At 45.5% G+C, this 144179-nt stretch overlaps 1 protein-coding gene, 1 long non-coding RNA gene and 1 pseudogene across 2 annotated transcripts; 1 reads left to right on the top strand and 2 right to left on the bottom strand.

Moving 5' to 3' along the window:
• Positions 1 to 32936: 32936 nt before the first annotated feature.
• On the bottom strand, positions 32937 to 35864 carry LOC144151452 (uncharacterized). The gene is made up of 2 exons (XR_013318878.1): positions 35732 to 35864; positions 32937 to 34333 (listed from the first exon to the last, which is right to left on the bottom strand). It is a non-coding gene; the product is annotated as an uncharacterized LOC144151452 (long non-coding RNA).
• A 2878-nt stretch (positions 35865 to 38742) lies between these two features.
• On the top strand, positions 38743 to 139760 carry LOC144153383 (sodium-coupled monocarboxylate transporter 1-like; annotated as a pseudogene).
• Positions 71887 to 72862, bottom strand: LOC144152631 (uncharacterized). Its single transcript, XM_077683968.1, has one exon. It carries the CDS (start codon positions 72596 to 72598, stop codon positions 71888 to 71890), a length of 711 nt encoding a protein of 236 aa, XP_077540094.1. The 5' UTR covers positions 72599 to 72862; the 3' UTR covers position 71887.
• Positions 139761 to 144179: the final 4419 nt, after the last annotated feature.

Below are 144179 nucleotides of genomic sequence, written 5' to 3'. Positions count from 1 at the left end.
TCGCTTTCACACTATTTCAATATTACAAACAAACAATGAGCATTGTTCAAAGCTTTGCAGAAATGAGTGTTTGTGTCTTTATGCCTCTTCTCGCTGGAAATGCACAGCGCTTTGTGAGTTTACATTCTCAGACAATGGTTCACGTTTCCCCTGCGGTTTTTTTTTGTCGTCTGTTTGAATTTTTTTAAGAGAATTGTGTTCTGATTTGAACGTGGTTTACTGCATTTTCGACAGAAGCGAAGCACGAAAAGAAGCGAGCTGAAGACACGGAAAGGCGGCGCCCTAAACATATCGCCCCATCAGCGTAACAAAACTTCTTCGTAATTTACCGCAAGCGGCGCGTGCTGCAAGGTTTTCGGGGGCTCGTGTTAAAGCTGCAGGAGGTATAGACAAAATAGCACGCGTGAAACGGCTTAGCGCTAAGCAACATGCCTCAAGAACCGGAGAGTCACAAACAGCGCTATTCATAAGCAGTCAGGGAGAAATTATTAAAGCTAACGAAAGAATACGCCCCATAAAATAAGTCCCAAAGATCTAGGAGTTATTTTCATTCATTGGGGCAACAGGTATTACGTTTATACTTGAGTAGATGCCTCGCATTTCTCAGAGCTAGTACCGAATGGTCGGCACTTGCATCTGCAAATTATCAATGTCCCTCTATGTATGTATGTATAATTGTAAACATGTATATAGATGTATATATATGGAATATAATAAGGAAACAACTGTGTGCCTGGAGCTGCACTCTATGTCATGATTCACTGTACGCTACAGTACGATCCATTCCTCATTTTTTGTTTAGACTGTGTAGTATTGTAATTTTACTGTGCACCACCCGAATGGCCGAGTTGTGTCGGTTGGCACTTCCGAAGAAATAACGATATAAAGATCAACATTTATCTTCAGCCACGGTTACTCGGAAACACTGGTCCTAATACATTTTGTGAAGACGGGTGCCGCGCCGAGGCTCTTTCTAGCTCATCAAAATGACGTCTCTGCGACACCTCTGAGCAGCAATACACTGGTGTTCAGAACAGTTTAATCTTGGTATTTCTTGGTACATCCGCGGCACTGCACGCGGGGTCCTTATAATCCTGGATACCCTGTCAGCGATGGCCTCGGCTTTCAAAAACTCTGGAAGGACCGTGTGCACGTGATTCTGCGGCAGGGGCTTCGGCAGAGTGTTGCAGTAGTGTACAAGCCCTTTTAACTAATGTTACCCTCTTAAAGAGACAGCTCCAGTACGCTACATTGTCATTCATAGCGTCGCAAAGGCCTCCAGCCGCGGTGCCCAGGTTGTGCCTTTCTTAACGCTTCGCTTGCTCGGAGCTTCGCTGCTGCCGTATCGCATAAGTAGGCGAGGGTGAAATGACTGCTTCGTGTGCCCCTGATCATCAAGCGCCGCCTGAGTCTGGTCTGCATGCGGTTCAATACAATCGAACCACGTGATTAGGCGAGTGTATAGCGACAGACATTTGAGAACACTACACTTAGTGAGTTTAAAGGAGGAAGACTAGACAACACACAATGCAGGTCACGAAAAAATTGCTCTGGTGGAGCTTGGTTCCTCCGCCTCGCAAGGTATGGCACACCGGGTGGGCTTTCTCCGCGTGTCCTTCAACACAAGCGAAAGCATGAATCCACTCATCCAGCAAATATAGCCAGACAAAAGGATGCAAAATACCAAGGAAAGGCACATTTTTCATGAAGCATTGTGTGCATATCCCTTGCGTTCGCTCGTGGTAACTTGGTGTAGAAGTGTTTGTAGAAAATATCAGAAACGAAGAGGTGGCCATTAGCAGCTGCCTTCAAATAGTTCTATCACTATCATTGTAGAGCCATCCGCCATTAAAGCTTAACCCCCGTCCCGCGGTCCTCGCCTCGGTTCTTCATCAAAATTGTTTCTGTGACCAGCATGGGAGGATCTACACAGTTGAAGAACGGAGTGTGCAGACCGCCATCAACGATGGCGTGAGTGACACGGCTGCGATGTCATTGGACTTCTTCTCCTGACCATTTACCACAAGCGTCTACGAAGAAAACCCAAGGAATTGAGGACGCACCGAATGTGTAACGGAAAGCACGTCCTCAAAGACTTTAACGATTTTTGGCGGACTCCTAGCGTCAATCAGTTACTCAACGACAACGGCTTCCACCTTCTGCGACCACGATCCTTCTCAACGACCACGTAGTCATTACGACATTGAGAAAGGGACTGGAAGCCCTTTGGCGCCGACGAAGCCTCCTCCGCAGTAACGTAACCACACTGAATACATATATTAGAAGTGAGATGAGCGCTGATTCACCGTTAGTCTGTAAGCTCAGTTTCTTGAAGACAAGCGCACTCGAAGGGCATATTCTGAAGAAGCTTGACAGCGATATCGAAGAACTTGTTGATTTGGACAATTTAATCGAAGAATAAGAAATAGCATACGAATTCTAAGATTCATCCTGTTAACCAAATTTAAAATGAACAGATTGTTTCCAGAGTTGCAAACCCATTCTAACAATCACATTGTAACAATGGCACCGGAAAGACAGATAGGTATCTCCATCAACAATGACCCGGCCGTAGAGAGCGATGACTCTCCCAGCAGGCACAGTGATTTGGTGAAACTTTTTAATGATCGTGAAGAGCCACAGGCCACCCAACAAGCCACTTCGTTTAAACTAGGACTGCATGCAATAAAAGAAAAAGAGGAGACAACTGCTACTGCTCTGTGCCCAGACGACAGATTAGAAGCAGCTTTTTCCACAATACATGCTCTGAGCGATGAATTCGCTCTAGTAACTCCAATAAGAATGACGATGAGTCAGAGCTACGACAACGCGGATGAGTCACTTGAAGAGTCGCCGGATTTACATGGTTTTCATGAATGAAAACACGTTCGGTTGTCAACGATCAACCTCTTGAAGGCCAACAAGCACCACCGAAGGCGAACGAAGCATCCCTTCCGAACAATCGACAGATCGGCCGAACCTCATGCCCGGAGCCTTTAGATAAATGTTGCTATAGCGCAACGTCAGGTTTGGAGGTGATTGTGTTGGTCAATGCAAAATGTGATGATTTGAACATCCCACAGTTGAAATGAGGACTGAGAAAAGAGCAAATACAGGCAGCCCTACAATCAGAAGGTGCAAGCACCCTAAACAAGTCTCCACCGAAACGCAATATTGTTACAGACAAGCAAAGGTGCAGCCGGTACGTGACTTCCTTTACGATACAATCGATCCTCCGCACATGCCACATAAAGCTTGCGCGACCACTGCAAGGACACATGATGCTTCAGATTCCCTGCGTAAACTGGTCTGACTCCTCAGAGTGAATTCGCCACAGACGCTTCAAGCATAGATGGAAGCAGAAGACTCCATAGACTATCATGATATTGCCTACGTGGACAGGGCATGAACTTTCACCACACTGATATGATTATGTGACCTCGGATGAAAGTGTTGAAATACGAGTGGATGATGACCGCTGAAAACTTCAGTAGTTCACGTCATGCTCAGTATCCTCCTCCCTTTACCGGTTGGCCGGGAGGATGTGGAAAATATCAGAAACAAAAAAGAGGTGGCCATTAGCAGCTGCCTCCAAAAAGCTCCATCAGCATCATTGTAGAGCCATCCGCCATTAAGGATTCACCCACGTCCTGCGGTCCTCGCTCGGTTCTCAACAGTGCTAAGCTGAAGCGTTTTTTTTTATTTTCCGTGTTTTGCTGCTAGTACTCTGCTTTTGTTGTCTCTACTGTGTAGGTTGCTTCATGCAAGCAGGGTGGGACATGCCGGAAGGGAAAAGAACGCTGGGAGAAATAAAGGCGAAATAAAAGCAACTCTGGCAATGAGGTAATTTTTCTAAGCAGAGAATGTGTGGTTGAACTAAAAAAAACTTTCCCCCACCACCAGACTGAAAAACTGAACGATGTTGCCACGTCGCCTTTCGCCCTCCCCCCCCCCCCCCCCCATGTTTTATACACTAGCTCAAGAATTCCGAATTATAAACAATTAACACTTAAAAGATTTCTCCAAAAGACTTGGCAAGGTTGCCGAGGATACGATCTTAATATCTCACGGTGATATGTGCCTTCGTGTCGTAAGGAGAGGTTAGTTGCTTTTTGTTGTGCACTGTAACTTGCGAGCGAAGCGAGATGCCCTGATTATTTAGCCGGCATCCCACAGGCGTGCATTTTTTTATTTGGAGGCTTTCTGATCACTCACCTCTGTTATTGCCCAATGTTTGCAACCTACCCTGTAGAACTGCTGGGCTAGGCGCCAAAAAAGCGACATTGGGATAGTGCTTGCATAGCGGAAGGTAGTTTTTACATGCAACTCTAACACGCCCATAATACATACAAAAACTTCAGTATTATATGATAAGGTAATTCTTTATATCAAGAACGTGTTGATAAAGAACGGGGCAATAGGGGGGCCGCCCTAGGGGGTGCGAGGAAGATAAGATGTGCGTAAAACGAACAGAGCGAATCAGTGCAAGGAATGATATATAAGCCTGTTGATTGCCGTGAGCAAAAGGTATCTAAAAATTTATATACAATTGAAATAGGACAAACATTGACGTTTACGCCCTCACCAGAGCTGTACTGCAAAATATGGAGGAGCCCGCGATTGATAAATACACGTGGTGGGCGTGCAGCAGGGTTGCGGGTGTAGGAAGTGCGGGCGTGCTTATGAGGTTAGAAAGCATTTGGCAGATGGCGATGCTTCTGTAATAATAATCTACGGGTTTTGAAAACAGTAGGCGGAGCCGGAATGTGACTGACAGTCGCAAATTTTTGCACGAGGATTGACGCTAGAAGAGAAAATGCCGTTAGTAGACTGCGTCGCAAAGGATATAAAAATATTCCAGAGAACTGCTGACAGGATACTGGTGAAATATGTAAACGCCGACTGTGAGGGTCTGAAAAATACAGATTACAACCGCTGCCCAGTGAAAGGCATGTATTAAGTGCTGAACGTTGTAATAAGAAACATAAACATCAGTGCGGCGCGCAGGTAACAAGGCGTTGCGGTAGTAGGCCGTACTACTAGAATTCCTACTAGAATATTTTTATTCTATCCTTTATTCCTACTAGAATAAAATCCTTTTGCGAAGTAGAAAAAACAACTCGAAGTTTCCGGGCAAACGGTGCTACACTGGGCACATGAGGACGTCAACAGCCATGTAGAGCGCACACAGCACCTAACAGATTGCACACGAGAAAACATATGTGTAGGTAAAGTGAAGCCGGTCCAAGAAAAAAAAAGGGAGTTCAAAATTACTTGTATAAATGAAAGATAAAAGTGCGGGTAAAGGATTGGTACCAGGTACAAAAAAAGTACAGTTGCTCTGAAGAAAAAAATTCTACAATCTTGCAACACAATTAGAAAATGCAATTGAAACTCTGCAAGGTTCGACACACAAGGATAAGGGTAGTATAACCGTGAGGTACAGCATTTTATTGCGCTTACAAGGCCAGATGCGTAGGACCTCTCCAAACGGATCAAGAAGAAAATAGGAGTGCTATGGCTACAGAGTTAAATATAAAATTTTTCGGTCTATAAAAAGGCAGACATGAATGTTCTTAGCAACGCAGCAGCAGGACAGGGCGGAATTCCAATAGAGTTTATCAACCAGTTTGGCTCAAAAGCTAAGACTCGACTCTATACTTAAAAAAATGTTACAGTCAATTTTAACGCAGGGGTGCAAGGAAAGACACGCTTAATGTACAGCGCCAAGAAAGATAAAGGCATGGGACACGCTTCCACCAGCCGGTGAGGGTGACATCAGGGGTCCTAAAAGTTCCTAAGGAAACCATAAAAGCCGAGTTGTCGAAGCGGTCGTGAAATACTAGAACCTTAAATGAATTTCGGCAGGCTGGCTATATTTTTTTTAACCCAGCGTGCCGAAAGTTCAGTAATACATTAGGACCAACATGCGCACCGTTTATAGCGAGATCCTATGAGGACGTAGCTAGGTAATTGTTTCAGCCGATTCTGGAAGGAGGGTTACTGACACAGAGTTTGTACGGCAGCTCAAGCCAGTTTTTGAAGGCAACATGAAGAAATTACGTTGGAAGGGCGCAGGCACCCAGAGCATTTGTTGATTTGAAAAGACTTGAAACAGCGATGTCCGATAATTTAATAAAATGCTTTGCCTGGCGAGATGGTTCATGTCTTCAAAAAACTGAAAGAACCGCAAACGACAAGGGCAGGCGCTCGCCGAGTCTACTTGTGTTTATTGGTGAGGGTCCTTGGCGCTATTTTTATAATTTTTTTGAAGAGGTATACATTTTTATTATTGCGCACTATTTTGGTTGAATGTTCCGAAAGACGAAAGTAGGCTTTGACTTAAAGTATTAACAAGAGGGAATGTTGCCGTAACAACAGATTCCGGGACTGATACACGCAGACGACATGGTTCTACTGGTATCTGAAGCGGAAGGCTTAGAAGAGCGATCACAAAAACTCTGTACCCGTATTCCAACCTATTAGGGGTCATGCTGTTGAGCTGAAGGCGAAACGGTGGCAGCCGATATTTCACCAGGAATAACAGCGTTCGTAGCGCAGATAAAATACTTGTGGGTCTGGCTCAATGAATAAAACTGCTACTCAATTCCCATGAAAAATATCTCATGAATAAAGGTATAAAAAACCCCGTAAGAATGACAGGTAGAACGCTTTCGGCGGACCGTGTCACAAAGAGCGAGCAAATAAAAAGCGTGAATGTTGTCTTACAATTTGTACGCTGCACTAGAATTACATTGAGCAGCCGATTTGGGTTGGAAGCGATACACAAGGCAGTCGACCTGTTACCACGTGCTCGTGGTAAGAAATCCAATAACCAAATACAAGGTGATATGGGCTGGTCTTGATTTGAAGGTAAATAAAACAAAGTAAGACACTTTATGACTGGAGGCTTGTAAACTCAGGTGAAATAAAATGGGCAAACAGGACGCGCACATACGTGTACTATAATAGCGGGCGCGCAGAAATCCAGAACTGGATGCGAGACATCATAAGAAAGTACACAATTAACGTGTCAAATGAAAAGTGAGGAGGGGCCATCAAACTGAAAGAGAAGGAAACGAGATGCCTATAGAACAGTAAGAACTAAAAAAAAATCAACGGGAGTCTATAAAATGCCATGCCAAGCTAGGAACCAGGAAACAAAATTTTTACGACGGCACTAAACGAAGTTTGTTACTTTATTCGCGGTCTTGCCTAGCTGCTTGAGTACAAGGCCCTATGTGAGCAAATACTTGCAGCGAGTTCCGCAGCGCGAGGTTCCGCCATGTTTCCTGTTTGTCGCGGCCCGCCGCCGAGGCGAGAGGGGGATCCTTCTCTGTCCTATGGTGACCACGTGCATCCCGCCACGGTGCCGGCGCAGCGCGGCGGTATTGGGGGTGAACGCCTAATGTTGCTGGTTTCGCGGGGACCAGGCAAAATGGCGTAGGGGCGTGGAACGAAGGAGACCCTCTTTTCGATCTAGATGTGCTCTGGTGCAGACCTAAATACGTTTACCCTCATTGGCCTTCCTTTGTCGCCCCTGTCACTTTCAACCTGACCGGGCCAGTCGGCCTTGTAGGGTCCGAGCAAGGCGGCCAGCGTACGTTGGAGTGTCAATTAACGTTCGTGTTGGCAATTCTATTGTAGTGCATGTTCATGTCTGTTTCCCGCCGCTACGCCGAATGGCGATCCATGGTGCAGTTCAGCTGACCAAGGGCTACGCCTTAGCCTAGAGTGCAAATTAAGCCGCCTAGGAAGCCGGATCCCCACAAGGATGACGCGTGTGTAATATGCTGAGCAGAAACCACGAAAACGATCGAGCATATATTAAAGCGCGAGACAGATGGACAACTGGTGCACGCGATTCGCATGCGACTGACCGTTACTATTGATTGTTAGGACCGGTTTTGGCGTCTTTCGCTGGTCGGAGGAGGCTCTCGACGTGCGCCTGGAAAGCCAGATGCAGCCGTGCCATCGTTGCGATAGTCGTGGGGCCACAGCCAATGAGACCGCGAAGGTGTCGTCGCTGAGAAAGTTTATTCCAAAGCCCCGAAAAGGCGCCAGTGCCGATTCCGGGTATTTTGTGGGGAGCAGCTCACAGCCGCCGCCACCGTCGATCTACAGTGTTCCCGTGCGCTCTCCGCCTGGTAGCACTTGTTGCCAGCGGTACCCAATGCATGCATGAGCGCAATCATGGGTGCTCAATGTTCCCACTCCGCTGCACTGAACATATATAAATGGAATGTATAACGTTTTCTAGTATTCATTTTCAGTTCAAGCTGATAAATGTTTTCTTTTCCTTCTCGGAGTGCTCTTGCGCATCCCTAAATGGGCCGGAATGCGCCTAAACAGGGAGGCCACGATGGAGCGAAAACAGTGGGCGGAGCGGCGTCGACGACGCATCGCATGCGCACTTTGTAGCTTGTGTCTCAAATTCACGCACAAAACTAGTCGTGGCGACCAAAGTAACGATCAGTCGCTTGCACTAGTTTGCACTAGTGCAAGCTTGCACTAGTCGTCCATGTGTCTCACGCTTAACGGAATGCGAAATTCTCGACACCGCTTCAAATCATAGGAAACCCTACATGTGCAAGCACTGAGTTTGATAGTTCAGTAAATCATTGCGTCAACTGCTGTGGATATTAAACAAAAGCGAATGCGGTATCCGTGTACCAAAAACAGGGAAATGACCAATGTGAGGCCGTCACTCCCAACTTTACATTTAGAGGATAATCTATACAGAAGTCTACGTTCGAAAAGTATGCGAAGCAGAGGCGCAATTATTCCGTCTTTGTTTACTTGTACCCACAAGCCCTCCACAACTTGTCTTCGTGCTTAATCCCCTAACCTCCCGGGTTCGCGGAATGGCGCCGTGGGCCTGCTTTGCCATTGCCAAGACGTCCTGCATACAGCCGTCCCCCGGAACATTTCCGCACTCGATGCCTTGCTGCAGGAACCGGCAGTAGCAAGTGCAGACCTGCAGCACCTGCTCTCTATAAGCGCAGATGATCAGGTGACCCTGCAAGACCTCGACAACAAATTCAGAATAACGTAACAGACAACAAGATCAACGATGACTTTTGGGGTACCACCGGCTAGGGGGAGGGCAGCTGCGCTTTACGGACTCGCGTGTTCTTCTCCTTTGCCCTGCCTCGTCCGCCACCTCCGCCCATGGCCCTAATGCCACACTATTGACAACTTATATGTTAACGTCAACACTGTGAACAGTTGTCGAGGAGGCGCACACGGCAGCCGCCAGAATGACAACACCTCAAGTCCACCAGTTCATTGTCTCGTGCGCGTGGATCATTGCACAAGGTGGCCGCACCGCGTCGCCAAGAGGAATGACAGCCAAGATTAACTTGCTCAGTTAGGATCGTGCTCTTTAGCCAATGACACTGGTGTCACTACCGAGGCTCCCATTTGGCACCCGTCTGAATGGTCGCTGTGATTATAAGATATTTCTCCGCATCCTAATAAGGAAGGTCGATGGTGCTGAAAGTGGTCAGCTTCCATGTCTTGGGGAAAGTCGTGATTCTCCGGAGCCTTCCTGAAGCTAGCCTCGACTGCGCGCATTTAGGCCTGATTACGAGGCGCTTAATCGGTGAAGGATTGAATGATTTATTGTAGGGTTTAACGCGCCCATGCAACGCAGGCGATGAGACTCTCCGTTGCGGAGGGCTCCGGATTAATTTGGAAAGCCTGACGATCTTTAACATGCGTGGAAATCATGTACACATGGGCGATTTTGCTTTTCGCCTCCATCAGAAAAGCGGCCGCAGCGACCGGTGGTCGAACCCGCGCCATCGTGCTCAGCAGTGCAACGCCTTAGCCACTGAGCCACCGCAGCGCGTTAAGTGGTGAAGGAATCCCGTTGCTGCGATGGCCGAGACACCTTTAACGGCAAGCACGAGCGGATGCTCTACGTGGTTTTTTAGCTTATTTACCATTTCTACGGGAACGATAAACGAACACTGCTCAGAGAAACGGTGATTTGGACGAGCATCTGCCTTTCCCTAATGCTGACGACCATTTCGTGCACGGCGATCACGAGGTAGCTGTGACAGCGCACCTGTTAACACAACGCTGAGAGTTCGATGGCAACTGGTGACAGTTGCACCACTTTAAAGCCAGAAGCAATGTCTCGTGTTTACGTGCCGACCAGAACTATATCTGCGCAGGCTTCTGAAGATCGAAACGACCCCTTCTGCTCCGGCAAAGGCCAATCATATTTGTCCCATTACACAAAAAACGACGCTGTATTCAATCTAGACAAGCCCGCAGTAAACCGCCGGATGTAGCGTGGCCCCTGTGGGGCAGATGGAACTTTGCTTACGTTATCAGTTATGAATGTCCATGGATTTCGCCGTGTCGACTCTGACTTCCCCAATTTCCTGTATAGGGCCGTCGCAACGTGTTTGGCGCCCATCTTGAACACAATCAAGGGCAAGGAATCTCAAACGGAGCCAGGTAGGTCTCACCAAGATTCGTTATCAGCCGCGGATAGATGATCACAGCACTCAATATATGCCCACCAGAACGCCGCCCCTCAATCTGATTCTAACGACGCACTTCGCAACTTCTTTTATGCCACCTGGCCGACGGAGCAGAAGGCGCTTTAAATTCCTCTTGAGAGGAATTAGTATTTCGGTGCTCCCGTCTGCTGCCTCGTGGTGAACGGCCTGAAGCGTGCTTTTCTGTCGAAGGGACCTTATTAACAGGTAAATTAGTGAAGGAGACTCACTGTGGCGTAATGCTCCGAGCTCTAAACTCCTCAGACTTCGGGCGTTAGTACACAGGAGAATTTAATGCAGCCCGAGGTGGTAACAGATGCTGCACATGCCATTCCACAAGGCTGCCCCTCATCCTCACGACGCGCCAGCTAACACGGTGCTCGCATTTCTCCCCGACTACATTGTTGTACAGGAGGATGTCCCTTGCAGACACTGGACCTTTTTTGGGGAATCATATGTCAGCCACTGTACTTAAAGAACTTTCCCTGCGTGGGTGAGGTCATGTTTACATACGTATGTGAGGGCTGCAGTTGCTGGCTTATATAGCCCTGCCGTGCCCTATCTTTTGCCTCAAGCCACGGCATTCGACAACTCACTGATCACCCTTGGGAACCGCAGAAGCATGTTGACGAATATAAACACAAGAAAAGGTACAGGCAGACAGGTCCCAAACGAAGGTATGACTGGAAGTCTAGAATGGAAAATATGCGTCAGAAAGGATCAGAAAGGATCCCCGATCAGAAGGGAAGATATGCATTGGCTGAGTCACGGCCTGGCAACGTTGACTAATAGCGATTCATTAGGCAATCCCTTGGTTTCTGATATTCTCGGTCACAGTAACTTCCCGTGGATGCAGGAATGCATTACATTCTTACGCGGTGAGTATGCTTTATCATGCGCTCAGTGAGAGCAAGTTAACCAACGTTTATCGAGGTGAAAAGCACTTCACATCCTTCTCGAACGCTATGCCAGTCATCTTGCGACACAACAAATAGTCTGAATTCCCCTATTTGAACCTCCGACTGTTTCATGTCATTTGAAAACGACGTCAAACTGCTGGGGCTTGAACATCCTGTGTGGCAGAAATATATCTACCTTGCATGCTCTTTTCACCACTGTAAAAAGCTGGTAGCGCAAGTATCTGTCCCTCCTAAGCTCTCTGGAGACAAGCCCTGACTGCCAGTTGCTTCACGGTGCGGCCTTTCAAATCTGTCTCACGCGCTCTTCCACTTGAAAAAGTTCCAGTTTCAGTTGAAAACGTTTCACAAGGCAAATAGTTTTGAGTTAATTTCTAGCAAACACAAATTCACAATATTTTTCTTGTCGTTGTAGTGTGATGCGCCTACTGAACAATTGTGCATTTTTTGGACGGCAGAAAATACGAGTGTCAGAACTTTCAACGCTTCATCCTGAGGAGTAGCAACGGCCGCTTATACGTGGTCAAGCCAGACCAAAATCATGGCAGGTATTTTGCACAAAGGGGTCGGTTTCTTTTCAACGATTGTACGCACACAAGGAGTATCGTGACTTGCGAATGTACCCAGTGATACGCATAGGGAGCATCTTGCAATAGAATGCCATAATTATCCATGAATTCTGGAAGACCCAACCCATCGTCCTTCACGCTGCTTTTCAGGCCCCTCAGATACGTCGCTAGCTGTTTCCCAATGAAGTCTTCCAGCTCGAGATATTCTATTGCGTCTAGAAACTTTTCCGAAAATTCCAAATTCCGCCGAAATAAATACCCTGTTTTGTCTGCAGCTAGAACCTGCCTTCCTGCGAATAATTGTGTTTCCTCCTTGCAACAGGGCAACAAACGATTGGTGACATCGCTTTTTCCTGTATTTGTTGCTTCCCGTTTTACTGCGGCACTTCCTCTCACTTCCTCCTGGAAGCCGGAAAAGACACGTGAAGATATTTTTACCAAGCCCACAAGATTGTTAGAGCTAAATGAAACATGCCGTCTCTCGAACTGAGTGGCCACTGCACCTTTGGCCTGCCGCGGGAAACAGTCGCTGCTCTGAAGCGGACTTAGCGACCCGCGTCTGCGGTCGTGGTAGTCGCTCAGCATAAAAGCCCATTTTATCGCCTAAAACAGAACCTAGTCACTTGCACTTTCAGAAATATATACCCTTTCTACACGCTTTCGAAAGTTCCCAACTCTATATTTGTACACATAACTCCACAGACTGCAATAAGCGCCTGAACATGAGCAACGTTAAGCTTTTTTCAAAGTTACTCCTTTTCTTACTCCCACATTTTTTCTCGCACTGACCTACGCAGCTGTGTGGTTTCTTAAACAGTAGTAACATCCGGAAAAGAATGCCGAAATATGTCCCAGTAAAGCAACATGCTCCTCCGCAAAGAACAGCTTGAGACGCACTAGCAGCTGTGAATGCGTTGTACCCATGAAGCGCGGGTATTTTTCTAAAATCTGGATTTTTTCTCTGCTCCGTATGATGTTTGAGTTTTGCAAATTGGATTCGCTACTTACGTTTGCGTCACAGCCATGATATTCAAATTGCTGTGCGAGGGAGAGATGTTTAACCCGCAAAAATTGATTAGGAGAACAATTAGGGAAGTAATAACTTGCCAACAATTTTTTAGAGTATAATGTGGAGGTGGTCCAGCGCATTGCCTAAAACGTGTAGCATGGAAAGACGATTTGGTAAAAAAGGGCACCATCAAGATAACGTTGTGTAGAAATGGCCACTTGTGACCCCAATTGAACACCCAAAACGGGGCAGGCTTTTTGTTACCGGCTGAAAGCAAAGCTAGTCCGTAAGTTCGTTGGTTAAAAGTTAGTATCTTGCTGACTGACGGTTACTTAAAAGCGAAATTATTTTTTTTTCAACGTTATGCGTTAAAACTTAAAAGCGTATCTACCCCGTGACCACGTCTTCATGGGTTTGTGAGATTGAACAAAATAATGTCTTTAAAAGTTGTTCTTGAAGGGGGCAAAAATAATCGCTGTAAAATAAAACTTTGGCCTTTTCTGAAATCCCAAGGACCAAACACGAGTGCTAACGCAATCATCACAACAGTCTCATCGACCATAATTGGCTTAGCTGACGGACGTTCTCAACGCAGACATCTATATTGAAACAGCCTTGAAACCAGTGCTAATCCCGTAAATATACGCAAGGCCTTTGTGCCCTTTCTAAACATAAAAAGTATTACAAATGCAACCAAGACCAATAGCCGGCGTAGCTTTTCCGCTGCCATTAAAATAAAGCTTTTTTAAAATAAAATATTTTGCTGATCATCGGGTGGTGCACACTAGGATGCGTACATAAATGCTGCGTATGCTAGGTTTGTGTGCCTATATTCATATGTTCACGAAAAAGAATTCAAACGCCGATTAGACGTGGTAGAAGGAACCGAAACACAACAGTGACAGCTCGGTTCCGGAATTGTTGTGAATGAGAAAGCGTACTGTATTGGTGGGTTGTAAACTTGCGGAATCATGGTGATGTTTTCGTATTGAGGACGTTCCGAAATAGAGTAACTACATCTTGTAAAAGGGGACAGGAAGCTTAATACTTCATAGGTTTTGAAAATAAAGTAGCGAAACAAACAGGCATGGCGAGAAAACGTAGTTCTTTTTCTTAAGTTAGGAGCCTTCCACTGACTTTTGATGAGTTGAACTTCGCAAGTTCTAATAACCCTTTCTTATAATTCGTTAGATAATCATACGCGTGAATGCCGGTATTTATTTTTATAACAAGAGACTGTGGCATAAGGTCTATTTATAATCGCAAAACCCGATTTTGATATGTTTGTAAATGAATAATTTGAGGACGAGTAACAAAGGCGTGATTTCACGCTTGAAAGCCTGCACTGCGCATGTTTAACAGTGCGCACCGATAGAGTCAGTAAGAGAAAAAAAAGTGCGTCATAGTTTTTGTGCTAAGGGAAGAGTAAAAGAAACAAATAGAATATGGGAGAAAGACAGAGAAAGAAAGGCCTTATTTGATAGGTGAAATGTGTTTTGAGGGGAACACACCTTGGACAATCTCCCTGCCTAGACACTCAGTCAGGATTTCTTACATCCTTCGGACGGCTTAATCTGCGTGGACTGCTATGTGATGTGGCTCCGCGGCGAAGCTGGGCCATCGCCTCCTGTATTTTTACAATGCCAAACGCATCGCCCGCTTCTCAATGGGAGAGCCGGGTACGCCTGGTTCGCTGATTCGCCACAAGATGGGGCCGCGGGATGAACCGGGCCGGGACCGGGCTAGCGGGGCAACAAGTCAACTCGAGAGCGGACGATTCGTGGCTGTCAAGGTCTCCCCCTCTTTTATGCCTGTTCACTTCGCTCCGGCTTCTTGGTTGCTTCAGTTCGCCTAGGCGCCGTGACAAAGCTTTCTGCTTCGCGCTGAACAACTATTTAGTACAGGCGGCTATTTTAAACGGTGCCAGTGCTCAGGGTGCGCACATTTTTAGGGGCGAAGCTCCTAGAGCCATGGGTCTGTCCATCCCTTGTGTCTCGTGGTACGTGACCGCCGCATGCTTTCGGAAATGTCGCAAAGTGGGCCGCGTTGCACGCGCAAGAACCGGCTGCAGCCGGCAGCGCAAACTCGGCACCGGGAGCGCGAGCTTGTCTGGGTTCGCCAACGGAGGCGCGAGCGCACGTGCACTGCGAGGGGGAGATCACGCAAGAGATCACGCCACGAACGCAGGCAGTCGTTCTCGGAGATCGAACGAGACGCAAGGACCTTTGCTCGTTTCCTCTCGTCTTGTTCGGGCACAAGTTCGCCCTAAATTAAAGTTCTTTCTTTACCGTTGTGTCCCATCCTACGTGACAAATTGTGGTGGAGGTGCGGGGTAGTCCTCGATGGCGCGGGGTCTTTCACCAGGTCTGGGCCTGGGAGCATTGACTCCGAAAATAAAAGTTGATTTGTACAATGTACGCACGCAGTCTTACGTCTTTGTTAATGATGTAATGGGCGAACTTTCACGGGAGAGTTACGGTTACCGATGATCTCCCCCTCTCGAGCTTCGCCCCACTTATCATCATTCATTCCGTGGATATGGCGTGATTTTTTTTTATTTCGTCACTTCGCTGTTGTTCAATTTTTGTGTTGTGTTTCTTTCTATTTTTTTGAAATTATGTTCGATCAATTATTTCAATATACTCAATTAAAACAAACACGGGCGTTATTTCCGCCAGTTGTGCATTTTTTTGTGGAAATGCAGGGTGTTACACGGTCCTGGCTGTGGGGGCACTCGGCAAGCAATGGTAGGCATGGAAAGATTTTTATTTCGTAATAAAGTAAAAATACTAAGAACGACACTCACGCAGCCGTTGTTGTTAAAAACATAAATTGCAATTAACAATTTTAGCGGGAAAAAGTTCTTACGTAGGACATTCCGGACAAGGACATGAGCTGTCCTTGCCCGTCGTTCTGCGTCCGAGAATTTTCGGGCTTGAAGTTGCTGATCATGCAGTATTAGCTCAAACCCATTATTTGATAAAGTACGACATTCGCGAAAGTATGGCTCCCATTAAACCTGCAGCCGTTCCAGCCCCGCCTTATTAAAAAAAGTACTTTTATTTAACCATGCAAATGCCAAACCCATCAATAACTACATGTTTGATTTATTTGTGCGCGTGGCGCGTCCAAGACGAACGGCAGTAAACTAACTTCAAATCTATATCGACGCTATCAATGCTCGCCGACAGAAGTTATATTTACTAAGTTTTTTTTTTTTTTTTTTTGCATACGCTCGAGACGAATCTCGCTTCGAGGACATATAGCCGTGCCAGCGTATTGCGAGAGTTCCAATTTGCATTTCCTTCAAACTGCGTGACCTGGTTGAATGTTTTAGCGGTTGTAAAGATGCGCGATGCGCGGCAAACACGCTGCGAGAGGGGGTTATTTACATTGGAGGCAAACAAAAAAAAATATATGGTACAAATACAAAAATGATATAACGCCGCGGAATTGTTTGCTGGAGTATTGCGCGAACCATTTCCGTCTGCGGGTCATCTGACCGGGCCTGACAACGCCGGTCATTAGTAAGAGCTTTAGTGAAAACGAATAGGCTAATTTTAACCGTTATACAATTAGCGCATTACTTTTTCTTTGCGCCAATACACGTTTCTGCGACAACAATTAATAGCGTGTGAAAGTTTCAGGTAGACTTCGCCCTAGTTTCATTTGTACAAACCAGAAAACAAAACCCGCCCATCTGCCGTCTGCATTTTAGGCTATTTAGGCATGCATGTTTTGCGGAACCAACAAACGTCAAGCGCTTTTCTTATCTATTACTTTCTTCTAAATTTTTGAATTCCACACCACTTCAATATTAGTCCGAATAAAATCTGCCGAGCACGATGTTTGTCGCTGTTTATTATTATTATTTTTGAATCCCTGTATATATAGTTCGTCAGAGATTCTAGACATTACCTGATGATAACTTTTTTTTGTTGGCCCTAATGAGTAAAAAATGACCGGGCCATCTCCACTAACACGAAACCTTGGGAGGGGCGAAGCATGCACTGTATACATGTATTCAAAGATTGTAAGCCTCTCTTAGCACACAGCGCCAGACATCCCAATTACGAAGACGGTGGAGAAGGGAAATTGGAAACGTAGAACTGCAAATTTTAAGACTAAAGCGACTACGGCGCGGAATAGGTGTAAACAAGGAAGCGCGAACGAAAAGCGAGTGTCCCGGTGTGTTGTTCTGCGACGCGTTTTTCCCACTTTCCCACGTACATGAAACATTTCTAGCGCGAGGCGTTGGGAAACGAGTGTCCTGGTGTTTTAGTACCGCGACCACATGAGAATATGACGACGAAGGACGACGACAACATGAGCTGCCGACAGCCCGAGCCGCCAAGTTAAATCAACTTTATCAGCAGTCATTTTTAGCCTTGGCTGCTATCAAGGAGACAGGTCGGCCAGAAAACAAACAAGCGGCGGCGATGAATGCGCCGCGTCACGTTGCAACGGCCTGAAGCGCATCCACCGTGTCTAAGGCCACTGTTGGCGAACGGCACAGTATTGCCGGTACGGCGGGGTTCGAAACAGCAATCTGACATTCATACAAAGAAAATGTGATCACTGCAGCGCCCCTTCTGAGAAGTGGCAGAACAAAATAGCTTGGTTGCCGTTTTCCACCACGCGTCGCCCCAGGATGAACCGGTCACGTGATTAAAGCACTGGGAAGGCTGGCGATTGGGGGAGAGTGGCCGGAGTAGAGGGAGAGGGCTTGGTTGGCCGGTCCGGGCTGATGCGTTTGGCATTGTAAAAATACAGGAGGCGATGGCTGGGCCCAACCGTTCCTCATGGTTCGGTTGTCTCAACATTTTACTTTGAGTGTGAACGATAACTTCATTGCAGTTATTGTGGGTTGTATTTTGGCTGCTAGTAGCAATACCGCCTCATGGGATGTTGCTTCAGTCCGGTGGCTTGTCGTACAGTGCAGATGTTTACCTGAACATAAGAATATTTCTGGTTTTAGCAGAAACTGAAGCACAACTTATGTTTTTCGGTACCCTGGCCACGGCACTGCCACTTTTACAAAATTGGTACGGCACGGGAGGGTTCTACATCTCGAAAAAATAGAGATACCTATAATATCTCTCCATGTGAGTGCCCGGTAATAAAGTAATCTGCGATTAGTCTTGTACAACTTGTGCGATCCTGCAAGGCGATAATCTTAGTGGCGGCGTTTTCGATAACAGTCGGGTTGGCGAGCGTTCAAGCTTTTGAGGGAGTTAGGTTATTCCTAACCAACCAGATTGGGCGTAGGTAATGATAGGATTGTTCTTTACGTGCTAATCTTCACTAGCAACGAAGCAGTTGCAACAGAGCTGATAACTCAGCATGACGTACACTTACTCGGTGATGGTGCTGTTCGGCCGCGTAGACTTTATAGCAAAAGCTGTAGCCATCTTTCCCGGAGTGGGAGCTCTAGTTGGCTTGAAAGCTGTGACCCCATGGTTGTCGATGAGGGAAATTGCTTAAGCTTACGTATGAGAGTCACCACCCCAGTACCCGGCAGGCTGGCTACAGGCGGTTTCTCGTGTCTTCTCGTGATTACTGATATGTTTGTGCAGTTCTTGCGTATCTTGTTTTCTTGTTTAGCGCTAGGTACATATATATGTTAGCAGCGGAATGCGCTTGCGTTTTATCTATCCACGTAAGAGGTGTACCTCATGTTAATATAAAATTACGGTTGGTAATTTGAGAGATGGGAGAATTTGTCTACCAATATTGCAATTCCGACTTTATACTTAGGCTGTTTGCTGAGCTCTTTTGAACTCTCCGATTGAGCTATGGATGCCTAATGCTTCAAAACAATCGATATAATTGCGAATCGTTTTGCTTGTTTATAAGTGTAATACATAGTGTATAATTTTGTTTTTCTCTTCGTTTTTGTATTCGGAGCAAAGAAGTCAGCACATGAATTTACTAATTGCGAAGGCTGGTACGAGTCTTCTGATGGTGTATTTAATGATTTCTTTGTTTTTCGTTACTCCATAAGAACATCGCGCGGTACGGTTAGTGCTCTTCTCCGTACAAAGGATTATCTCTTTGCGATCATGGTTTGATTGCAATCACAAAAAGCGAATTGTAGGTCTCTTCACGTATACCATCTTCTAGTTGTTGGCGTTCATGCTGTTGTCAGTAATGGACGAGTGTCTTTTTCATTCCCCACTTGTCGGCAAAAAAAATGAGAAACTCACCTCCAACTTCTCGTGGCAACTGTGCAGTCGTTGCTCTCGAACGTACTCGCGAACCATGTATATTGACTCTAGTACGGGCTCTTAAATTGTTGCTTAGAAAACGGTGAAACCAGGTGGGCGCGAAAAGTAGACATCACTAGTTGTTCTGATGTCCTGGGCATCCCTAGAAGAGGAGTAGAAAAGCTGACAACCAATCAAAAAAATCGAAAGGGGGTGCCAACCAACTATCAGGGGTCTCGTTATCGAAAGTGGTAAACATAATATGTTATAATAGCCTATATACACAGAAAAAAAAGCTGCAAATAACGTTTACCACACACAATAAACAACACCGCTTTTCACGGACACAGGAGGATGTCTGAGAACAAAAATAGATGTGAGCAACCAGTCGTTTTCAGGTTACGGTTATGAATGCTGACAAAAAGAATCTTACACAATATAACTCAGAGTGTTGAATTGGCAACGTATATACCCAGATCAAAATGATGCGCAGTCTACATCAATGAAGCACTGGATTTAGCATTTGATGACAACGTCACTGGAATGCACTGAAAAACTGCAAAACTTCGATTAAAATGTTTGTGAAGACACTAGGGAAGGGGTGATCACAAGGTTGTCGCATGGATTACTAGGGTCAATATATAAGCACACAAAACGTGAGTCTTCATTTCAAACAAGCTAAAAAGCAATACTGGAGTAACGTAGGAATGGTAGATGCTCTATTCAGCATGAACGTTCAGCACCAAAGCGCGAACACAACTGCAGCAGTAAGAGCTACAGCGCGGCGTCAATCATTACCAAACGCGACATCACATCCCTAACCAATGTGTCGATGGCAGCCCTTGGCTAAACGAGCAGGTCACGTCGAGGAATCATCTGAGCACTTCTGGCATGCTGGGATGATGAGGAAACACATGGCTTTGTACAGGGACCTAATTAGTCATGCAGATTGGAACGGGTTAAGTATCCCCCCGCCCCCTGTACTCTCAAAAAGTGGTGGTCTGTAGCGTGGTGCCTCTCACAGACAAATGTATTCCCACATCCGGTCATGTACAGCCACTGTTACCCCGGGATCTACGCGAGCGACTGTGAGTTCTGTAGATATTATTATTCGATTCCAAAGGCCATATTATTTTGGAATGTCTCCTGCAGAAGAAGAATTCGTTAGGTTCTTCGTTATTAATTAGGACCGAGGAGCAATGGGAGACCGTCCTGTGCAGCTCAGGCCCGGTCGTACAGATTCGGGCTGTCCCAATGAAAGGGCCCGAGACGCCGCCGGGGCCTAAAGACTTCTTCCCGCCGTATAAGGGAGTGAACAGGCTTCGCCTCCTTTGCTTCAAAACCATGTTTGACAAATAAACGTTGTTTCTCTCTCTCTCTTTTCTTTGCAGGTTGTTCGGCACTATCACACACGTTGAACTGAAATCCAATTGAGAAAAAAACTGAAGAGCTGCTTAGGTAGGGGTGAATTAGTTTACATGAGCTTTAGGTTCACTTTAGAATGGGTTTACGTCTTGTTAGGTTGGATTTCGCTCAGGTTGCCTTCATTTATGCACGTTTAAACAACCTTTTTTTGGTAGGTGATGCTATAAAACAACGTGCAAAGAAACACTCCCGCTATCTCGTAGTACCCGGCACCAACACCAATCTTTGTGAACGCGACAAAGTACTCTAAAATCCACTATACCGGGTAGACGGCGGGAAAAAGGCTTCGTGCACTGGTTTCTGTCAATATTCTATGCTATTATTGCCAGGCGCGTGGGTGTATCTTTTTTTAAAGTTCTGTTCTTTGAAAGTTCTGTTTTATACTCCACTATAAATTGCTGAAGCTTATAGAAACTCGTGCGGGTAGAACGTTGCTTGAAACGCGCGCAAGTACTAGCAGTGTGTGTTGCCGTGGATCGGTTTAGAATGATGCCGCTTGACGCTATGTACTACGTTTATTGCTTGCATAAACATATCCTTGATTTATTACTGAGTTCAATTGCAGTTATCTGTTGTTGCACATTTTTCCCATGCTTATTAGTACATTTATTTCAGTCGTTTTATTGCTTGTATCCCTGCATTACCAACAAGTACGTACGTGGTGAAGCGCACTACGGGAAATATAGTTCGAGAAAATGCTGCGGTTAGCCTCGTAATGGCGATTTAGAAAGCTTCCTTGACTTAATACAGACTGTTCTAGGATAAAAAAAGCTGTGCATAGTTTTCCCGGAACTAGATGCTGGCGTTCATAGCTATCTTCCTGGAATAATCTATGTTAAAAAGATGTTTTCGCACGAAGCTGCATTTGCACTCGCTTTCGAAAGCCTATCGTGTAGCTGGAAAGAGAGTGGATATCTCGGCTCTGTTTTAAATTGTAGGTGAGCCACCGATTGTGGCATCCTTATCATGTTGTTTTCTGTTGTCTCCACCTAAGCGGTAACCTCTTATTGTTGCTTGTGTGCCAGGATGTCGTAGTACAAAAAGCACGTACATAAACGGTTGAATTCTTATTATAAATTTTTGTATACATTTCTACTCCTTCCGCCGCAAGAATGCCTCATTGTTTGGAGGTCTGACCAAGAATGAACCATCCTGCTCTGCTTTTCTCCATAAACAGCACTTTCCACACCTATTCCACACCAAGAAGGGAAAGAAAATGTTCCTTTTTAGTGTAACATGTGCTCAGTGCACAGCTGCGTTGCAAAAAGTGAATATAAGTACTACTGTCAGGTCTCTCTCCTATACAACAATTTACAAATATATCACCCCACATATATCTCACCACGCAGGTGATTATAGGGCCAAGGTTTCTAGCGCAAAAGAAGAGCAAAAGACAAAATGTGCGACACGAACAAGTGCTTGTTTTCTTGTTTTTTGTCTCTGGAAACCTTTGCTGTCAGAAGTATCAACGAGCCTAGGGTTGCACAGAAATCAGTTACAATTATGGCGGCTGTCAGAACCATATAAGTGAACGAAACTAGTATTCTCTGTGCTTCTGAATTTTAGAACTTTGTATAGGGCCTATTTAGAAATTCAGGTAATTCGGTTTTAGCTGGATCAACAAAATTTCTTGTCACTTCTAGGGGGCGGAATATAAACCACTGGTGGACCTGCAGCAAGTGTAGACTGTTTACTGCTGGAACACTTCCGAAAACATTGACCTGAACCCTTAACCCATACCTTCCTTACTGTTAACGGAGAGGCATTCAATGAACCCATGTACTAGCAGTTTTACAGACTAGTTACTTACAGGCTGCTTTGAACTTTTTCATAGTCTATCACACTTTACAAAGGACAGTGAACACAATTAAACCGCCATTTTTGCTAGCCATTCTTTTGTCATTGTGGGATACCTAATGCACGTATATTTATTTATTTACACGTTACTTCTAGCCTGGATGCCAGGCTTTGAGCAGGTGTGGGCTATACAAGAGAGAGAACAAAACGGGATAACATACAAGCATAAAAATACACTTCTAATAGTACAACACTTTGAACCGGAAAAAAAGCAGTACAAGTTCAATCGGTAGGATAACAACTACACGAGAAGGCGAAATCATGCCGAATACAACAGGGCACAAAGAAATAATGAGACAATGAGAAATGATGATATAATGGCTAGTGTATGGGGCAACTGATGCGCGCCTTGGAATCTTGATGCTGTAAACACAAGGTCGTCTACAAAGCGATTGTGGTTACAAAAACTGGCTGAACCTTCTGTCTTGTCGAAACTAACCCAAAACAAAAGAAACGAGAATAAAACACTAAATTAATTACGGAAGTTATGTGCGGAAGTTATGTGCGGTTTCCTTAAGGGCAAATATAGTTACCCACCGATAGAGCTTCGCTGGTATTTTTACTTAACAATAGCGGTAGGGTTCCCAATATTCTTTTTGGTAATGCCATTTTGCTAGCCCCCAGTCGGCAATGTCAGCGCTTGCCGGCGTGCTGATGGTTAAAATAACATTATCACAGAAGTTACATGGTGTACGTGACAACGTTGCAACTGCTCAGCCAACAGAAATGATGCAGTCTGAGCATTGTTCCGCGACTCCGTCATTAGAGGGTTACAGGTCCGTCAAGGCGAAATCATGCCGAATACAACAGGGCACGAAGAAATGATGAGACAATGAGAAATGATGATATAATGGCTAGTGAATGAGGCAACTGATGCGCGCCTTGGAATCGATGCTGTTAACACAAGGTCGTCTACAAAGCGATTGTGGTTACAAAAACTGGCTGAACCTTCTGTCTTGTCGAAACTAACCCAAAACAAAAGAAACGAGAACAAAACACTGAATTAATTCTACGGAAGTTATGCGCGGCTTCCTTAAGGGCAAATATAGTTACCCACCGATAGAGCTTCGCTGGTCTTTTCACTTAACAGTAGCGGTAGGGTTCCCAATATTCTTTTTGGTAATGCCATTTCGCTAGCCCCCAGTCTGCAATGTCAGCGCTTGCCGGCGTGCTGATGGTTGAAATAACATTATCACAGAAGTTACATGGTGTACGTGACAACGCTGCAACTGCTCAGCCAACAGAAATGATGCAGTCTGAGCATTGTTCCGCGACTCCGTCATTAGAGGGTTACAGGTCCGTGCAATCAAACGGGAAGCATACAACGACAGCCAATCTGTTCACGTGGCCTCCGAATGAGCTCAGAAGGCGCACTGTCCGCAAGACAGGCAACAAATGCGACGTAAGAAAATCTCTTATGCGAATATAATATTGCCGTTTCACAATTAAAGGCCAGAGCACGTAATTACGACTTTATTGAAAACTAACGAACACAAAGTTATTGCATAGGACCGTTATTGCACTAGTACCAAAAAAAACGTAAAGTACTGGAACTTTGCAAGACCATTGAAGCGGACACCAACTATTAAGCTCGAACGGTACGCGCAGAAATCCTATGCCTAAAGAGAGCCGAGTGCGTAACTTGTTTTTTGGGGTACATAATCAGATGCAACAGCTCTGATGCAGCAAATTATTCAGTCATTGTTTAATGAAGAACGAGTCCCCTGTACTTCTGCGAATAGGCTATAAGTATCCGCGCACAACTGTTAAAACTCACCGGTATAGCACATTCAATTGTGACCTCGATATCTACACTCCTATAACGTAACAAGCAAGTCGCTTTGTAGCCCCCCCCCCCCCACCCACTGTGGGTATATGAGACTTATGCAAAGAGCAGACGCGTAGCCTCAGAAAGGTTCTAAACTGCCCGTTCCTTCCTGCAGCCGCAATAACGGGTATACGGGAACCCCCTTTCACATGGCGAGTCTAACAGACTTGACAAGAATTATTATGTTTTCTGTATCTCTCAAAGAGCAATCGGAAGTCATTTAATGCTGAAACAAGAAGCTGCTGACTTGATCATCTAGCAATTTTTTCCTAATGTTTTTGCACACTCTTACACAACCACAAACAAACAGACGATTCTCATTCGTAATCACTGTTCTACACATTCACTAGGTATATTCTAGGTAGATTCCACAATATCTGAAATAGCTCTAAAAGCTACAATAGCTGAAATTCAATGTCTCCCAAGAATGTTTCCAAAAAGAATATTTAATAGCTCTATGTTTTTGCAACTTCTTTTCCTTCACGCAGCACATCCTTGAATTTCAGAATAAACCAGCGAACTCGCTTATTGATTGATTGATTGTAGGGTTTAACGCGCAAACGCAACGCAGGCGATGAGGCGCGCCGTAGTGGAGGGCTCCGGATTAATTTTGACCACCTGGGGATCTTTAACGTGCGCCGAAATCTTGTACACACGGGCGTTTTTGCTTTTCGCCTCCATCAGAAAAGCGGCCGCCGCGGCCGGGAATCGAACCCGCGACCTCGTGCTCAGCAGCGCAACGCCTTAGCCACTGAGCCACAGCGGCGGGTGCGAACTCGCTTAACTACGCATTACGTATCAGCCTCTCCGCATGCACATCGCCACTGTGGACGGCGTTTGAATATTTCCTAAATTCATTTCTTTATGTTTCCGCTAGCAATACACCAAACAAAGACCGTAATTTCTCGGCGCGAAGAATAGAGCCGCTGCCTGAGTAAATGTGCCTTTATTTTCGCTATTATAAGCCTATCTAGTACCTTCGAAATAAAATACAACGCACTGTGATCGTATCTTGTGCGTACGTCATGTGTGGGTCATACGTTCCGTTGATGAGTCGGCAAAGTGTACCCTTTTTGCTTCTGACACTATTTTATGCTCGTATGAGAAATAGAAACGTACTTCAATGATTCCGGAAATATTATAGCCCTTGTATGTTCTTTGTGTTCGTTCGGTGAATGCACCTACTCTCTTTTGCGGTGACTGTGCACGTTTTAAGCGATTCATTGAAATGCGAAGAATAACAAGATTTTCTCGGAAGCGTAATGATAAATAGTTCCCCGTACTAGCGACAGGGCACATGGGGTGTTTGCACTGCAATCTGGGCGAGCATTAGCGATCACGATGTGCCGCATATTATGTGGTTACAGCGAGTAAGAAAACCAAGAAAATGAAGGCGCTGCTACAAGGGCTGCCGCTTTTTTGTCTTCGTTCAATATGGCATTGTAACTATTGGTAATGACCTACATACTCGCCCTGATGTACACCTTGCTACAGATTAACACAAGTTCCGACATTGGCGAACACTGAAAGGGATAGCTCCCGCAACGTTGTAATTAAGACGAAGCCCACAAAATGCAACCCTAGAACGCCACGCATTGCCTGCATTTTGCAATCGCTCTTGTTTTATTTGTGTGTATTTTGGTCTCGGAGTTTTTAATGAACAAGTATAGTATGGATAGAAGCTTTACGGCGATTAAAGTGCATGACAGAAGCCTTTCCACAAGCAAGCCAACCAGGGTAGAAAATGAGAAACGGAAACTTCAGGTTTTGTTCACGCAATGAAAACGCTAAAAAACAGCGCTGAAGCTATCATTTTTGGCCCACGTTGCACGATAATTAATTCTTTAACAGCGTCCGATATTCATGTATTATAAATTAGTACGAAACTTTAACCCCGCAAGCAAGCAGGGGCCGATCATTTCGCGGATGTTTTTTTTTTCTATGGCAGCTCTGATTTGTTTTTCTCACGTCAAGAAAATGTGACATGAGTGATCCTCTGTTGCTCGTCTGGTTCCAGGGGCTATATAACGCCGGGCACCCGATATCCGATCGGGTTGATAGCCGGCGAAAAGCTGTTTTTTTAAAATGCGCCCGGCTGTAATTCACCGCTTCTCCGATCTTTTAGTACGTGGAAGTAGGTTTTCGTGCACTGATGCGGGATATTTCGGCAAACCTTCTTATGGTAATTCCAGCATTCAAAAGTGTAAAGTTCAGCAGGTTATCCCGGCGTGTTCTTGCAAAGAATACTGGGCCGCGGATACACTAAAGAAGGAATTTTGGGGAAGAAAACTGGGAATGACTCAGTAGAACACACACAATTCAAGCGGAATAAGCGAGGGTCTCCGATAAGGTAACACGCTTTATTACAATGGCCAGTGAGCGCAATAACACACTCCTAAGAAAAGAGAAACAGAATGTTACGGGAATGGCGTAGAGGTGCGTAAACTGTTGTTAACTTCACAATAAGGAGCATCAATCAATGGGCTGTTTTCTTACTTTTTCTCCAATTTGCGTCAGTGGGTACACCGAAAACGCTACGGCTGTGTCGAAATGGCGCTACCTAGAATTGAACAGGCCAAAACTTACAAAATAGTGCGAATAAAAAGTGAAGGAGTTTCGCAAACTGCGAACAGCCGCTAAGTTTTGCTTCCTTCTTGTGCTCACCATGACTGTAGCGCGTTGTGGCTTTAAAGTATATATGTAATTCTGGCGCTCAGAAAAAAACTTTCCGTAGTGTTAGTAGTGCCTAGTGCAGTTAAAGGTTTATTGAACAAAAAGAAGACTCAGTCGATGCCTAGTGGTGCCGCACATCTCCACTTCACCCCGCATCGCAAGTAAGTCACTCCATTATTAAGGTTCTTTTGCCAGTTTGGATTCTAGCCCTCACCTAAATGTCTAAATTGGCGGCAGAAATGCGAAAAAGATAAAGATACTTTCGTTTTGGACTTCCATTTCTTTCCGATCCTCTAAGACCCGAAAATATACTTGGAAGTCTCTTGATTTCACACTACAAATCAAAGAGGGGTTCAGAACAGGTAGCATAACAAAGAAAGCTGCAGGCGTCTTTTATTCGAGCGAAATAAAGTCGTAAGAAAATTTATAAACTTTATTAATCACCAACTTGCAGGTTTGTTGGTACTTTATCTTATTCATAAACAACTTCTTAAACACCACTGATGGACGCATGTCTTGCATGTCAATAAACAGAACAGTGCGTAAGGCTTGCATGATAGGAATATTCAACTTTATAATGCATCTATAAAAATTTGTTTTCAAGCAACATTGCTCCATTGAGATTTGGGCTACTATTCGCATAGTTTACGCCCTCAGCGGTAGATTTTGTGTCATCCGTGAACCTCGGGTCAGGGGTCTCCGAGATGGTCTCACAGCTTTTGTTGCCTTGGCCATTGCATATTTTTTTTTGTTACAATTGGAAGGTCAGTTTATTTGAGGAGGCCGCGTGCACGTATATCAATGTCAAACGTTTTTCCTGCGTTCTGAGCAGCCAGCTTGCTTTGGCGAAAGGCTATATTGCCCTTGATATATTTTTACTGCACACATAGCATATTCATTCGCAATTCGTTACAGATTTCTTCATTATTTTGCTTCGGTGTTAAAATGTGGTGCTTTAGTTTGGCTGCATTAGCTTGCTTTTACTGTGCATTGGAAAAAAGAACTCTTGTTCTTCGCTGGCAAATTATTTGAACTTTTTATTCAAAATACTTCGGTCGCAAGCATACTCCAAACATAAACAAAAGACAACACACTGTGTACGTCCATTTTTGTTTTCAACAGTGAAAACGGCATGGTAATGCAAGTATGAATACAATATTGTAAAGCGGTATATACTGCTCCTGTCGACGGTGCGTTTTTCAGAGCACTCTGCGAAAAACTACTGTAATTGTAAAATTGAAGACGCATAAAAATGGTGAAGCACGTTTAACTGTTGTGCAATCAGTTTCGCCATGGAAATATGTTACGCAGCATGAACGCTATGGCATACGGGCTGTTGCTTAGCAAGCCACGGCTTGTGGCAGCATTACGAGGCTCAATATAATGAGATAAACAAGCGTGGAGAATGCGGATGCCAGGAGACTTTTGTTTTCACTATTTAACCAGCTTAACTGCTATTTCAACCCTTAAAGTTGTCGCGTAATTACTTGCCAGATGGCCTGAAATACATTATTGGACATTTATTTTATATTAGAAAAAATAAATAAAGGCAGTCATCATTTATGAACCCGAAGGCATATCAATAGCACCGTAAATCTGACCTACTTTACATAGCGCCATATATAGTCACTGATAATTTCTGCCATAACAAACATTTCATGAGTCTTTTCTTCTTACTATTCAACTGCTTTAGGTGCTGTTTTAATCCTGAAAATGCCACATATATCATCCAACGGTCAAACACAAGGGGTGACGTTGCTTCTATGAAGGAGTTTCCACCAAGCGCTTCTCATGTTACTGGCAGGACTGGCTTCGTTTTAGGTCAGGGAGAAATGTCACGCTTGGAATTTTGCTGCTGCTGTCGAGGGATGATGCAGATAAGCATGCCAGGATTTGTGGCAGCATTATGAGACCAAATACCATTAGATAAGCAATCGAGAAGAAAGCTGATGCCATGAGTCTTTTGTTGTTACGATTCAACTTCTTTAGGTGCTGTTTTAAGCCTTAAAGTGCGGTCGAATAATAACCTGCCTGCCGGCCTGCAAAGGCTTATCGGAAATTTATTTTATGAAAGAAAAAGTGTACAGGGCAGCCGCCGTATATGAACCCGACTTCATATCAATAGCAGCGTCAATCAGGCCAGTTTTACATTGCCCTATATATAGGGTAACCGATAGTTTCTGCCACATATATCACTCAACAGCCAAACGCAACGCGTGACGTTGCTCCTATGAAGGCTTTCTACCAAGCTCTTTTTATGTTACTGGCGGGATGGGCTTCTCTTGAGGTCAGGGAGAAATGTCAAGCTTAGACTTTTGCTGCTCCTGTCGAGGGATGATGCAGATAAACAGATGCTGTGGCAGCATTATGAGGCCAAACAGTATGAGAGAAGCAATCGAGAACAAAGCTTATGTCAGGAGTCTTTTGTTCTTACTAAATAACTGCTTTAATGCTTTTTAAGGCCTAAAGTTCTGTCGCATAAGTACCTGCCTTCCTGCCTGCAAAAGCTTATGGGACATTTATTTTATGATAGAAAAGTGGACAGGGGCAGCCATCATTTATGAACCCGATTTCACATCACAAGCAGCGTAAATTCGGCCTGCTTTACACAGCCCTATATATATGGTCACCGATAGTTTCTCCCGCATATATCACCCAACAGCCAAATAAAACAGGTGGTGTTGCTCCTATTAAGGCTTTCTACAAACCACTTTTCATGTTACTGGCGGGACGCGCTTCGTTTAGGTTCAGGGAGAAATATCACGCGTAAAATTTTGCTGCTTGTGTTGAGGGATGATGTAAAGACATTGAAAGCGAAATTTACCGTGTTATGTACCCAAATTGAGCTCTATAGTTTGCGTCAATAAAAGTACGCGCGTCTGGTTGTAGACACAGAGAATAAGAAGGTAGATCTACGACCGGCCTTCACCGATGAACTGGTTCTCTTTTACAGGTTCCGTAGGAGTTGTTCTAACAAGGTCAATCATGTGCGATTCAGCTACCTTTGTGGAGTTATGTACCATTTTATTCACGGGTAACAGTGCGAGCGTTTTACGACTGACTGAAAGAGAGCAGCGAAAGACTGCAGCGGAATGGCTCTTATGTCACATGAATTGAAAGTACGTTAGAAAACTCAAACAAGATGTGATTAAAAGTAGCCTATTGTGTTTTCCATTTGGGTGTTATATTCCATATTTTAATGCTTACCAGACACGAAGAAAGCGCTTGTTCGGAAATAAGCGTATTATAAACCAATTGGCTTTATGTTGAAGGTCTACATAAATTTTCTGTCTAGGCAGCTCTCATTTGTACTGATGAAGGAAATCCAAGAGGATATTTCGAAATAATAGGCCCATGTAACACAGCGCATGTCCGGCAAACCGGTTTATCAGTTACACTAGTCAAGCGTGGCAGTTCAGTTCTCTTTTGGGGGTTGCTCGGGTATTGGGTGGAATATTGGACCACGAACTTGATGTGAGTCGAAAACCACGCCCTTAATTTATCAGATAAAAAGCTTGATCTCACCACGTACATTTTCTGATGTTGACAAATACATCATTAACAGCGATGGAGCAACAATTTGAGTATATTCCTCCATGTGTGGCATAACATGGTGCTGCGACAACACTATCGTATGCCTTGGTATATCCGCCATGAGTATGTTGTGGTGGCTAGTGAGGTAGACGTTTGAGAGATGTGTATTCACACGAATCTTAAAAAGCGCACTTCGTCGTCACCGACACCGTGACATACCAGAAGCGGCAGTCAGGAAAATTGAGTCTTCAGACCTCTTCTCACAAAATTCCTTCATCAGTATTTAAAGGGCAGTAAAGGAACCCAAAATGAATATGTGATAATTTAACAAATTTACGTTTTTTAGGTAAACTCCCGTAAACGTGCAGTTTTCCTGCCTAATAAACATATTTGACAGTTTTAGCATATCGTTACCGTGTTTGGGTTACCGTTTTCCGTGTTACCGAATGCCGGAGTTTCCATTTACCGATGAAAACAGTGAAACGGGGTTTGCGCAAACCGCACAGGGTTTGCGGTTTGCGTATTCTGGCTTACCGGCCGCCGTGGTACACAAAGCGACATCTAATGCATTAGTGTCGAAAGAAATCTCGCATAAATTTGTTGCTGACAGCTATATCCTTTTGTTTAAAGTAGCTCGAATGTTTCATTTTCCTTGTGAATCATTCACAATAACATTGTTAGTTTTGAGAATACTGTAGCGATTACTTGTATAGCTTTAAAAAGGAAAGTGATGTCGGTGGCGTCATCTAATCAGTACAGTGGGAATCAAGGAAAACTAGAATTTACGTCTGCGGTAAATACGCCGCCATGAAATGGGTAAAATAGGTTGAAATAATTTCTCAATAACCTACACTACCTCGCCCGGCACAATTACGGTGAAGCAAAAGCGCTTTGCGTGCTCAGAAACTTGCCTGCACTATTTGAGGCGGGCAAGGGTTAGAACGAGTAGGGGCGGCCATTTTGCTCACCCATGCTGAAAAAAAAAGGTTTGTCGTACTTCTGAGCACCATTTAACGAGAAAAATGTAATAAACAACATCAACTAATAACACAACTACCGGCTGTACCAAGCATCAAGCGTCGAACGCATTGCGTTTGCTGTATTCAAGACCGCTCAGGAACCGCCGTTCGGACAGTAAAGGCTGTGTGGTAAGTTACCGTTCACGGTAACTCGTCGCGCATGTGCAGTCGACTCCCGCAAACCCGGTAAACGGTAACGCAAACACGGTAACGATCTGCTAAAACTCTCTACTGGTGCATATTCGCGTAACACGTCACAAATGAATCCTATTTTTTTATTTTATGGAAATTTGGCAACGATGAAGCAAAATTTTTTTTTCACCTGTCGGGGCCTTCATAGCATTAGAAAGGAAGGTCCAAAATCTAAATAGTGTCTGTAGCAATCTCAGATGATTTTCTATAGCACCTTCTCTGTTTCAGCCTAAATTACTGCACGAAATCGAGTCTATAGTTGGATCTCTGACCTCTAACACTTGATACGCATGGCCAACGCATTGCTGGATTAAGCAATCTTGTGGCCATTCTGGCTGCTTTTCACACCCATTAGGAACGTCGGCTCGTCCCTTCCTGGACTTGAGACTCGTGTGTCTAATATTTACACTTGTTGCCGGAAGTGGGTACGCTGAAATTTTCTGAACAGGCGCCGACACCTGGGTGTTGGTCAGCCGCTTTGACAGTATGCGCCACGCAGCCACAATTGCCTCCTTTCCCCAACTCGGCACATTCCAAGCTTGTGAAACGAAGCGTATCGAAAAATTGCTGCGGTTTAGCTCAGCTAACCTTGGATATGCAATAAAAAAACTTGGCTTAGTTTGTTTGAATCTTGGTTTCGCTTCGTTAACTTTTTATGTAGCTGTGTTGCCGACCACGGCTCAACGTCGTTCGGTCCCGTGCAACGCTCACAAAAGGAGGCCCGCTTCGCTTTCATTCGCGGCGAACGCGGTGTTCTTCTTCGCCGGGAGCAAGATGAGTGACACAGCATAGAGAAATAAATACTGGTAAGAGTGGACACTCCCATAGAGCCCTGCGGCCGAATGACTGTACTGTAGTGTAGCGCACCGAGCGGACGGAGAGCCAAACTACTAACCATACTTTCGTTCACTTTCGGTTTCGGTTTCGCGGACACCGATTTTGGCGGGTAGTTTGAAGGACTGGAAAGCGCTGCTCACGGCGACGGGCATCGGTACAGTATTCGGACGCTTTCATGCAATAATTAGTGTTTATTTGAATAAATCATTCTCAGGCTTAATGCCCGTATGCTTTTACAAAAAAAAAAAAACCTTTTTCTGAAAACGTGAAATTGCAATTTACAGTACCACTCACACTTGGTTAAGAATTCTGTCGCGTGTTCAAATGTTGCCGAGACACATAAAAGAGACGCATCATAAATGAAGAAATATTTATTGCATGGCACTAAACGGAACAAGTTCAAATTGTCATCATTCTTTGCAACACACATATAATAATAAACAGTGAGTAATACACAACAGAGACAATACACAGTAGTGACAGGAAAATACGTTTCCAGGAAAGAAAAAAAAAATGCACAAGTAAAGGTATCACAACCACACAAAGGATTTTTTCTCCACGGTAATTGAAAATGCAGAAAACCCAGAAACTCAGCCATCCACAGGTTTACTTGTATCTACGACACCCTCAGACTCTGTGCGCTGTTGCAGTCATACAAAAATATCAACCATAACATAATCTAGACACTCGGATACTTGCAACTGTTTACAACCACTATCTCCGCAGATAATTTTCTTAGTCTGGCAATTTCTCCAGTTAGGATGTGAAAGAAGGGAAAAACTTTGGCTTTGATGGCGTTGCTTATTTGATGAACGCTAATGAGATCTATTGCCTCGGGGCAACTCCAAATCAGTAGCAGGAATTGAACAGAAATCCCATTTATGTGGAGATGCACACGCAAAAGGTTAAGAGGAAAAAAATCAACTTCCTATTGGTTCCTTGCAAGGGTGCATTTTCCCAAGAAGCCGGGTTACCTTCCGAAAGCGTTGCCTTCCCAGTAAAGGCAAAGGGCCAGGCGGGGATATTTTAGGTACGTGCACGTAGTCAACCGACAGGTTCCAGGCTCGATTAAGGCACACAAATTCATGCCTTCCGCTGTCAATACGAACAGTCTAATATAAAAAACAGGGAAGCAGTATATGCTTCTCGTGTATGAGACAATGGTGGCACATTACAGAATCCCATAAGCATTTGACAACGTAGGTCCCAACATGGTTCTCTTCATCTAGGCCAGTCCGACAACAGGCAGCACGTATGGTGACAAACGACATTTAGCATGACCTCTTACCCTGGCAGTCTTCATAATGTAAAAGGGTTTTTGTGAATGTACTGTTTTCACAATATTACAACTAGCAGCAACAATAACTTGCGAGTGGAGTTTGGAGACTGTATACGCTGTTAGTGGTTTTAATGATATGAGGCATGCCAGTGATAAAAAACCGTTTGTTCCTTGAGTCAACGATAGTCTTTTCAGTGGTCACGCCTTATTGAGTGCCGATACTTGCGTTAGATTTTAGGTGCTATTGGCAAGGTTCAGTAGATGGAATACAGTTGCGGTATCCATCAGAAGCATCAATAAGGTAGCAAGAAGCATTGCAGGCAGTCATCAATACAACTGAATAACTCTGGGAGAACAGTTGGCACGGCCACTTTTGTGAGTCCTGTGAGGGCAGGATCCATGAAGTGCTTGAACCATGTTTGGTATGACGAATGCAGCTGGCTGGTTGGCTCTGTCTTGAGGGCACCTGTAGACCTGCACAGGTGATAGGTGATATAGTAGACAAACTGCTTGCAATGACAGATGATATGCGAATAGTCTGTAAATTTCACTGCAACTAGTATTCAAGTATTGCCTCCAGTGCATGCCACCTATTTAAAACACAAGTTCTCTTATTCTATTCAGCAATCATGCGGTCAAGCTATTAGCAACACTTAAAATATGGGTCTTTGTAATTTCGCAACACTGGTTGCAATGCAATGCAATTCACCTATTGTTTGGGTTAACAAGAATGATAACGCTGCTCACATAGCCTGAATCCCTTTGTCTTTTTTTGTAAAATCAGGACGAAGAGCGAGAGCGAGCTGAACGTTAAACAAACCTGTTGCCCCACGGGCTCGCGAAAGAAACGCATCCCGAGAACGGGCACCTGGCGAAAGTATATTTGGGCGCTGTGTGGGCACCATGGCAAGCAGCAGTGAGCGTCGTACTGAGTACTACTGACCGCTAAAGGCCATGCCTTAAAAAGATATGACAAGAAACACACAGTTCCGACTGAATAGGTGAAATCTGCGCAATACGTGTTTAATGAAACTAGCCAAAATATGACCTGAAAAAAGAGAGCAAACGCTTGAAGAAACGGCAAGTGTGGAACAGTTGTATGCAATGCCTGCGATACCGGAATTGATATACGATGTAGAACGAAGACCATATTTGAAGGTTTCAATGCACTGCGCGCTCACCCCGCCTCGAGCAAAGCTGTTATCTGCCGACGAAAGACGCGTTTTTACCGTACCTGGCGCGCCAAAGCGAAGCGACGAGCGCGCGTTATCGGCGTCGGCGAGCGGGTTCGCTTTGTACGCAGGCAGCTTGGTATGCACCCATGTGTAAAACTTACGATGAGTGTACGGCTGCTGGTTATGCCCAGATAAGCCAAATTAATGCAGATACGGCTACTTCGCCGTGTACGTTAGCCCGGACGGCTTTGCAGCGCATCACGGCCATAATAGCAGTAACAGTTGGCCAAGCTAGCAATGGCTAGCTAGTATAATACAACGCAGCCTGCGGCTCACGTAATTCAGTGCAGCGACAGCGCACAACGCCTGCTTCGCCTACGGACCGCCGGCCGGCCGGCCACTTCCGCAACTCACAGCCGTCGTTCGCGGCACGTAAAACGCTACGTGCGACGACGGGCGCGTACCGCTGGCTTCCCTCAGCGTTAGATAAAACGGCACAACCAGCCTAAAATACCATTACGTCCAGCTAAAAAATGGTGTCTTACGCCTTTCCGGGGCGTTTCCAAAGCGCTTATCTTAAAGACGCAGCACTAGCTATGCCTGATTCCCTGAGGTTACGCAGTGCTCGCAGCGTTTGCAGTACAAGGAAACGTAAATATGATACGCCACACCAGCACTTTAAAAAAGAAAGTCTCACCTTTCGTTCAGGATGCAAAACCGATGTCGCAAATAAAGCGCTAGGCGTTTCCTTCTCAACAACAGAGGTTAGCACGAGGCTGCAGAAACGCACGTGCAAACGCTGCCGAAAGACCCAAATGGCGGCTTGCGCTTGCGGCTTGGCCAGGCTTGGCGCAAAGAAGCCAAAAAAATTTACATGACAGCCATTCAACTTATTACACAAATAAAAATGTGAAGTCTAATGTGCAACAAAATTTTAAAAGTATAATATTGTGTGTTAGCTTAATTTTAAATATATAGTTTTTAACAACTTGCGCCGACTGCCGGACGGCGCACGAATCAGTCCACTCGGCCGCGATAAGCCCGTGTGTCCACTCTTCTAATTTTTTATTTCTCTATGGACACAGCCCGAAACGACCCAGCGGCGCATTCGTGTTCGTCGCCTGCCGATAAGCTGAGATCCCGTGACTGCACGCCGCTCAGCTGAGGCGTTGAGCAGAACGACTGAAAACGGGGCCTTGTGGAGCGTCAACAGCGGGCCAGGCGAATAACGCCATGCGCTTCAAGGGGTCTGTCGGAGGGGAGATTTCTGAAGTCAAAAGGGGAATTTCCGCATCCGTGATGAAACCGGTGGACGAAGGTAGTGAAGTTTTGCTTCATAAACGGTTCAAAAGCGGCCCTCACTAGGCCTTGCACGAACAAAATGCCGGCAAGCGGGCAAGAAGCAAGATGAAAGTGAGAATGGCGGGCTATCCACCACAAAAATGAAGGAAGCTCACACTAACGCGTATGACTTGAAGGTAGTGAAGCTGTACGCAAACTTCCCAACTATCATGACGGTTTAGGTCAACTACTGACATCAATTTGCTTCTTCTTCGCTGCCGCAACGACCTTTACCCCATCATTGTTTCTATAGGTGTGGGCTTCCCTATTTTTTGTGGAAGGTATAATCATTGGAAATCACCTTGGAGGGGCGTACGCTGTGACGTGCCTTTCGCGTTCCAAGAAAGTTTACCTACAATGGCGGCCAAACCTGGATTTCGCTTGCCAATCTTGTCCAATCTCCAAAGTGGATGTGTTTGGCTTGCTAACGTGCGCCGATGAGCCTGGGCGTCGCAGCGAGGCGCGGACAAGAGAGCGCTAGGCATTTTCTAGGTTTTGTAACTGCCCTGCATTCGCCAGGAAGACCGCGCAGGCGTGCCCGCATTCAGCAGTTTCTTGGTATTTTTAATTGCGGACAAGGAAAATTACGATACGCTTAAGAGCTTCGCTCTTAAAAAAATAGTGGCTCCTGGGGCGAAAAGCTTTCCGAAGAAATTGCGAACTGTTCGCCCATAAAGTTCGTACGGCCAACGCGAGAAAGTTGCTGCGGTGGGTGTCGCATACGTGCAACAGGTGTCCGACCACCTGAAGAAGGTAAGTTGTATGTGTGAAGTGCCGGTGGTATTCTCGGCCCCTGAGAGGGCAGTGGGTATAGATGTGTCCCAAACATCAAAATAAAGCTCGTGGGTAGCACGATGAAGGTGGTGTATGCGATCCTTATGTCGTGCAACTTGTGCGTCGTACCGCAAACCAGTTGTGGCAGCACGAGTACTACGCAGCTACGAATGCGCAAATGGGGATGGCCACCTCTTTGACCAGTGTCTAAGTGCGGCTTTACGCATAATTTTATGCAGTCGTGCGACCTGTTTAGATCATTAGCTCAAACGGGTAGAGAGCTATTTAAAGCCTTCATGATCAACGCGTTAGGAAACGTTATAGAACAGAACCGTCCTTGACATTTTTAGCAAAAAATTCAACTTTTCGTAGAGCATGTGCCCAATGAGTATCTTTGATGGATGATGGCTGTGTACACCCGTGCGAAGGGCACTTTATGAGATAAGGCCACGCGATATGCTTGTGCTTGTTGATTGTGACAAGACAGTAATTGCAAGGCTGATGAATGATGAGTTCATTTTGTTTGATCAACGACGCCTGTATAACATTGCCTATCGGGTAAGCTGATAATAGCCAAAAAATCCCTTTTCTGTTGCGTCTCTGTGCCCTTCTCTGCTGGGCAGGATTTCCGCGTGCCGGCCTGCGTCGTGTCTACGGCGCATCGATGCACGCACGTCTCCTCCTTACTGTGACGCTCGCATCGAGGCATTGTAGTAGTGTCCGCTCGGCAGCGGTGCTGCACGAAGAATACACGAAACGATTTGCGGGATCTCTCGAGCCTTCGCAAGGTGGCGGTGCTCAGCATCGATGTTTCGAGCCCATGTGACACCTAGTTTCTCAGCTTATCCGTGGTGTGGATTCCGCCGGTGGACATGACACAGGCGTCCCTACTGCCCCATTGGAAAGTGCTTGAAGCAGCAGGCAATTTTATGCAGGCAATAAAGAAAACAATGTTTATCAGGCGGGGTTGGTTTTAGCGAACATGTGCTTCTTTTTATCTTGCCTTGGTTCATGTACGTATGCCCGTGTTTTCTCCTCTGTTTTGGCTAATTGATGTTGAAGTCTGGCGGGTGCTTTGTCGTCCTGTATAATTTTCCCTCGCACCAATAAATTAGAAAGTAGCACAAAATAAAAGAACTTTTCTTGAATATTTTAAGACAAACACATGAGTTTCATCGTGACCAAATAAGGCGGGCTCGACAGGTTTGCCAGCTAACAAAAAGTGGACAGTTTTTCGCGTTGTTAAAGCAATGTATTTTCTGGCGCGGTTACAAGAAAAAAAAAGAAGTCAACAAAGTCCAAACACCCCATACACAAATTCCAAGGCAGAAGGTGCTAAACAACGCATTTGGTGTAACACAAATCAGGAAGAACAAAAAGTGACCTAGAAAGCACAAAAAGTATGAGTATAAGGCAGTGAAACAAATGGTCTTATATTTCTACCAGGCAATAGCTACGTCGCAAAAGTGTACAGTTATGAAAACTGTTATACACTTTCTGCGTCATGGTGTGCCCGAAGTTGCTTACCATATGCATGAATTGGAGGTTAATTCCGAGATTCAACCAAGGTGATCAAGAAAGCGGCGGAAAGTGATGCAAGCCATCGAGTACATGCTCTTCGGTATTCTGATTTTGGACAATTTCTCACTGGGTTTGTACTTCTCCTTCCGGAAGTCACCTTCTCGCTCCGCACGCGTATCAACTGCAGAAGATGTCTTTCTTGGAAGTCGGGCGCTGAAGATGCTTTCATTGGCACTCTCATCAGTCGTCTCGGTGTACTCGTCCGCAGGACTGATAGCCTTCCCGGCTCATTTCTATGCCTACGGAATGCACCTTGCTTGGTGTAGCTTGACACCGTTCTTTTACCTGCCGTTAGCCATGTGCGTATTTGCGCCTGTGCTGTACAAGAGCGGTATCACATCAATATTCGAGGTTTGTATCCCACAAACATTGTTTTAGCACTTCGTGCAGCACCAGCATGTTTTCCGTTTTCTGTTTTTTTAAACCTTAAAGAACAGCAGTGGCGTTCTCTTTTACCATGTCAAAAAATGAGAGCAAGTTCCTTAGTTAGTACCTGACCCTTAGCACGTCAACTGTCAATTCGTTTTATTGCAACACCGCAGACTATGCTTCCGCTTGTCAGGTACTTTGCAAAAAAATACGTGTCCACATTGTAAAAAAAATACGTGTGCGAAGCCCCAAACCGGGTGATCGCCGAGGCGATCGAAACAAAAAACAATCTTGCGTCAGTGTGAAAACTAGCGGATTCTGCACCATCTGGACACATGCGGAAAAGCTTCTGAGATGCCGAATTACGTACGAATTGCAGAATATTCTACAGCAGCTTGTTCTTCCGGGAGCTTAGCTTCCTAGAAGAAAAAACTGCCGTTGTGTTATGGTCCTAAAAGAATGAGCGCAGGTCACACACCAGGGGTCATTGTGTTTACAGGCTTTGTGCGGTAGTTTATTTCGAGGTTATAGCTGTTGCGCCGAAGTAGATGATACAGCGCCACTCAAGAATTTTTTTGCACTCTCCTGTGTCCTTACATAGAAAACAATCATCATTGTAACCGCAGTGCCCTCATTTTGAGGGTGCTAGTTGGCTAAGTAAATGTATTCAATGAGACATAAAATGCAATATTTTGATTTTCAAACGTCCAATACGACTGAACACAGAAATACCCATTTATTTTTGTACGGATGAGGTTTTTTTTCAGGCTGATTTATAAATATACCAAAAATCAACAAAAAACTTCAAATCGGTCTATATTGGGTTGTTTTATGTCATGGAGCTTTATTACATCGATCTTTATATTGTCAGGTAGCCAACAAAGATGCAGGGTTCTTTCAGGAAACAAGGTTTATTAGAGACAGTTGCGCTGCGCATAAAACAAAGAGTAAACAGAGGCGGTCAAGAAGGGATATGCAAAGCGGCCACCACAGTAGATCGTCGGTTAGTTGAATGCCACGGCATTCGAACTGCGAGCAATTATCTCCGCGTTTTTTCTCCTGGAAATATCGAATTCTATCAGGAACTTTGGCGATCGAAAACAAATTTTGTCTAGTCACGATGGGTGAAATACTCTCCCTATTAGGTTCGAATGGCATTTACGGCATACAAAAAAAGAGAAAACACGCGCTCCGCTTCAAACGCAGATTAGACGACCGGGTGCTGCCAGGCACTGACAACAAAACACATAAGCAAACAAAAATAAACGAATGGTTCGCGGCAAAATCAATTCCAAGGCAGTACTATATCGTACCTTATCTCAAGCATAAGAAAAAGCGTTGGATGCTTATAGGTTTTCAAGGAAACCCGACTATTTTTGTGGGGATATCTGGCTTAGCCAAGAAAGCCTACAATGGTCGTAGCTTCTCGGAATAGCTGCATTTTTGGTCCAAAGGCCCTTACAGATGAAGATGACGTATGATGAAGATAATCAATCAATCAATCAATCAATCAATCAATCAATCAATCAATCAATCAATCAATCAATCAATCAATCAATCAATCAATCAATCAATTATTTGCGTGCCCAGGAACAGCCGGGGGGGCCTTTGTGCTGGCGCACGGAAACAGAAACACACGAAACATAATGTACACATCTCTCAAATACAAAATAAAATGCAAAATACAAAAATAATAATAATAATAATAATAAAAAACGAAAGGATAGCTTATGTCAAAGTTACGGAATGAAAGTCATTTAAGTGCATGAACTCAAGGATAAAAGACAAATGCAGAATAAGAAAAGTTGGCAGTTACGCCAATACAAACTCACAGACATGTTTGCGAAACAGAGTAGGGCAATCATTAAATATATCAAGGTAATCCGAGTACCGATTGTACGTGCATTGCAGTCGGAACACAGGGCACAAGACACGCAGACAATTGGGGTTGCAAAAGGTATCATGTTTCCTGGTCCACTTTTGCGGCACATAAAGACGAACATGTTGTAGCAGCTCACCACAAGACACTATGCCGTGCATAATTTTAAAGAGGAAGAGAATATCAGCCTTGTTCCGCCTGGAAGTTAAGCATGATAGCGTCAATGAAGAGGGCGATCCAGGGTTATAATTACTACTATCGCCAAAGCGATAGTTGAAGATAAATATGAACTTATTTAGGACCCTTTCTACAAGCTTACGGTTTGTTTTGCTCGTGCTTTTCCAGACAACAGATGCATATTCAAGCTGAGGACGACATATAGTTGTGTAGAGCTTGAGAAGAGAAATCGGCTCCTTGAACTCCTTGGACACGCGACAGACAACGCCAAGCGATCGAAGAGCTCTACGAGTAATTACCTGAATATGTGGAGAGAAGCTCAGTTTACTGTCGAAAGTGACGCCTAGGTCATTAACCTCTACCACACGTGGGAATAATTCACCGTTGATGTTATAGGGAAACAAGATGTTGTCAGTCTTTCTTGTGTATGTCATTACCTTAGTTTTAGATGTATTAATGAGGAGTTTGTTGCATGAGCAGCAATGCGAGAAGGACGAGATTGCTCTCTGGAGAGCGGAACAGCTGGCAGAGTTGGAAACACATTTAAATATTTTTACATCATCGGCATATAAAAGAAAATTACAATCATTAAATATTGTCGCGACATCATTTATAAAGATGAGAAGAGAAGTGGCCCGAGAACTGAGCCCTGAGGGACACCACTGGTGACCTCATAGGAAAGAGAAGACTGTCCATTTACATGAACGAAACATGACCTATCACAGATAATTGCATATAAGAGATATCAGGGATGATTGTATATCAGGCTCAGATAGTTTTTTGGCTAAGAGCTTGTGGCAAATAATAATAATAATAATAATAATAATAATAATAATAATAATAATAATAATATTAATAATAATAATAATAATAATAATAATAATAATAATAATCAATCAATCAATCGTTTATTAACGTGCCCAAGAACAGCCGGAGGGCCTTTGTGCTAGCGCACGAAGAAAAAAGAAAGAAAAAACAGGCAATGTAAGATAGATGCCAACGCCACACAGGTAGTGCAATTAAAGGACAGCGATACTGACACACACACACAAAAATTACACACAGTCGTACACCAGAATATACATGCACCCACAGAAATAACAAACACACACATACACACAAAAGCAAGTACAGTGCCTTGCAGTAAGGCATGTGACATCACGCCAGTGGTCGTCATACACAGATAATTTCAAAAATATACATAAATGTTAAAGTTTGGTTGCACGGAAACGGAGTGAATCAAGATAGCTTATATGTAAGAAAAGGAGCATGGAAGGAATGTACATGTAAAGAAAACCAGACATGGAATAAGGGGAATATATAAAAAAGAAAGTCTTTTGTTGTCATCACATCATGCTCAAATGACCGCGTGTGAACCGAGGATAAAAAAGGTCACTTACATGACAAGCTCACAGACGTGTTTGCGGAACTGTGTGGAGGAATTATTAAAATGTCTAAATATTCGTTGTACCGATTGTACGTACACTGGAGGCGAAACAAGGGGCACAAGCTACGCAGACAGCTCGGATTAAAGAATGTGCGTGTCTTCGGGTGGATTTTTGCGGGACATGGAGTGCAACATGTTGCAGAATTTCACCACAAGACACTGTGACGTGAACGATTTTGTATAGGAAAAAAAGATCAGCCTTAATACGTCTGGAGTGTAAGCAGTCTAGTATCGGTACAGAGAATGACCCAAAATTGTTATGGCTAGCGAAGCGATGATTGAAGATAGAGATAAACGTTTTCTGGACACTTTCAATATGCATACAGAGTGTTTTGCATGCGCTATTCCATACCACAGAAGCATACTCGAGGTGCGGACGACAAATAGTCGTGTACAGCTTGAGAAAAGAGCCCGGCTCCTTGAACTCCTTTGATAAGCGACATATAACGCCAAGAGATCGGAGGGCCCGCCGAGTGACCTCCCGGATGTGCGGGGAGAAGCTCAATTTACTGTCGAAATTAACACCAAGATCCTTAACCTCCCCAACACGTGGTAGTGCTTCACCGTTAATGTTATAGGAAAACAATATACTGTCAGTTTTCCTAGTGTAGGCCATTACCTTAGGTTTTGATGTATTGATAAGGAGTTTGTTGCGTGAGCACCAATCTGAAAAAGACGTGATCGCTCGCTGGAGAGCGGAACAGCTTGCGGTGTTTGAAACAGCCCTAAATATTTTGACATCATCAGCATATAGGAGAAAGTGACAATCATGAATTACTGAGGAAACATCATTTATAAAAATTGAAAAAAGAAGTGGCCCCAGAACAGATCCCTGAGGGACACCACTTGTGGCCTCGTAGGAGAGGCAAGACTGCCCGTTTGCATGCACGAAGCATGACCTATCCGATAAATAATTACATAAAAGGGATGTGATGGATGTTTGTAAATCGAGGTGACACAGCTTTCTAGGTAATATATCATGGCAGACGACATCAAAGGCCTTGCTCAAATCGAAGTAGACGACATCGAGTTGTCCTCTTCCCTGCACAGCTTCCGAAGCATGCAGCATAAAATTTACAAGATTAGTGGTGGTCGATCTCCCAGCGAGAAAGCCGTGTTGCTGAGGTAATAGTATAGTTTTTACGCTGAAAAAGAGTAGTGTATGTAGTACAGTCTCAAAGAGTTTTGAAGCGGCGCAGAGAATAGAAATCGGGCGGTAGTTTGTGGGGTCTAACTTTGACCCTGACTTAAATATAGGAACAACCCGCGCAGTCGTCCAACGAGTAGGGAACTTACCGGTATTGAGTGACGTTCGAAATATTCGCGCCAAGACCGGAACAAGAAGATCCCCAAACGCCTTCAGTACTGCCGAAGGAATGCCATCAGGGCCGCACGAAAATGAGGGCTTAACTCGCTTTAGAGCTCTTGATACAAGACTTTCCGAAATAAAACATTCTGAGCTTTTATCATACCCCGGAAACACTTAAAGGGGGCAGGCTGCACTTTTATTAATTCTGAACTGAATTGTTGAGCAAAAGCATTAGGAACGTCAGGAATGCTGTCACCCCTCTTGTCAATGAGGTTAATATCTCCAGGGTTGTTTTTGGAAGCTTGTGCACGGACATGACCCCAGAAAGCTTTAGCATTGCGCGGCGCATCTGCTTCAACCGCGGCAATATAACTGGACCTATCGCGCTTAAGCAGATTTTTACAATGCGACCTGAGTTGACGAAACTCGCTCTGCCACCTCTCTTGGCCAGTATTTTTTGCTTGTTTGTGAGCTCGATTCTTTCTACCAAGGGCTTTTCTTAGTTCAGATGAAAACCAGTACGGATAATTGCTACTTTTTTTAGTTTTTTTGGGTGCAAATCTGCTAAAGCCATCGTGAAGTACTTCGGTGAAAAAATGTCATTTCGTCTGCGTCATTGAGAGTGTCCAATGGTGACCAATCCGTCTCAGCAAGGAAGTGAAACAAGCCAATATAGTCCCCACGAGCGAAGTTGTAACCACGGACGCCTGGTGGGTTGACGGGAGGACTGTGGTGGGCAAGGGATACCTTAGAAATTGAAATGAGTGAGGGGGGGTGGAACCTGTCTGGTTTTACGAGGTCAATGTAACTACGCGACACCTCCACGTGTTCCATGTTAGTAAAAGACAAGTCCAAAACGTTTCCACACCGATTCCTAATGAAGTTGCATTGCTGTAACGAAGTGAAAGAAATAAAATCTAGCAAAATTGCACACTTCTGTGATATCGGATGGGACGCCCGATCAACCAACTGAGTTTCCAATGCAATGCCGGGTGCGTTAAAGGCACCAGTTATTAGAAAATCGTGATCACTGTGATAGGTTACAACATTTTCTATTGAATTTAGGGTATGTTTGAAGTCAGTGGCATTTGTCTCGGGTGGTATGTAGTAAGTACATAGTAAGAGGCGTTTGCCCCGAGAGCAAAGCACCTCTAACCAGATAGACTCAGTTTCCAATTGAAGCTCCAGGCGCCGTTTACATTTAATCGAATCGTGTAGGGCAACCAAAACGCCACCTCCCCGTTGTTTGCCGCACGAAGGGTCACGGTCATGCCGAAATACTTGGTAGTTTGGGGGAAAGAAGGAATTAGAGCTAATTTCCGGGAACAGCCAGGTTTCTTTAAGAATTATTACTGGAAAGCAAGAAGAAACTACATTAGAAAAAAATTCGGCAGATTTAGTACGTAGCCCACGGACATTTTCGTAGAAAAAATCAAAACTGCAGTTACTCGCCATCAAAACGGTGTTCCTCGACATAATAATAATAATCAATCAATCAATCAATCAATCATTTATTTGCGTGCCCAGGAACAGCCGGGGTCGGCCTTTGTGCTGGCGCACGGAAACAGAAACACACGAAACATAATGTACACATCTTTCAAATACAAAATAAAATACAAAATACAAAAAGAAACGAAAGGATAGCTTATGTTGAAGTCACGGAATGAAAGTCATTTGAGTGCATGAACTCAAGGATAAAAGACAAATGCAGAATAACAAAAGTTGGCAGTTACGCCAATACAAACTCACAGACATGTTTGCGAAACAGAGTAGGGCAATCATTAAATATATCAAGGTAATCCGAGTACCGATTGTACGTGCATTGCAGTCGGCACACAGGGCACAAGACACGCAGACAATTGGGGTTGCAAAAGGTATCATGTTTCCTGGTCCACTTTAGCGGCACATAAAGACGAACATGCTGTAGCAGCTCACCACAAGACACTATGCCGTGCATAATTTTAAAGAGGAAGAGAACATCAGCCTTGTTCCGCCTGGAAGTTAAGCATGATAGCGTCAATGAAGAGGGCGATCCAGGGTTATAATTACTACTATCGCCAAAGCGATAGTTGAAGATAAATATGAACTTATTTAGGACCCTTTCTACAAGCTTACGGTTTGTTTTGCTCGTGCTTTTCCAGACAACAGATGCATATTCAAGCTGAGGACGACATATAGTTGTGTAGAGCTTGAGAAGAGAAATCGGCTCCTTGAACTCCTTGGACACGCGACAGACAACGCCAAGCGATCGAAGAGCTCTACGAGTAATTACCTGAATATGTGGAGAGAAGCTCAGTTTACTGTCGAAAGTGACGCCTAGGTCATTAACCTCTACCACACGTGGGAATAATTCACCGTTGATGTTATAGGGAAACAAGATGTTGTCAGTCTTTCTTGTGTATGTCATTACCTTAGTTTTAGATGTATTAATGAGGAGTTTGTTGCATGAGCAGCAATGCGAGAAGGACGAGATTGCTCTCTGGAGAGCGGAACAGCTGGCAGAGTTGGAAACACATTTAAATATTTTTACATCATCGGCATATAAAAGAAAATTACAATCATTAAATATTGTCGCGACATCATTTATAAAGATGAGAAGAGAAGTGGCCCGAGAACTGAGCCCTGAGGGACACCACTGGTGACCTCATAGGAAAGAGAAGACTGTCCATTTACATGAACGAAACATGACCTATCACAGATAATTGCATATAAGAGATATCAGGGATGATTGTATATCAGGCTCAGATAGTTTTTTGGCTAAGAGCTCGTGGCAGACGACATCAACAGCCTTGCTTAAATCAAAGTAGACTACATCAAGTTGACCTCTCCCTTGCACAGCTTCCGAAGCATGCAGCATGAAGTTGACGAGATTGGTAGTGGTCGATCGGCCCGCGAAAAAACCATGCTGTTCAGGTATTAATGTGGTATTTATACTGAATGTGAGTAGTTTATGCAGTATTGACTCAAACAATTTAGAAGCAGCACATAGAATAGATATCGGTCGGTAGTTCGTGGGGTCCAATTTTGAACCTGTCTTAAATACAGGAACAACCCTTGCATTCTTCCATCTAGCGGGGAACTTGCCAGACTTGAGAGAAGTTCGAAAAATACACGTCAATACTGGAACTAGGATATCACCAAACGCTTTCAGTACGGCAGAAGGAATGCCGTCAGGGCCGCATGAAAATGACGATTTCAATTGTTTCAGAGCTTTCAAAACGAGACTTTTCGAAACCAACACTTCTGAGTTTTTACAGTAACCTAGAGATTGTGGAGGGGGGCAAGCTGCACTGTTGTTGCCATAAGTGGAACGGAATTGTCGCGCAAAGGCATTGGCAACGTCCGATATGCTCTCTCCTCGTTCATCGATGAGGTTAATGTTCCCAGGTGAATTTTGACATGTTTGAGAACGGACGTGGCCCCAGAAAGCTTTTGCATTGCGTGTTGCATCAGCCTCAACCGCGGCAATGTAATTCGACCTATCGCGCCTAACCAGACATTTACAAAGAGATCTGAGTTGACGAAACTCATTCTGCCACCTTTCCTGCCCCGTTTTCTTAGCTTGCTTGTGCGCTCGATTTTTCCTCCCCAAAGCTCGTTTAAGTTCAGCAGAAAACCAACGCGGAAAATTGCCTTTCTTTTCAAATTTTCGGGGAACAAAGCTCCTCAAGCCATCGTGAACAACTTCAGTAAAAAAATCGGTCTGTTCATCAACGTCGTTGAGGTTAGCTATTGGTGACCAATCAGTGTTACTAAGAAAGTGAAATAAACCAATGTAGTCACCACGAGCAAAGTCGTAACTACTGCTTCCTGGTGTGCAAACAGGGGGACTGTAATGAAGGAGAGATACGTTAGGCAATGAAATATGTAATGACGGATGAAACTTGTCCGGATTTACAAGGTTAGTATCACTGCGCGAGACGACGACAGCTTCCAAGCTAGTCAGACACAAATCTAAGACGTTCCCACATGAATTCCTAATGAGGTTGCACTGCTGCAAGGAAGTAAAGGAAATAAAATCAAATAGAAAGTCACACTTCGGAGATATTGGTTGAGACGCCTGACTGACCCGCTGAGTCTCCCAAGAAATCCCCGAAATAATATTATAATAATAATAATCAATCAATCAATCAATCAATCAATCAATCAATCATGTTTATTTACGTGCCCAGGAACAGCCAGAGGCCTGGGTGCTGGCGCACGGATAGTTACATGAAAACAAAATACAAGAAACATATTGAAAGAAATAAACAAGCGACAACACACACAAATTGAAGTAGCGAAAATTACAGAAATAAAGCACAGGCGGAGCCTGGGTACAGTTAAAAAAGAAAAAGAAGATGCCTTTGTGGCTCAGCTTATTGTAATGAATACACAACAAGCAGAGAACAAAGTTTAACAGTAAGACGACAAGAACAATGACAAAGTATAGAGACAAATGATAAGACAACCATGATAAGTAAACAGTTTCAAAAACAGGCAACTATAGTGGTTAAACAGAACCACAGAGAAACCAAATTTCAGCAATAAAAAAAAGAAAAACGAACGACAGAGATATCATAGATGTTTAACATACTGTGTTCAACAAAGCAGTACGGTAAATTGTAAAGGAGCTTTGAAAGATGTCAAGGCGTTCAGAGAAGCGGTTGTAGCAATTCTGTATTCTGCGCACAGGAGAATGATTGGAGTTGCGCGCAGCGGTCAAGAAAGGGCGATGCGACCTGGTGGGCCTCTGTGGAACACTAAACTCTAAACAGTTAAGCAGGTCTGCGCAAGAAAGGTCACCATGAACAATTTTGTGAAGAAATGTAAGGTCTGCACGCATACGTCTGCAGGTCAACGAAGGAATGGAAGGAACTATGGGTAAGTCAGAATCAGGACCCGAACTGTGATTGTGATGACGGTGCTTAAATATGGATAAAAACTTCTTCTGCACACGTTCTATTAATTCACTACTAGATTTGGAGATGCCGTTCCAGGCAACAGAAGCATATTCTAACTGGGGGATACATATTGCATTGTATAGCATTAGAAATGGATCTGGAGAAGAGAATTCCTTTGTAATCCGACACACATTTCCAAGACTTCGGAGTGCTCGCCGGGTGATGAGCCTAATATGAGAAGAAAAAGAGAGGGTACTGTCGAAAAGAACCCCGAGGTCCCTAATCTCCTCAACCCTTTGCAACGGAGCTCCCGCTATACTGTAGGAAAACAGTAGACGATGGGTTTTCCGGCTGTACGTGACAACCTTTGTTTTAGCTGGATTTAAAATTAGACAGTTTTTGCTGCACCAGACCAATAATTCCGACACATCCCTCTGCAAGGCACAGCAGTCCTGAAAACTGCTAATGTGCCTAAATAGTTTGACATCATCAGCATAGAGAAGAAATGAAGATTTTGTTAACACTGTTGACACATCATTGATAAAGATAGAAAACAATAGTGGACCCAGCACAGAACCCTGAGGTACACCACTCGTTGCAGTGTAAACACTAGACCTTTTGAAGTTTACATCTACGTAAAAGGACCGGTCAAGGAGATAGTTGGACAACAAGGCAACAAGACTTGCATCAACACCGGAGATAGTAAGCTTGTTAATTAATAATTTATGGTTCACTACATCAAACGCCTTACTGAGGTCAAAATAAATTACATCCAACTGGCCGTTTTCACAAACTGCAGCCGAAGCCTGAGTCATGAAGCTTGCAAGATTTGTAACCGTCGATCGACCCGAGAAAAAGCCGTGCTGATTTTGTATCAATAATATTAATAATAATAATCAATCAATCAATCAATCAACCTTTATTTTTGGTGCCCAGGAACAACCCTAGGGTCTTGGTACTGGTACACCATATACAAACATTCATAAAAACAAACTAAAATCAAGACAACACAACACATAAAACCATATATATGAAAGAAACAATAAAGTAAAAATAGTTACAGAGATCCCAGAAAGCAAAACAGCAAAAAAAAGGAAGCCTAGTGTTAGAAGCCATGACACCCGGCCAGCAAAACGTTGAGGGCACGTGAAAAATTGAAAATACACAAGCAAATACTCAATGAACATGACGGAGATAGATTATACACATAAAACAAAGGTTTTGTAACAAGATCTTAGGAAGTTTCAAAATGGAAAAATGAAGTTTAGCGTTACAAGCACTGACACTTAAACCGACAGAAAATCAAGCAACACAAAATCAGGAAAAGTGAACAACAAACAAGCAAGATGATGATTTGCATAGAATAAATACGGAACAGAAATACGCCACATAAATGACATAAAGGCACTTAAGCCACAACAGTTTTCAATTCATTAGAGAACAAAGACAAAGAGCTCTGGAATATATCAATACGATCGGAATATTCATTATATGCACATTGTATTCTGCAGATGCACGAGCGTCGTCTACTTAAAGCATCTGTTCTGAACGTTCGAAATCTTCGGAAAAGTTTGTTCGGCAAGTTGACATTGATAAGTGCAACCAAGTCATCACACAAAATATCACCATGAAGAAGTTTACAAAGAAAGATAATGTCAGCTCTCATTCGTCAACACCAAAGGGAAGGAATACTTTTGAGACAAGACATGCTGCCATTTGCGTTTCTTGTACATGACGGAAACGGTGCCTAAAGATAGAAAGGAACTTATTTTGAACCCTTTCGATGCGGTCACTATTGGACTTGCAAGTTCCATTCCAAACAACAGAACCGTATTCGAGAAGAGGTAAGCAGAGAGCTGAATACAACTTTAAGAAAGGAAGATGACTTTTAAACTCTCTAGAATACCTGCAAACAGCACCCAGACATCGAAGAGAGCGTCCGGTAATTTGTGTAACGTGGGAAGAGAAAGTCAGAGAAGAATCAAATAGTACTCCCATGTCCCGAATTTCGGTCACCCTCGGCAGTGCAGTGCTTGCTATTTTATAGGAGGATTGCAGCTGTTGAGTTTTCCTACTATAGGAAACAACTTTAGTTTTTTTTGGGTTCAAAATTAAATCATTTTTGGTGCACCAACGATTGAATGACACGATATCAGCCTGAAGAGAATTACAGTCCTGAACATTACGCACTTCTCTGAAGATTTTCATATCATCAGCATACAACAAAAAAAATAAATTTTGAATGGCAGAAGCAACATCGTTAATGAAAATGGAAAAAAGAAGGGGGCCCAGAACGGAGCCCTGGGGTACGCCACTTGTTGCTTTGTATCTAAATGATGTTTGACCATTAACACTTACATAGCAATACCGCTCCTGGAGATAGCAACGTATAAGACCCACTAAAGAAGCGTGAACATCTAACAGAATGAGCTTGGCAAGCAATAACGAGTGGTTGACTACATCAAAGGCCTTACTCATGTCACAGTAGACCGCATCAAGCTGGCTTCTACCAAAGACTGCTGGGACAGCCTGCTCCATGAAGCATGCGAGGTTTGTGGAAGTTGAGCGACCACGCATGAAGCCATGTTGATTAGGAATGAGGACGTGTTTAAGTGAGAAAGACAAGACCTCATGAAAAGATAACTCGAATATTTTAAAGGCAGAACAAAGGCGCCACACTGGCCTATAGTTCATGGGGTCAGTTTTTGGGCCTGACTTGAAAACAGGGAATACACGAGAAATTTTCCATGAGCGAGGAAACGTTCCCGACCGGTGACAGTTATGAAATATTGAGGTGAACACAGGAACGAATATATTTGCATACGTTTTTAAAATTGCAGCAGGAATACCATCTGGCCCAGAAGACAACGAGGGCCTTAGCCGCTTGATGCTGGTCCGCACGATGTTATCATCCAATTGGAAACAAGCGGAGTTACCGTCCTGGTGACAAGAGACGCTGCCGTCATCACTACCACCGCTAAGCCCAAACAAAGAAGAAAACTGACGAGCAAAGCAGTCGGCCGCATCTGCAACCTCATCGCCGTTGGAATCCAGAAGACGAATAGATTATTTCGTTGTACTAGATCTAGAATGAATGTATTTCCAGAAGGCACCTGGCTGATGAGTTGCTTTAGCTTCAACTGACGCCAGGTACAAAGCATGATCACGCTTGTACAATATTTTGCATAGGGCACGTAGGCGCCGGAACTCCTGAGCGAACTGATTCGCACCAGAGCGCTTCATCTTTCTGTGCGCACGTTCTTTGAGTTTCAGGGCATCCCGCAATTTAGAAGGAAACCAGTGTGGGAACTTGAACTTCTTTGGTAAATATTGCGGGATGTATTTCTTCATACCCAAAAGCACAATCTCAGTAAAACGGTCAACTTGTTCATTGACATCAGAGAGGTCAATGACTGTTGACCAAGGGGCAGCAGAAAAGTAGCCATACAGCCCAACGTAATCTCCCCGGGCGAAAGCGTAGCGAGGTTGCGCATTGCTTGAAATTACAGAACGGTGGAGTATTGTAGGAAGGCAACAGGAAATAGAAAGAGGAGGATGATATTTGTCGGGTATTACTAAAGCACAATCAGAACGCGACACACTAACACCATCGAAGTTTGAAAAGCACAGGTCCAGAATGTTTCCACTGTAGCTTTTATGTGATTACGCTGTGCCATGGAAGTGAAAGACGAAAAATATAGTAACCTATTACCCTTCTGTTGAAAGTGGTGGTTGTAGAGGGAACAGGTGAGGTGGCTCCACTGAACGCCAGGAGCGTTAAAATCTCCAAGGAGGAGGACCTTGAGGTCGCAATGAGTAGTGAGCACCTGTTCAATGGAGGAGACTAACTTATTGAACGCGTCAGGAACTACATCAGGATGAACGTAAAAAACACCAACTAGAAGTTTTTCAGTTTTAGAGATATGAATTTCGACCCATAAAGACTCACCTGCGTTTTCAATATCGCTACGTAGCACACACGGGAGAGATTTGTTAACTGCGAGAAGTACCCAGCCCCCCTTTTGTTTGCATCCCGTTAAGGCACGATCATTACGATATACATGGTAATTTTGAGGAAAATAATCACTGGATAGAATATCAGGGCACAAACAAGTTTCAGATATAGCTATTAACGGAAAGCAAGATGCCAGAACATTACCAAAAAAGTCAGTCGCCTTAGTTCGAAGACCTCGCACATTCTGATAAAAAACATCTAAACTAGTCAATATTCTTTTTCTGATGTGTTGCGCTCAGAGCTGTGAAGCATGCCTTCGCGAAACAAGCCTCGAAACTCCTTAAATAGGCAGTCTTTCGGCCAAACAGCGGGGTCATTCAAGCGCTCGAAAAACTCTTCACTGACGGAAATATAAAAGGATGCGTACGTGTCATATTTAGTCTTCAGTCGTCGGCAGTTCAAGGGCGAGACACCTAAGGTTGTCAGATGGGCATTAAGACTAGCAGAGGTCGTGGACGGAGAAAGCTTTGAAACGAAAATTGCTTTGGGGCGCTTCGGCTGCGGAACGACGACCAGTCCACATGTGTCCGATGCACCTACATATGCCCGGCTTCTACGCTTCTTCTCAGCAGTAGGGGGGAGACAGTCAAGCACAGGCGCAGAATGCACCGGGGAAAGTTGGGACGGAGTAGGAGGCAGTGCAGGAGAAGCCGAAGACACCGACTGCAGCGGAGCAGACGTAGCCGAAGGCAACACTTCCTTGTTTACAGCTTGGGCAAAAGAAGGCTGCCCTGAGCGGTGACGCACTCCTTCCGGCAACGCGGCGGGGTGGTGAACTGGGCGGGGTGGTGAAGTAGAATAATAATAATAATAATCAATTAATCAATCAATCAATCAAGCTTTATTTTCGGTGCCCAGGAACAACCCCAGGGTCTTGGTACTGGTACACCATAAAAAAAACACACTACAATTAGAACAAGACAACACACAAAAACTATATGTATGACATAAACAATAAAGTAAAAATAGTTACAGAAATCTTAGAAAGCAAAAAAGGAAAAAAAAAGAACAGAAAGTCAAAAAAGAAAAGGCAGGCTTAGTGTTGCAAGCCATGCCACTCGGCCAGCGAAACGTTCAGTAGATGTGAAAAATAGGAACTATACAAGCAAATATTGAATCAACATGACATAGAGTATACGTATATAACCAAGGTTTTCTAACAACATATTGGGAAGTTCCAAAAAAAAAGGGGGAAAAGCTTCAGCATTACCAACACTGACACTAAAACGTACAAATATTCAAGCAACACAAAACAAGAAAAAGTGAAAAGCAAGCGAGAACAGTTTGCACATAATGCATAGATTACATAAATTTGGAATGACATAAAGGACTTAAGCTACAACAGTTTTCAACTCATTAGAGAACAAAGTAAAGGAGCTCTGGAATATATCAAGCTGAACGGAATATTCATTATATGCACATTGTATTCGGCAGATGGACGAGCGTCGGCTATTTAAAGCAAGTGGTCTGAAAGCTGGAAATTTTCTGAAAAGTTTAGTTGGCAAATTGACATTGATAAGTGTAATCAAATCGTCACACAAAATATTACCATGAAGAAGTTTATAGAGAAAGATAATATCAGCTCGCATTCGTCGACACCGAAGGGAAGGAATGCTTTTCAGAAGAGACATGATGCCGTTTGCGTCGTCTTGCACATGACGGAAGCGGTGCTTAAAGATAGAAAGGAACTTATTTTGAACCCTTTCGATACGGTCACTATTGGACTTGCAAGTTCCATTCCAGACAACAGACCCGTATTCAAGAAGAGGTAAGCAGAGAGCCGAATACAACTTTAAGAAAGGAAGCGGACCTTTAAACTCTCTAGAATACCTGCAAACAGCACCCAGACAACGAAGAGACTGACGGGTAATTTGTGCAATGTGGGAAGAGAAAGTCAGAAGAGAATCAAAAAGTACTCCCAAGTCCCGAATTTCGGTCACCCTCGGCAGTGTGGTGCCTGCAATTTCATAAGGGTATCGCGGTTGTTGAGTTTTTCTACTATAGGAGACAACTTTAGTTTTTGAAGGGTTCAAAATAAGGTCGTTTTTGGTGCACCAACCATGGAATGACACAATATCAACCTGAAGAGAATTACAGTCCTGAACACTACGCACTTCTCTAAAGATTTTTATATCATCAGCGTACAACAAAAAAGAAGAATTTTGAATGGCAGAAGCAACATCGTTAATAAAAATGGAAAAAAGGGGACCCAGAACGGAGCCTTGGGGTACACCACTGGTTGCTTTGTACCTAAATGATGTTTGACCGTTAACACTTACATAGCAATATCGCTCCTTGAGATAACAACGTATAAGACCCACCAAAGAAGCGTGTACATCTAACAGAGTGAGCTTTGCAAGCAATAACGAGTGGTTGACAACATCAAAGGCTTTGCTCATGTCACAGTAGACCACATCCAGTTGGCTTCTACCAACGATTGCTGGGATAGCCTGCTCCATGAAGCATACAAGGTTCGTGGAAGTTGAACGACCACGCATAAATCCATGTTGATTAGGAATGAGGACATGTTTAAATGAGAAAGACAAGACCGTATGAAGAGATAACTCGAAAATTTTAGAGGCAGAACAAAGCAGCGAGACAGGCCTTTAGTTTATAGCATCAGTTTTTAGGCCTGACTTGAAAACAGGGAATACGCGAGAGATTTTTCATGAGCGAGGAAACGTTCCCGACCGGAGACAGTTATTAAATATTGAAGTGAACACAGGAACGAATATATTTGCATATGTTTCTAGGATTGCAGAAGGAATACCATCTGGCCCACAAGAAAGCGAGGGCTTGAGCCACTTGATGCTGGTCCGAATGATGTTCTCGTCCAGTTGTAAACAACCGGAGTTCTCGCCCTGGTGACAAGGGGCGCTGCTGTTGTCACTACCACCGCTAATCCCAAAAAAAGAAGAAAATTGACGAGCAAAGCAGTCAGCCACCTTGACAACCTCATCGCCGTTGGAGTCTAGAAGACGAATAGAATTTTTAGTTGTACTAGATCTAGAATGAATGTATTTCCAGAAGGCTCCCGGTTGGTGAGTTGCTTTAGTTTCTACCGACGCCAGGTACGAAGTATGATCACGTTTGTGCAATATTTTACATAGGGCACGTAGGCGCCGGAATTCCTGAGCAAACTGGTTGGCACCAGAGCGCTTCATCTTTCTGTGCGCACGTTCCTTGAGCTTCAGGGCATCCCGCAATTCAGAAGAAAACCACTGTGGAAACTTAAACCTCCTAGGTAAATATTGCGGGATGTATTCCTTCATACCCGAAAGCACAATCTCTGTGAAACGGTTGACTTGTTCATTGACATCAGTGTGGTCAATGACGGTCGACCAAGGGGCAGCGGAAAAATAGCCATACAGCCCAGCATAATCTCCCCTGGCAAAAGCGTAATGAGGTTGCGTGTTGTTGGAATTTACGGAACGGTGGAGCAATGAAGGGAGGCAACAGGAAATAGAAAGAGGAGGATGAAATCTGTCCGGTATTACTAAAGAACAATCAGAGTGCAACACACTAACGCCATCAAAGTTCGAAAAGCACAGGTCCAGAATATTTCCACTGCAATTTTTTATGCGATTACACTGTGCCATAGAAGTGAAAGCCAAAAAATCTGGCAACCTATTACCCTTCTGTTCAATGTGGTGGTTGTAGTGGGAACAAGTTAGCTGGCTCCACTTCACGCCAGGAGCATTAAAATCTCCAAGCAGGAGGACTTTGCGGTTGCCATGAGTGATAAGCACCTGTTCAATGGAGGAGATTAACTTATTGAACGCCTCAGGAGCTACATCAGGAGGAATGTAAAAAACACCAACTAGAAGTTTTTCAGTTTTAGAGTGTGGTAATCCGGCAATAGTGGCAGGGCACAATCCCACGGGATGGACATGTGCCGCCTGAGGATGGAGAGGTGGCGCGGGACGAGCTAAGGGCGGAACATGGCGGACTCGGCTGGGCGACGTGTGTGCAGCCGGATCGGCTGAGCGGTGTACCAAGTAAAGGTGTGTTCGAGGGGGCTCAGTGTCCTTTCTTGGGAACCGCGGCCGGGTGCAAGAACCCCGGTACCACATTTGGTGCCCTGAACGTGGGGCCGGCCGTGGTTCCTAGGAAGGGCATTGTGGTCTTCTTCCTCGTTTTGGTGTTCCGCGGCAAATGTGACCGACAGCTCCCTGAAGATGTGGTCAGACACGATCGACCTGGCGGACCAGTCTCTGGTGGTGGACATCTCGGATGCCCTCAGCGAGAGGGACAAGGTCAAGTTCACTGTCCACACCAAGACGACGCTGTCGGACTTCCAGAAGCCGGAGTTCTCTGTGCTTCGGCAGCACGAAGAGTTCATCTGGCTCCATGACGCCCTGGAGGAGAGCGAGGACTACGCCGGGATGATCATTCCCCCGGCCCCTCCGCGGCCGGACTTCGACGCCTCGCGGGAGAAGCTCCAGAAGCTCGGTGAGGGCGAGGGCTCCATGACCAAGGAGGAGTTCGCCAAGATGAAGCAGGAGCTCGAGGCGGACAGCCGCTGACGACTGCGCCGGGCACCACCCCCGCGGAGCAAGGCCCGCGGACAGGACCTTGCCACGTTTGGACCTTCTGCAAGGACCCCCAGGTCTTAGGAGGCCACCTGTGGCACCGGTCTACTGCCATCCGGACTGAGCCGTGGGAGTCTCTCGAGAGTGCCGACGCGACCCGCGGAGCAAGGCCCGCGGACAGGACCTTGCCCCGTTTGGACCTTCTGCAAGGACCCCCGGGTCTTAGGAGGCCACCTGTGGCACCGGTCTACTGCCATCCGGGCTGAGCCGTGGGAGTCCCTCGAGAGTGCCGACGACTGCAGCCGAGGGCAGCCAGCGTCTGCCTTTTCTTCGGAGGGGGGGAGAGTGTGGTAATCCGGCAATAGTGGCAGGGGACAATCCCACGGGATGGATATGTGCCGCCCGAGGATGGAGAGGTGGCGCGGGACGAGCTAAGGGCGGAACATGGCGGACTCGGCTGGGCGACGTGTGTGCAGCCGGATCGGCTGAGCGGTGTACCTTGGCGTAGCGGGACTCCAAGTAAATGTGTGTTCGAGGGGGCTCAGTGTCCTTTCTTAGGAATCGCGGCCGGGTGCAAGAACCCCGGTACCACAAGAGAAATGAATTTCGACCCATAAAGACTCATCTGCGTTATCAATATCGCTACGTAGCACACACGGGAGAGATTTGTCAACGGCGAGAAGGACCCCGCCCCCTTTTTGTTTGCATCCCGTTAAAGCACGATCATTACGATATACATGGTAATTTTGAGGAAAATAATCACTGGATAGGATATCAGGGCACAACCAAGTTTCAGATATAGCTATTAACGGAAAGCAAGAAGCCAGAACGTTACCAAAAAATTCAGTCGCCTTAGTTCGAAGACCTCGCACATTCTGATAAAAAACATCTAAACTAGTCATGGTTGTTTTTCTTACGTGATGCGCTCAGAGCTGTGAAGCATGCCTTCGCGAAACATGCCTCGAAACTCCTTAAAGAGGCAGTCTTTCGGCCAAACAGCGGGGTCATTTAGGCGCTCGAAACACTCTTTATAATAATAATAATAATAATAATAACAATAATAATAATAATAATAATAATCAATCAATCAATCAATCAATCAATCAATCAATCAACCTTTATTTTTGGTGCCCAGGAACAACCCTAGGGTCTTGGTACTGGTACACCATATACAAGCATTCATAAAAACAAACTAAAATCAAGACAACACAACACAGAAAACCGTATATATGAAAGAAACAATAAGATAAAAATAGTTACAGAGATCCCAGAAAGCAAAACAGCAAAACAGCAAAAAAAAAGGAAGCCTAGTGTTAGAAGCCATGACACCCGGCCAGCAAAACGTTGAAGGCACGTGAAAAATTGAAAATACACAAGCAAATACTCAATGCACATGACGGAGATAGATTATACACATAAAACAAAGGTTTTGTAACAAAATGTCAGGAAGTTTCAAAATAATAATAATAATAATAATAATATCAACATAATAATAATATTATTAATAATAATGTTGATGATGATACTTTCCTTATGAACGATATTGTTTTATTACATAATCCCGGATCTCCCAGAAGATTGGAAACACACTATGCTGGTGGGCACATGCACAACTGAAATGTGTAAAGTTTCTTGAGGGCGCGTGAACACACGCGAGAACAGTCCGTGTGTTCACATACAGGGCATTGCTACGTTCCCTGCTCTGAGCTTGCCTCAAAAACGTGTGCTGAATATTTAGTGTCTGAATCGATGGAGGCGGCAAGGGATGGCGGTGATTTATGGTGCAGTGAATTGAAAAGAGCTGATTCTTTCACCGGGCTTCATTTTGAAATCTTGGTGGGGTTGCTGGCCAAAAATGCTAAGCAAGAACATCAAAACAGAGTCGGGAAGGCAATTTTTATGCTCTGTTCTGTTGTGTTATTTGAGGCAGGGTGTAAGAGTGCACATAGTGCCTAATTGTTAACCCCTAATCGGTAGGCGTTGTATCTGTATTGCGCAATAAAAAACTCAGATGTGCTAGCACAGAAGGTTGATATATAGCCTGGTTAATCAACGGAAGCGGAGGCTTAAGATGAGCTCGTTAGCAAGGAGGTGAAATTCTTTTGTACACAGTTTTTTACGCCTCTAACAAATTGCATTTGGACATGTCTCCACAGTATATTCGATTACGCTTTAACGCTGTGATTTCATTGACTGCCTGTGCCATCTACATTTTTCTTATGGTAAGTTATCCTGCTTTAATAACTCGTTTCTTGTTTCGTTGTGCTGCCGAAAAATACCCAATTACTTTCAGCGATCGCGGTGTTTCGCGCCCAGGATGTATTCGTGCTATTTTTATTACCTCAGTAAGTTGTTTTTCTATATACCCATTTAAAAACCTTCAGTGATTTTTCACTGTGTATTGGGAAATTAGGGAGTTTGATGTTATTGCCTATAGGGCTATTCCTCATGGCATGTATGTCCTCGTAATGTGAGAATAGCTGATCTAAAAGTGGCATAGAGCCCAGACGAACATCTACGTTCAGTGCTTGCTCCATGAGTGTAAAGTAAAGAGCTCTAAATTTTTTGAAGCATTTAATATAAAAGTTGTGCACTGGTACTACAAACAGATCGACCAATCTTACAACTGTCTTTTAGCAAAAGACATAGAGTTCGCCGGAAAGTAAAACAAACGTAGTAGGCACTATTGCTAGATTTTCATACCTAAGCACAAGTATTTACTATTATAGAGGAAAAGGACCAGAATATGTCGGCCGAAAATTCTGATCTTCATTTCAAGCGATTTCGACAAAATTAGCCCTACGAGTAATGCTGGATGTAATTTTCTAGTGGCCATACTGGTCATTTTAAACAGACAGCAAATCTTTGGAATAATTTCTTTGATTATTCAGCGCAAGTTAAAAGAAAAAAAACATTGCGAGGTGTGCATTGTCCAATTTCTAGACTGAAAATTGTATGCTAATTTTGCCCTTTTTGTAAAAACACATTTGGCCTCGGGGACAAAGCTGGTTTGGTTACTGCCATCTATAAGCGAGCTAATCGGTCTTTTGCTCCTGAATGGAGCAAAGTGTTACGAAATCTAAACATAAAGCGAATAGATGGGGTAAAAGCAAAGAAGACAAAATGAGGAAACAGAGCTTCAAAAAACAGAGTTCGCATAGAAAGGATGGCGCGCATTGCTGTAAACTTCATACGAAAAGAAGAAATAAGCGTAGAGTTGGCTGCTTGCCCATGCACATTGAATAAGCACCGACAGAATTCGTAACGGACGATCAAGAAATCTTTTCCAAAACGAGAAGTTACGTGGGAACCTAAGCTTCTCGTGCATTTGTAAAGTGGGAGAATCACTTTTTGTATACAAAGATATAAAAACGATGTGTTTTCGTGGGGTGTTTTTGCTGCTGTCAATAGAAATTGAAATGGAAACATCGGCCATGAGGTTCTGACGGCTGCTGTCATCGCCGTTAGCCAATCCCCTTGAATGAGTATGTAGGAATTTAGGCTTTTATGTTGAGGCCGTATGCAAAATAGGAGTTCTAAATCGGTAGTGAAGTTTTCATGGCAGCGGACATCTTAATTTTCCACCAAGCTGAATGGGTACGTGTAAACAATATGTGGATGTTCTGACGACGCAGCCAAATTGAAATTGGCGGATAAAACGGGCTACCGGTTCTTACGGCTACTGTCAGTGTCACTGGAACAGTAAACATGAATGGAAAGCCAGCGACGGCTCTACAGCTACATAGTTACCAACGACGCTGAAGAAGAGGCGAAGGAAGACCGGAGGCAGGAACGTGGTGTCACGGTAGCCATGTTCGGATTGTTTTTTTCGTGGCGTGACTCCTTTTTAACGGACGGAAGGTGATTATAGAATTGGCACTGATGTTCTTGATCGTTGTAATTGTCGCTGGCTGCCCAGCTGAATTGATAAATTGTTTATCCGCTGCGAGCAAAAATATTGATAAGGAGGGGTTTTGCGGTGTATAGGCAATGCGAATTTGTGCGAAAGGACCAGTTTAGGCGGGTCTAATAATAGTGACTTTCGTAAAATTGAGCCCAATATTTCAAGAGGTATAATCACGCAATAAATCATCAGAAGGCCCTAGAGGAATTGACAAAAATTTACTTTATAAGCAGTACTTCTTCCCCTAAAGCCTTTTGTTGCCGCCTACCATGACTATTACTAATCTGTAATTAAAGAAAATTTTGTTATGAGGAAAGTGGGGGCGATTCTCTGATTAGTTTTTCTTTTCAAGTAAGAAATCAGATTGCGTTCTTTATTTATACTTGTGCATCACTTACACAACTGTCCGGCTATTTTATTTATGTACCTCATGCTAAATACGTGCGGCGGATTGTTCACTATGATTTGCAAGAACCAGCCAACTTGGAAGTGTTGCTGCATTAAGCTATTGAGCATTGGCCGCCGTTCTTTCTTGACTTTTTAAATTGTCGTTAGTTAAAAACTTTCCAGCTTCATTTTGCGCTATTGGGTGAGTGGACGTATAAACTACAATTTAAGGTTTTAAATTGCAGGTACTGTTCCCGCTTACGCTAAATAATAAAACGATAGTTGACATTTTTTATGAAGCGTTTTCCCTATTTTATGCAGCTTGCGTTTCCCAGTACTTCTACTTTTAATACTCGATGAGTATAATGGGTTTGCGTCATTGCAACAACGACGGCCTACCAGCGAACACCCGGAGCCATTTTTAGTCCTCCAGCATATATGGCGCATTCCAGTAATGAGGTAACGTGCAGTTAAATGGGCTCATTTAGGTATTGAAGCTAGGCACCTGGTGTATTCATGCGGTTTGTGAGACAAAGTCGGCTTTAAAACCTGCCGCCTCACTCCGGCCCGTTAAACGCGTATTCATATTTACCCCAAACGTTGCAATATACACATAGTATCCTGACACGACTCTATTCAGTATAGATTATGCTAATATAAAAAATAAGATCATTGTTTGCGGCGACAGCTTTCATTGATCTGCTAGTTGTAAAGCAGCTCGCCCATGTTCACGCAACGGGTGCTACAGCGGGTAATATCTTTAGGTCGAGTTTTTTGTTTTACTTGGAATCAGCAGACCTTACGTAGGCGTCCACAAAAAACACTTCTTAGACGTGTAAATGCTTTGGGGTCGACCAAGGACATAAAAAGTTTGCATCAGAAGCCGAGCACATTTCTTCCCAGTCAGTAAAATCTGAACCATCAGATGGGTAGAGCTTTAAAAAGCAAACTGGAAGTTAAGCTCCAAGCATTGAACCACCGAGTACTCCCTCTAAAACCAAATTTCGTGCGTTCTCAGAAGATACCTCATTGAAGCAAACATTAGGCGCATGAAGAATTTCGTTATTCAAGAAAATAAAGCTATATTACTTGCTACATACTTGGGTAAAAGACGAACGCGCATTGCATACCGTTTTCCGAAGTTACTCGTCCTGGTAATGTGTTCTGATGCAGGCCTTCCGTGTCACTCTACTAAGTAGGAGGTAGCACACCTAAAATGTCATTTCTTTTAATTTTATCGCCGAATGAACTGTTTTGTGAACTTATATTTGCCGTCTGCCCCTACTCTTTCCATGCATGCAATTTGTATGCTTGGACTAATTGGTTTATATACCGTAAGCACGTGCTTTTCTTGCGTGCACTGTGTTTTAAACTGAAGTGTAATGTTAGAGACCAGCTTTCGGTACAAAAGTACCCCAGCAGGTGCGGTTGGCTATTTTTCGCTAGATAAGGTTAAAATCGAGACGCACCAGCAAATAATTTGCAGAGATATTTACTCTTTTTAAAGCACACGCAAAGGCGAGAGATAGTACGAATTACTAGAACAAACACATCTATTGCAGTAAAAGGAATATTCAGTTGCTGTTTATATTACTGGCGGTATTTCAGAATACCAAGAGCGGTAGGTAACAGATTTGTCGTCCCCAAGTTTCTTAGGAGTGGTGTTCCGGAATGTCCCAATATTTTTTCGGGAAATTCATCATCCATAAGGGCAACATGGTTACATCATTAGTGTAATACATTCTTGTAGTAGAGAGAATAAACTATGTTTCTGTAACAATAATCCGGCGTCTCCTGCACTACATCCGGGCCCCATATCTGGCACGGCCTTTTTTGCAATTACTATAAACGGTAACTTCAGAGCATTTGGCAAACAAAATGTCGTAGCATTATTCTCGTAGTGGAACGTTCCAGAAGTATCCCAACGTTCGTGCACTTGCGCAAAATTACTGCGACTAAATATTATAAATCATCACTAATCTTTGACGCATCCGATGCTCTAAGCACACTACCCTTGAATTGCATGGCTCATTTCTTCTGTCTTTTATTTTGGCCGCGAAGCGTCGGGGCCATCTCAATTTTTGCGGCATCTCTAACACTTGTCCCAGGTACGGTAAAAACAATTTATGTTCTGCGGATATTTGTGAATCGCACGGCTGATGTCACAATAACACGGTGCTTCTTGCGATCAACAGGAATACGCCATAAATACCAATTAGGGGTATCGCGTAACAACGGGACAGCAAAACTGGCTTGTCGTTGTCCGATGCAGTAATTTAACCGGAAGGGTTTGGCGGGAAGTCGGAAGCACACGTAGGAAAGATTAAAGGAAGTACGAAAAAAAGGAAAAAAAGGAATGAAGGGAAAAAAATGTGTGCTGGAATCGGGCTACAGATGAATACTTGGACTTTATCAGAAGCAGGAAAATCGATATACCGAGCAAAGTATGCAGATGACATGACGTGATTTTTAGCCTCTCAAACACATAGAAACGCTAAACTCATCTTTTGAATTGGGATAATGGCTTTATTTATAAAACACCAATGCCGTTTTTTGTCCTTCAATGTTTCAGGTTGCAGAAAAAAATTCCCCCCGTGTATTGGACTGCGTAAAAATTGAATACAGGCCTAAATTACCCGAATGGTATTAGCACCCGGATAGGGTGCTGACAAAGAGCAAATAAATGCAGGTTAATGCCTGCACTTTTTTCTGGTTGGTGAAGATTGTAACAAAGAAAAAAAAAACAAATATTGATCGACAAACTATTCAGGCAAGTGATGCGTTGATGGAAGGGAAACCTTTGTACACCCTGAAGGAGTAACAGCTTGTTTTAAGGAGCACCAACGTTAGGGCAACTAATTATTGCACGCCACCTGGGACTTGTACTCGCCTTTTATTATACACACAGGCGCAGTTTCATGTTTCGTATTTGTTAGGAAAATGTCCGCCTTGGCAGGTATTGACCCCAAGTCTTCGTTCTAAGCTGCTATACGCCTGCGCAACTGAGTCAACATTAGAAGCTTTCTTCGGAAAGTTGCCCAGCATTCGGCGGCTTCGATGAAGGAAAGAACATATTTCTTTCAAGCTGCAAAAAAAATCTGTACGAAAACAAAGATGCCCAGAAATAGGTGAAATAACCTAAAAAATAATGTTTTGGTGGCTTTTAAAAAAACTGTTGGATTGAGATGAAATTTACCTCTGTCCTTCTTCCAAGGCAATAACCCAAAAACATTTTGTCATCATTGCAGTATTCCAAGTACCCATTTTTTGGTGCATTGTATGTATGGGATTGTCGGGGACTATCTACACAGCACTGGTGAGTGTTCTGAAGCATGAATTTTCTACAATATAAATTTCGCCTTCCCTTCTACAAAGATTGTTTGGTTGGTGCATACTGAGACATGCCTATAAAAAAAACAACAGCTATACTCACATCTTCGTCTCTTTTACCATCTAAGTTTATCGCAGGCCTTGGTGTAGCCGCGTAATAATCCTCATGTGTTGGTGTTGAATATTCCACATGTTTTTGTTTCGACGAACCTTGCTTCATTTAAGTCAAAAATTATTTTTTTTCATTAAACGGTGTTAACAACTAATCTGGAAACGTTTTCACCAGCCTCTACATTTTATACACTGCAGAGTTCAGATTTTTTCACTTTCTAGGACAATGACATATTTCCTTGATATATCTGGTTTTCGTTCTCTTTTGAAAGAAACATTGTGGTTGCCGGGACTGCTTTTACTTTAATAGGTGGTACCACCTTAAGGCCGGAAATGATATCTGGCGTAATCGTCTTGTTTTCCGGGTCATCTAGCGTTTATGGAAACAACGAATTTTCGGAGTGCTGAGATACGGCACTCTGAAAATCCACGATATAATTTGAAGAACATATTCAGCTTCTTACGAGTGGTTCCTAATATACATTATAATTGTGCGGATTGAAGTGACTTGATGGTAATTTGCAAGGAGGAGTGAACACTAAGTAAACAAACTTGTTACAAATATCTAACAGGTATAAACGACGCCGAAATTTCTTAGGCAGTTCCAACAATGCTATACTTGTGACGAATATAGGTAAATGTGTGGTCAGAAATGTTATGGGGACCATAGCATATATATGTGGGACAGTTTTTGTGTGTCGAGAATCATGGACGGAAAATGTGTTTTGCTGTATACGGTTAAAAGTCACGTATTTTGGCTTTTGATCGGTCCTAATACAAGCTGAATATTATTTTTTTCTTTTATAGGGAGGACTCTGAGGGGTTGTCTGGACAGACTGTATGCAGCTTGTGATCGTTTTGGTTGCCCCAGCGACACTCATTGTGAAGATTATTGTAGACTCCCTGTCCCCAAACTCCACAGTCGCTCCACTAGGTGACCTCCATTTCAGGAACTATATCGCGGAGTGAGCCACCCCACTTTTTTCAGAACTAAGAATACGTTAGACTGAACAAGGTACCTTTTATGTCCTCGAAATACATTGCATGCCTTGTAGCGTGTATTATCAATACGCAGTCGCCATGCAAAGTGGAAGAAGAAAAATAAAAACGAAGTGGTAAAAGCTTACAATGGCACGGAAGCTTTTCTGATGATGTGAAAAAGCGTAAGCATCCCTTTTTGGTTTGACTTGTGGGTGCATAGTTGTGGGTTGGAACTTTGGCGTTGCCGCCATTTAGAATTGGGGCCTGAACCATGGGTTACTGATGGCTAATATCATCACCACTTTCCAATTTTCTGATATGGGGTACGTGAAAATTGTGGGTTGGTGTATTCACGTCAAAGCGGAATAGGGGCTGGTGAGTCGACTCACTTCTCCCGCCAGCTGTCACCTGGATCGGCCAATCTACTTTGATGGGTATTTTCTTCGCCGTATACGTAGCATGAGCCTTAGTTGAACCTATTGTTGATTATTATGACGAGGCAACAGACAACAGATATGGATACTTTGCTACGCTTGTTGGTTTGAATGCGTTTTGCAAAACTTGAGGCGTGAATGTTGAGGCGCTGATAGACAAACAAGCGCCAGCACATCCTATCTTATATCCAGTTGGCCCTGGCGAATGTCTTCTTCCCTCTTTCTAGTACACCTGTTATATGACAAGGAAAAGTAATTTTTTTCTAAACTTCGCGAATCAGAGTTTTGATGACAAGTTTCTGGTTTCATGCAGACAATTTTCGTGACACGTTTTGGTTACAAGAAGATCCTCTGATGTATCTTAAAGCGAAAGCTATAAGCTATATACCCTATGAGCAGAAATTCCCGCGTTGTTAGCAGCGAATGGACAAACATTCAAAGTGCCGTCAATAAAAATAAAAGCAAACACTTGCCGCTCCAACAAACAATTGACGATTCATCGCTGCAGTGTTTTGAGTCTTCCATCTGTCGTCTCAGCTGCGCCGTCTTTTTTTCTTGACTATGTCTGAGCTCTGCACCCACATACTCTCTTTAGAAAACTTTTATTTCATTTTTATATACAAACCGCCTTTGTCGTGTTCTAAACTTACTGCCGTGTCAAGATCATTAAATGATTTTTTCTACAATACGATATTCACGCAGACGTGTACCCTTTGGGTGGTAAGTATAATGCGGACGTAGTTGCTTATTAACTCCGAATAAAACCATCATCACATCTAACAATGGATTTGCTGCCAAGTACCACAAGAGGAAATTTACGAAAATCTTGAGGTGGTTTGTTTAGCATATCATCAATATATGTCGATAAAATTATGGCTCGGAAAAAAACAGCGTCTGATTCCGGAGCCTACGACAGCGCGAACAATAACAACCGTTTACTGTGTGTTGCCAAATACTTTCCAGCTACTCCCGATAATGATACAGACGTCATGTTTATTTATTATTCGCAGTTATTACAGATCGGAATTGCTTCGCTCTCCCCCTCTAGGTCTCATTCCTTTTCGAACTAAGCCAGAAACTTTTCATGGCATGGAGCCTCGGCCCATGCGACGTGGCGTATAAACATAATTTTTGTGGCGTATAAACGTACATGTAAGCGTACATGTGGCGTATAAACAGAACCTTTGTGTTCACCTGTAATTATAATAAAATCTTGTCTCCAGTTTCTGCCTTGCTGAGGCTACGCAGCGAAAACTTTTATAGTGACCATTTAGAGAGGGCGACTAGGCATCCAGATAGATATAGTTCTTACCATTTCAGCTTCACCCTGGACTTGACAAGCGACGAGAATGTGTGGTCTTGTTTATGGGGCACGTCAGCATTTGCAATCTACCGACTTTCTTTGGATCAAGTGGTTGTTCAGAGACAGCTGGCCTGTAGAACACTACGAGAAGCCAAAAGGTACGTGTGTCTAGTTGCTAAAACTTGCTACCAATCTGTTGGAGACGTTTGGGTTCCTTTTTTTACCCCGTTCAGTTCCCTGCCAAATTTAAAAAAAAACATAGAAAGAAAGCGCATGCTTTATTCGTACAACTCCACATTGTTCCCACAGGTGTGTTGCATGGCGCCAGTGGTGTATCACATGTTTTTCTGGCTGGCCACCTAATTGACTAACAGGAGATGTACAAGTCTGCGTCGTTCGTAAGGCTGAGTATCTCTGCCTGATTTTTTTTCCGCAATAGGGCGGCGCCAAATTTATGGGGTACCCAGAGTGCAACTTGCATTTACAAAACAGATATAATATAAAAGAGCTACATTGCAGCCGACAAAAGAACGCATCATCAGAACGTCTTCGGAATGGCAAAGTGAATGATTGGCGCATTGCTTTTTATCAGAACCTCACGCGGATTGGAGGGAATCCTGCTAATTCAATCATAATGCTCCTCATCAACATAATCATGGTCGTCATCATCGGTTTTCATTTCCCAGAAACGGGTGTGGTTTCCCGCGTAGAAGCTGCGTTAGCTGATAGCAACCGGCTTGGTGGCAACCAGTTGTGATATGCGCCTTTATAAAAGTACAAAACGGATTCCGCCCCAAATAAACAGAATAACAAATGTGCGGATTATGCCAAGAGGCCAACACATTATGAAGCTGTGTACAAATCTGTCGACTCGCCGCGGTGGCTCAGTGGCTAAGGCGTTGCGCTGCTGAGCACGAGGTCGCGGGTTCGATTCGCGGCCGCGCCGGTCGCTTTTCTGGTGGAGGCGAAAAGCAAGAATACCCGTGTGTACGAGATTTCGGTGCACGTTTAAGATCCCCAGGTGGTCAAAATTAATCTGGAGCCCTCCACTACGGCGCGCCTCATCGCCTGCGTTGCGTCGGCGCGTTAAGCCCTACAATCAACAAATCTGCCAAATAGGACTATTTATTTTATTTTATTTATACATACTGCAGCCCAATTGGGCTATCGCAGGAGTGAGTTGGTACATAGAATGCAAAACATTTTTTGCATAGAATACCACAGATAAAAACACAACACATTGAAATTCACTTATTTATAAAGTATAGACATAATAGATAATAAGTACAGCAAGACATTGAAATTATGCAAAACTGACATAACGCAATCAATTTAAATTCTGCACACATTTTTCCAAAGGCAATGACCTAATTTCATCTGGTAGTAAATTCCATTTTTCAATTGTTCGCGGGAAGAAGCTGTACTAAAATAGATTAGTTCGTGGATGAAAAGTTGCAAGGTTGAGTTTGTGGCTATTTCTAGTAGATTTAAGTTTATCGGGCGACAAATAGCTGTTCTGTAATGAGTAGCGCGGAGTATTCGTAAGAATATGTAAAAGTGTAAGACATTCCCGTTCACGGCGCTCCGACAGCGGTTGTAATTCTAGTGTAGCAACGTGGGATGACGGCGAAAAGCTCCAATCGAAGCGGCGAAAAATAAAACGAATGGATTTTTTCTGAACAGATTCGAGTGTGTTAATTTCAGATACTTTATAGGAATCCAGATGGTACAGGCGTATTCTAAGATGGGTCGGATGAGCGTTTTATATGTTAGCAATTTCGTTTCAAGTGGAGCTTCCCGCAATGTACGTTTTAGGTAGCCTAACTTTTTTAGAGCTTTGTTGCATGTATAATCAATGTGCCTTTACCAGGACACGGTAGGCGTGAAGATGGCGCCCAGGTACTTATATTCGTTCACCCGCTGTGGGGAAGAGCCGTTGAAAGAATAATTAAACAAAGAAACGGAATTGCGTGTACTGAAAGATAAAGTAACTGTTTTCGTAAAGTTAATATTCATTTGCCAAGTCTGGCACCACCTGCAAAATTGAGCAAAAGAATCATTTAGCAAAATATGATCATCATTCTTGTTAATTACATTGTATAACACGCAATCGTCAGCATAGAGGCGGACGTTTGTGGATATATAATTAGGCAGATCATTTACATACAATAAGAACAAAAGTGGCCCCAGGACCGAACCCTGGGGAACTCCGGATGACACATGTACTACCGACGAGTTTGTGGAGTTAAACGAAACATACTGGGAACGATCATGTAAAAAGCTAGCAATCCAATCAACTAAGGCCGGGTTGTTAAGTATAACGCGAAGTTCATGACGAAGTTTTGAGTGGGTAACGGTGTCGAAAGCCTTAGATAAGTCTATAAAAATTGCGTTAATTTGATTTCCTTTGTCTAGAGCGTGGGCAATGTCGTGGGTAAATTCAACAAGCTGAGTTATTGTACTAAAGCCGCGACGAAAACCATGTTGGACGTTACACAAAATGTTATTACCTTCAAGAAACTCCATATTATGACTGAAAATATATGTTCGAGAAGTTTACATGATTGAGACGTAATGAAATCGGACGATAGTTCAAAGGTAGGTGACTGCTTGTTGCCGGATTTAAACATGGGAAATATTTTTGCCAATTTCTATACTAACGGTACAGTCGCAGTAGATAAAGATTTATTAAAAATTACAGTCAAGTACCGGCTCGTTCAAACACAATATCTAACCAGAAAAGCATTGTTAATTCCATCGGGACCGCAGGATTTCTCATTGTCTAGGTGCAAAATTAAATTTAGAACCCCCTCGGCAGACACGGTTATATCTCCAATTGAGTAATACGACTCGTGTGGGAAATCGGGTATTTCGAAGTTGTCTGTTATGAATACTGACTGGAAGTACTCATTGAAGGCAGTGGCAATAGTTATTGGGTCACTAGAGGGGACATTGTTAACTAGGATAGTATTAGTAGAGGCTGAAGAGGGTATAATTGAACTCTAAAATTTCCTAGGGTTATTTTTCAGTAAACCTTGTAATGTAACCTTAAAGTAAAAAACTTTGGATGAATTCAATTTGAGGCGGAGCTTTTCTTTAGCTTCGATAAATTCGGCGTTTTTAAGGGGATCAGCTTTTCGTTTTGCTCGCCTTAACCTCGCAACACGACGCGACAGGTGAAGTATATCACGCGAGATCCAAGGGAGGCGAGGATTTTTCTTTTTTGTTTTAAGCGGGACAAAGCGCTGTAGACAGGTTGCAACAATATTTTCGAAAGAAGCCACCAAAGAATTGACATCATTCGATAAACTTAGTTCTTCGAAATCGTCAAAAGAATCGCTTAAATAATCGTAATGGAGGAATCGTCGGCGCGTGAAAAATCAGGAAATGAAGAATAAACAAAGCAATTGTTGCGAACCGGAACGGGTATGGAAACGAGAACAGCCATGTGATCGGAAATGCCATCAGTAACCTCGCATTCATAGCCATTATCTAATAAATGGGGACTAACAAATACTAAATCCAGAACTGCGGCACCTCTTGTGTTGGCTTCGACTATTTGTTTCAAACCAAAAGATAAAGAAAAATCTAAAAGAACTTTGCTTATTTCCACGTCATAACCGGTGAGAGATAAAGAAGGCCACAGAATACCGGGAGCGTTGAAACCGCCGAGACAGATCAAGTTTGAAGACGAGATACGCTCGTGCATGAACGTAGTTAAGGCGAGCATCTGAGCAACGTTCGATGACGGCGGACGATAGATAACACCTAAGGTAATAGAAATGTTCCCGAAAAAGACCTTGCACCAAACGGATTCTGTGTCAGGCGGGCTGGGGAGTACTGAAAATCGAAGGTCAGACCGTAAAAATAACGCAACGCCGCCCCCTCTCTCATGTCGCCGATCAGTTCTAAGAACAGTGAAACCTGGTGGTGTTACCTTGCTGTCGTAAACGTTATCGTGTAACCATGACTCAGTCACGCCAACAATATGAGGTGAATGTGTGGCGACAAGTGAAAGAAAATTTGGAAATTTATTAACTAAGCTCCGGGCATTAACATTAAGGACGCGCAATGGCTCTTGTATGTTACTTAAGCGTCAGGGGGTTACAGTAGCAGCGTTGGATGCGGCTTTTAGAGGGCGAGAAGGAACCCTGACGAGAGTGTCAGTATTGTCGTCCCAGTTGTACCGAACTTTATCAATAAACGCGTGGTCGAAGCTCAAGTGAACCATCGAGCCATTATCGCGGAAGGGCTTAGCTGCCTCCCATATTTTTTTCCGGATTGAACGTATGCGTTTGGAAAAGTCTTCTGAAATGCAAAAGTCAGAATCTTTAGGCTTGTGGCCATTTTTAAGGACGTTTGTTTTTTCGCGGTAGTGAAGAAGCTTCATTATAACCGGGCGCGGGCGATCGGCATGCTTCCGGCCAATCCTGTGGCACCTTTCAAAATTCGGACAATGGATTTCAAGCTCTTTCCCTAACCACGCGGAAATGTTAGGCAGCAGAATGTCGTGGGTTTCATCAGGCGCCTCAGGAAAACCGTGCAACAGCAAGTTATTACGGCGGGAACGATTTTCTAACTCGCCATTTCTCAAAGACAGTTGGCCGATTTTGATGTTTAGTTGATGAAGCTCACTTTCCACGTTGCCGTTGAGCGCGGCAGATGGAAGGGCGGCAGGAACAGACTCCAGTGCGGAGACGCGTGCCTCTAGGGCGTCAAACCGGGAGTTGATCATTTGATTAAAGTTCTTGATTTCTGTTATTTCCTGCGATATGCGTTTCTGCCCCTTAATTAATTCAGCAAGCATTTGAGGAACGGCCGGCAGGTCAACGGCATTGGCTTCTGGGGCGACGGTTTCCTCAGCCGTAGAAAAGCTTCGCAAACGAGTATCAGAGGCCGGAACATCCTTTCCCTTCGGTTGCTTATTGGGCCCAGGGTTAGGTTCAACATCACCACACAAAAGAAGGCTCCTGACGCAATAAAGTACGGCACAGCATAAATTCACACAATCATGAGAACATGTGCAATCGTGTGGGCAAGAAAACAGCAGCAGAAAACGATTATCGGAGCGAATGCATTTGGCATTGTTCAGGTAACCTACCTGCGCAAAAAGCAGAAAGCGGTTGTGCATCACGCTAGCGCTGCTGTGTTCTTGCCCACTGAAGAAGGCAGCTGTCGAAGACGCTTTTATAAGCTCTGCTAGGGCAGTCACCATGCCGAAGTCACCGATGATTGGAGGGGCCAGACTGACGTCACGGAAGATAGGGGCGCGCAGACCATCAGCTGACGGGGCGATGAACAGGCCAGGACTATCTACAGCGAAGTAGATAGGGTCATCCAGGCCCGTGAAAGCCGAATCGTCCACGTGCAGAAGCATTGTCGGAGAACGGCTGACGGACACATTGGCATCGCAGCGAAGATAGCGGGAAGGGCCGGGCACGGGAACGGCACAGCAGGCAAAAAACTGCGCAAAAAGCAGAAAGCGGTTGAGCATCACGCTAGCGCTGCTGTGTTCTTGCCCACTGGAAACATACATACATACATAAGCCTCGTAAAAGCGCCCCGGAGAAAAATACGAGCTCCGTTCAAAAAAAGAGCGCATTCTTCCATTAATAACGTGACATCTGTTATGCCAAACTTTAAAAAATATTTCAATATACACAAAAACCTAGCGCAGTGGCACCGTAGCCACTTCTTGGCGAAGTCTGTATAATTTCAAGTTATCTTTTTGTGCAATTTTCCGCCGCCGATCCTTGCTACCGCCAAAAGACTTGGCTGCAGGTCGTTGGTAGTGCGGCTTTTAATTCCGCTGGATCATGTATCCCCTCTACTCAAATGTGCAGATAACACACCAGTATGTATGTTTCCAATCTTTCCCTTCATTGCATCGCTGGGGCTGCTAAGGTCATAAAAATTTATCAATTTCTTAATATTATATGTGTTTTTTGGCTAAGGAAGTTATTTCGTGGAAGAAATAAAGCTGAGTAAGTTTTTAATGGCTAGTTTTTTTAAACAGAAGCAGTTTTTCTTTTGTCTTGTCACGCACGACGGACCGCGCAATAATATGGCGTTACCTTGTAGCGGGTCCCCGCCGGTGAACCTGCCTCGCGCTACATCGGCATACAGCGCTCCCCCTCTCACTTTCTTCCTACTTTTATCCTTCGTCTACTTCTTATTACTACTTTTCTTTTCACTATTTTCTGTATCCTCTTCGTGTTCTTATTTACCGCGAAGTCTGCTCCCATAGACCACGCGAAACCACAAGAGTGGGTGTTTAAGAGCGGCGGTCTAAAAGGTTGTGCTGCTTGTTCGGCATTATCTTCGATTGTTACCTAAGCCCTGGTGCCTATGGTGTGACTATTAACAACGCTAATATAGTACGGAGAGCTGATTAATGCCTAGCTTAGAACGCAGTCGCCTGTTTTAAATGGAGAGCATTTCTTTAACTCACGATGTCACCCGGCGTTGTCGGCGTGCCTCGGCGTCCGCAACAGCCGTTCCAGGTGCGCCCTCTCCCCCACTCCTCCTCTCCCGCATCACGCTACCCTCCTCGCTCTCAACAACAGGTCCGCACCCCTCCCCCTACACTATATTAAAAAGTAATACTTACCGGCGCCTGGTTTCGATCCCACGACCCTGCGGGCGGAACGCAAGGTACATGGTGCTCTACCCACTGCGCCACAAAACCGACACAGAATGAAAGGCTACGAACGCGCCTTATATCCTTGACTCATTCAAACTACGTCAAGAAGCTGCTGATACAACGCATTCACTACCACCAGCTCCCCAAACACTAAACGTTAACGCAATACACCCACCCCCTATGCGACGCATTTACTCGAGTCCCCCTCGCGGGGAGATGGTTTTTTTATGATAGCTGCAATCATTCGGCAACTTATGAAGAGGGCGCCTGGTGCCTCCTCACTGGGCTACACTGAGGAGGGTCTGTAGTGGCTTGTATCTACGGATGTTATACGGGTGCATAAAGCTATGCAATGTGTTTAACGGTAGTTTGCGTCAATGTACGCGTGTACATACCTTTTCACCATGGCTACAAAGCTGGGTGTGAACGTTTACACCAAGCTCTGTTTGTGTAAACCAAGCACTGTGATTGACGCCAACTGTAAAGTTTTTTGGAGGAACTAAGTGCTCCTCTGCTCGAGATGAAGCAAACTTTCCTTTTTTCACATAAGTTCGTGACTCAAACTTGACTCAAACCCCAACGATATGTCACGACCTGTCGACTGGTAGGCATTGCCACATGCTAGCAGTAAGGCTGCTAGAAATGAGGTCCGTCTTATACATGTAAACAACAGTAGTGTGGAATGAACGACCCGTTGAATTAACCTTAGATAGTAGAGTGTCAAAAATGCAAACAATGTCTGGCTGTATAGCTTCTCTTGTTGGCTTCGTCACTAAATATGCTATACCCTTCTTGACCAGCCCTAACTACACGCGCGAACATGCACCCACGCAAACCAGCACACGCACACCACACACACACACACACACACACACACACACACGCACCACATACACACGCTCACGCACACACAGAGAAACATGAACGCATTCTCATACTAGTAGCCAACACTTCACTTGTAAATTAGCCCACTGGCTCTAGTCTCTGGGGTATGAAATGCGCCGAAATTTTACCTCGACCAATGCCCCGAGTGAAGGAGCAACTTTGAAGACTAAAACCGAATTTCTTTTCTAGAACCGCCTTCACTGGCTCTATTCTCCTCCTTTTGATGTACGTCGTGACATGCTCGATGGGGCTGGCAATGATTGTCTGGTTTCGGGGCTGTGATCCGACCTTAATGCGTCATATTACAAGCATCGATCAGGTGAGGGGGCTGCTTTAAAGTGTTTCTTCGCAGTTTTCGATTATGAATGGTTGTTTTTGAAGAATACGGACATGCAATACACAAAAATTCTGAATTGAGGCAACATACATATATTAGGTTACACTAGTGGAATGAGAATAGCGGCCGCGTACTTCTGATTTTTTTTTATGTAACAAATCATATCTTTTCCCCATTTTGTTGCAAGAAAAATGGGGGCATTTTTCTGGTACAGCTAATTTCGCGAGTGCGACGGACTCAATGTATCTCAATAGAAATTAAATACAGCTAAAGTTCTACAAGGTACGCTCAAAATTTTGTTTTCCATCTAGCCACCCCTGCAATGAGGTGAGACCCGAACCAAACGGTGCGAACTTCAAAGGAATTATTCTTTTGTATCAGTCCGTGAACAGCTAGACCAGCTGTGTAAGCATTCCCTGAGAGTTAAAACCTGATTTGCCATCTTATGAGTATCGCTTCGCCGTTCTAAGTAGTGAAGAAATGTACTTGCTTCTTCGTTAAAACAAAGATTTATTTGTGTATTTCCATTTTATTTACTTAAGTCGAATTGGGTAATTGCTGCATTGGGTTTGTTTGTTTGATAGAAAATACTTGTCTTCGCAAATCAGCATTGAAAAATGGCAAAATCTAACGCATGGCTTTGCACCATTTCTTGCAATACCTGCACTTCAAATTCTTGGCTGTAATACAATCCCGACCTCTTTTTGAATTAATGTATTATTCGCAACAACAGACAGACAGAAATTTATTTGGCCACAGCTGGGGCGATTAGGCCGGCGACGTCTTCTCCGTCACCCGTCGGGCAGCAGGGCCCCTTTTCGGCAGGGGTCCGGTGCCTTCGGCCAAACGGGCCAGGTCTTCTTGAATTTGGGGGTTTGGGTCACGCAGGGCGGCCTCCCAGCGCGCCTCGCTGGTGATAGTAAGGAGAATGGGATGGGATCGGTGCCTAGATAGTGGGATGCTATCACAGGCCCATATGATATGGGATAACGATGCGTGATGGACCGAACAATATGGACATTCGTCTATGTAGGTGTCGGGAAAGATCGCTGACATGATGGCAGGGGTGGGGAAGGAGCGGGTCTGGAGCTGCCGATAAATGACCGCCAAGGATCGGGATAGAGATGGGTGAGGAGGAGGAAAAATGGCACGCTCCAAGCGGTAATGGGCGAGGATGTCCCCGTATGTGTGTAGCCTGTCCCGTAGAGTGAATATCTCACTATCATTGGCGGCGCCATCGAGCCCTCGGTAGACCAAAGCTCGAGCAGCTTCGTGGGCCGCTGAGTTTCCAGGTAGCACGGTATGGGCGGGAGCCCAGACGAGAGTGAAAGAACGCGATCGAATGTTCTGTGCCTTCAGCAGGACTGATAAAGTTGCTGGGGAAACTCTTGCGCAAAGGAAATTTAGGATGGCTGATTTAGAGTCACTGATTATAGTTGTTTGAAGGTGGGGACTGTGGGTCATAGCCAACGCGATGGCGATCTCTTCTCCCGCCGTGGGGGATGTCGTAGATAAGGAGGCGGAAGCGAGCTGGACTTGTTTCGAGTCAACCACTGTGGCTACAGCAGGGGCTCTGGTAGGATAGGTTGCTGCATCTGTGTATAGCGTGGGGGAGCCTGGAGGGTACGCTTTTTCAAGGGCTCTCGCGCGAGCCAGTCTGCGATCCTCATTGTGTACGGGATGCATATTTCGCGGACGAGGTTTGATTCGGAGCCTCTGGCGGATGGAAGGGGGAATGTCTACCAATTGCTGATGGTTGGAGGTGGGTGGTGAAAGGCCTAAGGAAGCTAGCAAGTGCCGACCGGTGTGACTCTTAGTGACTCTTTCTAATTGGGCGGTGCGTTGCGCTTCAACAATCTCGTCAAGGGAGTTGTGGACACCCAGTGCAAGGAGGCGGTCGTTGGAGGTTTTCGGAGGGAGTCCGAGGGCTACCCTAAAACATTTGCGTATCAAGCCGTCAATTTTTATTCGTTCACTTAGCTTCATGGTTAGGAAGGGGGTCGAGTACGCTATTCGGGACAGGACAAAGGCTTGTATGAGTCGAATGAGGCTGCCCTCCTTGACACCCTTATGTTTTGAAGCTATTCGAGATATTATTCTCGTAGTTTGGTATAGCCCACGTTCAAGTTCTCGGATAGTGTCTAGGTTGTGTCCCTTGCTATGAAGGCGCAAACCAAGGACCCTGATGGTGTCGACGGTAGGTATGATGTTGCCAGATTGGGTGGTAATCGAGATGTTGGGGGGGTCATGTGAGTTGGGCCGAAAGAGGAAAAACTCGGACTTTTGTGGAGAACAGGAGAGGCCGCGGTTTGATGTGTATGTTTCGATCATTTGGGTAGCTGTTTGAAGGGTGTCCTGAATGTGTCCGTCCGAACCCTTGGAGATCCAAAGAGTGATGTCATTTGCATAAAAGGAATGGTGGAGGTCCGGTAGGGTCGATAGTAAAGGAGTAAGGTCTTTCATAGCGATATTGAAAAGAAAGGGTGACAGGACCGAGCCCTGGGGAGTGCCAGTGCTTCCCAAACTGATTGATGACGTTTTAATGGGACCCAGGTGCAGAGTGAGCGTTCTGTCCGATAGAAAAGAAGGAATATAGTTGTAAGTCCGCTCTCCCAAATGTGAGTTCATTATACCCGCGAGAATCCCCGAATGAAAGATGGTGTCGAATGCTCGTGTAAGGTCCAAGCCGAGGATAGCCTTGGTTGTCCGCACAGGGGCAAAAGCCGGGTCAATAATATGGTGCTGGAGTTGGAGCATAACATCCTGGGTGGACAAGTTAGGGCGAGAGCCAAACATGGAGGGCGGAAAGAAATTTTGTCCGTTCGGCAAAACTAGTTAATCTCGAAAGGATAACATGTTCGAAGAGTTTACCCAAACACGATGTCAATGATATAGGGCGAAGGTGATCTACGTGTGGTGGTTTGCCGGGTTTAGGAATTAGGATCGTTTTGGCAGTACGCCACCGTTCCGGGATAGAACCAGACTCCCAGCATTCGTTGAAGATTCGTGTGACATCCTCCACCGATAAATCGTCTAGGTTACGCAACATTTTATTTGTTATCAGATCTGGTCCGGGGGCCGATCTGGAGTTCAGCCGCTGTATGGCCGCATTTACCTCGGCCTCAGTTATGGGGGCATTCAATTCGTCGTTCGAGTTGCCTCTGTATGAGGGGTGTTGAATGGGTGGACTCTGTTGGACATATTTCTAATGATGTAGTTCAGAAGGTCCTGCTCTGATCCTTCAAAATTGTGAATTAGGTATTGTATGGATTGGGATTGAGCTGTGTTATACGTACTGGGATCAATTAGATGGCGGAGGATGTTCCAAGTTTTTTTCGAATTGAAATTGGCGTCAATAAGCTCGCATGTGGCCTCCCAGTTTTGAGCCACAAGTTTAAAAGAGTAATTTTCTATTTCTTGATTGAGTCGAGCGATCCTTCTTCGGAGGTTCCGGTTCTGTTTCTGTTGGGAGAGGCGTTTTTGCATGCTAGTTTTAGCTTGCCACATATGAGCGAGGCGTGAATCTGGCTGGGGAAGGTCCGCATCGATTTCTAATTCACGTGTGGCCGATTTAACGCGATTGAGCAGACCGTCCTCCCACTCAGAAAGAGTGTCCTTAGTGAGACGAGGAGATTGTTCGGCATGTCTAAAGGCGTCCCAATCAACGATGGTGGCAGATCTCACCTGCCGGGACATGTGCTTAAGGGGGACTTTGATGTGCAGTATTTTGTGGTCACTGCCTAGATCCTGTTGCGTGTTTACCCACTGGGCTTGGGGGTTGACATATCTGCTGAAGGTTAGGTCGGGGGTAGTGTCTACGCTAACACTGTTGCCCAGCCTGGTTGGGTATGCGGGATCTGTGAGGAGGGTAAGTTGTTCCTGTTGTGCTGCTTCCCATAATAATCGGCCTTTGATAGTGCTCTTTCTGCAGCCCCACGCTGGATGGTGTGCATTAAAGCCACCTGTTATGACGATTGTGTTTTTCCGTGAAACAAGAGCAGCCTTTTTGAAGAGCGAATGAAAACGATGCCTATGAAAGCGAGGGCTGCTGTAAACGTTGAGAATAAAGAGACTGAGGGCGCCTTTTCTGGGGGGTATGATTTCCACAAAAACGTGGTCTATCTCGCGTTCGAGAGTGTGTTGTACAGCAGGGATATTGCGATGAACCAAAATAGTTGTTTCTGTAGCAATGGGATGTGAGTCGGGGAAGCATTTATATCCCAATAGTTTGGCCACGACACCTGTCTCCTGAAGGCACAATACATCTGGGGGTGGACCTAGAATTCGATTATCAATGGTTTGTAGCAGGTTGCCGCACTTACGTCGGTACCCACGACAATTCCACTGCCAAATGGTATAACTAGCAGTTGCCATGATCAGTTATTTGGGAGGTGGACGGCCTGTCGTAAGGCTTGGAAGCTTTTTTGGTGCTAGGGCGTGACTCTACTGTCAATAACCGCTCTTCCAATGCAGTTACCTGGGAGGTCAGTTTCGTCACAAGGTTGAAGAACGGTTCATATTCTGTAGCGAGCTTGGAGGTGATAGTTTCTGTGATTTTTGAATAGAATTCTCTAAATCTTCCTTGGTGATGTAGGGTGTAGAAGAACCAATTTGGGGAGGGTTAGGAGGGGTTGAGTGAAAAGAAGGCGGGTTATCACTGTCCATGACTGCTGAGTCATCGGATTCGCTGGATGGTGGGGGCGATGTTTTGAGCTGTTTGATCTCGGCTCTGAGTTTCTCATTTTCTTCGAGAACCTGATTAAGTAACTGCTTTAACTCAACTAATTCATTCGATGGGGAAGATGAGTTGGAGGCCGCCGCTGCTGCCCAGTTTACCCACTTGGAAGGTCGGGACGATGCCTTTTTCTTCTCTTGGGTGGCGTCTCGTGGTGTGGCTGCTGCAGAAGCTGAAGAGGCACGTCGCTCTTGGGAGGCAGTTGGGTGCTGTTCATGGGAAGTAGGTGGAGACTTGGTAGTGACTTCTGGCGGTGATGACAGTGCAGCGCTATCTTCTCGCCATTGTTTGTGGGGGCTGGTGGTTTTCCACGGGGAGGTGTCGCCTTGAAGCGTTGCTTGCACGAACGATCTCCCAGAGGATGTGCGCCGCCGCACAGGGCGCATTTTGGTTCGCGCGTGTGGGAGGAGTCGACGAGATGGTCCCCACACCTCCTGCAGCGCGTGGGGTTGGGACGTGGGCAAACGTCGGCGCGGTGTCCCTTGTCACCACAGGCGAGGCATGCCTCCATCTTCTGACGATGGATGTAGCACCTGTATTCGGCACCACGGTAATAAATGTATGGAGGTACCTTGTAGCCGTCGAAGACGATTATGGCGGTGCTGGTTGTGCCCATGCGGCGCGTCTGGAGGGCTTTGGGGTTGGCTGGTGTGACGATACTGGCTGTGATTGCTTCAGGCGTATCGTAGGCGGGTATGCCGTGTATGACTCCTTTAGAGGTACCTTCGGGGGTGGCGACATAAGGAAACAGCTGGAAGTCCTGCGAGTCGATGTGAATTGCCGTGATAGCATTGTACTGGCCTGCCCTGGTTATACTGGGCGTACTCAGCACGAGAATGTTCTTTTCGGAGTTGAGGCGGAATATGTCTGCCGATGCTTCGGCCGCAGAGATATTAGCAGCGGTAAGAATGGCGTCTCGAAGGTTGGCGGAGCCCGTTCGGGCAACGTTCATGCCACCGTGTGGCCGAAAAATAATCTTGATGTGCTCTCGGGGGAGAGGAGGCAGGTGTGGGAGCGTGCGTGAGAGAGCGCGACCAGCAGGCGTGTTGACCTGGTTGTTAGAAGTGGTAGATTCACGAAAGGATTCCAGAGCCCGATTGCCGCGGCGCCGGTAGCATTCCAACCAGCCCTTTTCGGGAGTAATGTCCGTAGGCGATATGTCCTCACCTTGCACTGTCACGGCGTCTATAGTCATCGGGAGGAACCGGGCCTTGGCTGTCCCGACAAGCCGACAGCGTCGCAGGGGGGGAGTCTTTGAAATCGAACAGGCGCTAGGCTTAGCCCAGGCGCCGCGTCGATGTAGACATTGCAGCGTTCCCACGGTGCAACCGCTGGAGTGAGGCAGTTGAGGCTTGATAGATCTTCGGCGGGGTGTGCTAGGAGATTTCACACACACCTAAATTCGAGGGTAAGAGCAAACTACGCCACCAAGAAAGGATTTGGTGCGGAGCCCATGCGAGGCACATCTTACTCCGAATGGCCCCCTGGTGGTCGCCTTCGCAACAACAAAAAAAAATTTGCCAATAGCCTTTAGTCAACTCCTGTGAGAATGTGATCGCCTTTGGTAGAAACCTGCTCTGCTCGTAGTTTTCACGAGGGAAATGTGATCTATTTACAGAGTGCATAAAGCGATCTGACCATTACATTTCAGATCGTGCCGTATTACATTAAGCCGCACTTAGTGGAGGTTCCTGGCTTCACTGGACTGTTCCTTGCTGGTCTGGTTTGCGCCGCAATAAGGTAATTAACCTGCCTTATTCTCCCAAAATCCTGTACTCCAGATTAAGCGCCGTCTCCAATACAGCCACGGCACATACATCGGCTCTCTTTTTCCAACATTACCAGTTCTGTGCTTTTGCGGTGACCTATGCAACGACGACACTGGAGCGGGTGACACCTGTAAAGATAAAAGCAGCAAACTACTTGTGAGAAGGGGTTAGTATTCTAGCAGAAAAATTGTTTGATTGACTTCACTGTCATTATCCCGACAGTAGTGGGTAGATTGAAATCACTAGCAATAATGTTTAAATGTCATTTTCTAATACACGCAGACTAGCAACTGAATATAATAATACACTGTAGTAGAACGGACAATTGGGCTAGTTGGTAGCTGTTCATCTTGAAGGTGGAAGCGCTCGCACAACAAGGACAAAAGGTAGCGCCGTGTCGTCTCTGTTTTCTACCTCTTCTCCCTGTTGTGCGAGCGCTTCCACCTTCAAGATAATTATACACCTACTCCTGAAACAACCACTGCATAGAAAATATAGAAAGGATCACATGGTGAGAGCTTATAAATGAAAAAGAGCAGGGAGTTGCCAATAATTATAGCGTAACTTTTATGATCTTGAAAGTAACTCCGGTTTGTGCTCGGTCTTTTTAACTCGTAGTTGGCCGGAGGGCTACATTCTATGAGTGATTAACTTTGGAGTTTTTGTTTCTTCCTAGCAAGCTCATCCCCGGAGTTTGGGGAATGTTTGAAGTTAGCCTAACAGATATATCTATTTATACGACGTTCTCCAAAATGGTTATAGTAACTATAAAGACACTCTCTTCTACACGAGCAACTAATTGTTATCGAGCAGCAAGCCTACTAAAGCTCTAATAAGCACCTCTCCGCCGTTATAAGAGCCAAGGGAGTAGGTAAGCCAGTTCGCTTGCAGCGACAATTGTTGCAAAATTGCAAACTCAGCGCCGCAGAATGGTGACGAAAGATCACGCGACGAAACACCACTGACAATAAAGGTCGGCGCCAAAACGCCCAGTCAAACGCCACTACGGGACAGAAAAGAACCTTCCAAAAAAAAAAGAAACCGCGCTGCAAGAAAACTGCGCAACACCAAAACAGCACCACGACATAAAGGCTAAGCGACAAACCAGCATGGCGACAAATCATCGTGCCTAACAGCAGAGCATGGGAGCAGGGTGGGGATGAGCGGTGGTTTTCGCATACTATGCACCATTTTCCTTTGTAGGTGTGGGCGGCGCCATTTGCTTTTATCGACTGGGCGTGAGCGCGTTCAAGAAGCGAACGCCACCACCGCCTTGCTGGGCTAAGTGCTCCGTTCTTTCCGGGCATCTCGTCGGGGCACGCGCGTTACCCAATGAACTGTAGTGGATTGGCGTTAAGTTAGTGGCGGCAGTGGTTGTGTGTGCGGGTTGCGCGTTACCCAATGAACTGTAGTGGATTGGCGTTAAGTTAGTGGCGGCAGTGGTTGTGTGTGCGGGTTCTGTTTTGTTTTTGTCGCTTGCGGACGGAAATAACAGCACATTTTAGGTACTGCTGTCGCCAGAGTGGGAGATGCTGACCCGGATGTTGCGAGCAGCTGTAGCAGTGGTGGTGGTTGCGCATTTCCGTGATCCAAACGCTACCGTTACGGCGCCGACTGAATTAACCGTTTAGGGGTGTATATACGTATATTCAGAGCCACCTTTCTTGTGGCGTTCACCTTTGAGGCATGTCTACGGAAGCGCAGACGTGGAATGCGGATCACGCACAGCGCGTAGGTCCCGCTGACCCGCGCTCACGGTGGACTCTCCACGAGGTGATTACCATGGTGTTGACATCGCAATACGATGTTATTTTTGTGAACTATATTTATGACCGTTATTGGCGAGTACTAATTAACTACGCTAAAAATAACACGACAGTATTCAAAGATTGTAACCACAATTGGCTTAACTCCGCGCATCGTATGCCAACTGTCGCTGTGAGCCTGTCTTTGCGGACACCTGCTTGCACCATCAATGCTTTACGCAATCAGCAAAGACTGTTTTCTGATTGTAGTACTTTAGATTTCTGACAACGCAAAAGGATGAGAAAGTTTTCCTTTAAGCGCGTTGTGCCCAGGTTGAGCTATTTCCTGAAAAAAAAATTCGCATATCTCGAGCTGCGTTTCCTAATTTTGCTCCCTGCCTTTGCTGCTGTCGAGGAGCAGTGTACGATGGATAAAAGTATTTCATGTTGTTTGGCAGTGTAATGTTGTCACATGAAAAAAGTAAGCAAAACGACGTGATCGTTAACAATTAGAATGGATGAATTTAGGATAGTTTATATATTCCCAACCGGCTGTAATGGCCGAACAACGTACGTTATTTTAAATCGGTCGCCAGGAACCCGTAGTAATTATGCTATACGTAAAGGATAAAGTTACTTGAACTTTTAAAAGGATTCCGTTTTGTCGCTGTTGTCACAGCCTTGTGCGTAATAAATGAATTTTGTTCCTTCCCCTTGCCGTCCAAGAAATGCACCAAGCAGACGCCAGAGTTTACCGCTTGTACAAAGTGTTTGCGGTTTATCAACATCGTTCATCGATGTCTCAAGTCGGTGCCCGCTGAGAAGTTATGCAGCATAAAAGTGTTGCAACCGCAGTGCATATTGGCAACGCCGTTTCGTGCGCATGTGCTGTATGCGAATTTTCTAGCTTTCTCTGCTCGCCCCTAAGCCACCCCGCACTGAGCTGACCAATCGACATTTTCGCCTTGAACGACATAGCATCATAGGCTAAAAGAGTTGAAAGTACCGCAAAAACTAAGCATTTCCCTCCTTTCACGGCTGCTTATTGAAAATGGTGTATACGGTAACTTTTAAATACATCTGCCCATATTCAACAGCTTGCATACCAAAAATAATAGTGTCAGCTTTCTTGACAGCGAGATTTTACTTCAAATTTTTTGCACTAAGGAGTTAGCACAAGTGGGTTAAAAAGTCTCGCTGACCTCTTTTCATTTGATCACATTTTTCATGGCTTTATAGTGGGGGCAACGTGTTTTTAAAGTTTTTGTTTCCAGCAGTGGCTCCCATGAATGCGACCTTAATATAAATTATACCCTGCTTTACGAATTCTTGTGCAGCCTTAGAAATCAGGCTTTTCGTACCCCCAAGTTGGGACTAACTGTGTTACTTTCCTACCACAAATTTCTCAGTGAAGGTGCCCTCATTTAACGTCGTTTTTACACACTGCACCCATAAAACTTCCTATAGCTTCACGGCTGCTCTTTGAAGAAACGTGCGCTATGGCCCGAAAACAAGTTTGCAGACTAGATAAGCTGCTTTGCGAAGTACGGGCTGTTATCTAAATTATGGCGACCAAATTAAACTGCGCGTTGTAGCTCTTGAACTCAGCCCCATGTGTAGGCTCCGAGTTTAAGCACTCGATTCGGTGCTATCGCATATGCAATATTTGCCTACATTTGCTCAGAATCAGATAACATAGATCATTTAATTCACGTTCTTCATTACGGTAGAGGAATACTAGGTCAGACGCTTCTAAATTAGGTGCTCTGTTTTTGAGACAAGGTTAGTTCTTTGTGGATACGCTTTGCACGCAGTTGCGATACGCGCTTCCTAAAAACACTGAAGGCCGTTCACCGTGCCACACCACACAGTAGGACAACATTGTACTAGCCCTTTCGGCCATGGCGTCGTTATTTCACGACACAGCACATTATATCCTCTAGCGCCTTAAGAACAAAACGAAAAGTGCTAGTTTTCTGGGCGAGATATGTTCAAGGGTGCCTCTTGCGATAGACATCACCATTGTTGAGATTTCGTGTGACTGGACGATATGAAACAGAAGAAGATTCAGTGGACACTGTGTATGACGAAAGGGCCGGCAAGGAGACAGAAATTCCGGTTTGTAAAAATATCTATAAATTATTAAATACTTATATTATCAGCTTCATATTTTTTCTGTAAGATCAGCTTGTCATAGGCTTTACGACGAAAAGAAAAACTCGAACGAAAAACTTTAATTGCCTAATGACCTAATTAATTGCCATGCTCGTAAAATAATAAACAATTGCAATATTTGGGTATTTTTTATTTCTGTGCTCCTGAGCTCCAAAGCTGTACAAAAACACACAGATAAACAATTGTTGCTTGAAATAAAAAAAAATCTAGGGCTGAAATGGCTAGACACGAGCGACGAATTGATTCCGAGACCCACACATAACAAACAAACACAACCCTTTGAAGAACGGGCCGCTTAAGCCAAGCAACAAGCGCTTACATTTGGAAACATTTATATTGCGAAAATGGGCCAGGGAGAAGAACACAACAACTCGGGTTGTTTACCGCGGCTTCCATGAGAAGGCATGTCTACCACAATAGGCGACCATCACCGGACATTTTCGATCCCTTTGGCCTCCACGATGCTCACCTTGCGTTACCATATCCTTCAAAACAACAGAGGCGTCATGCTGTTCTGCATCTCGTGGACGTCAGTACAACACCGTCTTTGCCCCATAAGCAAAACCTTAACTCCTTACCTCTGGGTCTAATGTCTCGTTTATGAGGTGATGTCTCACATTTCTTCGTGCACAGCCGAGAGCATGCCACAGAGTGTTCAATATTGTTTGAAGGCGTTCAGAAGAAAGCCGCCCGGCATACTCCTTTGGAGGACGTTATATTAGCTGACACGGTATTACAAGAAGGGACATTTTGAGCCGCACCCGCCGCGGTGGCTCAGTCGCTAATTCACAGTTCAGCTTAGCACGAGGACACGGGTTCGCTTCCCGGCCGCAGCGGCCGTTTTCTGATGGAGGCGAAAAGCAAAAACGCCAGTGTGTACGAGATTTCGGTGCACGTTACAGATCCCCAGGTTGTCAAAATTAATCCGGAGCCCTTCACTACGCACGATTAATCGCTTGCGTTGCGTCGGCGCGTTACACGCCTACAATAGATAAATCCATTTTTAGCCGCAGCCAGAGTCTTTGAGGGACGGGGGATTACGCGAACATTAGAGGTGGTTTTGGCCTAGTGTTCGAAAGGTGGTTGGAGCGTAGCTATTGCCGGCTCACTTTGAAATTACAAGTCCGCCTTCTGACTAGCAACAACATTAAAAACAGCACCACAGAGGTGGAGAGAGAGAGAACCATCTTTAATGAGGGTGTCGATGTCAGCCGAGCTAAGCGGCCTGGCTTGGTAGGCCAGGTGAATGCGGCGATAATGAGGATTATAATGATGAAGAGGAACAGACATTATTTTAACTATTTACAAAGTCTCCTCAAGACTTGCGTCTTTTGTGTATACAGGCCTATAAGGCTTTGTGTAGCACGAGAGGTATGTTTGGAAGAATTCCAGGAACCTAATACGTCCCTAGTTCTATGAAGAGCGGCTACGCCAGATACAGTGCGAGAGACGCTGTTTGCGTACTAAATCGCGCACAGTCACAAATAAGGTTTTGCAGATCTTCACACACATCACACTGCGGGCACAGTGGCGTAGCGGACTGTTTGATTTAGGAACAGTACATTGCGTGTAGGCGGCAGTTCAACCGCATACGGTGGAGTACTGCTTCATCATGCCTAGATATTCCGGGTGGCAGGCTAAAATTACAATGCGGGTGGATAGAGTAGAAGGGCGCGTAATGATGGGCTGTGTCTGCCCAAATCGATCGCTGCATGCTCCATGACATACTGGAGGCAAGCGTTGAAGCATCTTTCCCAGGAAATAGTACCGGTATTTTTGTTCCACGTTGGTTATGCGCCATGGCTGCTGCAGCGTCCGCCTTCACCTTTCCAGTTATCCCAAAATTCCAACGGAGCGACGATTAATGTGGCGCTTGGAAAATACGCGGCGCCGATAAATAAGCAGGACATACTGATACGATACGTCGCCTACATTAGTTCTGTGCGCTGCCGCCGCCCATCCAGCAAACCCGTGAGCGACAAATTTTTGCAATAACCGCCTTTTTTCGTGTTGTTAACACCTCCTCGAATAGCAATAAAAGCCGCAAAGCGCCTCATCTGACGTGTTTTATGTTATGGCGCATGCGCCCCCTCTCTCGAAACGAGCACCTGTTGGCAACCTGGCGGCGATAATCGCGGGGCCTTTCCACCTCTAATTTTTTTTCTGTCGATAGAAAAGACGTCTTCTATATATTTCGTCTTGCCCGACGATTTTCCGCTACGAGGTTACCTAACCCGCCTCGGTGGCTGACTGGCTAAGGCGCTGTGCCACGTAACCCAATGACGGGGCTTTAATACCGGGCACGTCGGCGAAGTTTAAGAAGGACGAAAAAAAATGGCTGATGAATACTGTACTCCCAATTGTGAGGTTTGTGCGCAGAGCGAACTGCAGTCTTCTCGGTCTCGGCGCATAGATACTGTATCACAGGAAGTAATCGCAAGAAATTTCAGCGCATGTAATGGTCCCCAGGTGGTCAAAATTAATCTGCAGCCCTCCACTACGGCGCGCCACATCGCTTGTGAAGCGTGTGCGTGTTAAACCCCATAATCAATCAAGTAATCGCGTGATTAGAGAAGGCACGGCGGCGCGCTACTCTGCCTTTACCGCGCAGCGCGTCGCCACCGCCGAGTATGCTGTAAATCGTGTTTGAACCTCCCGCGCAAATGCCTGCGATATAGTAAGCATCTGCGTCGGGACCCAGAACTGTGTATGAAAAAAATTATCGCAACCTGCGTCTCAGGAAGTGAAAGCGTCATCGCCGAGCGCACGACAGCACGCGCTACTAGGCCGTCATCTCGCAGTGCGTCGCCACCACCCAATATGTCTTACTGCCTCCGCCTCACACTTTTGCCATTCGTCGCCGAAGCGGCTCGCGCTGAGTCTGCCTACTGTCCTCCCCCTCACACTTTCGCCAGACTTTCCTCCTTCGTTTTCATTCTGTCTTCGGTACTCTTTTCGTTCCTTTGGTGGCCAGGCCTGGGAGGACGCCAAACCGCAGTAGCAGTCGCTTAAGTGCTTCGCCCTAAAAAGTCAGGAGACGACGGCCATTGGAGAAGCGTGGCGCCTACTCATATAAAGTACAATTGAAGTGGCAGTAGGCGTCACTGTGCCACGTGACACCGCCATGCCAGAGCGCCCCGGCTCCCACTGCATAAATACCGGCGTTCGGTTGGATGAAGCTGATAACAGATATGGGCAGATCATTCCACTCAGGTATGGTGCGGGGAAAGAAACAAAAGTTAACGCGTTTGTCCTGGCCCTGTAGGGAATTAGTGCCGCGCTGGGTCGAAACCGTGTACGTCGAGCCGTTTATGCTTGAATACACTGATCGGGGTTAATTCCAAGTTAGTTGCTCTTCAACTGGTGAAGAACGTTTATTCTCTCTACTTTACGACGTGCTTGCCCAATGTCTGGATGTCATGTTCTTTCATCAGATAGTGGGCGAGTAGGTCATTCGATACTTCAAGTAGGTACAACGAATAGCCTTGCGCGGTATCATTTCAGGAGCCTGCATATTTTTCTGCTTGTGCGGGTCCGAGACTGAGCATGCGTATTCAAGCTTTAGTCTTACCGTCGAGGTGTATGCGAATAGTTTCACACTCGGAGGAGTGAATTTAAATTCATGTATAAGAAGGAAAGCTCGCGAAATGAAGAAGCACAGACGCTCGGGACATGTTCGTTTCCGCCTAATTTGTTTCAAATCGTGACACCAAGGTGTTACGATGAGAAACAAACGAGCTCCCAGCCCTCACCTCGCTAAACGGTTGTGCTGGGAGCTCGTAGGAAAACGACGAACTATTTTTCGTGTCAGTAATTTTTATAAACACCGATTTTCGTCATTTAGCTGCAAATTTCACTTTGTACACCATGCGCAAACATTAGGTTCGAATTTAGTTTTATACGGTCTTCGGGGCATTATTACGTAAGTAATCAAGTAATTAGGCCCCTGGTTGGGCCAGCGAACGGGAGCACGAAAACCTCGCGCTTCAGTGGGCCTTGTGTGGCCGCCTGTCGGAAGCGAAACACAGCTGCTACAAGCACGGCTTCGCAAAAGCGTCGCGGGGAGACACGTCTGCCGCTTGTTGCGACGAGCTGTACTGTTCTGATGGTATAAAGAGAAGAATTAGCCCCAAAATGAAAGACTTCAAAAGGCAGAGAAGCAATAACGTTGTACAACTACCTAATTAACGTAACACACAGCAGACCAGACAAGCCGAATGATAGACACCGATGGAGATCAAAAAGTTGAGCAAGCGCTTGTCCCGGAGCGCTGTGCTCTGCGCTTAGGCCTTCCCCGCGAAGTCAGAGGGCGCGCGTGCAATGTACACCCGCCCAATTTTTAGATGCGACGGCATCTCATTCACTCGCCTTGTCCCTCCATACGGCGTCGTCGTTGTCCGTCCACACCCCTTCCCCATTCTCCTCGCCGCGCGAGCTGCGCTCTCCGCCGCTCACCCCCTCTCCTCTCCGATAGCGAACACTCTCTCGCGAGGGGCATTGGATTGGATTTGATTGGACTGGATTGGATTGGCTTGGCTTGGCTTGGATTGGATTTGGATTGGATTGGATTAAAGTGGATTGTGTTGGATTGTGTTGCGTCATAGCCGCGCCACGTTGCGTCATAGCCGCGGCAGGGGGTTCACGGCAGGTTTCACGCGATGGGAGAATCAACCTAACCGAAACAACAACGGAACCCCCTATGCGTCGCATCTACACAGGAGTTCCCGTGAGGGAAGGTGGGAGTAATTTTTACCAATATCGCGGGAGCATCAACCGTTCGTTCGATCAGCGCCGTTTGATGGCGCGATACGACAAACCCGTCGAGAGTAGCCGCATGCGCATTAAGCAGAGGCCGCTGCTGTCGTCGTCCGCTAAGATGCTCCAAGAGCAGACGGCCGCCTCCGATTTTTTTATTCGCTTATCACACTGCCCTCCAACCAGCCGTTAACGGTACGAACAGGGCAAGTGAAAGCGATTGGTAACAGCAGTGCGGGGTGGCTGTGTGCTCTTGGAACAGCCTAGGACACGATTGCAGCAGCGGCCTTCGCTTAAAGCGCATGCGTCTACTCTCGCCAGGTCTGTCGTATCGCCCCATCACACGGCGCTGATCGACGGAACGGTCGACGCTCCCGTGATATTAGAAAAACATTGGGCGGCTGTACATACTTTAATGATCGAGCATCCATTGCTCTTTGGGGAGCTAACAAAAACACCAAGCCGAAAACTTGGGTGAGTTTCGAGGCATAAAAACGCATAAATGTTGCTGAACAATAATCTATGTGGGGTCGTCAGCCTTGCTGTTTGCCCAGTATATCCGCCACTGCTACGAAGTTGCCCCAATTTTTTTTAGCTGGAGACGGTAACCGGAAACGCTGTTAAAGATACCAAGGTGGCCAACATTATACAGGGGTAGTGGAATGCATCATGCCTTTCGCCAAGGCGTAGCCTCGGTTGGTAAACTCATTATATTAATAAATATTAAATAATTATTTTACATATGGTCTTACCTAGTCACGCGGATTGAATGTTACTCGCTTGAGGGACGAATACGACGTAACTTTGCTTACTTTTCAAGGCTGAGTGCGGTCATGATCTCAATTATCATTAGATATTTTATTTTAATATAGACGTTCTTATCTAGAGCCGTCGCGCTGACTGCATGCTATCCACGTGCGAGACGAATGTGACGTTACTTAGTTGACTTTTCACGGCCGAGTGCGGCCGTGATATCAGTGCCAGTTCACAACACAAAAAGGCAGAAAGTTGCGCTCATTCCACCGCGATCTCAGCTTTGAGTGATTGATTGATTGTGGGGTTTAACGCGCCGACGCAACGCAGGCGATGAGGCGCGCCGTAGTGGAGGGCTCCGGATTAATTTTGACCACCTGGGGATCTTTATCGTGCGCCGAAATCTCGTACACACGGGCGTTTTTGCTTTTCGCCTCCATCAGAAAAGCGACCGCCGCGGCCGGGAATCGAACCCGCGACTTCGTGCTCAGCAGCGCAACGCCTTAGCCACTGAGCCACCGCGGCGGGTTCAGCTTTGAGTGAACACTATTACCGCTTATGCCAAGTTCAGACTACCGGCGAAACAGCCATATATCGTGCGCTATGGGGGTAAAAAAGGGCCCATCTCGCCGCGAGGGGGACTCGAGCAAATGCGTCGCATAGGGGGTGGGTGTATTGCGTTAACGTTTAGTGTTTGGGGAGTTGGTGGTAGTGAATGCGTTGTATCAGCAGCTTCTTGACGTAGTTTGAATGAGTCAAGGATATAAGGCGCGTTCGTAGCCTTTTATTCTGTGTCGGTTTTGTGGCGCAGTGGGAAGAGCACCATGTACCTCGCGTTCCGCCAACAGGTAGCGAATGCGTTTTATCAGCAGCTTCTTGACGTAGTTTGAATGAGTCAAGGATATAAGGCGCGTTCGTAGCCTTCCATTCTGTGTCGGCTTTGTGGCGTAGTGGGTAGAGCACCATGTATCTTGCGTTCCGCCCGCAGGGTCGTGGGATCGAAACCAGGCGCCGGTAAGTATTATTTTTTTAAATAGTGTAGGGGGAGGGGTGCGGACCTGTTGTTGAGAGCGAGGAGGGTAGCGTGATGCGGGAGAGAGGGAGTGGTGGAGAGGCCGCACCTGGAATGGCTGTTGCGGACGCCGAGGCACGCCAACGCCGGGTGACTTCGTGAGTTAAAGAAATGCTCTGCATTTAAAAAAAGAGCGTGTCACGCCGTTTTTTTTGCGTCCATAGATTGCGATATGGCTTTTGCGTCAGTAGTCTGAACATGCAATTTGGTGCACTTTAAAAATTTTTAGGTGGTCAAAATTCATCCGGAGCCCTCCACTACGGCGCGCCTCATTGCATGTGTAGTGTGGACGCGTTAAACCTTATAATCAAATGAATAAAATCAAGACGATTGCCGTCTTCAATAAAAGTTTTCCATTCCACTTCTTCTTTACGTGCGGCGTGACTTGCATGTTTGTATCGCGGGCGCAGAATGATCCTGACTTTACTGACGTCCGGAACAACGTCACTCCAGCCGGGCCGGTGACCGACGCCGTGTGTTTGTTTCACGGACACGTGTATTACGATGGCATGCGGCGTTTGGGTCTACCAAATGGCTCTGCTTACCACGTTTGCGATTTTCACAGCGTGCACTGAACTTGTCTCCCGGAATGTACAGTGCGAGTTTAACAGCCTTCTCTGTTTCCGTCAGAATGAAGTCAATTGTTTTTCAATGCTCGACCCTAAAAATCACGCGAAGTGGGCGTTCCTGCAACGACGTACGTTACAGATTCCATCGGATGTTTAATCTAGGACTTCGATATAATCTAGGACTTCAATCTAGGACTTCAATTTTAAATATATTCTTTGAATTTTTTAGTTAAAGAAAATGTGTATACCAAACCCATTCTGTTGATGTCAATATCGCAGCGCACACTTTAAAGCTAAATTCTTTGAAATATATTCTTTGAATTTTTTTTAGTTAAAGAAAATGTGTATACCAAACCCATTCTGTTGATGTCATAACGTTAGATATTCGGTTTTGCGAAAAAAAAAACTTTTGGGCGCTCTGAAACTTGTCCAGCTGAGCGTACAAAACGAAGTGGATAAGGTTATAAAGGTTTTGTTTAAGTGTATTAGTGTTTGCAAGAAAAGTTGTAGAGAAATATTATACAGCTGATAAAGCTGCAACGGGTCCGGGTTATTTTAAAGCATACAATAAGTTTAGGCAAATCAAAATCAACCCGTAATGCACACATCACGCTAGATAAGAAGCTGTTTAGGTATATACTAGAGGCATGGCTGTCAAATATAAATTATTAGGACACGTAGTTAATATAAGCTTGAGGACAGAACAGGGCAACTAAAATCAACGAAGAAAGAAAGGGGAGAAAAAAAAAACATACAGCGCTAATTATAACCGGACAATAATATTTAAATTTAAATCTGTAGAGCCAACTACGTAACCAGCCGCTAATATTAATCAAAAACCACTGTCGCATTTTTACTGACGAAACTGCATACCGAAGTCTTATTTAAAAAAAAACAGGCCATTTGATAGAAAATGATGGCAATGGCGGAAGCCCTCCTAGTGCACGATGCAGGCAAAAAATTATTCAATTAGAGATACGCAATCCCTACCCGCAGCCGTTTCTTAGATGGTTTGGGCAGCTGTGGAAAATTTAAGGTTCCTCTCGGGAAATTTGGGCTCGTTTTTTCCCACACCGTTCAAATTCGTGCAAAGCACGCATTGTGTATTTTTTAAAACACAAAGCTCGCTTTGTCGTGGTATTGGTGGAACAAAATCACTGAAATGGCTGAATACCGCAAATTGCGTTGTGTAACATAGTCGTGATTTTGTGCTGCTGAAACCAGTTAGATACCGTTACAGTACTTTGGCTTTTTCAGGGGTTCTCACTTTGTCCAAGCGCGGGGACAGGCTGGTTGAAATGACATTTGGGCCTAACGGGGTTACTGTCACCCAACATGTGTTTTTGATGTGGCCGGCGTGTGCCCGCATTTCTAACGGGCCTCTGAACTTGCGCAGCCAAGCGAATAAAAAGGGAATTGTGAAACTTCCGCGCGAAAACCCAACGGGATGACAGCTAATCCAACAAAAATTTCGGTAATCATACCGGCACCTAGTTGTTTTTGCGCGGTCATGCACACGCAGCGACCAGAATTACCTGCGACGCAAGTAAAACTTGTAATTTTCATTGAAGCACTTTAGCCGCCTGTTTGAAATTGGCCTGTATCCGAGGTGCGTTTCTAAAACACAAATAAACGACGTGCCCAAATTACTTTCAAGTAAATGCCCCTAGGCCAATTCAAAGCACCAATTATTCCTCGTGTTGGCGGAATATTAGCATACAGGATCATAGAAAATAAACTCAGTATTTTGTTTATCTTGCGCGGTGGGGTGCCTTTTTTCTGTTTCTCTCGCTATTTTCGCGGAATTTATTATATGTCCTAAAAGGGACTAACCCCTCAGTTTGAATTGATGATCCTAAGCATGTTTGCAGCAATGCAGAAGTACATGAACGCCAACCTCTGCTTAAAAATTACACTTTTTATACGTCTGCTCGTCTTGATAGCTACTGCTCTCCCATTCAACTTTGTTTGCCTAGAGCCCTCATTCGCTTGGTCAAAGAGTGCTTCTACTTAATTAGAAGCTCTCCAAATGAACAATGCGAAGTCCTAACTTACCAGCGTGTTTTATCAATCCAGACTAAGTCACCATAGCAGGCACTTCTTCTCAATAGGTTTAAATTAGGCCTCGCATCCTTTTGCCGTCCTCAAAAAGACCTGTTCCAGTTATTTTTGTCCAATTTGCCACTGTCCGGGTCAAACTTGGTAAAAGTTTTTTCTGGAAGCAAGAAGAAACACGTAGAGGGACTGGAAGGGTGAGAAAGATTTTAATCTAGGTCGCACGGTCAAGCAGGGGATGTAATGGGTAACCTGTGGCGTACCTAAGTTGCCTAATCCTTACCGATAATCTGCTGTCAATATATAGCTGCTGCCATGACAAACTACGGCTGGACAACCAGCGCATGCCGCGTTTGGTTCTCCGTATCAGCGGCTGTCTTTATGGTGGAGGCGCACGTATGCCTACCATCTAACAACTATTTGCTGCGCCTAAGAGAAGCACACTACGGCTGCAGCTCACGATCATCCTCCCATTTGAAAAGGTGAAAACCTAACGCAGTGATTCTACCGGAAAAACGGCTTTTTATGCATTTGTATCCCGACGTGTATTGCGGCACGGACAATGCGGTTAGTGTTTGTAGGGTGGATCACCTAAAAAAGCACTATTCATGGTCATAACAGTCTGAAATTGGGTTAAACTGGCAATACGTGGAGCCTCGGTACGTCCACATTGGAAACATGTTGCTTATCGTTAAAAACGTGCAAGAGGCTAGAAATACGACTTTTGTAGTCATTGCGCACAACTTCAGTTGCAATAATCATTATGGAATTCTTGCGATCATGGCATGAAAATGAATAGGAGGGAACTCTTCTACCTGTCTATGGACGGCATATGAACATTGTGAAAGAGGTAGTCCCCTCACGGCAACTTTTTTCTTCTCTTGGGAACGTTGGCCTGGCAAACCACTATGGAGAAACATTGTCTCAGCTTCCCAAATTTCAGACTTTCACTCTTACAGTACCGTATCGTCCACAATAAATTCGAAAGCTGCTATTTTGTACGTGGACGTTATCGCTCGTCATTTCAAGACCCATGAAAAACAGGTGCTGTGGATAACACGCGGATCAGGTGAGACGGCTGTGCTTTGAGAACTCACTATTCAACGGTTGTGCGGAAGCCACTCTAACTGCCGTATTGCGCAACATTTTTTAATATTTAAAAAAATATCGTAGGAAAGCAGATGTGAAGTGAAACGTACATTTTTTTAACCGATTCCACCCCATCACTAAAAAAAGCCGCGAAACATGCTGCCTTTTTTATGGCTTGTATACATCATCACATAAAATGTGGTAAATTTAGTCTTCGGGACCTCAGCAGTTTACAGCAGAAAGGTTACCCCCGAATTCTTTTTACAGTGGACCTAATGCATCTTGAATAGAATGGCACTTGAATTGGTTATGTAGCGACTCTAAGAATACGCCGTTTCATTTAGTGATCATAATTAATTTATAGTGAAGGCAACACGTCATACAATTACAGGCTGCTGTTAACACATGACCTACTGAAGGGGGAGCACTTTGCGTAAAACGGCTCTAACTCTTTTTTTGTTGAAAATATGCCAAGAAAAGCCTAATGACAATTAACCTTCAAGGCGACTCAAGATAAAAAACAGCTCCGTAGCACCGAACAATAGTTTCAAAGCAAGACGTTCTATTTTTCGTTAGACTATGCTAACGTGAGTAATCTCTGAGCGAAAAATGTGGATCTTTGCTGTATGTGAAGTAACTGGTTGCAAGTAATGCTGTGTGAATTTTTGTGGCCTGGTAAATATTTCGGAGCCTGCTAATTAGATTAGGAGAGAAGTGATTAAGCATTTGAAAAAAACAGAAGCAAGGTATTGATGATGATGATGCTGATGATGATGATAGTTATGACGATTCCCCATTGTGGTACCGCTCTGAAACTAAGAGAATAAATTGTGCGCGCGGGCGGTTTTTTTTTCAGATTTTCTTCTAGGCATTACGATGACCATTGTCAGTGCGCTGTTCGTATACATGAGGTCATTGTCAAGGGTAAGAATATGTTTTTGTTGGTTGCTGCGCCGTTGTGTCCTAGAATTTTGCTCAGTTCCTTAAATATATGTCTGGACACGATCACCGAGGAAAAATATTACTGTTGAGCCTAGTAGTCAGCATAATAAGCATTAAAAGCCTCAGGCAACATAATAGTTGTACATCACAAGTTTTACTGCAAAGCTGTATATGGCTACTCTCCGGGGAGCGAGATGTTCGTATCCTCTCTCTCACTCACTCTCTCTCTCTCTCTCTCTCTCTCTCTCTCTCTCTCTCTCTCTCTCTCTCTCTCTCTCTCGGAAGTGTTCTGCATGGCATAAATATTCGTGAGCATTTAAACACATTTAGTTGAATGTGGCCGATAATGCGAATCAATCATTACGCCCAGTTTCATTTACTTGTCAAAAGTAGTTCACAGCGTAGTTTTAAAACTTACCTAATTGCCGTCTGGTGTAATTAGGTGGTCTTCTACGGACGTGTAAAAGAGAGCCTTAAGTTTGCCCTAGAATACATTTATAGGCCGCCGAAGTGTCTTTGAGCTAAATAACTAAGAGGTATACTAAATCGCAATTTACAAGCAAACCAGTTTAGTTTGGTGCATGGATGCATCCATTCAGGTAAAACGCACCACATCGTCGCTGCTCGTCCCTCACACATCGGAAAGCTTGATCGAATTCTTTACATAGGCCGTTGCAAAGAAAGGTACCGAACTAGTCAAAAAACGATGCAAGAAGGGCAGCTAATGATGTGCACAACAAGAGCACTTTGTTGTGCAACCTCTAGAGCCCGCCATTTTGTGGTACCTCCTAGTAATGCAATACGAAGCAACCGGCCCGCTTAAGACCTTAATTAATTTCAAGAACGCCTCTCCGGCGAGTGGGATATCTTCCACGAAAGCAAGTAAATTTAATCCATGCTCGTGACAACCAAGGTACCAGTGAGTGGCGGTAAATCATTTTACTAGCAACGTCTTGTAAACGGAAAAAGGAGATTTCCACAACCCTTGTTGATGTTAAAGCAACAGCCATTACACGCACTTTTTTATTTTTTGCATGCTGCTTGCCCGCAATGCATTGGTTGCATGGTCGCACAAGGGCTGGTCGCACAAGGGCACCAAGTGTCTTTGCTATCCCTTGGGAAACGGCCGCATCCGTTTGCATCTTTTTTGTGGCCATGGACATTTAACATTTTAATCTCGTTCTGCTATGTGGTGTTTAAAAAAAAGCGATAAAAGTTTTTTTGCATGTGACTGCAAGAACCAAAAACCGTTTATGTTAGGCCAGTGGCGCAGCACGGGTTAAGTGTTAACCATTCCCAAGGTTCGCATCACGTGGGTTTAATTGGAGCGTTCCTTCATACGAAATGAGGCGGTAAATAAGATGTGCGCGTGGGCCGAAATAGGCCATTGCGATACCAGCTTGTCTCCCAGGGTAACTGCTTCCGTCTGATGGGTTATTCACACAGTCCAAAATGTAGCATGCGCACGCACGCCTCCATGCACGCACGCACACATATGTACTTCACTTCATATTCACTAAACGCTCACTGCTTTTGTACATCCAGTCCGTATCTAAAAACATTTAAGACAAGAAAGCAATCCAATATGCCAAGAAAGTTTAATATTTCAAAAAAAAACTAGTGTCCTTCCGCTCTGACAAGAAGGAGGACTTGCGAAGCAGGACGCAATACACGAAATTCACGAAACGAAACAAAACACGTTTGTTTGTAATTTGCGATCGAGCAAATGCCACTTGCTCGATGCCCTCCCATGTCTTTGGCATCTTACTGTCTGCATAACACAACTCAATCCGCTCGACCACCGAGGACACCGGAAAGCTCGGGTTTTGGCGGCGGACATTCGTGTTTAAACCTCCCGTCAACACAACGGACATGTAATCAGCGAGGGTCCATGATTAAAATAGCGCAAGTGTCAGGACGAAAAAGGCGACAAGGAGGGGTCCTTGTCGAAAGGACGGTTCCTTGACGCCTTTCTCGTCCTGTCCTTTACGCTGTTTTAATCATGGATCCTTTTCGACTCGACCAGTGTCGCCCTCTTAACCAGTGAGCTATGAAACCTATATCTGCGCGTGCGCCCCCCCCCCCCCCTCTCTCTTTACCACCAATTCGTGCCTGATAAACCGGCGACCAGTTATCGCTTTGAGAGCCCTTGTTGTCACTTCGAAATTGTTGCTTTGAAAGCCCTTCAATCTGAACAAGAAATATTTTCTCACGGCGACGTCGCTGGTTTTCCGGGAGAGATGCCAAGCTACTCGGCGGGCTGGAACTTGCAGTGTGAAACGTCGGCGGCCGCAGCTTTCCGTTATTGTCGCACTCATTCGCGCTTTTTTTCCCACAGACGCTCCTTCAATTCCCGGTGTTGTTCCCCCGAGCGAACGACATGCGTCTGGCCATAGGGAGTTAAAACCTGGAAAGACTCCATCTTCATTGTAATGGACAAACATGCGGCTGTCCGTTTCAATATCGTGTAGTAGGCATCTCATTGTCTGTGTAACACACAAATCCAGACCCAAACCCATCGACCATTGAGGACAGGTCGGACTAAGCTGCGACACTTCCGCATTTGCATTTCCCGCCAGCACAACGCACATGTAATGCATAGCGGCATGAAGGCTAGCTATGCATTCACGGCCCCCTGCTTCAACCCCAAACCAGTGCACCCACAAACCGGCAACCGGTGACAGGCGCGAGCTTGGGCGTAAATCGCGCGAGCGCAAATGCCTCGCTGAAAAAGAATTATGGGCTCACGTCGGCGTTCAAAGCGCGCAAGTTGCTCTCGTGACGCCTGATAAGGGCGCTATCGCCGTTATCGGCGGATTGCGCTTCTTGCGAAAGAGGCGTCGGTGGTGGCGAGGGAAAAACAGCTGTGAAAGCGGTGTCGGTGGTGGCGAAGGGGAAACGCCGCCGAGGCGCCGAGTAAATCTGCTTCACCGGACAGAAATCTCGGGGGGTGGGGTGTGGTTAGACATATACTGCGTGGCAGGAAAAATTGGCGCACCTTGCTCTAGTGCTGCAAGGCTGGAGAAACAGAAAAGCTGGTGGCACTACCTAGGATGAAGTTCTTAGAGGTCCTTGTTGGACATGTGGACTCGAACTCGTTTCTCAGGGAAGCACGTGTGAAAGCTAAAGACTCGTCGACTCGTCTAGGACGTGTCCTGATGAAAGAAAAACTATGCACGCGAATTTCTGGGCGGACAATTCGACTCCCTTGAGCATGTTCAAAGCGACCGCCTTGAACACTTCATGTACACCCATGTCCCCGCGTGCGCGCATCATCTCGGCCACGGCCTTGTGAAGGCTAGACCTTTCGCTGTCGACTTTGGTCACGTAGTCTACGACATATGTGCCACAGGCACAGTCACTGAGAATAACTTGAATGTCCAATTGGAGTCGAGCAAGGAGGGAATCCAGACGTTTTATGGACAGACCCACTTCTGATCGAGGTGCTGCGTGGACGAGACGCAGGGACGACTGACTCCGGCTCTGAGAGTCTTCAAGTAGTGGCCCTCACTGCGCAAGCCAAAGCGGCGCTACATTTGTTGTATGCCATCGAACGTCGTGTGTTCCAGGCGCTCGTGCACCTCTTCATGGAGTTCCTTCATCCTGTGGAAATCCTTTTGCGCTGGTCTTTGTCTCGTTCTACGTCGACTAAATCTTGCTGCTAGAAATTGCTAACTGTGTCAGGTGGAGAGACTTGAACTTACACATGTGACCCATGTATATCTGTGGAAACTACAACTCCTTGTCGTGGTTATCGCAAAGCAGACAAATCGGGGCCCTAGCTTCTCCCCAAGCCATAATCAAGAAGTGGTGAAACATGGTACACAGCGGCAGTATGGAAGACACGAACCGTGGCAGATGCGCTTGCGCTGGTCTTTGTCTCCTACGTGGACTAAATCTACATGCTAACCATCGCGAATAGGGTCGGGTGGAGTTACTTGATCTTACGCACCTGGCCCAAAGTATTTCTGTGGAAACTACAACTACTCTCCGTGCTCATCGTAAATCAGAGAAATCTGGGCCCTATCTTCTCCCCAAGCCATGGTCAAGCAGTGGCGAAACATGCTACGCGGCTGCAGTATAGAATGCACGTGGTGGCTGTATTAAAAGCACCTGTATCTATCGTATCTTCTATTCTTCGTCCACGTTTAGTTTTCGCCACATTTTCTTCTTTCTTTTAGTGTGTACCAACTAGCTCAGCAATAAATTTTGCCAGATGAGGGATAATTTAATGGGCGGCCATATTAGTGCGAGCACATAGTGTATGCGCTGTTCTGTTCGTCGTCTTCTGCGTCTGGTTTACATGGCGCAGTGGGCCAGTGCCGCCTTTTTCCTGCTCGTAGGATTTCATGCTCGGCATTTGCTTGTTGCTTGTTTTTTTTCTTTTCGAGCGCTCCTCACCAGACGCACGCCCATGTATGCTCGGCGTTTTCTTGGTATTTTTTTGTGCGTATGGACGGCGCAGCCAAGGGCTTAAACAACTCTGCCGTTAAAACACTCTTTGAGTAAACTTTCAGCAAAAACATACACAATTATTACTCGTTTTCTCTGAAGTTTAACTTGCTTTTCTCAGAAACCTTATGCAGGCATTTTGTTTTGAATTCACTAATTAGTTTTTAGTGTAAAATGCACCGTCCCAGCCTCAGGGCTGCATACCTAGGGGAGACGTGCACTCATGGAGTTAAACATTGCAATTGAATCAGTCATCGTGCGAATCGGAACGCACATATCTGGCAAAATAAACAGATTTGTACGGCCGAGAAAAACCGAAGGTCTTCAAACTCTATTGCATTGCTCATGCTACGCCTCCTCAAACTTTAACGAGGGCGATAAAGACAAATAGGTATTCCTGCCTGCTTAGCTAAGTTCAGCTGTGTTTTATAAATGCCATTTGTTCCAGGTCTTCATGATGGCGTACGCAGCATTTGCAGTACCATACCCTGGCATGTGCAGTCTCACCGTCTTGTTTCCTTTTGTTCATTCCGAGGTACGTGCGCAAATAAGAAATAAAGTGGTTGTGGGGTTCGGAGGAGGCGGAGAGAGTGATCTGCAATTGTCGGGCGTAGAGCCGACACCTTAACGGGCCGAGGCGAGAGAAAAGGAGACAAAGTGAGACAACAGAGCGGCTACAAATAAATTAAACAATATTCATCAATTTTCTAATGGAAGGAACTAAGTAACTCAATTTAGTGGCAACATTACCGCGCATAAATTGAATTTTGAACGCTAAAAGTATGTTTCGTATATTTCGAGTTTGGAAAACTCGAAATATATTACGTAGTACGTTGCCGCAAGTTATTGCGCTCGATTAAGTTATTTTTGTGCAGCTTCGTCGCAATGACGTCTGCTTATTACGCCATAAATGTGAAACTTTTTATCTACCCAACCACACACAAAATGGGTCTTAACCCTGTAATGCCCAACCAATGTAAACAATAGATAAAAATTGTAATGCTTTGTTACAGTGTAGTTTGTGACTGCAACTTTAAAAAACCCAAAGAAATCTTTTTTCCTCCCTGGGTTTCAAAATTACCTAGTGTATCATAAACGCATAAAGAGTAAGCCTACATAGACTACATAGACTACATACATAGATACATACATAGATACTACATACATGATCTGCAATTGTCGGGCGTAGAGCCGACACCTTAACGGGCCGAGGAGAGAGAACAGAAGACAAATTGAGACAACAGAGCGGCTACAAATAAAGTAAACAATATTCATCAATTTTCTAATGGAAGGAACTAAGTAACTCAATTTAGTGGCAACCACTGATCTCCACTTAGTTGCTGGATGGCGCTTCGCCGCTGTCGCGGCCGGGCGCGCGCACGGCCACCGGAAGTTCAGCGGCTCGTCCCGGAAGTCGGGCGTCTGCTATATGCTTTTCAACCGCTGATAAGCGTCCCGATTGGCGGATTTTGGCATTTTGTTCTCAATTTATTGCATTTTGGCTATACACATTGCGTTCAGATCGCAACATATGCTATACCGAAATATGCGACGTTAATATGAAGCAGAATTTAATTGCAAAGGAGAACGAAAATGTCACTTGGGTCTTGGTTTGAGAGACGACGCAGCTCTAACGGGATTTATGCTAGAAATTTATGCTAGGGATTTATGCTAGAAAGAAAACAACGTGGGCACGGCGACAGGCTGTAGCCGAGTTCGTGCGCCCGTTCTGTCAAAACAGTTGTCAGTAAAGTGGTCACTGCAGAGCCTGCCTGGGGATGGAGAGCTAGCTACACGGGCACGGTTAAGCAAACCGCGGTTAGACAAAACCGCAGTTTGCTGCGTTACACGACAGACGAAACTGCGCTTACGTCGCTAACCATGGTTAGCGCAAACTGAGCTTGGCACCTCAGTTCGGTTACGCTAACCGCACATTCTGCAGCCGCAGTGCTCAAAATCGCACAATTCAGTTCGGACGCAAGTGGCGGCGCATCAGCGGAGGCGAAAAAAAAAAATCACCTGGCGTTCGGAAGAGACAAAGGTTCTCAAATAGCGGGCGCCCAAAAGATGTCCCCAAGACGCGCTTACGTTCTTTGCATCGCTCTCGCAATCAGCGCGACTGCCCGTCAGCAGCGGCTCGTTTCCCAATCCGCCCGATCAACTACGACAAACGCCGTGCTAAATTTGTAAATTCCGCGCGTCGTCCGCCAGAAATGGATATAGCAGGCAATCTTGAAGCGTTTTCATGAAAAGCACACGGAAACGATCGGCGCGCGCGTCGGCCGTGCCTGTAAACACGCCGGCGCGCCTGCCCGCACGGCACTGCTTGCGGCCCGAACCGTCCCAGACCACGGCAGCAACAGCTTATCGCATCGCCGCTCTTCGAAATCAATCTGATCGCGGAAAAGAACTTCCGCATTCGAGAAAATGGATGTTAGTGCGGTGAAAAATTGTGCTATGGATTGTAATTCGCAGTTGGAGAGATAGCGGTGGTCAAATATCTACCGCGATGCTAAGATGAAAGTTCCCAACACCGAACAGACCTAAGCAAACCAAGCCGGTTGCGAGCTTTGGGGAAGCCCCTCTTCTCGCCACGCACGAGTGCGTTGCGTTTGTGTCAGAAGCGAATGCTTTAACGATATTTCTTTTTGTCTACACTGCTTCTCTTTTTTTTATCGTGAAGTTAAAAGTGTGGTAATTTATTTTTGTTGCGCTCATAATCAAGTGACTGTGATTACCAAACTTGCAATTTCGCGTGCAACATCCAAAACCGCAGTTGGCGATAACCGCGGTTAAAGTTTAGTAACCACGGTTAAACTTAACTGCGGTTACTTTCGCCATGTAACTAGGGCATAAGTTTGCCACCCAATGCAGGTATAAATCCGGCTTTGAGCGAGGGAATCTGCGTAACAAGAGCCCCAGCTTAAAAACGACAATGATATGACATTTGCGTTTCGCTGCGTATCACGCACGTCGTTCAGAATATTGTAATACTTCCAAGTAGAACGTCTTCCCAGACGACTTCTCTGGTCTGCTTGTGCAGTTTACGGCGCAAAAAGCAGGCATTTTTGGCGGAATGCGTGCGAAACCAGCCCATGCGTAGCACGCGCTATGCTGGAACGGCCCGACTTCCGGGACGAGCGCTCGAACTTCCGGCGGCTGTGCGCCGGAGAGCTCGAAGCGCCATCCAGCAACTCTGGTGGAGATCAGTGGTGGCAACATTACCCCGCATAAATTGAATTTCGAACGCTAAAAGTATGTTTCGTATATTTCGAGTTTGGAAAACTCGAAATATATTATGTAGTACGTTGCCGCAAGTTATTGCGCACGATTAACTTATTTTTGTGCAGCTTCGTCGCAATGACGTCTGCTTATTACGCCATAAATGTGAAACTTTTTTATGTACCCAACCACACACAAAATGGGTCTTAACCCTGTAATGCCCAACCAATGTAAACAATAGATAAAAATTGTAATGCTTTGTTACAGTGTAGTTTGTGACTGCAACTTTAAAAAACCCAAAGAAATCTTTTTTCCTCCCAGGGTTTCAAAATTACCTAGTGTATCATAAACGCATAAAGAGTAAGCCTACATAGACTACATAGACTACATACATTGATACATACATAGATACTACATACCTGATCTGGTATTGTCGGGCGTAGAGCCGACACCTTAACGGGCCGAGGAGAGAGAAAAGAAGACAAAGTGAGACAACAGAGCGGCTACAAATAAAGTAAACAATATTCATCAATTTTCTAATGGAAGGAACTAAGTAACTCAATTTAGTGGCAACATTACCGCGCTTAAATTGAATTTTGAACGCTAAAAGTATGTTTCGTATATTTCGAGTTTGGAAAACTCGAAATATATAATGTAGTACGTTGCCGCAAGTTATTGCGCTCGATTAAGTTATTTTTGTGCAGCTTCGTCGCAATGACATCTGCTTATTACGCCATAAATGTGAAACTTTTTTATCTACCCAACCACACACAAAATGGGTCTTAACCCTGTAATGCCCAACCGATGTAAACAATAGATAAAAATTGCAATGCTTTGTTACAGTGTAGTTTGTGACTGCAACTTTAAAAAACCCAAAGAAATCTTTTTTCCTCCCAGGGTTTCAAAATTACATAGTGTATCATAAACGCATAAAGAGTAAGCCTACATAGACTACATACATAGATAATGTACGATTATGTAAGACTAAATAGATAATGTAGGTGTTTAATGTATCATAAACCAATTTACATGTAGGTATATGTATACCAAGATATAATCTGAGCATAGAATGTATCATACGCCCGGTAAAAAAAGTGTATCATACACCCATTGAGTGTAGGTGCATACCCTCCGGGAGCGCTTACGACGGAGGAATCCATATTGCAAACTGCATCTTGCAAACTCACAAATGATACTAGTGGCATTTCTTGGCGGAAGAAAGGCCCAGGCGTGAGTAGGAAAATCCGAAAGATGGCGTATCTAATATGATACATTGGGCACAACAGGGTTACTAACAGATGCAATAAATGCTAGGAGATCCTTCTTTAAGGCTGAAATAAATTTAGGGGAACGAATACACGTCTGAAAAATACAAAGGGCGGGCTAACCTCCATATGAATTATGAAATAAAAGTGAAAATAATCTTAACACCTGGAGCATTGTGTCCTAATTCCGAAGTAGTTATTTTTGTAAGACGATACTACATGCAACCATTCGCAAATTTAAGAGTGCATATTTTCGTAATGAGCTCACAGTACGAACGTGAAATTCGATTTGGAACTTTGATGTAAAAGCAGGTGGCACCGGTTGCGTTAGTATAAAAGTAGGGTAAGCGCAAAATTGAAAATTCCGGTAATATAGTTATTTTCAGAATCATTCGAAAAGACCTAACGCCGACCTCAACACGATGCGAAGAATGGTACGTCTTACATTTATTGTAAAAAGTGGATTCCGCGAGAAATATTCCTAAATGGCTATTCGAGTACCAACGAGTGCAAAAAATAGGAAAATAAAAAAATAACGCAATAAGTTAAAAACATTTTATTGTCAAATGAGCGCCACCTTATGCGAACTTGCCCAACTATGTGCGTCGAAGCTTGTATTGCTTAGCCCTGTTAATTAGTGTGCATCTCACCCAGCATAAATGTTTTCTTTCCGACATTTTTGGCATTGTTTTGCGCTGTATCGCAACGCAACGCTTCAAGGTGACCTGAAACGCGAACGAAATCTCTTTTACACTGCCTAATCTCGCCTACTTAAATGTCTGTGCTTTTTTTCCGTAGATCGGCCATTGCTTGTATTGTCGCGACGACTCCTAAATATTGCTTTTGGTGATAGCAGGAGCGGGGCACATAAACACTTAAGGGGACCTTGCAACTCTTTCGATAGGCAATTTCACTCTTTTCTTCGCGCCTTGAACCACTGCGAAAGCTAGTATTATCGCCAGCACGGAGCGGCACTGCGTGAGTTGCTCGTCGACCAGATACGCCTTCCATTTCTGCTTAGTTCTTGTGGCTTTTGTTTAAGTTGCTATCGATAAGCGTTCATTGCTAAAACTGAAGGAAAACCGACCAACAGCCGTTACATCGCCTCAGTGACGTAATTGAAGCCGTCGAAGAACTTCAAGACTGTAAAAGAGAAAAAAATACTTTTGAGCGAGTTTACAAATCCTCTGATAGGCATAAAGCAGTAATTTTTGCTTAGGTACTTCGCGACCCCCCTATATATGTACTGGGTGTGTTGGGTGACAGCGTACTATAAGCATTTAGGATTTCAAAAAAATGTAAAAAGAGTGTTGCAGGGTCCCTTTAAACACCTGGCTAGTGAAGCGAACCGCAAACATCTTCAGCGCAAACGTACAGCGCCCGCGTCCTAGGTGTTGCCATCGCTCATCCTCTTTCTTGTCAACTGTGCTATCATTCGCGGGTTTTCGGATCATGTGTACAAGCTTCATGCTCTTCACAGGCCTCAGAACACGCGTGATTTTCTGTAGTAGACCTTTCTGTACGTCAGCTCAAAAATATGACCGACTACCATCGCACTAAGCTTCCGCAAATCGGAACTACAGCTGTAGATTTTTTTTACATGAGCATTTTGATTTATTGCTTCAATAATTGGATCGCTGATTGAAGTTGTCATCTGAATCAAAACATTGACTTGGCCGCTGTCTAGAGCAACTGTTCAATAGACTTCATGGAAAAGCGGGGTGGTAACCCTATGTGGGTTGGTGATCCTGTGTAGGTCGTAGTACGCGTAAAGTTGTTAGAGTACGTGCGTCCACAATTTGCCGAGAGTGGCCATAATTTGCAACTCATTCACATATTGACTTAGGTTGAGGAATAACTAAACTGATTAAGTTCATTAGCAGTTTTACAAAGCGTTGCCCAGTACACCTCTGTGAGCGTGTGCTACGCTTTGGGTATTTAACGCTTCCTATGGTTTCCGGCATGCACCCAGAATTCTTGTCGGTTACACATTGAGTGTTTGCGGTCTAATGTTTTTTTAATACGCATGGCTGAGTAGTATACGTAAAAGAACATTGGTTTTTGTCGGGAGTTGTGCCTATTTGGGCGGCGGGAAAGAAAAGTAAGAAAATGCTAGACACAATGGCAAGTAATTCAATTCGCCTTTATTCAGTCACAGAGCGGCAGTTCGTGTTACGCCCTGTAACGGATCAACCTAATTGCATTAATAAATCGCACATGCCTGCTTAGTTTGCGTGGAATAAAACACTGGTCGTTTGAAGAATACCACTTCCAGTTATTTGAAGGCCTGGAAAGGAAACTTCGAAGCTTGTCCGTGAGTAAACAGAATGCTCTAATGGCAACCATGTTTGTAAAACTTCAAGACTGTCCTACAAAAAGAAACAGTGCGACTTCCCGCCATTTTTTGTGTTCAAGCATCTGCACGTGCAGCTGTCTACTGCGTTTGCAAGCGTTGTTAGAACTCTACAAGTTCTAAGCAACCGGCTCTATACACTATAATAAAGAAAACCAATCATGCACGCTTCACCGCAATAATTCGAACACACAGTGTTCCTCGTCTTTACAGGGTGCAGGCACCGCGACCCTACTGGTGGGAATTTATCAAGTTGTTCACACGACTCTGAAACTGGAAAGAGGGGCAAAACCTGCTACAATGCCTGTTTCAACCGAATATTGCCCGGGTAATCTTATCAGCAAAATTTCTTTTTCCAATGCTACCTACTACGAAGACGTCTCAAGGTATGGCTCACTTGAGCACCGCCTTTGCCGGGTTAATATTTAGTGAATGTATATCAGAAATGAACAAGTTTTAAGCAAATCTACAAAAAACAAACCTTTTTAGTCGAACGGGGCGCGGGTTCCTCCAAAACACGTAAAGCATTGCTTGTTCGTAAGAATGATTCTTTCGTATAATGTTGAAATTGTTGCCAGCGTGAGTTGCTGTTGGAAGCTTTTAAAGACACTAAATAATTGAAGGTGGTTTTAGCTTCACTATTTCGAAATAGAGATCGTCTTTTTTAGGTGCGCTTTCAGTGGAAGTAATGTTACATCACTATGCTTTAGTTTCGCACAGTGTAAATGTTTTAAATTCATAACAGCTAAGCTGCTCAAGAAATTGTTATTTTTCGTGTATGCAGTTAAAAATTAAAAAAAAAATGCCGAGAGCACGCAGGTGAGCGCGGGCGCAGGGTGACTGCCCAGCGCCCCCGCCGCATGTTTGTCAAGCCTTCATACCAACTTAGGGAAATTGGCCAGGATTGGCAAAAAAAAACACACACACACACACTCCACCGTTTGCCGTAATCGTGGCAACGCTTGCTCGGAACTAGAAATACACGTCATAGCGTACGCTCTTCCAAGGTGATATCCAATGATTATCACAAAAAAAATATAAAGGACGCTCACAATTATAGCAACAATGATCTTGTAAATGTCGTTGCGGCCGCGAATAAGAAGCCACTCGGCTGCAATTGTGGACCTAAACTGTCGTGACAGTCGTGAAGGTTTCATACAGCTTTGACACCTACAAGTCTTACACGTTCGTGTGAGCTTCTCTGGCCTTTTGTATCCATAAAATAGTTTCCCAAGTGAATAACAGTAGTTTTACTGACTACATACCTGGCTGGCTCAGTGGCTTGTTGACTGAATGACTGACGCATTCAATAATTCATTATATGACCTACGGAGTTTTGTGACTTACTGAAGAGCTTGTTGGGTAATTGACTGTCCCACAAACCTAGGAATGAGCAAGTCAGTCTGTGGGTTCATTGACTGAACGTATAGAAAGCGACCCTGTAACAGATAAATTCTTCATAACTAGTGGGAACATTGGCGCCTGGGGAGTTAAACTTTAGGGTTAGATTGCTGTTATGGCGCAGGCACTGACTAAATTAGAAGTTTTAGAAATGGCTTACCTAACATAATATTAAAGAGAAAACGTTTTATCAAAATTCTCTTAACTCGCACGTCGCTGAGATATCAAAGTAGTTTTTTGTTTGTCTTGAAAACCTATTACAACTTGTAAAACTGTGTCTAAAGCCACATGAATGTCTAAGTCCGTAATTAAAGACCTACAAATGTCTAGGAAAAGGAGCAGGAATAAACTTCATATAGGCGTCTAAATTGAAAAAACATCATCCACTCCTCCGTCCATAGACGACTATAGGTATTCACCACTTTTGCAGCATAACCTCAGGAACTCTCAGGTATGCACTCCGTAGGCCTAAACTCTGGGTGTGGGTTCTACGGTGTGAATCAGGACCTGCAGCGTGACGTACAGTGGGTACGTTTTCGAGTGAGGGCTGGTTGAAGGTGTTAAACCTTAAAATGGGGTGTGAAGCCTAACGTCCTTACCTCAAAATGCGACGTTATGCGTAATGTCCTGCAGCTAACAGCATTGCGGCATGTAGAGCAACGTCATTATCATCGTATGTCGAGATGCGGGTAGCGGCTGTCGACGTTTACCAGAAAAGATGACGTTATGCCTGTATACGTCCCTGATTTGCGCGGCTTTGTTACTTCCGCACTCTGCTCCACTTCAACTTTAGCGAAGGGGGCCTAATGGAGCTACTAATATGTTTCGCAGGACAGCATATTTTTCTACACTTCACGCACGATCATCATCATCGTCAAGGAAAGTTCGCTTTTCTGTAGTACGTTTTCGCCTACGGACATTAAGAATGAGAGGCGGGAAGCTTCTCTTTAAAAATGTTATGGGCTGCGTTTTAATCGTCGAAAGGACGTGTTTTACAGACAGATTCCGCAATTTTTTTGAGCGAGTGATATAGTAGTGTTTTTTATCTCACAAATAAAAACTCAATTAGCAGCCCCCCCCCCCTATTCCGGAGTGATAGCCAGATTTTCTTATAACAAACATTAAGGAAAGGGAACGAAATTTTAACATTCCTATCACCAACAAGCTGCGAATGGCTGGTTCATTGTGTGGGAGTTGAACTTAATCCTTGAACCTGGAAACGCCGAGACCAAGTTTTGATCATGGCCTAGAAGCTCAATCAGTATTATTTACAGCGGTAAGGAGTAGTAACAGATGAAGACAGGATGGTTTTTCCTCTTTGCTTAGCTCTATGAGTGTGCACAAAGTAATTTAAGCGTTTGTGAGGAGCAACGCCTGAGAGTGCAAATCTGATTTGGGGGCGAAATGACGTGTTTGTATATATTTAAGGGTGGGTTAAACCTGTGGATATATCCAACTCTCCCGCATCACTGCGTGTTGCCTGTTGTGATTGTGCAGTTTCTTGTGGGGGTGAGGAAGATATTGTGAATTAAGTTGTCACCACAGTTTTTTTGTCATAAAAGTGGTCACGCATGTTTTCTTACTCAGGGTTTGTCCGCCCGAGCAGTGCGGAAGAATCTATACTTAGGCCAGAATTACGATAGGAACTACCCAATTAGTAAGGAAACGCGTTCTTCCTTTTCAGGCCTGACAACACATTTCTCCTCTTCCGACTGTCGTACTACTGCGCCAGTTTCTTCGCAATTTTCGCAACTGTTCTTATTGGAGTGCTTGTCAGTGCAATCACAGGTAAACGTTTGAAGGGAATTAGAAACGCCTTATTTTTGGACAGTTCTGGGGACAACCTCGAACAAGTCATCTTTCCTAAAATGCACAGTTAAAAAGTCTGATAAAAAAGCCCTCCAGCGTGGCTGAAATCTTAGCTTCGTTTTAGTCATCCAGAAAAAAATGACAGTGATGTGTCATGTGAACGTCGTTCTCTATTAGTAGTCCAGTTAGTAGTCGAGAAAATGTTTTGCAATGTGACAGATGAATTAGACCCTTTGTAAAGTTTATTCTTTTTCTCGATGCTTTGGAGCCCTCGTTAACATTCTAAGTACAATTTTAGATGCCTCAAATGTTATTGAGTGCGACTTACCTAAGGACTTAATATTGCACACTATAAAGTCGTAATATTTGTTTGGCATCGAAGCTGCATGGTTCTCGATACCGTAAAATAGGCTAGGAATTTTCTCAAAACGTTGCTTGAAAACACAATTCACGTTTGTGTTTACCATTTCAGCCGTATTCGTTAACAAAGGTCCAATAAGGTATCTTCGTCGTAGAGTTGCCTCTGTGTTTAACCACTTTATAAAACGAGGGTCCATGGGCCTGTTGTACCTAGCATAGCCGTTCCGTGCATTTTTCTGATTGAAAGCCATAAATGGCAGTGTAATCTCCTACACGTACAGTGTAAGGGATTACGTTCAGTTTATTCGCCTATAAAATATAGCTATTAATTACTTCGAAGGGTATATAAAGGAAAGTATAATAGTGCATTGTTCACTGCATTTTATTTCAATGCGGATAACGTTTAGTTTTACCATGCATTGGAATAGCAGCGAGCTGTGCACTTCGGAGTGCATCGATCACTTTTGGAAGCCTTTTTAATGCGTTCACTTCGGTCCAGGTGAAATGGAAACTAAATTAGAACAGCAAGATCTGTGCAGTGACGTCCTCTCCAGAATGTTCCACAAGCCCGAGCAGTTCCCGCACGGAGAAGCAAATCAGGTACAAAGATTGACGGTTGTGGTGCTTACAGTATATGCAAAATTTTTTGTATGTTTTGTTGTTCCAGGCACTGGTGGAGGCAGTCTTCAAAAATAAAAATCCAGATGTTGCCCCTGATGACGAAAATTTCGAAACTGCGCGACAGACACACGGACATAATTCACTATTACATTTAGCGCACTTTGGACTACGCAATGTTGTCGCGTTATTCTTGGCGGTCACTACTTATGTACTTGACTCTTCGGGGAAGATATGGGTATTCGATGAGTGCGCGTGTTGTTGGGCAGGGTGACAAATAAATTTTCAAGTAGTATCACTGCTGTCACTCAATAAATGGCGATGGAATGTCGCAATATTAGGGGCGCTACCATGAAGCACCAGAAAGCCACATCTTCATCACTCCAGCGGTTGACACCTGAGTGAATATTAAAAAACATTATCATTTTTACTAAGAACTGCTTTTCATAGTTTGCTATATTGACGAGACCATTATACAGATGGGGAACCGGGGAGTGAATGATTTTAATGGGAAATCTAAAAGTCATACCAACATACCGACGAGGGTAGAGGGGACGCAAATCAGCAGTAGCCTCGTTGGTATAGCAACGCAACGCTAATCGGAACGTAGTGGGTGCGGATAGCACGCGGTGAACGTGTTTTTCTGCGCTTCATTTCTAGCTTTCAAACATATACAAAATATATATCTACTTCAAGAAGAAAAATTCGGAACATATCGCCAGTGCCTTCTTTGTGAGCTTTACTGCTAGCCTTCCGTTTTTTGTTTCTTCAACGCACACCTCAGCTCCAATTACTCCCCGCTGAAAAAAGGAGCCATACTTGGCGACTCAAGGCGAGGCGAGGACGAGCGGGTCGTAATACGGCTTAAGGCGCTGAACATGAGCAGTCTCGGGGCCACGGCGACGACGATCTGTAGGAGGAGTGACCGGCTCAACGACGTAATTTACGGGTGAAGTTCGCTCGACGACTCGGTAGGGTCCCTCGTATTCAGCTTGTAGTTTGCTCGAAAGGCCGGGGTTTCGGACGGTGTCCAAAGCCAAATGATGGAGCCAGCAGCGGATGTAGGAGCTCCTCTGGAGGCGTCGTGGCGGGAATTGTGACGCGTTTGGTCTGAAGTAGTAAACGATCTCGCCAGTTGGCGGCACTATTCTGCATGCTTGGCGAATTCCGAGACTGGTGCAAACTTTGACGCATCCGGGCGGTATGGAAGTATAGTGTCCAATGTACACGATGGCTCACGTCCGTATGACAAAAAGAACGGCGAGAAGCCCGTGGCTGTCTGCGGCGCCGTATTGTAGGCGTAAGTGACGAAAGGCAGGACTAAATCCCAGTTGGAATGGTCGGGAGAAACGTACATTGAGATCATGTCGCCTAATGTATGGTTGAAGCGCTCTGTCAGTCCGTTGGTTTGCGGGCGATAGGAGCTCTTTCTAGGAACGACTCGGCATTCGGTCAGCAGCGCCTCCACAACGCCTCACAAGAAGACGCGTCCCCTGTCACTGAACAATTCTCTCGGCGCTCCATGGCGTAGTATGAAACGTTGAAGGAGGAACGATTTCTGTTTCTGCGGCTGTTTCTGCATACCTCGCGAGGTGGTCAACCGCGTTGATAATCCATCGGTTGCCGGTAGTCGTGGTGGGGAGCGGACCATATATGTCGATGCCGACACGGTGAAAAGGGCCAGGCGGACATGGTAGCGGCTGCAGCGGGCCGGTTGGGTGTTGAGGGGGAGACTTATGAAGCAAGCAATATGTACACGAGCAGATATACTTGGTCCCTAACGTGTACATTTCACGCCCGTAGTAACGCAAATGCAAGCGCTTGTATGTTTTGAGCATCCCAGCGTGCGGGCACGTTGCTTCAGCGTGGTAGTGGGAGAAGAAATCAGAGCGCAGATGCCCACGGACGACGAGTAACCATTTCCGGCCCTCAGATAAATAGTTGCGGTGCGAAAGATGGTCGCCCCGAAGGGCGCAGTGCGAAGCTTGGCGGGGCAGCGAACGAGAGGCGGCAACTGCTGACGGACTCGACAAATATTGACGGACAGAGGCGATCCACGGATCTTTACGCTGTTCCGCAGCCGTGCCAAGGGAGTCTAGAGACGCCATATCTGATGTATATGAACTGTGATCTTCCCACCCCACGGGTGATCTGGACAGGGCATCACCATAGGTACGTCTGCATCCGGACCGGTATACGACACGAATGTCGTGCTCCTGCAGGCGAAGAGCCCAACGACCGAGTCTGCCGGAAGGGTCGTTGAGTGAAGACAGCCAGGAGAGCGCGTGGCGGTCCGTGACGACGTTGATTGGACGACCGTTAAGGTAAGGGCGAAACTTGTTGATCTCCCAAACGATCGCCAAACATTCTTTCTCTGTTACAGAATAATTCCGTTCCGCCTTCGTCAGAATGCGGCTGGCGTATGCGATGACGTATTCATGGAATCCAGGTTTCCGCTGAGCGAGCACGGCGCCATAACTGACACCACTCGCGTCAGTGTGCACTTCAGTAGGTGCAAGCTGGTCAAAATGGCGCAGTATGGGGGGCGCCGTAAAAAGGCGCCACATGGTCACAAATGCGGTGTCACAAGCAGGCGACCACTGGAGACGTTTCTTGTGTCCGCTGAGGAGCTGCGTTAAAGGGGCGGTGATGTGGTAAAATTTCGGACGAATCGGCAAAAATACGAACATAAGCCGATAAAGCTTCGGAGATATTTCAGAGTGGCCGGTTTGGGAAACTCTGCCACTGCATGAAGCTTGTCCGGATCTGGAAGGATGCCGTCTTTGGACACAACATGGCCCAAAATTGTTAGATAGCGAGCAGCAAAGTGGCACTTCAGATTCAGTTGCAAGCCGGCTGACGCGAGGCAGGTCAACACTTGCTTAAGGCGCTCGAACTGCCTGTCAAAATCTGATGAAAACACAACAATGTCATCCAGAAAACACAACAATGTCATCCGGGGGAATGTGCGTATCTTCGGAAACAGTTAGCTTGGTCGGCAGCTCGTTCTGCGGTGGCTCGTAGAACGGTAGAAGTTCAACTTGCAAACGTACGCAATGGATTATGGCATGATGTCGGGATAGGAAGTACCAGACGAGGATGATGTCGTGGGATCATGATGGGGGAACAATGAATTCGAGGACGTATGTGACGTCTTGGAATAGCGCCCCAGCGGTACACATTGCCAATGGTTTAATCGCTTGCGCGCTTGCAGTCCGAAGGGTAAGGTGTGATAGAGGCGTCGTAACTTTACGTAACGAGTTGGGTAGACGTTAACTCAACACCAGTCTTGTACACATTCCTCCAAAACAGGAACGAAAGCTCGTTTTTCGTTCCTTCACAATTTTGAAACGAGTTCCCCTTACAAGTTCCTTTATTGCGAAAGGAACACGTTCCAGTTCAACTTCGAACATCGGAACTTGTCGTTACATTAACGTTACATTCCATTTTTCAAATTGAAATACTGTGTCGAATTACTGAGGCGCAATAAAGTCAACAATTTAAAAGCGACATAGAACCACGTATATTATACGAATATGAACACCGCCAGCAACAGATTATCTTGAGATAAAAATAATCGAAAGAAACGCTCCTACACGATTTTTTTTCAGGGAGCCCCGGACAAACTCCAGACATGTTTTCACTTCGGTCTTATAAATCATATGCAAATAAAAAGTTACCCACATGCAGGAACGTACTTAAATGTCTTGCATAAGAAACCGCGTCGAAGGGAAGAATACACAGGCCTTCAATGAATGCTGATTCAATATTACAGTTTATTTAAAAAAAAACCTTACAGGCCCCTTTGCAGGGAATTTAGTAGGGGGGTTACAAAAGTGAATCTTTGGGTATCGTACAACACAAATTTGCAAGTAACAGAAGAGCAGAACGAGGAATGACTACGAGGTTCGCAATCCACGTTTAGGTCGGAAGTCAACAACAAGAAAATAAAATAAAAGCCAACAGCGCAGTCGCACACGAAATCAACGCACAAGAATTACAAAGTATGCCGAAACCAATTAGGGTGGTAAATAAAGAAAACAACCAAAGATAGCCAAGTATGGAAACGCGACGCACAATCCAGTTGCTGTGGTTAGAAATACGCATAAGGGAAAAGCACTGGAAATAAGACTGAGCCTATTCACGTGCGTAAAAACACTTACACTATAAAAAAATCGCGCCAATCCACCCCGTGAATGTGGTTGGAAAGCAAAGCTGTAAACGGCACCCATAACGATTACCCATACGACGTCACTTAAATTCACTCACACCGCTCTACAAATAGCACAACCAGGGAGGAGTGTAATGAACTTAACCACACCATTTATTACTTCAAAGAGATATTCTTGGTAAAGTTAAATCACTGCGTGATGCATGAACGGTGTTTGGTTGAGTTGTATTGGTGTAGCACAAGAGTGGAAACTTTTTTTATAAAATTAATTTAAGCTCCAGCCCGGTGTTAGACGATCTGACTTCTCCGTCTCTGCGCCGCGGACGGAGGCGACGAGATTTGCGGCAGAGAAGGAGCAGGAGAAGGAAGAAATACTTCTGTTCAGATTTCTGAACGGCCCAGAGTGCAGCCCTGGGGAGTGATTCCTTCTTTTTTGGGGCCCATACGCAGCCCGCGCGGCCTGTGTTCTGTCCACCCGCTGAAGCTGGGTAGGTAGAGAGGGCCTGTACAGCAGCATCTCCCATTGCCCTTCTTGTGTAGTTGACGGAAAGAGAGGAGGGTGCTCAGGGCTAAAGTCGCACACCCCGATTACGGGGCGGAGTGTTCCTACTTCGGAGCAAAATTTACATTCAGCCTCGTAGCGATTCGGATACATTAAGTGAAGAGGCGTAGGCTGTTGGAAGGAGCCTGGATTTTATGAGCCGTAGGGTAGTTTGTTGTTCTCTGGAAAGGTCAGGGTACGGCGAAGGTACGGTCTGTCTGACAAGGCGATAATGCTGGGTTATCTCCATGAACGTGACAAGCTGGTGACTGTCCTCGTGCAGCTCCATAGAACGGGAGGTGAAAGCGCAGGCTTGTTGGGTTGGCGTATTTGTTGCTCTCCATTGAAGCGTGAAGGGGGTCCAGATGAGCTGAATGGAACCGTTTGGGGAGTGGTTTTTAGCACGCGCAGTGCAGGTCAGGACACCTAACCCGACTGGTAATTCCAGTAGGCTTGCTGGGAATCGGTAACTAGCCTCCGAACTCCTGGTTGAGCGAGAGCCAAGGTGATGGCTGCCTCTTCTGCTGCCGTAATTTCTTGGGTCCTAAGCGAGGTACACGGAAGGAGGTTGGTTCTGGAGGCAGCCACGATGATGGCGTATTGCTGTCCTCGATGTTTGGAGGCGTCTGTGTAGATAACTGCATGATCCCCACCGAGGGTGGCGTTTAGCGCTTGAGCCTGTGCTTTTCGGTGAACCCTCGTCATGTGAGGGGTTCATATTTCTAAGCAAAGGGAGCATCTTTAGTTTTAGTCGCCAAGAGTCTGGGAGAACGTCAAGCGGAGTGACATTCTGGGCTGCCCAGCCAATCTGGTGAAGCATGCGGTTACCAACCGCAGTTCCGAGTCGGACCTTCTGGTTAGAAAGATGGCCTTCTTCCAGCTCTTCCACCGTGTTGTGGAGCCCCGTGATAAACAGCCTCTGTGTAGACGCACTCATGAGAAGACCAATGGCCTGCTCGACCGCCTTTCTAAGCATTATGTAAAGCATCTTAATGTCTTCCTTGTCGAGAAGAAGACAGGGGGTTGACGTAAGTGACTCTCGAGAGGACAAAAGCTTCAATTAATCGAAAGGTAGCGGATTCCTTTAGGCCTCGCTTCTTGGTGGCAACTCGCCTGATCATGTGTATGATTGGATTAATGCTGTTTTTGAGGCGCTGCAAGGATACATCACTCTTGGTGTTGGCCTGGAAATGTAGGCCCAGGATCTTGATGCAGGGGCTTGGAATGATGGCCTGGCCATCAAGGAGTATTTTAATGTATTCCTTGGTTTGGTGTGAGGGCGGACGACAAGTAGCTGTGATTGTTTACGTGAACACTGCAGGCCACAGGCTTTAGCCTGTTGGCGTACTAGAAGTGAAATGCCATTCATTGGTGTGAGCTTCCTTTAATTTTTGTAACTCAGCACATGAGCAAGGTGCGCACAGGGCCGCTAGATGGGCGTGAGTGGTCGCGTGACGCTTTGACGTGGCATTCAGCAATAACGCAGGGGGTAAACCCGTAGATGTGCTTGGTGAGTACACCACCTGTCTTCATCGTCTTCGTGTGGGCTCGTAGCTAAATCGGTAAGACAACAGGCTCTCGCTTTGTTAGTCTATTAGTTCCACGTTCGATTCCCGGTGGTGCCAGTGAATTCTTTTATTTGTTCGCTGGAGTTTCTGGTGACACCAACGGTCGCGAAAGAACCCTTGGAGGGTAGAGGTAGAAAGCTTTGCTTTAAAAATATAGTCGGACACAAAGTGCTACGCTATAAAGAAAAACTAACAACAACAAATAAATAAAAAGTAATAAGAAAACACGAAAACACGTTCCGCAGTGCAGAAACAACAGATTTTCTGCTTCTTTAGGCCGAAAAATGTTAACTGCATAACAAAGGTACAGGATATGGCAGAAGAGAAAAAAAAATGCAGAAATAAATAAAAATTGTGAGAACAACTAGGGGGGAAAATGCCCAAATGCATAGTCGCAACTAAGTAGAGTTCCTTCTTTGAACTCAGCAAGAATTACATCTCGATGTTGCAGTCAGACACACGAACACGTTTTTTCTTCAACACTTCGTTAGCAATGTTGAAGAGTCGTTCCACGGAAGTGCTTGAAGGTACTGACGTGTTTTACCTGAAAAGTTGGTCCAGTCCCTATAAGTTTTTCATCTGAGACAGGGGTAGTCAACTGGTACCAGCAGGTACCGAGACAGCTGATCCTGTGCCTCGGCTAGAAGGGTTTGCTGCCCGAAGGAAAAAAATCCTCGAGCGCGGATGAGGTGGGAAAATCTGCGCTGGATGGCTCCAGCTCAGTGTGGCAGCAGTGTTTGCGGCTGGTGTGCGCTCCACTCATCCCGTCCTTCCTACCCAGGTTGGTCTCTGATACCGGCAAGGCTCGTGCGAACAGCTTCTGGAGGGACACATGACTGCGGCTGCCATCTACAGCGCATGACCGGCCGACTGCATCACCGTCCAATCAGATCATCGCCGCCTGCCCTGCCCTTTCCTGGACAAGGAGCCTACAAAACAAAGGCTGCAGCGCATCGTGCTTCAGTGTGGCAGCAGTGTTTGCGGCTTGTGTGCGCTCCACTCATCCCGTCCTTCCTACCCAGGTTGGTGCGTTGAACTAGCGTTCTTTTAAACTAGCTTTTTTGCCGTAAACACTGCTGCCCTCAAGTTGCTTGTGATAGCCCGTAGACATGCCGACTAACGCTGAGCTGGCTAAAGAAATCGAAGCGTTTCGAGTTGAAATGGCCGAGATGCGTGAAAGTATGAAATTACTGAACGAGATCTGTGAAGGCGCGAAGAAGGAAAACGAAAATTTGATCAAAGAAAACAAGTCCCTGAAGGTTAAAAACAAGGAGTTGGCTAAGCGTCTGAGCGAACTTGAGCAATATTCACGCTCTAACAACGTGGAAATAAGAGGAGTGCCTGTCCGAAAGGATGAGAACTGCCTTGAGATCGTGCAGGAAATCGGGAACAAAGCAAAATGCCCTATCGGGGCTGCAGACATTGACATCGTTCATCGTGTCCCTGTCAAAAACGGAATACCACACATAATTGCTCGATTCTGCACGAGAGCCAAGAGGGCCGATTTCTGTGGAAAAGCACGGAAGGCACGTTTAAACACTTCCGACATTGGAATTCAATCTCAAAAAGACGAACCCATCTTTATCAACGACCACCTCACTCCAGAAAAAAAACGACTGTTCGCGCAGGCTCTGACCCTAAAGAAAGAAAAAAAACTGGAACTACCTCTGGACAGACAACGGTGTTATCAAGGCCAGGAAAACCGACGACAGTAAAGTGCATCGCATCGCTGACACGGATGACCTGACAATTATATCCTAGGCATGCCAACTGGTTAAGGAGCACTTTTAGTTTCATTATGGCTGCCGATGTCCTCTCTTGCGCTGAAGCAAAACAACTTCTTGATCAATCACCCGCATTCTCGCTCGTGCATCTAAACACTCGTAGCCTGCGTAGGCATTATGACGACCTTGTAGCCTTCCTTTCCATTGTCGACCACTCATTTTCCGTTATTTGCCTATCAGAGACGTGGCTGTCGGCAGGCGAAGGGGATCTATATGCTTTGCCAGGCTATGAATCTGAATATTGTCACCGTGTCACAAATCGTGGTGGCGGATCTGCAGTACTAATAACTTCATCAAAACCATACAAGCGCCGTCAGGATCTGTTCTTTGACAATATTAATTCTGAGTCGGTTTGGCTTGAAATAGAAGCTTCTGCTCTACAAATGAACAATCGCCATACAATCATTGCATCCATCTACCGTTCTCCCTCATCCTCGAATTCCGAGTTTTGCCTGCAGCTTGAAAGAATCCTTGCTACTCTAACCATGGAAAACAAAAACATTATTATTTGCGGTGACGTGAACATAAATATCCTTGATATTAACACTCCAGTTTGTTTGGAATATGTTAGTTGTTTTCTTAGTTTTGGCCTACACTGTCTAATTCACTCTCCGACTAGAAGTGATATGAATGGGTCTAACACATTAATCGACCATGTACTGTCGAATATCTTTGCTGATTCTAAGTCCGGGGTTATTGACTATTTATTTACCGACCATTATCCTGTATTTTTCTGTCTTGATGCCTGTATTCCCACAAAAAATAAGCATAATACCAAGACTGTATTCAATTCAGCGGAATTTGTTGAGAGAGTGCGTAGTGCTGACTGGGACTTTGTTGCACGAGAAGAATGTGGCGAGGTAGCGTTCAATAAATTTTCGGCAAAAATAAGCGCACTCATTGCAGAATGCACAACCACAAGCACCGTCACACATTGGTTTCGTACGCCTAGAAACCCATGAATTACTCCTGGTCTCTTGCATTCCATATCTAAAAAAGAAAACATGCGAAAAAATTAAAATCTCAGCCTTCAAACAGCTCTCTAAAAACACGCTTAAAAAGATATTCAAATCTACTTTCAATGCTGCTCAAGAGGGCCAAGCGCGAGTACTATGAAAAGCAAATAGAAAAGAACGGTACTGATACCAAGAAGAACTGGCAGTTAATAAAAAAATTCTTGAACAGCAGCGAGACCACGTGTTTATCAAAAATAACGCTTGATGGACGTTCCCTTACTGAGCCACTCGATATCGCTAATGCTTTCAGTGATACTTTTGCATCAAATTCCGCCGATTCACTAGTTGACCTTCCTTTTCCAATTCTATCTCCTTCCCCTCAGTCGTTTTATTTACGTCCGACATCTGCAGACGAAGTCTTTCAAATCATGTCATCTCTTAAAACCAAAGGGCCAGGCTTAGATTCCATTCACCCGTCTAGGATAAAGCTCGTGGCACGTGAACTGTCTCCTATTTTAGCTGAAATAATTAACAAGTTGTTGAAAGCAGGTGCATTCCCTGATGCTTTAAAAGTAGGAACAATAACACCTGTGTTCAAAAAAGGTGATCGTTTGTCAACTAATAAGTACCGTCCGATTTGTGTACTCCCTTTCTTTAGCAAAGTAATCGAAAAGCTTTTTTACTTGCGTTTGATGTCCTATCTGCTTAAAATTAACCTACTCTCTTCCCACCAATTTGGTTTTCGACCTGGCTACTGGACAGAGCTCGCCTTGCTCAGCTTTACTGACCGAATTAAACAAGCCATAGACGATGGGTTACTTACTGGAGCAGTTTTTATTGACCTCACTAAGGCTTTCGACACAATTAACCACCGAATCCTTCTACGTAAACTTGAGTCTTTCGGAATTGTGGGTCCCCCTTCGCAGTTCATTCGCGATTATTTAACAAATCGATCACAGGTAGTTTATGTCAATAACATTGCGTCATCTGCTAAACCAGTTACCATGGGCGTCCCTCAAGGTTCAATCTTAGGCCCTCTTCTATTCCTACTTTTTATTAACGACTTACCTAGTTCCCTTAACCATACTAACTGTCTTCTATACGCTGATGACACTACTATTTTCACATCCAAGAAAACAAGTGCTGAACTTGAAAGAAGCTTAAACTCCGATATCTCTAATATTTATCAATGGTGTGTTAACAATCATCTTTATATAAATCCCTCAAAAACTACATTTGTAGTGCTTTCATCCGCACAGAACACATTTCCTACACCAGTTTCCGTATCTCTTAACAACCACATTATTTCTGTATCGGATCACGTGAAGTTCTTAGGCGTAGTACTAGACAAACATTTGAAATATAACTATCATGTACTCTCAATATTAAAAAAAGCTTCTTTTGGGATTCATGTTCTCATTAAAGCCCGCCCTTATTTCCAGCCACGCATTATTTTATCATTATACTACGCCTATATTCATAGCCATTTTTCCTATTGCGTTTCATCCTGGGGTAATACATATGCCAGTCACCTAGAGCCCCTTCAACATCTTCAGAAGCGGGCACTACGTCTGATCGCCTTCGCTCCATTTCAATCGCCTTCTACGCCACTCTTTATTCATTTTTCCGTGCTCCCAATTAATCATTTATTCACTCTGAAGTTAGCTATATTGATGTACCTCCTTATTTATCATCGTCTATGTATTTCAGGGCTATCCACGCAACATCTTGTCAATACTAATTCCACCAGATTTTCAGCCTGTCACAATTTCCTTCTCCCTAAAGTGCGTACCAATTATGGAAAACTAACTCTTAAATTTACAGGTGTATCCGTCTGGAACAACATACCACTTGAAATAAAGTTATGTCCCACATTCTATTCCTTTCGCAAACTCTTTAAAGAGTACCTGATCATAAAACGTGCTGTTTGCTAAATTATACTATCATGCCATTGCCATGCTTCTAATTTATACCATGTTAGTATCTTTTTTACTTACCATACCACGTGCTGTTACACGGAAATTTCCTTGCCTTGTTGTTATGAAATGTTACCCATTCTTTAATTCGTACAAAGTGTTTCCACTGCTTGCTGCGTTCTAATTGCACTAGACTTATTCTCTAACGGAGGTCCCCCCGACAGTTTTCTAACTTCGGGACCTCCTCTGTACTGTAACATTTTATTCATGTAAATGTATACATTCCTGAAATAAAGTTTGATTGATTGATTGATTGATTGATTGATTGATTGATTGATTGATTGATTGATTGATTGATTGATTGATTGATTGATTGATCACCGCAGCCAGCTCTGTCTTTCTTGTCGTTGGTCGCCTTGTGTCGCATAGAACTGTCTGGGATCTATGAGTGCTTAACCCTTGGGATTAAGCAAAAGGCGACAACGAGCTCACGCTTTACTTTTAGGGGTCCATACCTGTAATCGCGAACAATTCCCGGTGACCCGCTCACCTTGCAAATCTGGTCGCCCTTCGATTGACCTCAAAGCCGAGAGTAAGTCCCTCTACAAGAACGCACCCGCGCCTTACGCGCAGTAATGCCGTAATTCATCATCATCATAATCATGAGCGTGTTTGTGTCCACTGCAGTAATTGTGTCCACTGCAATGCGGTAATTAACCCTGATAATATACTGTGGCACCACAAGTTACCTGCAGACCCGCTCGGATTTAGAAAACCTTTCCCCAACAGGGACACTTCTATCGGCCAGATGCGCATCCTGGCCTCCCCAGACAAACGGTGAAAGGTGATAAGAGTGATTGCGGCTGCGCCATTCAACCGTAGAACGCCGGGTAAGCACAACCGGCAAGAAAGCAAGCTGAAGGTGTGCGGTTATTCATCTGTCTTGGGCCTTCGAGGAAGCACATTCCGCTGAAAGACGGGCACATTGGCCAGCCTATACAAAGAGAAACACCGTAGTGACATGTGGATTTTGGTACTCGAGCCTTGGCAGCAAAAACAGCCGATTCATTGCGATGTAACGTTTGCAGAAAGAACGCCGTTCCTGCCGTTCCTTCATAAACCAAAACAAGTTACCGTTACAGTTCCACCGACCCTTAATAGAACGGTGGTGTTCTTGCGTTCCTCCAAAGGGAAAATAACTCCAGGAACACCGTTCCATGGAACGCCGTTTCGTACAACACTATGAGTTTGCCAGCCAGCACAACGAGTAGTGGTCGCTGACGAGCTTAAACGGCCTACCGTAGAGGTATGGCCGGAGCTTGCTGATGGCCCAGACTGCAGCGAGGCACTCTTTCTCGGTTTTGGAGTAATTGGCCTCCACTCTGGAGAGTGTGCGACTTGCGTACGCTAGGACTCTTTCAGCACCGTCCAGCCACTGCACGAGAACCGCGCCGAGACCGACATTACTGACTTCTTCATGTACATCGGTATCGGAATGTTCGTCAAAATGAGCAAAAACCGGAGCTGTTTGTAGCCGGTTTCTCAGGTCGTTGAAAGCGACTTCTTGCTTTTCTTGCCACACAAATGGTTCATCGTCTTTTGTCAGGCGTGTCAAGGGTTCGGCGATGTCCAAAAAAGTCTCAACAAAGCGTCTGTAATAAGCAGAGAGCCCCAGGAAACGACGAACAGCTTTTTTGTCAGCTGGTTTCGGGAAGCCTGCTACAGCCGCCGTCTTCTCAGGGTCTAGGGCCACTCCTTCCGCGATGATAACGTGGCCACAAAAACGCAGATATTTGTACCAAAGTGGCACTTTTCCGTCTTTATAGTTAAACCAGCCGAACCAATAGACTCCAGGACCAGCCGCAGTCTATGTAGGTGTTCTTCGAAGGATGCGGAGAAAACAATAACATCGTCGAGATACACGAGACACGACTGCATTTTTAACCCGGATAAGACAGTATTCATCATTCGCTGGAATGTCGCGGGTACTGAGCAAAGGCCGAACGGGAGAACTTTAAATTCATGCAGTCCGTCAGGTGTGACGAACGCTGTTTTCTCCCGGTCTCGCTCTTCGACCTCAATCTGGCAGTATCGGCTTTTGATTTCTAATGACGAGAAATACCTTGCTTTGCGCAGCCGATCCAGCGCGTCGTCTATGCGCGGAAGAGGGTACACGTCTCGTTTTGTCACGTTGCTTAGCTTCCTGTAGTCCACACAGAAGCGCAGGGTCTTGTCCTTCTTTTCTACCAGCACCACAGGAGACGCCCATGAACATTTCGACGGTTGAATTACGTCGTCTTGAAGCATTTCCTTCACTTGGCTCCGGATGGCTTCCCTTTCTTTGTAGGACACGCGATATGGGAGCTGGTGCACGGGCTTTGTGGGTTTGTCCACGATGATGGATGTTTCGCGACGGGTGTTTGTCGGACCTTCGACGACGTGGAGAAACAATCGCAGAAGTTCGCGCGGAGGTCTGTTAGCTGGTGCTTGTGGGTCAGTGGCAAATCTGGACAGATGTGCACTAACTCCAAAACAGCCTTGGGATCCGAAGCTTCAGTTCCTTCTGTCCCCTTGGTGCACAGATCTGCCAACTGATCGAACTCATGCAGTGAAGCAATGGCAGTTCTTTTTGCAACGTGTTGGACCTCATTTCCAAAGTTTGTCAGAAGGCCGTGTGCGCAACCATCACGCAGGTGTACGAGGCCTCTTGCTACGCAAATTTTTTTTCGAACAGCAAATTGGTGTTCCCTACGGCTAGGCGCTCACAGTTTTCAGATGCGTCTCCCCTTACGAAGACCACGACACTGCTTCGCGGCGGTACAGTTACATCGTTGTCAACCACTCGGAGGGCACAGACTTCTGCACGGTTATTCGCGGCGATGGCGCCTCTCGTCGAGAACGTCACTGTGGATGACTGCAGGTCGATGACAGCTTCGTTCGCTCGCAGGAAGTCCATACCGAGTGTAACATCTCTTTAACCTTGTGGAAGTACGAGGAATTCGCCGACGGAAAAGTAGCCCCGGATGTTAACCCTAGCTGTGCAGCGGCCTGTTGGAGCAATCACATGCCCTCCGGCTGTGCAAACGTGAGGCCCTGTCCACTGCGTCAGTACTTTCTTGAGCTCCTGCACCAGGTTGCTGCAAACGACTGAGTAGTCCGCCCCTGTATCAATAAGAATAGGATTGTCACAGTCGTCGATCGTCACAGCCATGTCGGAGGTGGCTGCTTGTTCAGAACTGGCCGGCAGTGTCTGTTCAGCGGAATGTCGTTGAGATCAGGTTGGAGGATCTTCGCTGGAAGGCCGTTCAGCGACCGCACCTCCAGAGGTCGCTGACCTTAGTTTTCGAGTGCCGTCGAGCTGTCGAGATGTGCGGACGTGCAGAGCGCGGCGGAGGCATCGACGACGAAAACGAATAAGTGTTTGAAATTTATTATTCCTTCTTTAGAGCGATCATGTTTAACGGAGAGATGTAGGTTAGTTGAAAGGGGCGGTAGTTGTTAGCGTAGGGAAGTGACCGAATCAGATGTGTCGCGCGGTTGTTGCACGTGGCGGTTTGAAAGCGTGATAGTTGGTAATTCGTGAAAGAAGAATTGATGGTGTAGGAAAGAATCGCACGTTGCGGCTTACATTTAGATTGGAGGGGAGCGCGCGAGAACGCGGCAGTGAAGTAAGCCAGAGTTGGGCACACCTTGGACGGGCAGTACCATGCCTCAGAGGAAGAAGCCAGGTGTGGTGTGCGCGGGGTGCGAGCATGAATACCCGCTAGAGGAGACGAGATTCTAGTCGGTCGAGGGCGCGGAAGGGCAGGACTTCAGGTGCAGAGTATGTGTGCTAGCGTCGCGCCTCGACCGGCTCGAGAAAGAAAAGGAGCAGCTCAGAGTTCAGGTAGGTGAGCTACAGGGGGAGTTGAAGGATGAACAAGAGCAGAGGAAGGCACTCGAAGCGAGGTTGGCGCAAATGGAGGTCAAACTGGCGACGAAGGGTGACATCCCGACAAACAATGAAGCAGGTCACGAGGCAGATGTGTCGGCAGTGCTTGACCCCGTGAAGAGAAACGAGGAGGACAAAGACGCCACGCCGGAAGATGATCCTGGACTGGCGCTGACTCAGCCGGTGCGGGAGAGGTGGCCGCGCCGGGGGGCAGCCAGTGAAAACAAGAAAGGCGCATGGTGATCGTGGCGGGAGACTCCAACATGCGGTACTCAGAAATGGAGATTAGAGGCCGGGTGAGAGAAGACGAGAGAGTGCAGGTTGGCGTGTTCACGGGGCAGACGGTCAGGGTAGTGTAAGAAAAGGCAAAGGATAAAATGTGGGAAAATATGCATGGGCAGAACCTAGTGATTATCGCCGGAGGAACCAATGACGTTCTGCAGGGAAGGGGCGCTGGAGTGCGCAAGCAGCTAGAAAAGGGGGTGAAGGAACTTTGGGCGCTGTGCCCACATGTGCAGGTCGTCGTGAGCACAGTACCAGAGATAATTGGGAGAGGGGTACATGTGGAAAGGGAAGTTGTAGCGGTAAACCGAGACATACGGGAGCTTGGCAAGGAGCTCAGTTTCGCTGTCGTAGACATAAACAGGGATGTCCGATGGGTGGGCCGGAAAAGGGCGTTCCAGCGTGACGGAGTGCGTTTCAACGGGCAGGTAGGAGCAGCCATCGGAAGACGACACGCGGCCAGAACTGTGGCTTTTTTAGGGCGCCCACAGGCCTTTGCGAAGATGGCGTAGACAAATGCAAGGAGCAAAGGGAGATAGCAGGGTCGGTGTAGATCGGTGCAGGCAAACGAAAAAGACGACGACGGCGTGTAAAGAAGAGAGGGGGGAAACTGAAGATCGCGTACATAAACATGCAGGGTGGCAGAAAAAGAGAGAAGGGGATGGAGATTACTAAGCATCTAGAAGAGGATGATATCAAGGTATACGCTGTGACCGAGAGGTTTCTATGGGACTTGGAGGATCCTCCGGTAATCGGAGAGTATGTATGGGAAGGTTGTAACAGGATGGCTGAATTGAGAAAAGGCGGAGGAGTAGGTATGCTTGCACGGCCGGGGCTTAATTGGAAGAAAATGAAAGAAGACTGTAAAGAACATTTGTGGATGAAAGAGATAGTGGAGGGTAGGGAGATGGCTTTAGGGGTGTCTTACATGCAGACGGGTAAGGATAGCAAAGAACAAAACGAAAAACTGGTGGCGTGTCTAAAAAAGGACATGGAAGATCGGAAACGTTCCGGGGTGGTGCTCCGAACCCACGACCTCCAGAGGTCGTGGGTTCGGAGGTCGTGGGTTCTGGAGGTCGCGGGTTCGGATTCCACATGGCGGGCATTTTTTCTCCACTTTCTTTCTTTCTTTCCAAATTCTTTATCTGTTTCAATCAATGACCTACCACATCCTCCCCTTTGATTTCCGAGGTTTTCTTGACGGCCAACTCTTATTTTTCCTGTCTTATTTTCAACGAGCCCCTCGTTTCCTATTCTGATTCGCAATATATATATAAATATATATATATATATATATTTATATATATATATATATATATATATATATATATATATATATATATATAGTTAAGAGAAAAGGTTCCTGGCTATGAGGTTAGCTGTACGATAGAGAAGTCAAACTGAAAAACATAACAACATTTATTCTAACGTTTCGACCGGGGGCCGGTCTTTTGAAAAAGACCGGCCCCCGGTCGAAACGTTAGAATAAATGTTGTTATGTTTTTCAGTTTGACTTCTCTATCGTATATATATATATATATATATATATATATATAAGCAGTAAAAGAAAACTTCTCGAGGAGCCAGAAAAAATACTTGAGAAAATGGTAGACGCACGATATATATATATATATATATATATATATATATATATATATATATATATATATATATATATATATATATATATATAGGGTTTGGAAATGAGGGGCTCGTTAGGACATACAGAAAGAAATGCCGGCAGTCTACAACGCCGAAGAAGGCATAGGGGAATGGTTAGACTATTTTTTTTACCGTTAGTGACGTTACAGTTTTTTTTAATTATTAATAAGTGAGAAAGAAAGAAAGAAAAACACGCGCCCAGAGTGGGAACCGAACCCACGCCTTTCGATTAGATCTCGAATGCCTTACCAATTCGATTATCTGGGCAACTGTGTTCTCCTTCACTTTCTGGGGTATTTATATTTACTACAACTGTATCTGACGCTTGAGGGTGGTAGCCAGCGCCACTCAGACTACACGGGGAGAAGGGGACCTTCTTTTCAACCCCCGGGGCGTGCCGCGAACGTCTACAGCCTGTCATAAGCGGGTAACTGGCGGGAAGCCCTGTTATGCTACCTTTGCATCAAGGCTGCCAGAACCGAGGCCCTCGCTAAGCTTTCGCAAGATAATAGGGTTTGGAAATGAGGGGCTCGTTAGGAAATACAGAAAGAAATGCCGGCAGTCTACAACGCCGAAGAAGGCATAGGGGAATGGTTAGACTATTTTTTTTACCGTTAGTGACGTTACAGTTTTTTTTTATTATTAATTAAGTGAGAAAGAAAGAAAGAAAAACACGCGCCCAGAGTGGGGACCGAACCCACGCCTTTCGATTAGATCTCGAATGCCTTACCAATTCGGCTATCTGGGCAACTGTGTTCTCCTTCACTTTCTGGGGTATTTATATTTACTACAACTGTATCTGACGCTTGAGGGTGGTAGCCAGCGCCACTCAGACTACACGGGGAGAAGGGGACCTTCTTTTCAACCCCCGGGGCGTGCCGCGAACGTCTACAGCCTGTTTTTCTTTCTTTCTTTCTCACTTAATTAATAATAAAAAAAAACTAACGTCACTAACGGTAAAAAAATAGTCTAACCATTCCCCTATGCCTTCTTCGGCGTTGTAGACTGCCGGCATTTCTTTCTGTATTTCCTAACGAGCCCCTCATTTCCAAACCCTATTATCTTGCGAAAGCTTAGCGAGGGCCTCGGTTCTGGCAGCCTTGATGCCAAGGTAGCATAAGAGGGCTTCCCGCCAGTTACCCGCTTATGGCAGGCTGTAGACGTTCGCGGCACGCCCCGGGGGTTGAAAAGAAGGTCCCCTTCTCCCCGTGTAGTCTCAGTGGCGCTGGCTACCACCCTCAAGCGTCAGATACAGTTGTAGTAAATATAAATACCCCAGAAAGTGAAGGAGAACACAGTTGCCCAGATAGCCGAATTGGTAAGGCATTCGAGATCTAATCGAAAGGCGTGGGTTCGGTCCCCACTCTGGCCGCGTGTTTTTCTTTCTTTCTTTCTCACTTAATTAATAATAAAAAAACTGTAACGTCACTAACGGTAAAAAAAAAATAGTCTAACCATTCCCCTATGCCTTCTTTGGCGTTGTAGACTGCCGGCATTTCTTTCTGTATTTCCTAACGAGCCCCTATTATCTTGCGAAAGCTTAGCGAGGGCCTCGGTTCTGGCAGCCTTGATGCCAAGGTAGCATAAGAGGGCTTCCCGCCAGTTACCCGCTTATGACAGGCTGTAGACGTTCGCGGCACGCCCCGGGGGTTGAAAAGAAGAACCCCTCTCCCCGTGTAGTCTGAGTGGCGCTGGCTACCACCCTCAAGCGTCAGATACAGTTGTAGTAAATATAAATACCCCAGAAAGTGAAGGAGAACACAGTTGCCCAGATAGCCGAATTGGTAAGGAATTCGAGATCTAATCGAAAGGCGTGGGTTCGGTCCCCACTCTGGGCGCGTTTTTCTTTCTTTCTTTCTCACTTAATTATTAATAAAAAAAAAACTGTAACGTCACTAACGGTAAAAAAAATAGTCTAACCATTCCCCTATGCCTTCTTCGGCGTTGTAGACTGCCGGCATTTCTTTCTGTATTTCCTAACGAGCCCCTCATTTCCAAACCCTATTATCTTGCGAAAGCTTAGCGAGGGCCTCGGTTCTGGCAGCCTTGATGCCAAGGTAGCATAAGAGGGCTTCCCGCCAGTTACCCGCTTATGAGGGGCTGTAGACGTGCGCGGCACGCCCCGGGGTTGAAAAGAACGTCCCCTTCTCCCCGTGTAGTCTGAGTGGCGCTGGCTAACACCCTCAAGCGTCAGATACAGTTGTAGTAAATATAAATACCCCAGAAAGTGAAGGAGAACACAGTTGCCCAGATAGCCGAATTGGTAAGGCATTCGAGATCTAATCGAAAGGCGTGGGTTCGGTCCCCACTCTGGGCGCGTTTTTCTTTCTTTCTTTCTCACTTAATTATTAATAAAAAAAAACTGTAACGTCACTAACGGTAAAAAAAATAGTCTAACCATTCCCCTATGCCTTCTTCGGCGTTGTAGACTGCCGGCATTTCTTTCTGTATTTCCTAACGAGCCCCTCATTTCCAAACCCTATTATCTTGCGAAAGCTTAGCGAGGGCCTCGGTTCTGGCAGCCTTGATGCCAAGGTAGCATAAGAGGGCTTCCCGCCAGTTACCCGCTTATGAGGGGCTGTAGACGTGCGCGGCACGCCCCGGGGTTGAAAAGAACGTCCCCTTCTCCCCGTGTAGTCTGAGTGGCGCTGGCTAACACCCTCAAGCGTCAGATACAGTTGTAGTAAATATAAATACCCCAGAAAGTGAAGGAGAACACAGTTGCCCAGATAGCCGAATTGGTAAGGCATTCGAGATCTAATCGAAAGGCGTGGGTTCGGTCCCCACTCTGGGCGCGTTTTTCTTTCTTTCTTTCTCACTTAATTATTAATAAAAAAAAACTGTAACGTCACTAACGGTAAAAAAAATAGTCTAACCATTCCCCTATGCCTTCTTCGGCGTTGTAGACTGCCGGCATTTCTTTCTGTATTTCCTAACGAGCCCCTCATTTCCAAACCCTATTATCTTGCGAAAGCTTAGCGAGGGCCTCGGTTCTGGCAGCCTTGATGCCAAGGTAGCATAAGAGGGCTTCCCGCCAGTTACCCGCTTATGAGAGGCTGTAGACGTGCGCGGCACGCCCCGGGGTTGAAAAGAACGTCCCCTTCTCCCCGTGTAGTCTGAGTGGCGCTGGCTAACACCTTCAAGCGTCAGATACAGTTGTAGTAAATATAAATACCCCAGAAAGTGAAGGAGAACACAGTTGCCCAGATAGCCGAATTGGTAAGGCATTCGAGATCTAATCGAAAGGCGTGGGTTCGGTCCCAAATCTGGGCGCGTGTTTTTCTTTCTTTCTTTCTCACTGAATTAATAATAAAAAAACTGTAACGTCACTAACGGTAAAAAAAAATAGTCTAACCATTCCCCTATGCCTTCTTCGGCGTTGTAGACTGCCGGCATTTCTTTCTGTATTTCCTAACGAGCCCCTCATTTCCAAACCCTATTATCTTGCGAAAGCTTAGCGAGGGCCTCGGTTCTGGCAGCCTTGATGCCAAGGTAGCATAAGAGGGCTTCCCGCCAGTTACCCGCTTATGACAGGCTGTAGACGTTCGCGGCACGCCCCGGGGGTTGAAAAGAAGAACCCCTCTCCCCGTGTAGTCTGAGTGGCGCTGGCTACCACCCTCAAGCGTCAGATACAGTTGTAGTAAATATAAATACCCCAGAAAGTGAAGGAGAACACAGTTGCCCAGATAGCCGAATTGGTAAGGCATTCGAGATCTAATCGAAAGGCGTGGGTTCGGTCCCCACTCTGGGCGCGTTTTTCTTTCTTTCTTTCTCACTTAATTATTAATAAAAAAAAACTGTAACGTCACTAACGGTAAAAAAAATAGTCTAACCATTCCCCTATGCCTTCTTCGGCGTTGTAGACTGCCGGCATTTCTTTCTGTATTTCCTAACGAGCCCCTCATTTCCAAACCCTATTATCTTGCGAAAGCTTAGCGAGGGCCTCGGTTCTGGCAGCCTTGATGCCAAGGTAGCATAAGAGGGCTTCCCGCCAGTTACCCGCTTATGAGGGGCTGTAGACGTGCGCGGCACGCCCCGGGGTTGAAAAGAACGTCCCCTTCTCCCCGTGTAGTCTGAGTGGCGCTGGCTAACACCCTCAAGCGTCAGATACAGTTGTAGTAAATATAAATACCCCAGAAAGTGAAGGAGAACACAGTTGCCCAGATAGCCGAATTGGTAAGGCATTCGAGATCTAATCGAAAGGCGTGGGTTCGGTCCCCACTCTGGGCGCGTTTTTCTTTCTTTCTTTCTCACTTAATTATTAATAAAAAAAAACTGTAACGTCACTAACGGTAAAAAAAATAGTCTAACCATTCCCCTATGCCTTCTTCGGCGTTGTAGACTGCCGGCATTTCTTTCTGTATTTCCTAACGAGCCCCTCATTTCCAAACCCTATTATCTTGCGAAAGCTTAGCGAGGGCCTCGGTTCTGGCAGCCTTGATGCCAAGGTAGCATAAGAGGGCTTCCCGCCAGTTACCCGCTTATGAGAGGCTGTAGACGTGCGCGGCACGCCCCGGGGTTGAAAAGAACGTCCCCTTCTCCCCGTGTAGTCTGAGTGGCGCTGGCTAACACCTTCAAGCGTCAGATACAGTTGTAGTAAATATAAATACCCCAGAAAGTGAAGGAGAACACAGTTGCCCAGATAGCCGAATTGGTAAGGCATTCGAGATCTAATCGAAAGGCGTGGGTTCGGTCCCAAATCTGGGCGCGTGTTTTTCTTTCTTTCTTTCTCACTGAATTAATAATAAAAAAACTGTAACGTCACTAACGGTAAAAAAAAATAGTCTAACCATTCCCCTATGCCTTCTTCGGCGTTGTAGACTGCCGGCATTTCTTTCTGTATTTCCTAACGAGCCCCTCATTTCCAAACCCTATTATCTTGCGAAAGCTTAGCGAGGGCCTCGGTTCTGGCAGCCTTGATGCCAAGGTAGCATAAGAGGGCTTCCCGCCAGTTACCCGCTTATGACAGGCTGTAGACGTTCGCGGCACGCCCCGGGGGTTGAAAAGAAGAACCCCTCTCCCCGTGTAGTCTGAGTGGCGCTGGCTACCACCCTCAAGCGTCAGATACAGTTGTAGTAAATATAAATACCCCAGAAAGTGAAGGAGAACACAGTTGCCCAGATAGCCGAATTGGTAAGGCATTCGAGATCTAATCGAAAGGCGTGGGTTCGGTCCCCACTCTGGGCGCGTTTTTCTTTCTTTCTTTCTCACTTAATTATTAATAAAAAAAAACTGTAACGTCACTAACGGTAAAAAAAATAGTCTAACCATTCCCCTATGCCTTCTTCGGCGTTGTAGACTGCCGGCATTTCTTTCTGTATTTCCTAACGAGCCCCTCATTTCCAAACCCTATTATCTTGCGAAAGCTTAGCGAGGGCCTCGGTTCTGGCAGCCTTGATGCCAAGGTAGCATAAGAGGGCTTCCCGCCAGTTACCCGCTTATGAGGGGCTGTAGACGTGCGCGGCACGCCCCGGGGTTGAAAAGAACGTCCCCTTCTCCCCGTGTAGTCTGAGTGGCGCTGGCTAACACCCTCAAGCGTCAGATACAGTTGTAGTAAATATAAATACCCCAGAAAGTGAAGGAGAACACAGTTGCCCAGATAGCCGAATTGGTAAGGCATTCGAGATCTAATCGAAAGGCGTGGGTTCGGTCCCCACTCTGGGCGCGTTTTTCTTTCTTTCTTTCTCACTTAATTATTAATAAAAAAAAACTGTAACGTCACTAACGGTAAAAAAAATAGTCTAACCATTCCCCTATGCCTTCTTCGGCGTTGTAGACTGCCGGCATTTCTTTCTGTATTTCCTAACGAGCCCCTCATTTCCAAACCCTATTATCTTGCGAAAGCTTAGCGAGGGCCTCGGTTCTGGCAGCCTTGATGCCAAGGTAGCATAAGAGGGCTTCCCGCCAGTTACCCGCTTATGAGAGGCTGTAGACGTGCGCGGCACGCCCCGGGGTTGAAAAGAACGTCCCCTTCTCCCCGTGTAGTCTGAGTGGCGCTGGCTAACACCTTCAAGCGTCAGATACAGTTGTAGTAAATATAAATACCCCAGAAAGTGAAGGAGAACACAGTTGCCCAGATAGCCGAATTGGTAAGGCATTCGAGATCTAATCGAAAGGCGTGGGTTCGGTCCCAAATCTGGGCGCGTGTTTTTCTTTCTTTCTTTCTCACTGAATTAATAATAAAAAAACTGTAACGTCACTAACGGTAAAAAAAAATAGTCTAACCATTCCCCTATGCCTTCTTCGGCGTTGTAGACTGCCGGCATTTCTTTCTGTATTTCCTAACGAGCCCCTCATTTCCAAACCCTATTATCTTGCGAAAGCTTAGCGAGGGCCTCGGTTCTGGCAGCCTTGATGCCAAGGTAGCATAAGAGGGCTTCCCGCCAGTTACCCGCTTATGACAGGCTGTAGACGTTCGCGGCACGCCCCGGGGGTTGAAAAGAAGAACCCCTCTCCCCGTGTAGTCTGAGTGGCGCTGGCTACCACCCTCAAGCGTCAGATACAGTTGTAGTAAATATAAATACCCCAGAAAGTGAAGGAGAACACAGTTGCCCAGATAGCCGAATTGGTAAGGCATTCGAGATCTAATCGAAAGGCGTGGGTTCGGTCCCCACTCTGGGCGCGTGTTTTTCTTTCTTTCTTTCTCACTTAATTATAATAAAAAAAAACTGTAACGGCACTAACGGTAAAAAAAATAGTCTAACCATTCCCCTATTCCTTCTTCGGCGTTGTAGACTGCCGGCATTTCTTTCTCTCTCTCTCTCTCTCTCTATATATATATATATATATATATATATATATATATATATATATATATATATATATATATATATATATATATATATATATATATTGTAGTGCGGCAGACGATCAAGTGGCGCTCAGCCACCATGCGAGCACTACAGAACAACGGATAAGCTTAGCGGCCACAACAACAGTCAGCATTGTCCTTGTGATTGGCGTACGCCCACTGAAGATGACAACGAGGAAACAAAGTGAGCCACCACAGAGGAATCGTCATCGGCGTGAAGCTCGTCGAGTGTGCGAGACATTCTGCCGGCTCGACCACGGATCCGTTTCCCACTTCTCAGTGCCTCTCCTACTATCCACTGTCAATGCAGTAAACCCGCATCACAAAATATGAATCTTGAAGAACGCGAACATCGTCCTAATCCATAAGAAACGTGACATGAACGAATCGAAAAATTGCAGTCCGATCAGCGTACTGTCCGCCGTCTATAAGGTACCTACGAAGGTATTTTCTCACAGAATTTCTGCGACCCTATATTTCACTCAACCTAAAGAACAAGCAGGATATTGTAAAGGCTATTGAACAATAGATCATGTTCACACGATCAATCAGGTGATAGAGAAGTGCTCGGAGTATACAGAACCCCTATATATAGCCATCGTAGATTATGAGAAAGCGTTTGACTTGGTCGAAACCTAAGCAGTCATCCAGGCATTACGGAACCAGGGTGTAGACGAACATTATGTAAAATACTAGACGGTATTTACACTGGGTCCACCGCTACCATCATCCTCCATAAGGAGAGCAGTAAAATACCTATAAGGAAGGGCGTCAGAAAGGAGACGCAATCTCTCCAATGTTATTCGCAGCATGTTTACAAGAAGTATACAGAACATTAGATTGGGAACAGGTTGGAGTAAAATTAATGGAGAATACCTCAGGAACCTCAGATTTGCTGATGACGTTGCCTTGTTAAGTAACTCGGGGCACGAATTGCAAAGCATGCTTACCATACTCGACAAACCGGGTAGAATCGTGGCCATGGAAAATAATATACAGAAAACTAATGTAATGAACAATAACATTGGGACAGCACAGGAGTTTGAGATAGGTGTCGAGGTAGTAAAAGGGGTAAGCGAATATATCTACTTAGGCCAATTTATGACCTGGATTCCAACCATGAGGCAGAGATAATTGGAAGAAAAAGAATGGCGCGGAGTGCATTCGGCAGGCATTCCCACAGAATGAACAGCAGCCTCATCAGATGTCGGATAATGAACAAGAAAGTGTATGAAAGCTACGTCTTACAGGTTCGCACCTACGGGACAGAAACCTGGAGGCTCGCTTGGAGGGTTCAACATAAATTGAGGATGACTCAGCGAGCAATTCAACGAAAGATGATAGGTGTAACACTAAGGGAAAGACGAGAGCGCAGTGGATCATGGAGCAAACGCGTGTTAAGGACTTAGTAGAAATCAAGAAGAAATGGACTTGGCTAGGGCATGTACTAGGAATGTAAGATAACCGTTGGTCATTAGGGGAACACAGTGGATCCCTAGAGAAGGCAAGCGTGGCAGAGGGTGGCAGAAAGTTAGATGGGCAGATGAGATCAGGAAGTTTCCAGGGATAAATTGGTTGCAGTTAGCACAGGACCGGGGTAGTTGGAGAATAATGGGAGCGGCCTTTGCCCTGCAGTGGGCGTAGATAGGCTGGTAGTGGTGGTGATGGTTATGATGATGATGATGATGACGACGACAATATATTTATTGTGAAGGCGTGGAGAATTGCAAAGCAAAAGCTGAAAGCCAGGTTAGCGGCCAATCTCTCACCTAGCCAAAGAGGACGGCCGCCGATTGGAAGAAGAGGAAGAAGCGCAGAGCGCGTTCGGGGACAAAATCAACATGGAAGCCTGACAGACCGACGCAGGTTCATTACAAGGGCGCAGTCGACGCCCTTCAAGCCCCGACGCGACCCACCCTCCGGACCTGCGTTTTCTCGCGGCGATCCAGCCGCAGGGACGGCCCTCATCATCATCATCATCATCATCATCATCATCATCACCAGCCTATCTACGCCCACTGCAGGGCAAAGGCCTCTCCCATTATTCTCCAATTACCTCGGTCCTGTGCCAACTGTGACCAATTCAGCCCCGCAAACTTCTTGATCTCATCTGCCCATCTAACTTTCTGCCGCCCCCTGCAACGCTTGCCTTCTGTAGGGATCCACTCTGTTACCCTTAATGACCAGCGGTTATCTTGCCTTCGCATTACATGCCCTGCCCACATCCATTTCTTCTTCTTATTTCTACTAATATGTCTTTAACACCAGTTTGCTCCCTGGCTCACTCCGCTCTCTTCTTGTCCCTTAATGTTACACCTATCATTTTCTGCTCCATTGCCCGCTGAGTCGTTCACAACTTAAGTTCAACCCTCTTAGTGAGCCTCCAAGTTTCTGCCCCGTAGGTGAGTACCGGTAAGATGCAGCTGTCGTACACTTTCTTCTTCAGCCCTCGGGACGGCCCTCAGGAGCGGCCAATGCCTGGCACGCCTTCCATCCCTGCTGACCGAGTTAATCGGTGGGGCCGCGGTCTCAGCACGAGCCGGGAATGGAGATAACACCAAACACCCAGATGATCCAGTCGTGGGCGCGGCTTTCAGGGTGGATGACGTCTTCAGGACTCACCGCGGCTTCCGCCGTTCGCGCTGTAATTTCTGCAGACTTTTGATTATCCACCGGGAGTGACTGACCTTTCCCGATGGCGACAAGTGCTGCGCGTGGCGGCCACCCCTCTAGGGCTGTCCAGGCGCTGACGGAGCTGGGCCGGCGGCTTGACGACGTCGTGCCTGTCCCTTAATACGCTGTACTTGGCAGCACGTTTCATCGCCTGCCTCGCGGGCGTACCAGGGTTTCATGGATTCCAGGACGACGCGGTTCGCTGGGCACAGCTCAGTGACAGCCTTGCCGCATGCATTGCGTCACCTGAGAATATCAAGCGGTCAATCACTGAAGAACGCCTGCGCGACGCAGCTCGGGCGTGGCATCTTACGATGGAAACACGCAGTTTACCTGGGCAAACTGGTGCGGGGCGTTGATCGCAGCGTTTGGTAGCTTCTCAGGCACCTACGACGCCCGCTTCATGAGGATGCGCAGCCGGTACCAAGACCACGGAGAGGACATCAAGGCCTACATCTATGACAAGATCCGCCTCTTCGAAGGCTGTGGCCTCCCTTGTCTGTCTCCTGCAGCGAGGCAGTACGTCATAGGTGGCCTTGCTGACCACCCCCAAGCTTTAATCCTGACGTTGCCGCCACCAGATTTGTGCCTGCCAGATTTTATCGACCTGGCCGTAGAACTGCAGCAGAGTGCAACCCGGCAGGCACAGGAGCCTCATCCAGAGGCATAGCTGCAGATCCCGGAGGAGTACCGTGGCCTTGGTCCCGAACTGTATGGTATGGTATTGGAGGAACATGAGGTGACGCCAATTGTGACTGGTGAAGGAGCCACGCGTGCCGAGTCTTCGTACCATTCCTGTAACCAGCCGATGGTTTCCTGCGTGCATCAGCAGGTGTGCCTTCTCCGGGAGCCACCTTCGACTTGCGTCGGGTCAGAGAAATATGTGATCCCAGAGAGCCAAGTACCACCGTGAAGCAACATCAGTCCACTGGAGCAGCGTCCCATTGCGTCGATACTCACGTACGTCACCCTCAGGCCGCTATGCGAGGGCGGAGAGTACCCCTTTGCGTGCATCTCGATGCTCCCAACCTCGAACGAGGATAACATGACGCCTGGAAGTTCCCTGGAGCACTTCAACACCACCACGGTAACGGCGGAAGATCACTTTGCATCCACTGTGACGTGCTATTCCAACAACCTCACTGAGCGCTTGGGGTCTACACAAGAACGCGACAAAATCGAAATTTCTCAGCCCAATGAAGCTGATCAAAAAGACATACCAGGGATACGTAGGAAGGAGCGGAGGATCCAACTGCATGAAGAAAGGAATGAAGCACAGAAGGGTGCGCCTGTCAAAACCAGCACATTTCAGCGACAGTTACTGAAGCCGACGACGATGAACCTGCCGGAGGAAAGAACGCTGAAGCAAATGCAGAGTCACTCACCAGGGAAAACACAGAACAAGCAATAGCCGGGGGACGAGCCCACAGAACATGATCATTCCTGGCGCCACCGTGGTTTTGTTTGCAACGAGGGACAACATATCCCTGGTGCAAGGTAAAAAGGAAGACACTAAGCTTAACGTGAGACACTTCCACCGAGCACAGATGTACAACCGCCTCTTCTGCCGTTGGTATGCCCACCTTTATGCCGACGTTCGAGCCAGAGTCAGGAGCAAACCCAAAGAATTCGTCGGTGTGCCTCATTGCAGTGTGGCCGAGTGCGAAGGCATGGCGAATTGCAAAGCAAAAGCTGAAAGTCAGGTCAGTGGTTAATCTCTCACTAACCTCTCATTAATCTCTCACTTTTGACTTATTCAGCTGGTTTATTGCACCATTGCTTCAAACATACGTTTTCTGCTTTTAAGGTTTTGTTCTACTCGATAAGTGTTAAAGTAAGGGGTCAATTTGTGAAACATGTGGCCAGTAAAAAATAGGCTGTCCTTTATCTCTCAAATTTCCTATCGGAAATGACTCCCGAAAAGCGCTGCAATTGGCTTAAGTCCGTTTTTCAGGTCGTGAGTAGGGGTTGTCAAATCTTTGCTTAGTTTCGCCATAGTGAAAACCAAACTACAACACAGGTCTACTGTATCAGATAACAGTATCAGATAACAGGTCAGATAACAGGTAAACTACAAGAGGTCTACTGTTATCTGATCACCTCTTGAAGGATGATGGGAAAACTGTACTACTAAAACTGGCAAACCTGTATACACAATGCCCGATGACCGCGAGTGTACCGGAATCATGAAAGAACGTGAAAATAATCCTAATTGGTAAGAAAGGGAGCATGAAGCACTTGAAAAATTACAGGCCGATTGCACTAACTGCCAGTCGCCTAGAACGTACTTAGCAAGGTAATAGCTAACACAAGTTCTGCGACCTTAGATTTCAGTCAACCTAAAGAAGAAGCAGAGCTTCGTAAAGGCTATGTTACAAAAAGGGAAAGCCGATCTTCAGTGTTTATGGGCGTCGGGAAGAGAGCGGCGCAAAGCCGTGCACGTAGTCCAAGCGCCGCGTTCCGAACTCATCCGCGTGCTTCTCGCAGTAGTGCGTGCATACGTGCCACTTCCTTCTCGGCGCCTCTGTCATCATCATCATGTTGGCAGAAAATTGCAGATCCGCAGCATACTCCGCGCCCACCAAATCATCACTGGTATAGATACATCAGCGCACTCACAACAGTAGCACTAGTCTAGCAAATTATCCACTGCACGCCAGCTGAACTTGTCGGGTCTTACTGCGACCGTCTTTCTCAAACACTGTCGTCGATTGTCCACCTTCCATAAAAGCTACCGGAATTGGCCGACTCCGTCCCTCGGCAGCGCTGTGGTCGCAGCAGTTTGCAGCATGAAAAGTGAACACCATTCACAACGTCCGAGAACTTCATGTGTTTTCGGGCTGTGGCCTCCCCGGCGCTCCCGCGTATATAAGCGAGAGCCTTGCCGACTCCACAGTGAAGTCGCTTATAAACATCGTCAATGGAGTGGTTACAACGGTCATCTCCGGGTTTCAGTAGCCGGCGTTTCTTTCCTTGTGAAGAGCAGTTGAGATTCGTTCTTTTTTCAAGGTGGCCCTTCACAACTTTTTCTGTGTGGCCATCGGTCTTTCCTTGCCTCAGACGTATCGTAGGTTTTTAGGCCGTCGTTTGGAGGAAGTCGCCGAGGTAACCTACAAGGTCTGAAAAGGGCATTCTTGTGGTCATCGGCCATAGAGACTGGTGTGGTTTCATATCAAACTTCTACGTCATGGAGCACTTTCAGCAACCCAATTGAATCTTTGAACTTGCGCAATGCATCTTCATCGGGATGCTTGTTCGGAGAGTTCTTGAGACCAGCAGTGCTAACCTCTCGAAACCGCCGAACAAAGCAAGAGAGGTCTCCATTCGCATGCATGTTCGTGCGGAGAACACAGACCTGGCTACCGCCTTTGCTTCAATTGCCCTCTTTCAAAGGTAACGGTCCCTGTAAGATCCATCCTAAGCTTGTATTGACAGCGACCAAAGCAGGATTTGTCTCTTCGCAGTGTACTTGGCTCATTTTTGGCGCGAACTTCCAGATGGGGTCAGATAAAACGAGAAGGCTCACTCCTTGTCTAAACTCCATGCCTGGCAAAGCAATGGTGTCAGCCAGTGGCTTCCCCTCGGCGACCAGGCGTTGCTGAAGCGTGTTGCCCTTCGGAGGTTCGGCGACATCTTCAAAAATGAAATGCACGACGATGGCTTCAACCTCTGTAGACGTCCCTTCATGTTTACTGCAAAGGGTCACTCTCATGACTTTAAACTTCTTCTTTGGACCTCCAGGTCGGCCGAAAGCACTGATGGCCAGATCGAATTCGCCAATTGAAGCTAACTTGAGCTCAGAGGCGACGACTTGACGGATGAAAGTCCGGTGGCTGCCATTGTCGAAAATTTCTTGGACGTAGCTGCAATGCGAGGAAGTCATAATCCACGCCCGGAACGTCTGTAGTAGGACGTCGCTGTAGTGTCGCGGGATGGCTGATTTGCGCGTGTTGATGTGCATCGCTCCATGTCGCGTTTCTGCAGCCGATTCCGATGGTACCCGAGCGAGGTTAGTGCTGCACATCGTGCTAGCATTGCGCCACTTACATGTCCGACAACGGACCTTCTTTCGGCAACTGGGTACCAGATGTCTCTTGGCCGTACATCTGAAGCATGGGCCGTCACTTGCTAGGAGGATTCGCTTGTCGGCCAAAGGGATGTCAATCGGACATTCTTCTGTTCTGTGATCGTTGGCGGAGCAGAAGCATGGCCAAGTCTGTGCCCTGTTGTGCAGGATGGCAGCGGTCGGAATAGGCTGCTGCTTCTTGAGAACTCGGTCAGCCTCCTCACTTCGTTGAAGCTTGCTGATCTGGAAGCTTCTTTCTCTGCACTCGACTTCCACTCGCAGGACCGACAGTAGATGTTCTACGTCCTCAGCAGAAGAACTCTGACTGCTCGTGGAAGCGGCGCTGACTGCAAGGCTCTGCTGTTTGAAGTAATCGAGAATAATATCGCCAGGTATCACCTTTAAAAGCACTTCATTCAGCATAGCCGCGTAAGAAGAAATTCCAACGCCCAAGTTTTCCAGTCCTCTCCGGTTCATTTGCACGTGGTCGTAAGGCTTCCTCAAAGCGGGGCGTTGCTGACTGAATCGACAGGCTGGAGCTTCCACAGATTTTCAAAATGCTTCAGCTCAATCACTCTGGAATTACCAAAATGATTCTTCAAAATATCAACAGCATCCTGATAGCAGGACTGTCACTTGAAGGCCAGCAATGGCTTCAGCAGCAGCTCCGTCAAGAAGCGAAACCAAGTAGTGAAAACGGTCAATATTAGACAGCCGGGGATTCTCGTGGACGGAATGTCGAAACATGTCCCAGAAAAGTTGCCACCGCGTTATCGCTCCGTCGATGCGCAACAGTTCTAGCTTCGGGAGACGTGCTCCAAACTCACGAGTAGATGGCATGGGTTGTCCGGTATACGTCGCAGACCGGCGGTCTCCGCTGGCGTCTTCCAATGGAGGAGCAGTCTGGAGCGTCGAAGATGACCTTAACACCTCCATGTGATGCTCGAGCAAAGCCAGTGCGCAGGTCGCTGCGTCGTCATACTCCATGACCGAAGCCTACTCTTCCACTGTCTGGTCATCGGT

Source organism: Haemaphysalis longicornis, unplaced genomic scaffold (genome assembly GCF_048455015.1).
Source record: "Haemaphysalis longicornis isolate Haplotype H1 unplaced genomic scaffold, Haemaphysalis longicornis Haplotype H1 scaffold_9, whole genome shotgun sequence".
Lineage (NCBI taxonomy): Eukaryota > Metazoa > Arthropoda > Arachnida > Ixodida > Ixodidae > Haemaphysalis > Haemaphysalis longicornis.
The sequence above is the reverse complement of the archived record's forward strand: the minus strand, read 5'-3'. Positions and strand labels throughout refer to the sequence as shown.

What these genes read in the sequence shown, in the direction of transcription:
- LOC144152631 (XM_077683968.1), bottom strand. Translation starts at nt 72,598, where the DNA reads ATGCTTGCTGAATTAATTAAGGGGCAGAAACGCATATCGCAGGAAATA.